The following is a 144,179-nucleotide window of genomic DNA, read 5'->3' as shown; positions in this document are numbered from 1 at the left end:
ATCTTAAGCGTCTCTAGGGGCAGGGGAAGGAGTTTCGACGAACGGGGAGACAAGAACCCCAGCTGCCTCACACTCATCCTTCATAGTTAGGAATTCCAGCCTTTTGGTGAATCGTTCACAGTAATAGGTGAGATTTTCCCTTTCCACCATCATGGAAAAGGCATCCTCAAAACAATTCTTGAGGCGAGTAAGGGCCGACTATTCAATTCGGACAAAGCTAGCTGGAGTAATTGGCCTTGGAGCATTAAGCTAATTCCTCTGCTCCTCTACTTCTTTCCTTAGGCGCTCAGCCTCCTGGTTGCGTTCGTCCCCAGCCTGAAAAGCCGTGTTTAGGGATGGCAATTCTAAATGGATATCCGCAAATCCGATCCACCCGGAATAAATAAATAGACGAAAATCCGCATTAAATGGATGAAGGGCGGGTGACGGATGAAGCGGGTGACGGATCGGGTCGGATTCGGGTGGGGCTCCGTTTCATCCGTCACCCAATCCGTCATCCGTTTATCACCCGATCCGCAGTCCATCCGTATATATATATATAAAAATTCCCAAATTTCTTATATACTAGTTACTACACTATGTATGTACTGTATATTTCTAAAAAAAAAAAAAAAAAAAAAAAAAAAAAAAACCTAAAAATTCTTTAATTTTATGTTAAAAAATATAAAACCTCCCTCAATTCCCAATTATGTAGTACCGAAATAAGTTCATGATTCCGTTCAAAAAAAAAAAGTAAGTTCATGATTATTATTATTGCTATAGTTTAAAATAAAAATTTAATAAATGGTTTACTTTTTAAGTTTAAAATTGGCTAAAAGTTTTTTTTTTTATTCTAACGTATTAGATTTTATAGTTAGAGTGGGATTATAATTATCACCCGTTAAGCATCCGATACAACCGTTTCATCCGCGGATGACGGATGGATCGGATGCGGGTGATGGGTTTTGCGGGTGACGGGTGGATCGGGTGGAGCGGATGATTAATTCGGGTGGATGCGGGTGGAGCTCCATCCTACCCGAATCCGATCCGTTGCCATTCCTAGTCGTGTTCAAGGCTTCCCAGTTGGCCTCCAGCTTGGCCCTTATATGCTTAGATGCCTCGGCCGCCTCCTGCCTGCTGGCTGCCAGAGCGACCGCCTCATCCCTATCCTTAGTGAGAGCTTCATTAGCTAGCCGCTCTTGCTTGAGATCATCGCCAATCTTGACAATGTCTTCAGCTTGCCTGGCTGCCTTCTCGGACATGGCGTTCATGGCAGTTTGGTGGCGGACTCGCTCAATAGCCAACAGGCCAGTGTTCTCATCCTGCAGCCGAGTAAGTTCTTCCTAGGCCGATTCAAGCTTGCGCCTCTGCTTTGGACGTCAGTCTTGGAAGGCAAAGAGCCTAAGGAGAAGTTGCGGACGAACAGACAAAGGTTAGTAAAAAGGAAGCAAACAAAGAAAACTGGCAAAGTGTTCGCTAAGAGGCCGTCAGTTTACCTCAACACAACTATTGATCATCAGACTGAGGTGCCCATCATGGATACCCTGGAATTTATCTTGAGTCTCGGCCAGGACTGTCTTTTGAATAGCATCCCGGGCAGTCTTATGCTCAGCCCTAGTCAAAGAGGACCCAGAGGGACGAACGTCAATATCCTCATAAACTTCTTCAAAATAAACACAAGTTAGAATTCTGAATAAAAGATAAGTTAGAAGAAAAGAAAGAGAAGGTGTACGGGTACCTTCTAAGAGATTTGGGAAGCACGGACGCCTCTCAAGAGTAGGCGTCGGCTGAGGTTGATCGTCCGCATTGGGCGGAGATATCTGCTCTTCTTCAGCATAGAACCTGTAGGTTGATTCCCCATATACTGAACATGCGGAGTTTAGTCTTGGTCGGCCGTGTTGTCCAAGGACGGCTCTCCCTCTCCATCCTTTCGGACGAGCTCGTTTTGGGACACCTCGGACGGGCGTGGCTCCGAAGGCTTGGAGTCTTCACTAGGCACCGGTTGGGGTTTTTCTCTTTTAGGTTGCACCGACGCAACCAGCGACCTTGCCCTGGCCGCCGACGTCCCTAAAGGGGTCTTAGACGCTGAAACTTTGTGAGACTTGGACAACCCCTCGTCCTTTGAAGCCGACACCGATCGCTTCCTCACTGGCTTAGGGGTAGATGATTGAAAAACAAGATAAAACATTCAATAAGTTTATCCTGTTCGAGTAGAAGTAAAGGAAAGACCCTTGAAAGTAAATTCACTCGGCAAAGCTTCACCATTTGCCCCTGTCCGAGTAGGATTGTAGTTAAGAACCTACAATTCAAATTCACTCGGCCAGAAGAGAAAATGTATGAAGCGTTCGACCTAGAAGAAAAAGTACCTTCATTCAAGCATAGCAGGTCGGGCACCAAAAAAAATGAAACTTAAGGCAAAAGAATGAAGAAAGAAAGTGTACATACCCCCTTTGTCGCCGCGTACTGTTCCCTTAAAAGCTAGTATCGCTCCATGTTGAAGTCGTTCATGTCCATCTCTCCCTTCTGTACCGGGTTGAGTTGAGACACGGCTTCTTCTGTTAAGAGAAAAAGAATTGAGAGTTAGAAAATTTTCAAATTAAAATGAAGTCTACAATGCATGTCAAGAAAGCCAACCTAGAGTATAATTCAGGAGCAAGCCAAACGAGGACATAAAAAGGGGATCCCTTAGCCAGATCACTAAGCAAATCTGCCTTGGAAAAACGGGTACTCGACGACCTCCTCTAAATTCCCTCTTGATAGAGAAATAGTCAAGTTGGTCGACGTGGTCCGAATGAATTGGAGGGCGAGTCGGCCGATGATCCCCTCGTCCAAGTTGAACAGGTGTAGACACCCATTTGTGTCTCCCCAAAACCAAACCCAGTGATGAGAACCTTTCGCGTCGAATCATAATCGAATAAAGTAAAAGTGTGGAAAGTCTACTATTGCGGTTAGTTTTTATTTCTTTTCTTTCTCTCTGTTTTTGAAAACCTATTTCTATGAAAAACGTGCAATCCAGTTTGATTTGGTCCATGGCAAGGGTCCAATAATGGTGTAGTTGGGTCGGGTTCAAAAAGAGCTTTCCAAAGATATATTATAAGCCCAAATCCGATGAATAATTAGGAAGTTATGGTCAAATTACTAAATTGGGTCCGGTTTGATATTTATATGCGGCCCAATGATCTAGGAGAGGGCCTAATATTGATTTAGCATTCTTAATGCAATTAGAATTGGTTATAATATTTTAGATTCTTCTAGAAGGTTCTTTTCATTCCTAATTTAATTAGCATTGACAAATTGACTTTGGTTGACTTTTTAGAGTTTTTAAACAGAATAAAAGAAGTGTTTTAAGGAAAATACGATTTTGCTCTTCTGTACGGCTAAATTTTATCAAAATTAAGAAAACGCGTGAAATTGGTTCCTAGCGTCTGACGACATGATTAGCGCCTGGCACTAATGCTTGGTGTCTGGCGCTAATGTCTGGCGTCTGGCGCTAAGTCGTTTTATTCTCTGCGAAACTCTGATTCGTTTTTATATCCATCCGGCTGATTTTCTCTATAAATAGCCTCCTAAAATCTCCGTTTTCAATCATTAACAACTATAATTTTCTTATTCTCTCTATTAATCAAGATTCTCTTGATTACTCTCTTTCTCTCTTTCTTTTCTAAACTAGATTTTGCATACAAAATTCCGCATTCACAAGATCTAGAAACACCTAGCCAAGTTCGAAGTAGCCTTCGCCTTAGACGTGAAAGGTTTGATATTTCTGAGGGTTTGGTCCCAAATCTCTATTTCAATTATTTAATTTAATTTTTGATTTATTATTTTCCTTGAAGTTACTAACGTGTGTATTTTGTTATTAGAAAGAGATACGAGGCATCCAAGTAAGTACTTTAATTGATTTATTGATATTATGATATAGAAATCATGCTAGGTTGTTATTATGATTCCTAGTATCATGTTTAGGGTAACAAGTATAATTTCTAATATCAAATATGCTTATTATGATTCCTGCGAAGTTTCCTATTTTCTTTCCCAACATTCATGATAGTATTATGTTAGGGCTATATTTGATCTTTGATGTTTAGTGACATGCTAGGGTTTGTTATTAATCTTGTTAGTATCATGCCTAGGATCTTGCTATTATTATGCTTTACATGATTATTATTTTTATAATTATTATTTATTATTATTATTTATGTTGCTTGATATTTATTGTTATTGCTTGATCACACCTTTTATGCATGTTTAAAGGGAATTTGTACTTGTAATCACGCTTAGTAAGATAATTAATAATCTTATTTAGGGTTAATATGATTATAATTCAAGTGATCCCCAATAATAATTTTGTTTGTGCATTAATATTCAACCAACATAGATAAACAGGTTTAGGGTAATCCTATTGATTGCATGTTAGTTAGAAAGCGCACATGAATATGATCAGAATAAAGTAGAGGCCTTTTATTAGGGCAGGTTCAATCTCTTTTAGGTTGGATTTGTACCTTCATCCCCGAACTATCAGTCATGGTTCCAGACCTATTGGAGTTGACGATCTCCTGGATCGTTAAGGGGTGTAACCTTTACCTCGTGAACGGTTTACAAGTTCCTAAAACTTGTTGGCGACTCTTTTGCTCTAGCTTCCTTCCCTTTGGACGTCACCGTACTTTAGTGTATGATCATAGTGGGGTTCAAGTTTGGGATAATGCTTGAAATATTCCCTACAATTTTTGGCGACTCCACTGGAGAGGATTTCTATTTTAATTCCTGAAATTTATTTCGGCAATGATTTAAAATGAGTGCATGAGACTCAAAAAGTTCTAAGTATTTCATGTGCGTAATTTTGATTAACATTATTGTCATATGCATAAAAAGGATCTCACTGGAAAGACCATCTGTAATGAGTTAAAAACATAGTATTTTTACACGTAGGAAATTTGAGGAATATCTTTCACAACTAGGATCGAAATAATGCTGCGCGAAACTGGAAAGTTTTATCGAGCACAGAAAGCTGATGAGGCATGTATGAACTAGCTTCAGATTACAGAGTCTAGCGTCGATCATATGACTCTAGCGCCAGGCGACAGCTCTTGTCGCCAGGCGCCAGAGCCAAATCGAGGCGCCAGCCTCTGTTTGCTGGCGCCAAGTTCTTCCAATACTGAGCCAGAAATATGCGTTCTAATTTTGACCAGTTTTTAGCACTTTTTGCTCGAGCCTACTTCCTGATTGAGTTTTTCTCACTATTCTGAAACCCATATGTGTTCTACATATGGACATAACCCTTTGGGAGTTCATGCTCCATCTACCTAATTGAACGCTCTGTGCAACAAAGGGTACATCCGAGCATGTTGAATTCACCAAACCATGGAAGCGAGTTTTTTTAACTCGCGGTGTCCCATCCACTCGTGCCAACCCTTCAAAAGGTAAGGCTTCCGCGCGGTGTATCTGAACAATTAACCATGCACCCTCTTCCACTAACCCATATCCCGAACTTTAGAGAACTAGAGCCATGGTTAGGTTGCAAACTCATTGCATCATGTTGTGACTACTTGACTACTTGTGCATCTCTTACTTGTGCATACTTATTATGTGACTAAACTAACCGTTTGGTTTGACTTGTGTTTATAAATAAGTCTTAATAAAATAATTAATGACTAAAGAAATTTGCTTAATTAATTAATTTGAGCTAATAAATATGTCTAAAATCTAGTCATAGTCCCTTTAAGTCAACCCGGATTTTTATTCCCATATACTGCACAAGTGTCAACTTGTTTTGGTCATAGCCGGAGTTCTAGGAAGAACTACGAGTCTTAAAACCTATGGATCTGTAGCCCCGAGTTTTATCTTTAACTTGGAATTGGTTTTATCCTAATCAGAGTCACAGATCAAAAGTTATAACTAAAATACCAAAGCCTGTCCAGTTTAATGCATATACGTGAGGTCTTAACATAGTCTTTGTTCGAGTCTAGTCACATAGTCTAGCCACATGGTCATGACAAGAGTCTTAGCATGTCGCATACACTCACTAGTCTTAGCACACACTTCATACGTGAGTCCACACCATGACCATGTCTTAGGTTCATGCATGAGTCGGTTTTTTTCTGTCATTTGAGTTGGGGGTACATTCTATTCCTAATTTTTTTTCATCTCTCCATCTACATCATCTTTCAATTCTCTACATGCTTTATCCATATCACAACCTTCATTCTTCCTATCTTCTTCCATCCTTGCATGTTGAATAGAGTTTGAGTCAAATAATTAATAGTCGATATCCCTAATTTCGCTTTCCACAGTACTTGGTTGAGGAGAGAAGGGCGATTAATCAAGGATAACCTCTTTGTTCAAGTCTTACTTTTTGATAAACCGATTCACCAAAAGAGGAAAGCTAAAAAGATAATGGCAACTCAAGTGGAAGTCAACGAACTTAGGAATCAATTGACTAATGTAACTGAGGTGTTGAAGACTTTAACCCTTCAAATCAATGACCCTGTGAAGCAACAACAAATGGAGCTCATGCAAGAAAGCTTGAGCTAGCTATCTAATGACTACAAGTTCCAGGGCATCAGTTCGCAAGGGGTCTTGGTGGACAAGGAGCATCTTCCGCAGAAGTTCAATGCCACTAACATCCCTAAATTCAAGGAAACAGATAATCCTTATCTTCACTTAAGAGCCTTTGAAACTATAATGAACATTAAGGGGATTGATACGAAAGTCTTTCATTCCTTGTTTCTTTATCTCTTGAAACCGTTTTTCAACAATGGTTCTTTTCTCTTGATAAAGAAAAAACCTCTACTTGGGATGATATTGTAAACGCTTTCATTAATAGATATAAGTGTAATATTCAAGTCAAAACCGATTATAGACAACTCGAGATGCTAAGACAGAAAGAGAACAAAGGCTTTACTTCCTTCTTCAATAAGTGGAGGGAAACTTCCGCTAAGATGATTGAGGTGCCCACAGAAAAAGAATCTGTGAAGATGTTTATCAAGAATCTCCAAGAGAAGTATTCGAAGCATTTAAAATATCAACACAATCTGAATACTTTCAAGGCCGTTTATGACATCGGAATTGAAATTGAAGATGACCTCGCAAAAAAAAAGCTACTAACAATAGTAACCACAGTGGATGGAAAGGAAAGAAGAACGACAACCCTTCTTCTTCCGAAAACGCCCACTCTAGTAATAATGTTAGTACCTTTGACCATAATGGTGTCTTAGCCATGGACAATCAAGGATCGAAACCCAGGAGAGAGTTCACACCCATTGGAATGACCTACGATGCTGCTTTCGATCGTCTCTATGATCGAGGATTAATCAAACCTATTGGCCCTACTAAGGATCCAACGCTAGAAAATCGATCTACAAGATGGAATCCCAACTCTTATTGAAAGTACCATCGAGGACGCGGTCATACTACTGATGAATGCTACAGGTTTCAAAATCTCATTCAAGATCTCATAGAAGCAAATAAGATCCCATTGCCTCTAGCTAACGAGAAGACTGGGTGATGATGAAGCAAACAACACAAGACAAGAGGCGAGCTGCAACGACAAGATTTCATGACCTTTTGTTTTCTATTTATTTTTCATTTTTTCCTTTCCCCAATAAGTCTAGCATAGGCACCCTTCATCCTCCTTGAATTTAATTCTTAGAGTTTGATTTTTACCCTTCACTTTTTCAATAAAATGAGCATTTATTCCCTTGCATATGACCATTGCATTAAAAAAAAACATTTCAAACTAAGCACAAGGTATACCAATGATTTGAGGCACCCCTTGTAGCCACATCATATCACTTTTCACCCTTCTAATTTACAATCCTTTTTCCATAAACCACTTTGAGCCTCGTCTAACGATAGATTTTTGAGTTCTCAACCTACATCTACCTAACCTTGGGATGGGATGGTGTGTAACTTATGTAACTTTAAAAAGCTTGAGTGACTTCAAAAGATTAAAATAGCAAAAAATAAATAATAATAATAATAATAATTATAAAAATAATAATAATAATAATAATAATAAAAGTGTACAAAAGGGCAAGTGTTCCAATGTCTTTGACATGAACATGTCTTCGATATGAACACGTCTTAGATTGCGTCTCTTATCGAGTGCTCGGTACCGTGCCTGAGAAACATGAATACCAAGTGAGTGATAAACCGCATGATCGGGATTGCCCACACTTACAAAAATAAAAAAATACAAAAGCAAAAAAAAAGAAAAAAAAATAAGAGAGAAAAAATAAATAAAGCAAAAAAAAGAGAGCTAAACCTCAAGCATGAAAACATAAAGATTCAAAAGCAAGGTTGCACACCTTGGGGGCTTATCTAGGGTCTTGAGCCTTTAATCCCCTTCTTCTTCAACATTTAGCCTAACCACGTTACAACCCTTAAAAAGACCTTTTTAAGGTATACACACACTTGTGCGAGGTTCGGCTAGAGCTACGTTTGGCTTGATTCCTAACGGATTCGTAGGCAACCTCACATCGAGGTGCGGCCATAATAAACATGCATTCATATTCACATTCACACACCATGATCATATCAAGGGTTCCCCTATGCTCATCCCTATCTACTTAGAGCTAGACTTGGGGGCATGATCCTTACATCATTAGCTTACCTAGCCTAAAGAGTCACCATCATTTGACTCTTCTTGAAATAATATTTTCCCACACACTTAACCCTTGCGGCCTAACTTTAGTATCACTTTCACACACCGCACAAATACATGACCAAATATACTTTCCCTTAGGAACCCTTTGTCATGAAATCTTAACATAACGCTGAAGCATGCCTTGTCATGTCAAAATCGCTCATCAATCATCATTGCATCACAAAGTATGAAGTACTTAGCCTCCGTGCCTAAGTTACCTACATAATTTCATTATTGAGTCAACTAGGATAGTCTAAGATGTTACAATCCTTATACTATGAGAGACCACATAAACAAATTAAGCTCATTTGACATGCACCTTAAAAGACTTCGCTTCTTTCTTTTTTCGCGTCTTTCTTTTTCGGGAGAAAGTCGGTACCCTCCACAAAAATGAGGAAATTTTTGTTTTTCTGCATTTCGAATCATGTACATATCGAGTTTCATGAGTCAACACTACGCACACACGAGTCACATCGAGTCGAGTTAACCTCGAGTCATTCAATCATAGTGAGTCAAGTTTATACCTTGAGTCATGTCAAGTCAATGAGTCAAGCAACACTAAGTCTTAGGTCAACCCTAAAGAAAGATAAGCAAAGTCCTATAGTCAAAGATATAAATGCAATTTCATCCCAGCAAGCGAGGACATTCCCGAATTTTTTTTTCGAAAAAAAACCGCGAATATGACACAGGAGATTCCTTCAAGATAAGAGGAATTGCATAGATCAGTATATTAGAGATGAAGAGCTTTAATTTACAAAAGATTTGAGCGGATTTGGTTGAAAGTAAAAGACCAAGCTCAATGTTCAGAGCAAAACCAAGCAACAGCGGTAGCAAGAGAAGAATAGGGAAGACTCGACTCCAGCACCAGACAACAAGGCTGTCGCCTAGCGACAACATCTGTCGCCTGGCGAAAAAGTTCAGCGCCTGGCGCTAGATCCCAGCGTCTGGCGACAGAGCCAATTCTTGGCGCCAGCGATATTTCAGCAGCGACAGAACTCAAAGCCTCTCAGAATGGTTATTTCGACCTCATACAGCAATTTCGGGTTCTTTGGTACGCCAGTTAGCACCTATAAGCAAATTGACATGATTAGTAGTCAGCTCGATTACAATCGTAGTAAGTGATTGACCTGACAAAAAAATCGTCTCACTTAGCTTAAGCGCCTAAAACATTGACTCATTACAAACACCAAGGCATCGGTTCAAAAGCAAGTGCATCACTTATACGACAATAATTCCAAGATTGGATTGTCATCTCCAACTGACAATATTTCCAAAATATGGATTGTCGCACATCTTCTACAAACGACAATTTTTCCAAGATTGGATTGTTATTGTCGTAGGTCTCTACTCATCATAAATTTCGGCAAAAGGTCCTCAACGTGGATTGTCATTCATTTCAGCAAGTGGAAAATTTTCCCGAAGTGGATTGTCGATCGACTCTTTTTGGCAAATGTTCCAAGACACGGATTGTCAATTGTGGAAATATTTTCCTAAAAGGATTGTCGCATAGCATTGGAAAATTTCCAAGGTGGATTGCTTTCAAGAGTTATATTCCAAGATTTGGATTGTCGATCGTAGAAAAGTTCTTATGACAGATTGTTACGAAGAATTGGCAACTTTTCCCAAAATTGGATTTTGGCAAATTTTCTGAAATACGGATTGTCGCTTCATCGTAGCAACATTTCCAAGGATGGATTGTTACGTGGCATTGACAACTTTCCCTAAATCGGATTGTCATACATCATACAAGAGTTGTGTTGGCAACTATTCCCAAAGAAAAGAGGATTGTCATCACCCAAAGCATCAACACCAAAATTCAAGCAGCATTAAGGATCAACAAGTAGTGGTATTTTCGAAGACTATCACGGCAAAATTGGAGGTAGTTACAGGCGTAGCAGTCTTTAGGCGGTATTCTCTAGCTTGCAGAAGATCGTCAAAACAAACAGCTGGATGGCATTCCCTAGCTTGCGGAAGGTTGTCATAACAACAACAATTCAACAGCAACAAATTGGTTACTTTTAGAGACGTGTGCTCGACGGTGCAAGATATGTGTTTCTTAACTCTTTTATCTGTTTAAATAACGCTAGTTTTGCAGGTATCCGCGTTACAAGTGTGATTTAGGATCGCAAAACATTTTGAACCATTCTCCGTCCTTATCGTTACTTTGAATTTTATTTTCAAAACTTGTGTTTCTCCAAACTTAGTCAAAGTGGGGGCTTCTGTAGACACCCATTTGTGTCTCCCTAAAAACAAACCCAGTGATGAGTACCTTTCGCATCGAATTATAATCGAATGAAGTAAAAGTGTGGAAATTCTAGTGTTGCGGTTAGTTTTTATTTCTTTTCTTTCTCTCTGTTTTTGAAAAACTATTTCTATGAAAAAAGTGCAATCCAGTTTGGTTTAGTCCATGGCAAGGATCCAATAATGGTGTAGTTGTTTTGGGTTCGAAAAGAGCTTTCCAAAAATATATTATAAGCCCAAATCCGATGAATAATGAGGAAATTACGGCCAAATTACTAAATTGGGCCCGGTTTGATATTTATATGCTGCCCAATGATCTAGGGGAGGGCCTAATATTGATTTAGAATTCTTAATGCAATTATAATTGGTTATAGCCTTCTAGATTCTTCTAGAAGGTTCTTTTCATTCTTAATTTAATTAGCATTGATAAATTGACTTTGGTTCACTTTATAGAGTTTTAATCAGAATAAAAGAAGTGTTTTTAAGGAAAATACGATTTTGCTCTTCTGTACGGTTAAATTTTATCAAAAATAAGAAAACGCGTGAAACTGGTTCCTAGTGTTTGACGACATGATTAGCGCCTGGCGCTAATGCTTGGCGTCTGGCGCTAATGTTTGGCGTCTGGCACTAAGTCGTTTTATTCTCTTCGAAACTCTTTCGTTTTTTTATCCATCTGTAGGGAATATTTCAAGCATTACCCCAAACTTGAACCCCTGTGATCATACGCTAAAGTACGGTGGCGTCCAAAGGGAAAGAAGATAGAGCAAAAGAGTCGCCAACAAGTTTTAAGAACTTGTAAACCGTTCACGAGGTGAAGGTTACACCCCTTAACGATCCATGAGATCGTCAACTCCAATAGGTCTGGAACCATGACTGGTAGTTCGGGGATGAAGGTACAAATCCAACCAAAAAGAAATTGAACCTGCCCTAATAATAGGCCTCTACTTTATTCTGATCGTATTCATGTGCGCTTTTTGACTAACATGCAATCAATAGGTTTACCCTAAACCTGTTTAATCTATGTTGGTTGAATATTAATGCACATATAAATCTATTATTGGCAATCACTTGAATTATAATCATATTAACCCTAAAGAAGATTATTAATTATCTTGTTAAGCGTGATTACAAGTACCAATTCCCTTTAAAACATGCATAAAAGGCGTGATCAAGCAATAACAATAAATATAAATATAATCAAGCAACATAATAATCATCAAAATAATAATTAAAATAATCATAATAAAAATCATAATCCTGTTAAAACATAATAATAGTAAGATCCTAGTCATGATACTAACAAGATGCATGTCACTAAGCAATAAAGATCAAAGCTTTAGCCCTAACATGATACTAACAATCATAAATATTAGGAAGAACATAAAAGGCATCGCATGAATCATAATAAGCATATCACCCTAAATATCATACTAAAGAAAGCATCCTAACATGATTTTAGGAACATCCTAAACATGATACTAGGAATCGATAAATCCTAACATGATACTAGGAATCAAAATAACAATCTAAGAATCATTTCTATATCATAAAATCAATAAATCAATTAAAGCACTTACTTGGATGCCTCGTACCTCTTTCTAATAACAAAATACACACGTTGGTAACTTCAAGGAAAATAATAATTAAAACAATTAAATCAAATAATTGAAATAAAGATTTGGGACCAAATCCTCAAAAATTAAAACCTTTCACGTCTAGGGAGAAGGCAACTTCGAATAATGCTAGGTGTATCTAGGTCTTTTGAATGCGGAATTTTGTAAGAAAAGGGGGTAGGTTTAGAAAAGAGAGAGAGAAAGAAAGTTTAGCTTAGAGAGAAAGTTGATGATTGTAGATTGGAAGTTCTAGATTGTAGATTGTAGATGAATGAAAACGGAGTTTTTTAGAAGGATTTTTATAGGGAAAATCAGCCAAAAAGATAGAAAAACAAATCAGAGTTCTGACACAAATAGAACTTGATTAGCGCCGACGCTGGCAATTAGCGCCAAACGCTAACATTAGCGCCAGACGCTAACGCTAGCTCCAGGCGCCAGGCTTAGCGCCAAGCGCTACTGTCTGGCGTTAGGCGCCAATCCCGTTTTTGACGCGTTTTCAAAAATCAGATAGAATTTAACCGTACAGGAGGATAAAATCGTATTTTCCTCAAAAACATTCTTTTATTCTGATTAAAACTCTAAAAAGTCAACAAAAGTCAATTTATCAATGCTAATTGAATTAGGAATGAAAAGAACCTTCTAGAAGAATCTAGAAGACTAAAACCATTCCTAATTGCATTAGGAATGATAAATCCATATTAGGCCCTCCCCTAGATCATTGGGCCGCATATAAGGCTCAAACCGGGCCCAGTTTAGTAATTTGGCCATAACTTCCTCAATATTCATCGGAATTGGGCTTATAATATATCATTGGAAAGCTTTTTTCAAGCCCCATCAAACTACACTATTAACAGACCCATATCATGGACCAACTAAACTGGGTTGGCTGTTTTCTTAAAATAGGTTTTCAAAAATAGAGAGAAGAGAAAATAAATTAAAACTATCCGCAACACTAGACTTTCTACACTTTCACTTTATTCGATTATGATTCGACGTGAAAGGTACGTATCACCGGGTTTGGTTTTGGGGAGACACAAATGGGTGTCTACACCATCCAGCTGATTTTCTCTATAAATAGCCTCCTAAAACCTCCATTTTCAATCATCAACAACTATTAGTTTTCTTATTCTCTCTATTAATCAAGATTCTCTTGATTACTCTCTTTCTCTCTTTCTTTTCTAAACTAGCTTTTGCTTACAAAATTCCGCATTCACAAGATCTAGAAACACCTATCCAAGTTCGAAGTAGCCTTCGCCCTAGACGTGAATGGTTTGATATTTCTGAGGGTTTGGTCCCAAATCTCTATTTCAATTATTTAATTTAATTTTTTTATTTTATTATTTTCCTAGAAGTTACTAACGTGTGTATTATGTTATTAGAAAGAAATACGAGGCATCCAAGTAAGTACTTTAATTGATTTATTGATATTATGATATAGAAATCATGCTAGGTTGTTATTATGATTCCTAGTATCATGTTTAGGGTAACAAGTATAATTTCTAATATCAAATATGCTTATTATGATTCCTGCGAAGTTTCCTATTTTCTTTCCCAACATTCATGATAGTATTATGTTAGGGCTATATTTGATCTTTGATGTTTAGTGACATGCTAGGGTTTGTTATTAATCTTGTTAGTATCATGCCTAGGATCTTGCTATTATTATGCTTTACATGATTATTATTTTTATAATTATTATTTATTATTATTATTTATGTTGCTTGATATTTATTGTTATTGCTTGATCACACCTTTTATGCATGTTTAAAGGGAATTTGTACTTGTAATCACGCTTAGTAAGATAATTAATAATCTTATTTAGGGTTAATATGATTATAATTCAAGTGATCCCCAATAATAATTTTGTTTGTGCATTAATATTCAACCAACATAGATAAACAGGTTTAGGGTAATCCTATTGATTGCATGTTAGTTAGAAAGCGCACATGAATAGGATCAGAATAAAGTAGAGGCCTTTTATTAGGGCAGGTTCAATCTCTTTTAGGTTGGATTTGTACCTTCATCCCCGAACTATCAGTCATGGTTCCAGACCTATTGGAGTTGACGATCTCCTGGATCGTTAAGGGGTGTAACCTTTACCTCGTGAACGGTTTACAAGTTCCTAAAACTTGTTGGCGACTCTTGTGCTCTAGCTTCCTTCCCTTTGGACGCCACCGTACTTTAGTGTATGATCATAGTGGGGTTCAAGTTTGGGATAATGCTTAAAATATTCCCTACAACAAGGGAGGAGTTGAAATTTTTCATCTTTTTGTTGAATTCCCTATCACTCGTTTTGACGAGGTAGAACCTCTGCTTCTAGTCACGACATTTAGATGGCTTGCGCAGAGACACCATGTATTCTAGCTGGGTGTTCAAAACAAACCGCACGTCCGCATCAGCCTTCAGCTTCACCATGTTGTGCATGGCACAGAAGACTGGAAAGTTAAGGGTGAAGCCCATCTTTAGACAGGTCACCAAGTATCCAAAAATGTTGTCCCAGTTGTTTGTCCAGCAGCTCTTGGACAAATGGGTGAAGGGGAAAGCGAAGGCCGACCTCCAAGGCCGCCCTATATACGTTAAAGCCCCGACAGATTATTTTTGGGTCTTTAGAGGCGGCAACCAAGCCGGAGGTTCGAGGGGGACTTATCTCAAAGCCCTCCCCTAGCAAGAGGAACTCCTTCCATTCCTCGAACCTATCTTTGAGGTACGTCAAGACGACGTCCCCAATCTCGTAGCCGTAGGGGCTGCCAAAATCATAGTCTTCAGCCTCGGCCTCAGCATCAGGGTTTTCATCTTCCTGATCGGCCGGCTGTGGTGCGGGATTCCTTGCCGCACCAATGTCCGTACAAAACTCTGTCCAACTCATCTGCCTCAGCAAAACTACCTCCGACCGAGCCCTACCCTGGCTCGGCCAATGCAATTCCTTCAGGCACTAAGGGGGCCTTGCCCTTGTCATTCTTGCCACCCACGGAACAGTAATTTTCAAATGGAGCAGTACAGGGGTGGTTTGTCGGCTCGATGATTACAATGCCAGTTATAGGCCTTGCCGACATGATAGGTTGAGAGAAGGGAGGAGGAAGATTTTTCTCGGCAACCAAAGAAGAGTCTGGCTGATTTTGGTATTGTGAACTAGCGGTCGTAGAGGAATGTGGCCGACTTTGGCCAGATTGAATAGCAGCCGCCACAGAAGATTGTGGCAGATTTAGGACAAATTGAGTCACCCTTGCTCGAGATGAAGAGTGGGGCAAATAAATGGGCTACTCGTTCAATCCTAGGATCGTGCTGGCAAATAGGGCACGGGATGCATTTGGACTCCGCCCAGAAGTAGAGGTGCCTTCCTGATTTTGGCGCTCCTCAAAAGAAGTGGTCACCTCGACCACCGAGCATTCACTACCACCTACAGTGGTAGATGTATTTGTCTTAGTGCTCTCCTCGTCCATATTACTCGGATCATAGGAAGCTAATGGTTCTACCAAGCTGCCATCTGGATTTCGGGCAGCAAATCGGTCGTATGTCTTCCTCGTACGCACCATGATAGACTGCAGGGACATAGAAGAATAAGTGAGGGTGAGTTGGTACGCACTAGAAATGGACCCACTCCACACAGACGAGGACTCGTCCCCGTCCACTCTAGATTCCCTAGTCCCAGGCGAAGAGACGACCTCATGAGGAGAAACGGATTAGGTCGAGTGTTGCACCAGTGTGTTTGGAAAAATGAAGCAATTATATAAAAAAATCAAGAAAGGAAAGGAAAGTATTCGGTTACCTTTGTACGAGTAGAAAGCTGGAAGACTTTGAAGTTCTTGGTTGAAGGTTGGCCGGAAAACTCAAGGGCTTGAACGGAAAAATCAAGCATACGGCTGAGCTCTTGAAGATTTGAAGCAAAGTAACTTTCTCTCACTAGAAGATCTAACTTCTCTAGAAAGTTAAAAATGCAAAGTAAAATTTTCAATCCCGCCTAAAGAATGTCAAACGGTTAACTTTCGAAAATGTTTAACCTAGAAGTCAAACGGTTAAAAAAACCGTTCTGCCACTTTTGACAAAATCCGCACAGATGCCAAGTCATTTAAGACAGAATTCGAACAGGCATCATAATTGCCCATCAAATCCAACATCTGCTTCGAAAGTTAAATCATTTTCTTGAAAAATGGAGAACAGCTGGTTGCCAATTTAAATCCATTCGGCCCATTCCGTCCGCCTGACTATCAGATGAAGTTCCTTGAAAGATGTCAGGCGAGTCGAACAAGACATCTAGTCCTATCAAAAGACATTCGGCCCAACGTGTTTGACTGACGATCAAACTGAGTTCCTTGAAGACGTCAAACTAATCAGACCAGGCGTTCAGCCCAATCAAACGGACGGACAATCCTTTCCGACCTCTGCAAACATATAAGAATGCTCAAAGATGCCTAAGTAATCAGATGAGTGAGATCATAGGAGGCGGCCTGTTGGGACGAGCCACCCCTTCTGAGGGGAAAATGTTTAGGGTAAAAATTACTCCAAAACGTGGTCCAACCCCATAAAGACACGTGGCCCATATAAGAGGCGACATGTGTCCCTATAGGAAGATGACACGTGTACTGAACATAAGAGAATATGTAAAATAAAGAGAGCAAAAGGCCTCCTCACATCAGGAGGCCCAACTACCCCTGAAAGCCGCAAAACGGCACCCTAAAGTGACACGTGCCCTACACTGATTGCGCAACCAATCAAATCATTTTCCTAGGTCACTTACCCTAAGGGGAACAAATCCTCACCCTTATAAATACCCCAATTATTGATGATAGGAGGGGTGGATTGTGACATACCCTCAAAAAGAGCACTAAATAGCTTCAACTTCTCTCTACTTTCTCTCTCTAGTTTTATTCCGTTTTCCTATCTCTAACTTGATCATGGGAGGTGGATCTCCGATCACCAGAGTTCCGTGGTTTTGTAGGTGTTCGAGTCTCATTGCCGGCAGAGCGTGACCAATATCCCAAGGGATTCCAAAAAACTCCAAAATAATTTGATATATTAGTGTTTAATTTAAATTATTTATTTTTTTATATATAATTGTTCATTAGTTATTTACTCTATTTTCATTATTATATATAGGAGGTTGATGGTGACAATGTTATCAGTGAAGCTAATCAAGAAAAGAGTAATGCTGATGGAGGTACTACTGTTGAAAAAACTAGGACTAATGTTGATGCTACTGAAAGTGTTACCCTTAATTAACCTACTATGGATGTTTCATCATCGAAAAAGAAGGCTGATGATATTGAATTACCATTTTTTAATCTTTTTTATAGTCAAGAAACTTCTTCTACTCTTAATATTCCTGATATTATTCTACCTTCTCCACCTCCTACTACTATCAATTCTTCTATTCCTCTATCAAAATTGTCTGGAAAAAAAAGAATGAGGTATCGTCAAAATAATTATCTCGAACAAATATTTATCATACTTCTTTTTGTAAAGTTATTTGGATAATATTTTATCAATAAATAATTTTTTAGAACATTTTAAATTCAATTTTGCAACAGTTTTGTACTTGGGGGTTGTGATGGTGGTGATAAAGGGGGTGGTCGTGTACCTGGAGAATTTTTTTAATTTTTTTTAATTTTTTTTGTTTTTATTTTAAATTATTTAAAATTTAGGACCAATTAGAAGGTGACACGTGTCAAGTCACCTTCTAAAACAGGTTACTAATTTCATAAACCGGTAAAAGGATCATTTTGGGAAGATGGGGTTACAAGGTGGGATTATTTCTGGAATTCGAAAAGGTGGGATTATTTTGAGCAGATAGGCGAAAGGTGGGATTATTCTTTTCAATTTTTCCTTTTATTTATTGGCTTATATGTTTCTTTTTGTTAGCTGATAAGTTTATTTTGTTTGCTTACCTGTTGCTTTTATTGGCTGATACACTTTATTTGTTCACTGATAAACTTCATTTATTGGTTCATATGTTTTTTTTTGTTTGCTGATTATTCCCTTTTATTGGTTTAAACAATTTGTTAACTTATATAAATAATTTGTTAGGTTATATCAACAATTAAACAACAATTAAGAATAAATGTTTGATAAATAATACTAGAAACATTTATTAATAAAATAACATCAACCAAAATTGCAAAAGATTATAATTCAAATTCTCTTAATATGAATTCAATTGTAAATAAACATTAAAAACAATAGAATTCCCCTGCCGAAGCTCAATTACAGCTCATTCATCAATTTGAACTTCATAATCATCTATCAATTTATCAACACCATTCTTAATACAACACTGTACAATCTTGTTATCATTAGTCCTTATCTTTAATTGCGCTTTGTATTCAGTATCTTAAAGTCGCAACTTAACATCAGTTGATTTCCCAAGCCTATAAAAATATTCTTTAGCAAAGTCTAAGGGAACATTCTGCATTAATAAAACAAAAGTTACAATATGATTGACAAATAAATAAATGAACTATATTTTCATATACTTAAACAAACAAGCCATATTATAATTCCTTTTGAATGATAGGACTCGGAAAATAGGAAATCAAAACTATCCTCCGCACATGTAGCTGAAACATTATTCGCCCAAGCTTTTGCCTCCTTCGTCATTGATGAAGATCCTTGTATCAAAGGCTTACGCCCACGCCTTTTATTGCCATTATTACGTGTATTCACTATTCTTATGAAAATAATTATCTCCCTTTTTTTTTCTTTTTTGACATAAATTATCTCCTTAAAAAACACTCACAGTATGGTTGAATTCATATAAAATATATTAATACAGAATATAAGAATCTAAACCTATGTTAAGCATGGAATTAATAGTCATAAAATCTTTTACATTATTGTTTGACTTGAAACTTCTTGAAACAAAACATGCAATTAATGTTTGCCTTGAAACTTCTTAAAACTAAGTCAGGAATTGATCAAGGGTTGAGACTAGGTCGTTGGACTAATCTTCCCTCGGCCTAAAAAATTTTGTAATCTCTCAACACACCTTTATAACTAGCATAGGAGTAAGTCGAGGGTCAAACGACTAAGAATGGGAGGTGAATGCTAATGCTAAATTAAAGTTAAGATATCTCGAAGTAGTGAAGTAAGGTGTGTATATTCTAATCAAAAAAGCAATTGAAATGAAATCAAATATATCAAACTCTAGGGTTTAGGGTCCACATATACTTACAATGAATTCATCTAATTGGGGTTGGAGATGACTAAGTCGAGTGTTGCGAGGGAAAATTGATTAAGCAATCAAGAGAGTATGGTAGGCTAATCTCCTAGAGGTCAAACTAGCGCCAACTACGAGAGGCTCTAGCTAGGAGCTTCACAAACCAACTCAATCGACAAATGCAAGCCACAAATCAATTGTCCGTATCAATGTTAACTTACAATGCAATCTATTGCGAGTAACTAGGTTGATCAATCCTAAATTAAACACACACATGCACTGAACCAATCAACCAATTTAATCACAACATCAACTCCATCAATTTCCCCCAATTAGCATAAATCCATTGCTCATATATGCTTCACCATTCCCCTAGCAAGAAAACTACTCACTATTCATGAAAATTAATATCAAAACTAAGCTAAACAACAAATTCATCATCATCGTATTAATCAAGATAAATTCAAGCAAAAATCAATCAACTTGAACAATTAACAAAGTAATTGAAATCAAAAACTAAAGATTCCATTAAAGTAAAATAAATCCTTACAAACTTGCTTCAAATCATGGAGAAAACACTTAGAATCATCAATCTTCAATCATCAATCAAGAACTTCTCTCTACAAACTAGAGTTTCTCTCTCTACAAAATCTAACCTAATTCTATTCTGATTCTAAAAGAACTCTCTTCTTCTAACAAAAGAGGGAAAATCTAAATATAGTAAAACTAACAAAGAGAAATTAGTTAGATCGTCCAAAATAGACTCGTACAGGCGCGACCAACTATAAAGGGGGAGCGTGGCCGCGCAAAATTGGGTACGGAACAGAGACCCAGAGAGGCGCGCCTGCGCCCGACAGATGCGCGGCCGCGCCACCAGGCTACGCGGCCGCGCCATAGTTACGCGCGCCCACGCCTGGGAACAAGACAGCCCACTTCACCATCATTTTGATGCTCCTTGTGCGTTCCTTTCGATGCTCTTGATAAATACGGGACATGGCAGTTTCAAAACTCTATGATTGTGGGTTCAACACGAGAATTCATGCCCCCATGACTTGAATGCACGGCCTAAGGTCTAAAGGAACTTGCACTTCTCCGTGCTTGAGCTTCAAATGGAGAGCATTAGGCATCCTAATCAATACCAAACTTGGGAAGGGGCCTCGGGAATCTTTAGATAACGACCTTAACTTGAAAAATGAAAGAAAACAAACAAATAAAAGAGAAAATAACAAAATAAACCAAGAAATGCATAAAAATATAAATTCAACTAAGAAAATGCAAACTAAAGAAATAAAGAGTAAAATTAAGGAAAAGCTAAAGAAAAGAGCTATAAAATAGCATGAAATCCACCCTAAAGAGAACCAAATGAGTGCCATAAATGACACTCATCAAGCATGATATTACATACTTTTACAATATTGTTTGACTTAAAACTTCTTGAAACTAAACATGCAACAATATTGACTCAACTTCCATTAGTCAATATTGTTGACCACATTTTCCAACAAATTATTGATATAAGCCAACAAATTATATGAATCTATTGTTGTCTTATGTGAATCTAATATTGGCTTCTGTATTATTTATGTTGGCTGTTATGATTTTGTAATTGGCTTATATAAATCTATTGTTGCCTAATGTGAATCTAAATAAGAATTTTATATTATTAGTGTTGGCTGTTATAATTCCTAGTTGGCACATATAATACTTAATTGGCTTATATGAATCTATAGTTGTCTACTTTGATATCTATTTTGGGTTATATGAATCTATTGTTGGCTGTTATGATTTTGTTGTTGACTTATATGTATCTATTGATGGCTTACATGACGTTTAAGTTGGTTAATATCATTTTTTTCCTTTTCTTATATGAATCTATTGTTGACTTATGTGAAGCTAATTTTGACTTATATATAATCTATTGTTGCCTTATGTGAATCTAAATATAAATTCTATATTATTAGTGTTGGTTGTGACAATTCCTAGTTGGCTTATATAATACTTAATTGGCTTATATGAATCAATTGTTGTCTACTTTGTTATATATGTTGGCTTATATAAATGATGAGTGTCATTTATGGCACTCATAGGGTAGTCTTTTAGGATGTTTTCATCTCCTTTTTATGCTTTCTTATCTTATTTTTGGTCCTTTTTCCTTTAATTCCTTTCTTTTTTTCTTTCCTTGTGTTTTTCGTGTTTTCTTCGTGTTTTCCTTTTATCTGGTTCTTTTTCCCTTTTATTCCTTTCCATTGTTTGTTCTTGTAGGTACCTAAGATTTGTCTTTGCAAGGGGATCAAGATGGGCTATAATGACTAAGCAAAGAGGAAGTAATTGGCTTGGAGAGGGCTCAGAGAGGGCATGGAGAGGGCTTGGAGAGGCCTTGGAGAGGGCATCAAGCCCCACGAGTTTGCCGCGGGCGCGGGTACTGAAGGCCACGGGCGCGGGCTCGTATGCACCAAGTTGGCAAATTTCGACAAGGAACTCTCCACGGTTTGGCCGCGGGCTCCACGCGAGCGCGGGTAGTCTGAAGAGACCGCTCCATACCAGAGAGACCGCGACCCTCTGATCACCCTTTGGGAGCAGGGGATTCGCCGCGTCCTTGCCGCGGGCGCGGGATAGAAGACCCGCGAGCGCGGGTGTTGCCCAGAAAGCCCGCGGAGTTTGTTACGGGTTCCGTACCCATTTTCCCGCGGGCGCGGGGTTTACTAGAGAAGGCTCGGGGATCCCGTTTTCCTTCTTTGCCTATAAATACACTTGTAATTCCTTTTTGAAAAAAAAAACTTGGAGATAATTTTCATTCGCTTAGTTTTAGAGAGAAAAGTTAGAGAGAAGTTCTTGGTATTGGATTGGTATTTCAACATTGGATCAATTGTGCTTGGATTTCTTCATTTTCAATCATTAATGTTAGTAAGAATTTTTTCTTCTAGTTCATCTCTTTACTTGATTGATTTAGTTTCATCTTTTATTGTTTGAATTGCTTCGATTAGAATTGGATATTGTAGTTGATATTGTTTTCTCTTGATTTTGATTTAGAATGATGATCAATGCTAATTCTAGTGATTTGTTCTTGAGTTACACCATGATTAGTGAGTAGATTAGTTGCTAGGGAGAAGGGGAAGCATGCTTGATTGATAATTTGTGCTAGTTGATGATCTTTGATTGATTGAATTTTTGCAATTAAATTGGTTGACTTAGTTTTGCATGTGATTAATTAGATTAGGAATGATCAACCTAAAAGATTAATCTATATTGCATTGTAATTCTTAATGACATGACCCATCAATTTGAGAATTGCTTTAATTGATTGAGTTTGATTGTGAATTTCCTTGATTAGCCATTCATAGTGAACCCTAGCTTGGCCTCCAGGAGATAGCTCTTGAACTCTCTTAATTGCTACTATTATTTGTCCTTTGCAATGCTTGAATCAAACGAAGAAATTATCGATTAGCACGATTATTGAACTAGCATGTGGAACCTATATCCCCAGTATTTAGCTTCTTAAATTACTTGATTAGTCTAATTTTGTTACCATAATATCAACCATTTTCTCACTACAATCTTCGAAATAGCTTGACTTAGGCTATAGTTAATACCGACTCACTCCTTTGGGTTCGACCTTATACTTACCTTATACTTGTATTAGGTTGGTTTAGGATTTTATAAATTGTGTTTGATTTTGGGATAGACTATTAACGACTCGTTTATTCCTCTATCAAAATGGCGTCGTTGCCTGTTGGCACCACTCCATATCGCCTTGTCTATGGCAAGTCTTGCCATCTCCTGGTGGAGCTTGAACACCGTGCTTTATGGGCAATCAAAAAGATAAACTTTGATTTAGAAAGTGCGGGGGAGAAAAGGTGGTTGGATCTTCATGAGCTAGAGGAGCTTAGACTTGATGCTTATGACTGTGCTAGCACCTACAAAGCTCGTTCCAAAGAAGTTCATGATAAGCTTATTGAGAAAAAGGAGTTTTGTGTGGGTGATAAAGTCCTCCTCTACAACTCAAGAATGAAGTTATTTCCCGGAAAGCTCATGTCAAAATGGAGTGGCCCTTTCTTGGTGAAAGATGTTTTTGCTAATGGCACCGTGGAGTTTTATCCTTTGGATTCCTCATCTTCTTTCAAGGTTAACGGTCATCGGCTAAAGAGATATTTTGATGGAGTGTTTGTTAGCCTTATTCATAAAATGATTCTTTTCAAACCACCTTAAGTGGGGTGGTAAACGTCGAGCTAACGACGTTAAACAAAAGCGCTTACGAGAGGCAACCCGGATTCTCACCTTTACTCTCTTTTCCTTCCTTTCTTTTATTTTTGTTTTTTTTTTTTGTTGATTTTTGCTCTTACCTTTCCTTGTGTTTTTGGTTTGTTTTGTAGGGTGCCTTCATTCATCATCTATGGACTAAATGTGTTTGATGAGGATGATAAGAGGAGGTTTTAAAGTGCAAGGGAGAGGGCACCCCGCGGGCTAGGAGAGGCCTCGGGTGCCCTTACTTTCAAAAAGAGGATATCGGATCAGTAGCTCCCCACGGTCTCTCCGCGGGCTCCCCGCGGGGGCGGGTGCCTTAGAGAGGGCGCGGACCATTTTCTCCAACTTGGATCAGGAACTCTCCGCGATTGCCCCGCGGGCTCCCCGCGAGCACGGCAATATTGGAGCGGGTGCGGGTTCCTTAGAGAGGGCGCGACCCCTGTTCAGGTATAAAAAATACGATTTTTCCAGGACTCCCCGCGGGCGCGGCTTTGTCGAGAGAGGGCGTGGGCACCTGGGTTTTTCAATACCCGGTTCCCCCCTCTCTCTATCTCCTCTCTTATTTTCCCTTTCACTCTTAATTTTCCCCATTCTCTCTCTTCCTCCTCTCAAACCCTAACCCCCAAATCATCTCTTTCACTCATTTTTACTCAAATTCATCCTTGTTTTCACTTAAATTTCCATCCCAACTTCCTTCATACTCCATTTTCATCAAGTTTACTCTCCTTTTCTCGTGATATTTTTCGGGAATTTCGAGTCTAGACGATTTTGTGCTTGCTTTGAGTCTTCAATCTTGGTATAATTCTAACCTTTGTTTTATTTTTGTCAATTTCAATTGATTTTTATGCATTGGTTGTGAGTGGCCTTGATTAAGCATGAGTATGATGTTTTTGGTCGTTTGTATGGTGGTTTTGGAATTATTTTGGGTGATTTGTGCTTCTTTTTGTGATAGATTGTTAATGTTGTTGGTTGTTGTTGGATTTTTGGTTGTTTGTTGCTTGTAACAGGTACTTTGTAGTTTGTGGTGGTATTGGGTGGTCTTGTGAAGGGTGGTTTGATCAATTTGGAGGTAGTGTTGAATTTGGGTGTTTTTGTGATTCATTGTGTTGGTTGAGCTTGAGACTATGTATTTGTTGAGGAAAGTTAAGAGTAGCAAGAAAAGTTCAAACCAATCCCCCGGCCAATCCTCTCATAGCCAACCTTCAACCACCGAACCCCCTCAAAACCAAACTACTCAAGATAATGCCCCACCTCCTCCTTTACCTGCTCTCAAATTTTATAACCGGGCTAAGCAAACCCCTATCTACAATAGAATGAAATCCCGGAAATTAAGACCGACCCGCAACTATTTTCCCGAGGATATGGTAAAATTAGGTGTTGATGCCGATCTTAACATTTTGCTCCATAATCTTGGGTTGGATGAGTTTGTAAAGTCATCTCCCCGAACTTATTTGAAACTGTGCATTGAAATTTTCTCCACCTTTGAGTTTAATATGACGGGGGATACCGACTATATCATCTTTTTTCAACTTTTCAATTCCAAGCATACCATGAACTTTGCGGAATTCAATAAAGCCCTTGGCTTCAACCCCAATACCGAAATCTATGAGCCCTTGGTTGCCATTCACAAGTCTTATTACAATGAGGTTGCTTGGTGGAGAGCCATATCTAAGAAGAAGGTGTTTGACTCTAAGGAATCGCTTGCTAGCGAGATCATTCACCCAGCTCTTCGTATTCTCCGTCGGATTCTCGATTATACAGTGTTTAGTAAGCAAGATCTTGGGAAGCTTTCAAGGGAGGAGATCTTGGTGCTTTGGATGGCTACACGGCCAGATTTGGGGCCGAGATTGAATTTTGGGTATATTTTCATGAATTTTTGTCAATTGATCATCAATGGGAAGAAGACGGGTGAAATTCATTGTGGTGGTATGATTACTAGATTGGTGCATTATTTCAAGCAAGAGCGTTTCTTGAGGTCTTGCACTCCGATTGGAAGGAGTGAAGACATGTATTTGGATATGAAGCAACTTAACACTTTGCGCTTCATTTCTAAGACTAAGGGAAACAATGTTTATTCTTTGCTAGTGCGTAATGTGCACCATTGTTTGCTCCCAAACCCGGTTGCCACCTCAATTACTCGAGAGGCTAGGATTGTTTGGAGGATTCCCGCGGATAATGGGAGATTTGAGAATGTTATGGAGGAGGATGTTGGTGATGAGAACGATGATGATGATGATGGGCATGATGGTGAAGGTGGAGAAGGAGAAGGTGGTGAAGAAGAAGAAGAAGAAGAAGAAGAAGAAGAAGAAGAAGAAGAAGAAGAAGAAGAAGAAGAAGAAGAAGAAGAAGAAGAAGAAGAAGAAGAAGAAGAAGAAGAAGAGCAAGAGCAACAACAACCGCAGCAAAGAAGAAGAAGCCAACAACATCAACAACAAGACAACCGAGGTGATGCCTATCTCCGTGTGATGGAGGCTATGCGTGAGCATATGGAGCGCATGCAATTGAGCATGCAAGGTATGTATTCAAATCATCAAACTTTGTCTTTTCAAAATAGCGCCCTATATGACGCTAGTGTGCGTAGGGGGGAGGTCACTCCTCCGGTGAACTACCCATATGTGCCACCCCAACAAGGGCCGGTGCCATCTTGGGGTGGTGAAAACCTCCCCACGTACCCATATTAGCCCGGGGTTACAAACCCCGATGAGCCAAGGCGTGACTTCCCAGATGAGTCCGGTCATTATGACTACCGGGTCTCAGGGGGGAGTGATTATCGGGGTGACCCTGACTACTACTATGTTTACCCCACTCACCCCGAGCTCTGTATGCAACCGGAGCCTTTTGACCAATTGTCCACATCTCAACTTGACCTTTTTAAGGGTCGCTATGGGTTCCCTCCCGGTTATACCGGAGGTTAGGATGTGGATGATGGTGGTGCCGGCCCTAGTGGCCAATAGTTTCCCCCTCGGTTGTTTTATTCCCTTTTTGTTTCCTCCCTTTTAGCTTTGCATGTTTTTAAGCATCGCGGTCGATGCCCTTATTTTGTGCGGGGGGGAGTCAATAAGGATGTTTTAGGGTAGATTTTGGGGGAGGCTCCTTGGACTCTTGGAGATGTGTTTGAAAAGGCTTTGATGGATTTCTCTTGCTTCGCTCTTGGTAGTCTCGTTGGTATGTTGTTTGTCTTGTTGTCTTGGTTTTGATGATGATGTTTTGTGGTCTCTTTTATTAATGATGATGATGATGGTTTCTCTGGGACTTTGTACATAGTTTTCGCATAAGTTTTCTTTTATTTGCTTTTGTTTTGAAGTTACTAACAATTTCATTTTGTATATAGTCCTTTTCTTTTCTTTTTCTCACCTTGCTCGTAGCTTACGCTTTGGTCTTCGAAGCTTCTTAGAGGAGGTCGTTCTTGCTCCTTTATTATTGCATCATAGCTTGGACGCTTGGTGAGGCCTTTCTTGTTTTATCTCTTTACTTTTCTTCCTTTACTTTTCTTGGTTGCTTAGATTAGGATTAGTTTTAGGAGAGTTGAACGCTTCGAGGATGTATGATTATAACACCTAGTGTGTTTGGGGTCTTTGGCAATGTGGCCATTTGACTGATTGTTTGTCGATTGGGAAATACGTGTTATGATTGCATCTTTTTCCTTTCCTTTGTCCTCCTACTTTTCCTTTATCTTTGTTTTCCATATTTTATTTTCTTTTCTTTTCTCTTCTTTTTGTTCTTGGTTTTGTACATATCTTTTTGAGGCTTTATTTTTCACTCTTTCTTTTTTGACTTGGACTTGTAATCAATGGACTCGTGTTTTTGAATAATAACCTCACTAGGTGGTCATGGTATGCACGGTTTGAGAGTACGTTTGGTTGATTCTAGGATAAAGCATGCTAAGGTAGTTGTCTAGAACTAGGGGGATCATGAAGCCGGATTCTACTTGTTTGTGGCATGTTGGTAGTTGCTCCCTATCTTCGATTTGATAACCTTAGTGAGTTTTTGCTACAACCATGTGAGATTCATACTTTTTCAAGCCTTCAACATATTCTTGTATGAGCGGCGTGGATCCTTGACTTTCGCAAACCTAATCTTGAATCTTAACGTATGATTCCTAAGATCGAGACCGAACCACCTAGGGAGGACAAAGCATCTTTTCGGGGAGGTATTTTTCCTTTTTCTAGGATAGTGTACTTCTTTTACTTTTGGGTTTAGGGATACATTTGCCAACTTGCTAGCCCTTTGAGTCTTTTTCCCTTCTTTTCAAGCCACGTCTTTAGATCTTGAGCCTTTTGTTTCATTTTCGTTTTCATCTTTGGGTTTTTGTGAAGCATATGGTCATATTTTGGAGATTGTGGTATATAAGTTTGGTTATTGGTTTCAAATGTAAGCAAGATCGTGTTTTGTGTATATATTGTGAATAATGGCAAGTGAATAAATGAAAAAGTCGTCCAAAGTAAAAAAAGACAAGGACAAAGCAAGTGCAAAGTTGAAAAAGCAGTCCAAAGTTAAAAGAGGCGAGGACAAAGACTAATAAAGAAAAATGAAAAAAAATGAATGAAAAATGCAAAAATATTTTGATGTGAGTATTCTTCCTTTTTGAGCATTGAGGACAATGCTCCATTTAAGCTTGGGGGAAGCGTTCTCACACTTTTTGTGTATATGTTTGTGATCTTAGCTTTGAATAAGCTTGGGGGTGTTGGTATTTTTGTTTGGTGATTGCTTAGTTATGGTGTAAAGAAATGTGCAATCTTTGCTTCACAATTTAGGTTAACCACCAAATTTTAAATTTAGCCTACCTTAACCTTTTTTTGCCTTACGTTACAACCTTTGGAAGACCTTTTGGCCTAGGGGTTGAGTCATTCATCGGTGGAGGGAATAATGGGTTATAGCCTAAGGAAAGGGGATGCGTAGTCAAGATGTCAAGTAGCCAAAAATTTGATCTTTTTCCGGTTCCTTCGTGGAATCTATGAGACGCTCACTAAGGGGAGATATGAGATTAGTAGGGGGAACGCGGTAAGATCGTTTGGGATGAAAGTGGAGTGTGACAACTAGTTCCTATGCTTAGCATATTTATGTTTCAATCAACCTTAGGTATCTTATAATGTGCATACCATTATTTACTTTAGAAAGGTTGTTATTCATTTGAACTATAATCACTTTGTAAAGTCCATTTCACAAAGATTTTTATAGAAATCATTGTTGTTTTTCATTATTTGCTCTTTATTCTTGTATTTTGCCTCATTTTTCCTTCTTTTGTTTGTTTAATAAGAGTTATAGGTTATCTCTAGGAAACCTTTACGAGAGCATCACTCGTCCTCTAGAGCGATCTAGGGAGTTAAATGTCTTGTCTTTTGTTGCTAAAATTGACCGTTATTCCTATGAAAGTGAGTTAGTGTATATTCTCACCTCTTTCTTTTTCTTTTCTTATTTTGAATAAGCCCTTCTTTTTCCTTTTTAGCCTTTGTTTTGCTCGGGATGAGTAAAAGTCTAGCTTGGGGGAATTTAATGAGTGTAATTTATGGCACTCATAGGGTAGTCTTTTAGGATGTTTTCATCTCCTTTTTATACTTTCTTATCTTATTTTTGGTCCTTTTTCCTTTAATTCCTTTCTTTCTTTCTTTCCTTGTGTTTTTCGTGTTTTCCTTTTATTTGGTTCTTTTTCCCTTTTATTCCTTTCCGTTGTTTGTTCTTGTAGGTACCTAGGATTTGTCTTTGCAAGGGGATAAAGATGAGTTATATTAACTAAGCAAGGAGGAAGTAATCGACTTGGAGAGGGCTTGGAGAGGCCTTAGAGAGGGCATCAAGCCCTACTAGTTTGCCGCGGGCGCGGGCTCGTATGCACCAAGTTGGCAAATTTCGACCAGGAACTCTCCACGGTTTGGCCGCAGGCTCCCCACGGGCGCGGGTAGTCTGGAGAGACCGCTCCATACCAGAGAGACCGCGGCCCTCTGATCACCCTTTGGGAGCAGGGGATTCGCCGCGCCCTTGCCACGGGCGCGGGTGTTACCCAGAAAGCCCGTGGAGTTTGTTATGGGTTCCGTACCCATTTTCCCGCGGACACGGGGTTTACTAGAGAGGGCGCAGGGATCCCGTTTTCCTTCTTTGCCTATAAATACACTTGTAATTCCTTTTTGAAAAAAAAACTTGGAGATAATTTTCATTAGCTTAGTTTTAGAGAGAAAAGTTAGAGAGAAGTTCTTGGTATTGGATTGGTATTTCAACATTGGATCAATTGTGCTTGGATTTCTTCATTTTCAATCATTAATGTTAGTAAGAATTTCTTCTTCTAGTTCATCTCTTTACTTGATTGATTTAGTTTCATCTTTGATTGTTTGAATTGCTTGGATTTGAATTGGATATTGTAGTTGATATTGTTTTCCCTTGATTTTGATTTAGAATGATGATCAATGCTAATTCTAGTGATTTGTTCTTGAGTTACACCATGATTAGTGAGTAGATTAGTTGCTAGGGAGAAGGGGAAGCATGCTTGATTGATAATTTGTGCTAGTTGATGATCTTTGATTGATTGAATTGTTGCAATTAAATTGGTTGACATAGTTTTGCAAGTGATTAATTAGATTAGGAATAATCAACCTATAAGATTAATCTAGATTGCATTGTAATTCTTAATGACATGACCCATCAATTTGAGAATTGCTTTAATTGATTGAGTTTGATTGTGAATTTCCTTGATTAGCCATTCATAGTGACCCTTAGCTTGGCCTCTAGGAGATAGCTCTTGAACTCTCTTGATTGCTACTATTGTTTGTCCTTTGTAATGCTTGAATCAAACGAAGAAATTATCGATTAGCACGATTATTGAACTAGCATGTGGAACCTATATCCCTAGTATTTAGCTTCTTGAATTACTTAATTAGTCTAATTTTGTTACCATAATACCAACCATTTTCTCACCACAATCTTCGAAATAGCTTGACTTAGGCTATATTTAATACCGACTCACTCCTTTGGGTTCGACCTTATACTTATCTTATACTTGTATTAGGCTAGTTTAGGATTTTATAAATTGTGTTTGATTTTGGGATAGAATATTTACGACTCATTTATTCCTCTATCAATAAATCTATTCTTTGTTGTTATGATTTTGTTGTTGGTTGGCTTATATAATACTTAATTGGTTCACTTTTATTTAAAAACGTATCAGTCATCCTAATAAATCATATAATCTAAGTTATATTACAAATCAGACAATCTAAAAAAGATGTAACCTAACATATATAGTATATCAGCTAATAAAACAGATCAAAACAAGCATTTTATTTAAGTAGAAAACAAGCATTAAAATGTAAATTTTTTTTTTGAAACCAAAATGTAACATAATTTTATTAGCAAGTAAATATATATTACATTTTTATTACATCTTTTCAAAATATGAAAATACATTTTAAAAAACATTATTTTTTAATCATATTATTATTTTAAAAAAAACATTAAATTTATAACCTATGAAAGATAACTACTTTGAATATGACCAGTTTCCTTCTTTTTCTTCTGCATTTCCTCCCAAATTCTTTCACTTTCCGCTACAGCAGCGGCAATATCATCTTCCCACGCCTTTTTCTTCTTCTGTTTCACGATATTTTATAATTTGTTCACTTCCATTGTTAGATCAATACAAAGCTTTTCTTCAACATTATCAACGGCTCTCTCTGTAATTGACCCTTGAGATAGCCCAATTGAATCTCCAATTGTTTATTATCATGCATTTTTTTTTCAAGTGAATCATTTGTTGATTTTCCATCTTCCATTTTTGAAGAAAAAAATATGAATTTTAGGGTTTTTGATACAGGAACAAAAAGGAAAGATGTGAAATGATGATTGATAAAGAAAAGTTTTCTTTATATAGGGAGGAGTCAAGTTATAGTATGTCGTTTAGAGTTTTTATTTATTTATTTTTTTCTCAAAAAATATGTCGTTTGGTTTTTGATAAGATATTTTAAACAAAATTAATATTTTTTTATTTTTTTCCAAATGATATATCGTTTGGTTTTTGATAAGATAACATATCAAAAAATATCAGAAAAAATAGTAAGATTTAAATATTAATAATTGATATAAATGATAATTATAATTCTTTATAATTGAGATACAAATAAAAACTAAAGTAATTCATTAAACAAAAAGAATATTTTAGCCAACACAAAAAATACATAAGTTTTCAATTAAAGCATATGAGCTAAAAAAAACCATAGGCAACACAAAATAAACAACAACCAACCCAAAATATATATCAGCCTACAATTTAAACATATCAGCTAACACATAAAATGTACTAGCATAAATCAATATGTTAGGTTACATGTTTAGATGAGCTGAGTTGTTATGTAACTTAGATTATAGGTGCCTAGATTATACGGAGTATGATTTATTAAGATGATACGTTTTTATATAAAAGTGAACTACATTGATATATGATATGGTTAGGTTACATGTTTTTAAGGTTAATATAAGCCAATTAAATAATCTCGAACATGGGCGGTAGTCTCCCGGCTGTAGCGGCCTCCCTAGCAGGCGCCAATGGGAAACTCGCGTGGTGATGGCCTCGCCGGCGCGAGTGAAGGAAAGTACTCGTAGAACTAGATCTACAAAAGACAAAAGATATCAGCAAATGCTAACAAGAGCTTAGAGCTAACTTTGTAAGAGACGAAGTATAACTCTACGACTCTCCAAAATCCGGAAAGAGCGGTGTCTCCCGTGTAAGACCGGTGTCGACAAGAGTCTCGCAGTGCGCGCAAAAAGTCAGCATAGGCCAAGATGGCCTAGTCATAAGTCCCGATCAGATGAAGATCGCGGACAACATGATATTACAACCCTACTTAAGACCCTTGGATTCTAGAGGGGTGTGGTCAAAGAATGGTGGAGGGAGATAGATTTCAACCCTATGGAGAGAGTATGCATAGTTGAGATGTCGGGATGACCCTATGATTCCACATAAAATTTTCTTTTTCCGATTCCCTTGAGGAACCATGAGGAGCTAGCTAGGGGATGAATTGAAGCTAGTGGAGAGAACGCGGACCGTCTTGGTTAGGGCTAGGGGGGAGAATGAAATCATTAGTTCTCTACGCTTAGCTTAGGTTTGTCTTTTTCAACCTTGAGCATCTTGGAACGTGTTTTCCCTCTTTGAATTGATAAAGATAAGTATTCTTTGGTGCATTTATTTGCAAATGAGTCCAAATTGAGCATTCCATTACCTTGAGGCTTGATTGGTTTTGCTAAAACCTTGTCATGTTATGTTTGTTGTGTTTGTCTTTTTGTTCCGGTTTTCCTTGCTTGAGGACAAGCAAGAGAAAAGTGTAGGGGATTTTGATGAGTGGCATTTGCTGATAATCCAACACTAATAATATAGAATTCATATTTGGATTCACATAAGCCAAAAATAGATTTATATAAGCCAATTGTAGAATCTTAACAACCGTTATAGATAACTAGAAAGCCAAATTTAGATTCACATAAGCTAACAATAGATTCATATAAGCTAAGGAAAAAATGATATTAGCCAACTTAAAAGTCATGTAAGCCATCAATAGATGCATATAATCCAACAATAAAATCATAACAGCCAATAATAAATTCATATAAGCCAACATATAGATAACAAAGTAGACAACAATAGATTCATACATCGCATGAAACATATTAGCCAACACAAAATACACAATAGCCATTACATACTTTTTTAGCTTCTTCATTTGATTGACAAATGGACACTAAATTATAGAAATTTCTTGATATTTATGTCTCCATGGTGTGTCAAGTACTGAATTTTGATCCAATACTTCTTGAACATTTCCTGAAAAATTATAAGCCAACAAAGATTATTATAAGACAACACATCATATAAGGTATCACATAAGTTAAGTATATTATATAAGTTAAGATATATCATATAAGTTAACTAATGAATTATAAAAGCCAACAAAGATTCTTATAAGACAACATATAATTCAATTGGAAATATCATATAAAAGAATTAATATGTCAGCCATAAACAAAATTGGTACCTTCTACGTCTTCCCAAATTGAAGATTTTGCTTATTTTGTCCATCTCTTTTTGATGTATACTGATGGAATAGTAAACACATTATGCATATGCATTACTCTCAATATATGATAACATATCATTCTTGTTTCATTAAAACATAAATAGGTGCATGTAAATTCTTTCAAATTCTCATAGTAAATGAATCGATGGCTACCCTTAAAATCTTCATTTATTGACACTTCAAACATCTTCAGACCTTCATGAGTTATTATTTCATGAGTTAAATCTCGAATATAAGATCATAATTGTTCCATATTCTTCTAAAAAGTCTTTGTAAAGGTTCAAAGTGTAAAAGTGTAAACTTCAGTCGCTTGTTTCAACAATTTGCAATTTATTTTTGCTTCTCTGTTTTATTTTTGAAATTATCTTCTTTTTCAGTGCTTCTCCATCTTTTGACTATTGTTTCAAAGATATGAAAGAATTCAAACAATGAATTCTTCTTGTTTGCTTTGAAAGTTATAACTTTATTTGTCACCTCTGATCTTTGTGATGATAAAATACCAGCAAAATATGTCCTTACTAAACACAGGACACCATTTCTCCCTAAGATCATATAATCTGTCAAACCAAGATTTTTCTTCCAAACCATATTTCTAAATCATTTCAGTCCATAATGCATCAAATTATTTATCATCATCACAACCATATAAACATTTGTCAAACATATTTTTGAATTTTTCATTACTTTTCAGTTGACCAAACCTTGAAACAAAGTTTTTTTGAAGATGCCACAAACATAATTTGTGTTTTGAATTTGGTAAAACTTGAAATAAATGATATTGGACAAAGGATGATTTATATAACCCAACAAATTATTTATATAAGCTAACAAATAATACTTATAAGTTACCAAATTATTGATAAAAGCTAACAAAAACTATTGATATAAGCTAACAAATTATTTTTATAAAAAAAAAAATTCTTATAATATAACATATCATTCAATTGTACATCTATATAAGCCAATAAATCATTGATATAAGCCAAAAGAAAATACGTTTAAGCTGACAAAGATAACATATCAACCAACTGTACATTTATATAATCCAAAAGAAAATACTTATAAGCTATCAAATTATTGATATAAGCTAACAAAAATTACTTATAAGCTAACAAATTAATTGATATAAACAAAAATTCTTATAATATAACATATCATCCAACTGCACATATATATATGCCACTAAATTATTGATATAAGTCAACAAGAAATACTTATAAGCTAACAAATTATTGATAAGCCAACAAATATTCTTATAAAGACAACATATTAGCCAACTATAGATTTATATAAGGCAACAAATTATTGATATAAGTAGTATAAATATAATTCAAATAAAGAAAAAAAGAAATACATAAGACAACTAATTATATTAATAGTTACCTTTTCAATTGCATTACTCATTGCTTGATCTTGATCTGTAAATATTGTATTTGGCTCTGATCCTTCCATTGACTTTTTGAATGTTTCAAGAACCCATTCAAAGGTAACAGTTGTTTCATTAGTGATAAATGCACAACCAAACATAATTGTTCTCTAATGGTTGTTTGCCCCAACTATTGGTGCATAGATTAAACCATAGTTATTTGTCCTATAAGTTGTATCAAATACAACTACATCACCAAAGGCTTTGTAATCTTCTAGCATCATTGAATCACGCCAAAAATAACTTACAATTTGATCACATTCACCAAATTTCAATAGATATAAGAATGAGGAATCAGAATATGCTCTTTCCTGTAGTGTATCCAAAACACTTTGCATATCTCCACCTTCAATCATTTCTGCTTTATATCTAGTCACATAATTTAATAGATCTCTCTTTGTGTTTACCAAAGCCTCTTCTAATCCAGCCTCATTTGATAGAAATTGATATATATCCATTGGCTTAATACCACTTTCAATAATTTTTTCAATCACTTTTCCTATTTCTTCCTTTATTTTTCTTACAGATTTCATATGATGTCTTTCTGTCGATGGAACAAAATCATGATTGTGTTCAGTGTTATGTTGAACGGCACAATATGCATGCTCCATTTTCTTTTACCTTGAATCTGATATTGGCTTTACAACCAGTTCTGGTATCATTGACACTTCTTTTTTTTTTCTCTTCTTTTCTGATTGTCCTTCTATTTTTGAAGGAATTTCACCAACAAATATAATTTTTTTAATCCTTTTTATGTCTTTTTTCATCTGTAAATCCCTCATTTGAGCAGAAAAAGTAAAAATCAGATGGTATACCATTGTTTCTTTTTCGAGTACTTTTTCTTACACTAAATCCAACTGCTCTAAAATGAGCTTAGTATAAACGACATGCATTTTTATGACTTTCAATCATTCTTCCCATCAAAGATAAATTTATGTCTTTATCACCATCATACTTGAAATAATAAAAATCTGTAATAAAGTAAATTTGTAACGCATGACAGTTAATGTATAAAGAATATAATAAACAAGAAAAACATATAAGATAATAAAGGATATACATAAGCCAATTGTAGGAAATATTTCAATCATTACCCCAAACTTCAACCCCACTGTGATCATACACTTAAGTATGGTGGCGTCCAAAGGGAAGGAAGCTAGAACAAAAGAGTCGACAACAAGTTTTAGGAACTTGTAAACCGTTCACAGGGTGAAAGTTACACCCCTTAACGATCCAGGAGATCGTTAACTCCAATAGGTCTAGAACCAAGACTGAAAGTTCGGGGATGAAGGTACACATCCAATCTAAAAGAGATTGAACCTGCCCTAATAATAGGCCTCTACTTTATTCTTCCCGTATTCATGTGCGCTTTCTGACTAACATGCAATCCATTGGTTTACCCTAAATCTGTTTATCTATGTTGGTTGAATATTAATGCACAAACTAACTATCATTGGCGATCACTTGAATTATAATCAAATTAACCCTAAATAAGATTATTAATTATCTTATTAATCGTGATTACAAGTAAAAATTTCCTTTAAACATGCAAAAAAGGCGTGATCAAGCATTAACAATAAATATAATATCAACCAACATAATATTCATCATGATGATAAATCACATCATAAAATTATAATAACAATAACAATCATAATCATCATAATAATAATAATAATATTCATAATTAAAATAATCATGTTAAAGCATAAATAATAGCAAGATCCTAGGCATGATACTAACAAGATTAATAACAAACCCTATAATGTCACTAAGCATCCAAGATAAAATGTTTAGCCCTAACATGATACTAACATGCCATTAGGAAAGAAAATAAGAAGCATCATAATAATCATACTTGATATTAGAACTTTTTAGTTGTCATCCTAAACATGATACTAGGAAATAATAAAACATCCTAACGTGATACTAGGAATCAAAATAACAATCTAAACATGATTTCTATATCATAATATCAATTAATCAATTAAAGTACTTACTTGGATGCCTCGTATCTCTTTCTAATAACAAAATACACACGTTAGTAACTTCAAGGAAAATAAAAAAACTAAAGAATTAAATTAAATAATTGAAAAGAGAATTAAGAAATTTTAGACTAGATTTGGGACCAAACCCTCATAAATCAAACCTTAGACGTCTAGGGTGAAGGCAACTTCGAATTATGCTAGGTGTATCTAAATCTTGAGAATGCGGAATTTGTTTGAGAGAAGGATAGTTTAGAAAAGAGAGAGAGAGAGCATATCAAGAATTTCTTAATGAGAGTTGGTGATTGAAAACGGAGGTTTTAGGAGGCTATTTATAATGAAAATCAGCCGGATTATGATAAAAAAGAATCAGAGTTTTGAAAAGAATAAAACACGACGTTGTCACCAAACACGCCCTTGTCGCCGCAACGCCAGGCTTGTCGCCATGCAACAGCCTGTAGTGCGGTGCTCCAGTCAGTTTTCCCACGCGTTTTCATATTTTGATAAAATTTAAGCGTACGAAGGGTAAAATTGTAATTTCCCTAATAAAACTCTTAAAACTCGATTATCAATGCTAATCACATTATGATTTAAAAGAACCTTCTAGAAGATTCTAGAAGACCATAATCAATCCTAATTGCATTAGGAATGATAAATCATAATAGGCTTCCTCAAGCTAGGGGATACCGCGTGAAGACTGCTACGCTTGTAACTGCCTCCATTTTCCGTTGTGATAGTCTTCTGCAAGCCAGAGATTACTATCGAAGATTGCTTCGCTTGAAACGACCTTCTATAACCTTGTGACCATCTTCCGCAAGCCAGGGAATTGAGTGAAGATTGCTTCGCCTGAAGCCATCCTCATTTGTTGCGATAATACTCTGAAGAAAATTACCGAAAGACCACTGCTTGTTGATCCTTAATGTTTCTTAGATTTTGCTGTTGATGTTTTGGGTGATGACAATCCTCTTTTCTTTGGGAATAGTTGCTAACACAACTCTTATATGATGTATGACAATCCTATTTGGGGAAATTTGTCAATGCCACGTAACAATCCATCCTTGGAAATGTTTCCACGATGAAGCGATAATCCGTATCTCAAAAAATTTGCCAAAATCCAATTTTGGGAATAGTTATCAATGCTTAGTAACAAACTGTCATAAGAACTTTGCTATGATCGACAATCCACATCTTGGAATATAACTCTTGAAAGAAATTCAACTAGAAAATTTTCCAATGCTATGCGACAATCCTTTTAGGAAATTATTTCCCCAATTGACAATCCGCGTCTTGGAACATTTGCAAAAAAGAGTTGACCGACAATGCACTTCTGGAAAATTTGCCACTTATTGAAATGAATGACAATCCACGTTGAGGAACCTTTGCCGAAATTTATGATGAGTAGAGACCCGCGACAATCCTTTGGGAAATTTTGCCATAGGGAATTGGGTGTATGACAATCCAATCTCGGAAAACTTGCCAAAGATGACAATTCAAGCTTGGAAAAATTTGCCAAACAGAGAAGGAGCACGACAATCCACGCTTGGAAACTTTGTCAGAGATGAAAATCCAATCTTGGAAAAATTGTCGTTAAAGAAGATGTGTGACAATCCATATTTGGAAATATTGTCAGTTGGGGATGACAATCCAATCTTGGAAAAATTGTCGTATAAGTGCTTGCTTTTGAACCGATGCTTTGGTGCTTGTAATGAGCCAATGCTTAGGCGCTTAAGCTAAGTGAGAGGATCCTCGTTAGATCAATCACTTACTGCGATTGTAATCAAGCCGACTACTAATCATGTCAATTTGCTTATAGGGGCTAACTGGCGTTCCAAGGAACCCAAAATTGTTGTATGAGGTCCGCATAATCCAATATGGGACCACGCATCTCGTCGCTTCACCGGCAATCACCAGAACATATTGTCGCCGTGTTATCGCTCTATCGCCAGGCGACAGCCTTGTCGTCTGACGTTGGAGTCAGGTTTCATTCGCGGCTTTTCAAAAAAATCCGGGAATGTTCTTGCTCACTAAAATGTACCTGCATTTATATTTCGGACTATCAGACTTTGCTTATTTTTCTTTAGGGTTGACATAAGACTTAATGTTGCTTGACTCATTGACTTGACATGACTCAAGGTATAAACTTGACTCACTGTGATTGATTGTCTCGCTTTGTGTGACTCGTGTGTGCATAGTGTTGACTCATGAAGCTCGATATGTACATGACTCGAAATGCAGAAAAACAAAAATTTCCATCATTTTTGTGGAGGGTGCCGACTTTCTCCCGAAAAAGAAAGACGTGAAAAAAAGAAAGAAATGAAGTTTTTGAAGGTGCATGTTGAATAAGCTTAGCCAAGTATATGTGTTTAATGCTGTCTCTCACAATACAAGGATTGTAACATCTTAGACTATCCTAGTTGATAATGAAAGTATTTAGGTAACTTAGGCGCGGAGGCTAAGTACTTCACACTTCGTGATGCAATGATGATTTATGTTGATATGACAAAGCATGCTTCAGCGTTGTGTTAAAGTATATTTGGTCATGTATCTGTGCAGCGTGTGAAAGTGACACTATGGTTAGGCCGCAAAGGCTAAGTGTGTGGAAAGATATTATTTTTAGAAGAGTCAAACAATGGTAACTCTTAGGCTAGGTAAGCTAATGATGTAAGGATCAAGCCCCCAAGTCTAGCTCTAAATAGATAGGGATGAGCATAGGAGATCCCATGATATGATCATGATGTGTGAATGTGAATGCATTTTTATAACGGCCACACCCCAATGTGAGGTTGCCTACGTATCCGTCAAGAATCAGGTTGAACGTAGCTCTAGCCGAACCTCGCACAAGTGTGTGTATACCTCAAAGAGGTCTTTTGAGGGTTGTAACGTAGTTAGGCTAAAGGTTATAGAAGAAAGGGATAAAGGCTCAAGACCCCCAAGGTGTACAACCTTACTTTTGAAATCTTTATATTTTTATGCTTGAGTTTTTCTCACTTATCTGAAACCCATATGGAAGGAAGCTAGAGCAAAAGAGTCGCCAACAAGTTTTAGGAACTTGTAAGCCATTCATAGGGTGAAGGTTACACCCCTTAACGATCCAGGAGATCGTTAACTCCAATAGGTCTGGAACCAAGACTGAAAGTTCGAGGATGAAGGTAAAAATCCAATCTTAAAGAGATTAAACCTGCCTTAATAATAGGCCTCTGCTTTATACTTCCCGTATTCATGTGCGCTTTCTGACTAACATGAAATCAGTAGGTTTACCCTAAACCTGTTTATCTATGTTGGTTGAATATTAATGCACAAATAACTATCATTGGCGATCACTTGAATTATAATCAAATTAACCCTAAACAAGATTATTAATTATCTTATTAAGCGTGATTACAAGTAAAAATTTCCTTTAAACATGCAAAAAAGGCGTGATCAAGCATTAACAATAAATATAATATCAAGAAACATAATAATCATCATGATAATAAATCATCACCATAAAATTGTAATAACAATAACAATCATCATAATAATAATAATAATAATAATAATAATAATAATAATAATAATAATAATAATAATTAAAATAACCATGTTAAAGCATAATAATAGCAAGATCCTAGGAATGATTCTAACAAGATTAATAACAAACCCTAGCATGTCACTAAGCATCCAAGATCAAATATTTAGCCCTAACATGATACTAACATGCCATTAGGAAAGAAAATAGGAAGCATCATCATAAGCATACTTGATAGTAGAACTTTTTATTTGTTATCCTAAACATGATACTAGGAAGTAATAAACATCCTAACATGATACTAGGAATCAAAATAACAATCTAAACATGATTTCTATATCATAATATCAATCAAACAATTAAAGTATTTACTTGGATGTCTCGTATCTCTTTCTAATAACAAAATACACACGTTAGTAATTTCAAGGAAAATAAAAAAATTAAATAATTAAATTAAATAATTGAAATAGAGAATTAAGAAATTTTAGACTAGATTTTGGACCAAACCCTCATAAATCAAACCTTTCATGTCTAGGGTGAAGGCAACTTCGAATTATGCTAGGTGTGTCTAGATCTTGTGAATGCGGAATTTTGTTTGAGAGAAGGCTAGTTTAGAAAATATATAGAGAGAGAGTATATCAAGAATTTCTTAATGAGAGTTGGTGGTTGAAAACGGAGGTTTTAGGAGGCTATTTATAATGAAAATCAGGCGGATTATGATAAAAAAGAATTAGAGTTTTAAAAAGAATAAAACACAACGCTGTAGCCAAACACGCCCCTGTCGCCAAACGACAGGGCCTATCGCCAGGTGTAGACACCTAAAAATGTCTCCCCAAAATTAAACCCGATGATGAAAAACCTTTCACCGCCATTATTGGTCGGGTTGAGTATTTAATCTTGGAGTGCTTGAATCCATATTTTCATTTCATAAACCAACCCAAATTCTAGCCCATTTCCCCAAACCATAACTTATTTTCCTCTTTTCGTGCCTTTAAACCGAAAATAATTCATTTCGTGTCCTTTAAAATCATTCATTTCGTGTCCTTTTTACAAAACGTTTAATCCAGTTTATTTTGGTCCATAGCCTAGGTCCAATGATTGAATAGTTAGATGGGGATTTAAAAGAGATTTCCAACGATATATTATAAGCCCAAATCCGAGTCATAACGAATAAGTTATGGCCAAAATATTAAACTAAGCCCAAACCGAACCTAAGCCCACCTTACCTACGACCCAATGATCATGTGGAGGGTCCATGTAATACCCCGTATTTTTAAGTCGTTTAATAATTATTAAATATAGTTTTCCCGATATATTTTATCATACAAAATATTTATATGATAATTTTATACCTATATTTTATTATGATTTTAATTATACGAGTCAAGTTAAAACTTATCGTACCCAAATCAAATTTTCAACCGTTAATAAATTATACCTGATTCAGACAAAAACGTACAAAATTCGCTATACGAGTTCAATTCATATGTGTAGTACACTAGTACTACACAAAAATATCTATTTCGATATATATATATATATATATATATATATATATATATATATATATATATATATATATATATATATATATATATATATATATAAGATTATGTCGGCAAGGGGGGAGTTACCCACCCACTTGCCTCCTACATTACATAATATGGATGAAATAGTACCAAGTCATTGCTATAAATAGCCATGAGACTAAAGCACTACTTCACCCCACTTCTCTAAGTTCCTCTTCTTACTTTCTCCCTCCTACTAGCTTATCTCTCCTCCGCACCACCACTGGTCGCGCGCCACTACAACCAGGCAGTGCACCACCAACCACCCATCACCTAGCCGACGACCCTTTGCCTCCTTGCCGCCATCCGGACATCCACCACGACAAGCCCTCCTTCTTTCCCCCTGTTCTTTCTTGCGCACCATTGCTCCAACTAAGACCAATTTGGTCTTTGTTCTTCTGATAAATAATAAGAGTACGTTGAACTCTTTTATGGCCTAAATGCATTTCATACTCCCAAGAACCTATATTTGGATCTATTAACTACCTTATTGTTATTTTATTATTTTTAGTAATTGTCATTATTACTTACATACTAGCTACAACAACTTACATATATAGTTATATACTACTACTTACGTATGTATGATACTACTATTTCTACCTTTTATTATTATTATTATTATTATTATTATTATTATTATTATTATTATTACTGTTGTTATAATTATTGTTATTATCATAATTGTTGTTGTTGATGTATACTATTATTATTACTACTAGCTACAACAAATACTTGCAGAAATTACTACTACTATTCACATATATAAGTACTACTTATTTGCTTACGTATGGTGTTACTACTTCCTATTATTATTATTATTATGGATTACTAACGATAATTACATAAATACAAGTGTTAACTTTATAAAAGAGCTATAATAGTAAGTTGTTCATGCACAACTAGTCAAAGTTGGTATTTTAAGCCATCGTGTCTATGAGTTGAAAAGTATTTGGTTAGGATTATTGGTTTGTTATAGGAGAAATTCGGGTTCGAAATTAGGAGCTCCGTAATTGTGTGCAAAGATCGAGGTACGTACACGTGGCTAGATCTTTTATAAGTGGCTTTTATATGCAACGTGATTTACATGTTAAGTGATTTCGAACCATGTTTAAATAATTGTGAAATATATTCGGTGAAGCATCTTTTAATCGTTTAATCTCAAATGTTTAAATATTTTATATGGTTGATTATAAACTTGTATTGATATTCAAGAAGAAGGTTTTTTTGTTTAAATTATCCCGAGTATGGGATATTGGAAAGTTTATTTATCAGGATTTATTCCTTGGATCTTTGGATTTTTAACTCCCATTACGCGGAGTAAGTTGAAGACTATGGACTTTGTATGACCTAGTTTTCCCCTTGATAGCACTATGTAAAGGAGTTACTAGCTTGGGGGGTGTGCACACTTAGGTGGTAAAATGATTTACGAAAATAAGGATTGGTCCATCCTATTCGGAATTATCTTTGGAAAGTTAGTTGTTTCGAAAATTGGTTCTTTTGACAAGTTTTTATACATGAATTTCTATTCATGAATGGTTTGGATAAATTATGATTTATTTAAGTTAAATCTCTTTGAAAACATGTTTAATTAATTAAATTGATTTTACATGACTAGCATTTGTATGTACTTAGTGATTAGGGGATTTTTATCCACCTATCACCGTCTGACAAGTGGACCAACCAGGTTCCGCCACGTGTCCTTCACGAAGGCCAACAGGAGCTTGCCACGTGTCAGTCACAGATACGTCCTCCACGGACCACTTAAGACACGCCACGTGTCCACCCATGCCAAATGGGACAACCGGCCATCAAGGCCCATTTCAGTCTAGAGGCCCGATCAGCCCTAGGTTTACCTTAAACCTAGAGAGTTGCACGCTTCCCAAGGCTATAAATACTCGATTAATCCTCATTAACAACAAAAAAAGAACCGAATAATTAAGAGATCAAGCAGAGAAGAACAGACTTATTAACAACCGGCTAATCTCGCTAACAACGCAGATTACCAACACTAAGCACTCTCACCTAGAGAGATCTGATTACTTTAATTTCTGTATTGATTACTCCTTAATCAGGTACTAACTTGACCGTTGGAGGCGGAGCTCTCAGGAGTCTCCGTTATTTTGCAGGTACAGGCGTCCGGTTCCAGTCTCGGAATTGTAACTCTCCCGCAGGACATCAGAAAACCCCGAAACATTTGGCGCCGTCTGTGGGGAGAGTACTTCAGAGATGGCATCCAAGTCTGTACCGACTCCAGAAGAGAGGCGTCCCCTAGACGACCCTCAAGTTCAGTCGGACCATGATACCGAAAGTGAATTTGAAGTTGAAACTCATACAGCTCCAGACGGGACCCTAAGGACCCGACGTACCCGTCATACCGAAATGAGGGAACGGGAGTATCTTCAAACAGGAAGCGAGCCAGCAGGCGCACCGCTTGCTCGGCAACAGCCGACTGATGGGTCTGCTCCCATCACAAGGAACGAACTCATGACCTTTATGAGGGATTTCAAGGGAGAGATCCAAGAGTTGATCAACAAAAAACCGCCTGCTTCAGTCAAAGAGCAGTCGGCCAAGAAACCTTCCACTTCACTAAAGAGGAAGTCAGTTCAAGGGCGAGAGGCGACTCCCCATCCTAAATTCAAGAAGCGGGAGCCGTCTGCTCTTGATTTCACAAAACTCCGTTATCCTACGGGAAATAGGAAACCGGTTCGTCATATTCAGGCGGACGGGTCAAAGCAAACGTTCACAGATGCTCGGCACTTGCTAGAGCAGAAGAAGAATGACCGATTATCAGAGTCGGCTTCTACTTCAAATTTTCAGGACAGTTTGCGAAATGCCTCGATGAGGCCAACTCAGTCGTACCATGAGAGTCAGTCAGGCGGCACCTCCCGTCAGTCCGGCTTTCATAGTGCCCAGGCGGTACCAAACTTACCATTTGTGCCGCAACAACAGTATTTTATGCAGCCACCTCCATTTGGTGGACCTGCAGCAAAAAACGTCCAACCTATGGACTGGCAGCTACGGCTGCTTAGACTTGGTGAACAGCCGACGGCCTTCTCCAAGGAAATTACTGAAGCCGCTCAGCCGGCCAAAGTAAAAAATATTCTAGTAGGCGCCTATGACGGCACTACTAACCCAGAAGACCATCTGATGGCATTCACCAACCTGATGTACCTTCAAGGGTTGGATGATCCCACTTGGTGCAAGTGTTTCCCAGCGACTCTCAAGGGAATTGCACAGCAATGGTTCGGCAACCTGCCGACTGGTTGTGTAAACAGCTTCAGGACGCTTGCTTACTTATTTGCCTCCAACTTCGCAATGAACATCCCTGCGAAGAAAACGACCCTTGATTTGGGAACAATTCAGCAGGGTGAAAAGGAGGGGCTTCGTTCCTACATCAGGCGGTTCAACCTGATGAGAATACAGATTCAAGGGTTACCGGATGAGGTAGCTTATACTGACTTTTTTAGAGGTCTCAAAGACGGGTCTACCTTCAAATTTGATTTAGTTCGAAAAAGGGTGGCGACTCTTCAAGAGGCCTTGATTGAAGCAGAAGCCTATATACAGGCAACTGATCTGTGTACGATGAAACAGTCGGACGGGAAGAGGTTCAACAATAGAGAGGGACGACAGAAACAGTCGTCCAAAGATGAAAAAAGAAAAGGGGTCTGGGCGGCTGATTCCTCTAAACAGCCGGCCCAGAAAAAGAAAAAAGAATTCAAACCATACTCCCCAAAGTATGTGTTTAACAAGGATAACCAATTTATCCTAAAAGAAATAAAGGGACGGCTCTCAATTGAGAAGCCGCTCCCCATGAAGGGTTCTGTGAGCAACCGGAACCAAGACAAAATCTGTGCTTATCACGATGACATTGGTCATCACACCAATGACTGCATCAGTCTCATGCGGTACCTAGACCGCCTGGCTGAGCAAGGTGATCTTGACACTTATGTCAAGAAATCTACGGGGAATACTTCCTCAAAAAAGCAGTCGGCCAAAAAGAATCAACAGGCCGACAGTTCCGATACAGATGATGCAGTCGTCTACACCATTGCAGGCGGCTTCTCAGGAGGCGGCCCCACTATTAGGGGCAACAAAGATAATATAAGACGTTTAGATGTAAATTCCGTTCACCAAGAACGGCCGTCTAAATATACATTTCCTGAGATTGTCATCACTGAAGAGGATCTAGGAGGAATAAGGGGGCCGCATGACGACCCTCTCGTAATTGAATGTAAAGTGGCCAACCAGAGAGTTGGTCGAATCCTCATAGATACCGGGAGCTCTTCAGATCTCATCAGCAGCAAATGTCTGTCAAAACTGAAATATCAGACGGACTGCATACATCCAGCCTCCCACCCTTTAATAGGTTTTGGAGGAGGAGTCGTCCACCCACTGGGACGAGTAGATCTACCCGTCCGCCTGGGCGAAAAAGGGGAAGGACGACACATGGTAGTCCGGTTCCTAGTGGTAGAGGAACTCTCGGCCTACAACATGATTTTGGGTCGACCAACCCTGAATAATTCCAAGGCTGTTATAATCCCGTCACTTATGCTGCTTAAGTTTGAAAGGGACAACGGAACAGTCGGCTCCCTAAGGGGAGATCAGAGGATGGCCCGAGAGTGCTATCTCTCGGATGTCAAGCCCACTGCTATGGCCACTGGGTCAAGTGGAGAAAAAACAGACCTTCACAATGTCAAGGAAAGTGCGCCTGTTCAAGAAACAGGCGACAGAAAAAGAAAGGCGCCCCAGACTGAGTCCGCAAGAAAAGCAAGAAAATAGCAATCATTGGCAGGGGATCGGCCGGATGAGTTCCGCCCTCAGCCGGCTGGTGAGCATGCGGACCTGATATTAGACGACTCCCATCCTGACCGAACAGTCAAAGTAGGGACGACTGCTCTGAGAAACCTTGGGGACGACTTTCACAACTTGTTGAAAGAATACAAGGACATCTTTGCATTTGAAGTCCATGAAATGCCAGGCATTAGTCCTGATCTGGCAGTACATAAACTCGCTGTGGATCCGAAAAAGAAGCCGGTACGACAAAAGAAACGGAACCATGGTGAAGAAAGAGGTCAGGCGGCAGCCGCCGAAGTCAAAAAATTACTTGATGCAGGGTTCATTCGGCAATGTTACTTCCCAGATTGGGTTGCAAATGTGGTACTTGTTAAAAAGCCGAATGGCACCTGGCGAATGTGTGTAGACTACACAGACTTGAACAAGGCGTGCCCCAAAGACAGTTACCCTCTGCCTAAAATTGATAACCTGGTCGACTCAACAGCCGGCCATGCCTTGATGAGTTTTATGGACACCTATTCTGGTTTTCATCAAATTCCTTTATGGAAGAAAGATCAGGAGAAGACGGCCTTCGTCACTGATCAGGGATTATACTGTTACACGGTCATGCCGTTTGGTCTTAAGAATGCCCCGGCTACCTTCCAACGAATGATAAACACAGTGTTCTTTGATCAAATTGGGAGAAACGTCGAGGCATACATTGATGATATGATTATCAAGACTAAACTTCAGAAAGATCATCTGACGGACCTCCGAGAAACTTTCGCCACACTCAGGCGGCACCATGTCATGCTCAATCCCAAGAAATGTGTATTTGGAGTTGAGTCTGGGAAATTTCTCGGATTCCTTATCAATCAGAGAGGAATAGAGGCGAACCCTGAGAAGGTACAGGCGGTCATTGACATGCAGTCGCCTCGTACTGTCCGAGAGGTTCAGAAGTTAACAGGTTGTCTGGCGGCCTTGGGAAGATTCTTAAGCCGATCAGGCGACAAATGCCTATACTTTTTCCAGGCAATTAAGAAGAAGGCAAGGTTTGAATGGGGGCCGGATGCTGAGGCCGCCTTCCAGAAATTAAAGGTTCACTTGCATTCCTTGCCGAGGCTGGTCAGCCCTTTGCCCAAAGAAAATCTCTACATGTACCTGGCCGTCTCTGATCATGCGTTAAGTGCGGTGCTCCTTGCTGAAAGGGACGGCTGTCAACTTCCGGTCTACTTTGTCAGTCACGTACTGAAAAATGCTGAGTTGAGGTATCCCCTAGTGGAGAAATTTGGTCTTGCACTCTTCATGGCTGTTAAAAAATTGAAGCCCTACTTTCTGGCACATGCAGTCGTCGTGTATACCGACCAACCGATCAAGCGGCCCCTTACCACCATGGAGTCCTCCGGACGAATGATCAAATGGGCCATAGAAATGCAGAGTCTCGAAGTTACTTTCGAGCCTAGAAAAGCAGTGAAGGGGCAAGCCTTTGCTGACTTTATTGTAGAGATGACTCGTCCTCCAGACTCTCAAGTTCCAGACCAAGTCTGGAAGGTATATGTGGACGGAAGCTCTACTTCAAACGGTTGTGGAGCAGGCGTCGTATGTCAATCTCCAGAGGGCGACAGGTTCGAGTATGCTCTACGCTTCAGTTTCCAGGCTTCAAACAATGAGGCAGAATATGAAGCTTTACTAGCCGGGATCCGCATGTGTAAGGCGGCAGGGGCAAGGAAAATAGACGCCTGTTCTGATTCACAACTGATAGTGAGTCAGTACAATGGCGAATACGAAGCAACACATCCGGCCATGATCAAGTATTTACAGGCGGTCCGACAAGCAGTCGGCTCCCTTGAGGATTTCCATCTGATCCAAGTGCCGAGATCCGAAAACAACCAGGCAGATGCACTTTCGAAATTAGCATCGTCCGCCTCCTCCGATACTCCTCGAACTGTGTTTTGGGAAGTAATGGAGAAGAGAAGCATCGAGGAAAATCCTATTGGAATTCTAGACAGAAGCTCAACCTGGATGGATTCAATCAGGGCATATCTAACAAACGGTACACTGCCGGATGATCCTCAACAGGCGGCAGCATTGAAAAAACGAGCCTCCTGTTTTGAAATGATACAAGGAGAACTTCACAAGAGGGGGCACCTTCAACCCTTCTTAAAGTGTGTTACTCCTGAAAAGGGACGAGAGATACTAGATGATCTTCACTCTGGTTTCTGTGCTTCCCATATAGGTGGTAGGATGCTTGCCCAAAGGGCAAGGCGGCAGGGCTACTTTTGGCCTACTTTGGAAGCAGATGCAATGGAGATGGTGAAAAAATGTGACAAGTGCCAAAGGTTTGGCAAATTAATTCACCGTCCGGCTACTGACCTCACTACCATTCACAGCCCACTACCGTTTGCTAAGTGGGGCATGGACATTCTGGGGCCATATACGCCTGCTACAGGCGGCAGAAGGTATATACTTGTTGCCGTTGACTACTTCACTAAATGGGTAGAGGCGGATGCTGTAAAGGGAATCAAGACGAAAGATGTAATTTCATTCATTTGGAAAAACGTCATCACTCGGTTCGGGGTTCCCATGTCTATGGTTTTTGATAATGGTCCCCAATTCGAGACGCCTGTTCTCAAAAGCTGGTTGGGAGACCAAGGAATTGCACATTACTTTGCATCTGTCGGCCGTCCACAAGCAAACGGCCAGGTAGAAGCCTTTAATAAAATCATCTCAGACGGCCTCAAGAAAAAGATTGAACGAGCAGGCGGCCTATGGGCAGATGAACTACCACATGTTCTTTGGGCCATTAGGACGACTGAAAAAGGGGCGACTGGAGAAACTCCCTTCCTCCTAACTTATGGTGCAGAAGCTGTTCTTCCAATAGAACACTACGAGCCGACTCTTCGAGTAATGCTATATGACGAAGAGGCAAACTGGGAAGCTATGCGCCTGGCATTAGACTCACTTCCTGAAAAGAGGGGCAATGCTGTTTTGCGCCATGAGATCTATCGCCTGAGAATGACTAGATCATACAACAAAAAAGTACACAGGCGTCCACTCAAAGTAGGGGACTTTGTACTTAGAAAAATGGAAGCAGTTGGTAGGGCTAATGAGTCTGGCAAACTAACTCCCAACTGGGAAGGACCCTACCGAATCTATGAGGAAGTCAGGGACGGTACCTACCGTCTGGAAACACCAGGCGGACAACCGTTGCCTCGAACCTGGAATGTAGATAACCTTAAAAAATATTTTTTCTGAATGATGTAAAGTAAAGAGCTACTTAATAAAGTTTGCACTTACTATTCAATTTTGTATTACGAGGGGCATGCCGTCTGTACCTTTACAGTCGGCTACTCTCCATTGAGTTTTTCACTCTATCTTTAGAGGGGCATGCCGTCTGTTCCTTTACAGTCGGCTACTCTCCATCGAGTGTTTTACTCACCATACTTAGCTAAAAAGATTAGGGCCTGGCCGATCCTGTACCTAACAGGCGGCTACCCTTCTTTTACTTAGCACCTACGTTCACCAAGAACTTACCAAGGCCACTGGCCGAATGATCAGACCAGGCGCCTAGTCAACTGATCCAAACTTTTAAAAACTAATCCGACCTGTCCCAACATTATAGCAGGCGTCCGGCGGCATCCATTAGGATGAAATTCGTCGCAGAGAGCAGCTCCCTTTTGGGTGGAACATTGTTCTATAAACTAATTACACGGCACCTATACGACTGTCCCAAAGGGCAACCACGTAGCCGTTTTTGAGACAAAGATAACTCTATCACTAACCAAACCAATGGTAGCAGTTGACATCTGAGTCAGATAACCGCCTGTATTACTTGGGATAAATGCAGGGGGTACCTATTGAGTTAATAGCCAACAAACATTGGCGAATCAAGGGGTCTAGCCGGCCTACGCCGCCTGGTACCTCTACTTCTCAAACAAAAGGGACGGCGACTGAGTAACTCCAAAGTTAACTCATAGTCACTCCTTCAAATTTGGTATGGAACCTAAAAGTTTTGAGTCGTCCGCCTGTTTTAAACAAACAAGGGCACTCGAACCCCTATTCCTACTGGATAACCTATTGAGTTAATAGCCAACAAACATTGGTGAATCAAGGGGTCTAGCCGGCCTACGCCGCCTGATACCTCTACTACTCAATCAAGATTGTGACAAAGACTAAGTAACTCCTATGTTAACTTAATAGTCACTCAAACTTAGTATGGAGCCTAAAAGGTATGAGTCGTCCACTTGTTTTTAATAAAAAAAGGCTCTAAACCAATACTCTTGCTAGGTTAACAAATAACAAATTAAAGGCCAACATTGGCAATAAAGGGAAACAACCGGTACCCGCCGCTTGTTTTCCTACTTAATTCCTTGGCTACTAGGTAATTCTATTTACTTGGTCAAATTGAATAAAGAGTTCGAATACCGATTGATTAAATGGCCGACTGATCATCTATCCTGGAAACAGACAACCAGTCGTCCAGGGGCATAGGCGGGCGGCATACTTACTATTTGTACCTGTCTTAACAGTCGGCCATACACAACAGTCGGTCTAGTGAGCAAATTTCAAATACTTAGACAAATTTGAACAAAAACAAAAAATTTGATTAAAATGAGCCGGCCATAAAAGACCAGCAGAATATTCAAAACCCCGGCCCCCTGGCCGGGTAATTACAAAGCAAACGGCACGCAGGCCGTGAAAAGAAAAAAAATATACTTAAAGCTTAAGAAGGGGGCAGTTCAGTATCAGCAGCAGCCGCCTGGTCAGCACTCCTCTTGCTGGACTCGGCCTTAGCTGCATCATCTTTTGATGCCTTACCCCCAAGTGGCACAAGCGCCACAACCGGCTCTTCCTCCTCCAACGCAACGTCCAACGCCTCTTCTTCAGCAGCCGCCAGGATCTGTTGATTATATATTTCCGAACACTGGCGGTACGTTCTTTCCCATGAGGCAAAGTCGGCACTGGGGAACAGTCGTTCCCAGGTCATGCGTTGGATTTGGGCGGAGTCTTCCACCATCTCCCGGACGAGCTCTTGCTTCTCTTGCTCGGCCTTGTCCGAGAGCTCTTGGGTAAGACTCTTCTCCTGGTTCACCAGGCGTTCTTTTACGTTAGCCAAAGATTTCTCCATGGCTTCGTAAGAGTGCATTTTTTGGCGAAGGGGTTTCAGCTCGGTTTTAAGTTTGGTGATGGTCCCCTCCAGCTCGTCAACCTTCTTTTGGGCCGTCTCTAGCTGAGCCCGAACAGCGGCGGTCGCCTGCGCCTGATAATAAAGAAGATCAAGGGTCAGTACTTCATTTTGGGCAATTTGAAACATTGCCTTATCACAGCTGGAGGCGGCCATAGCCTTTGCGGCCTTTACCTCTTTGTTTTTCCGATCAATCGGCTTGCGAAGGCTGTTGACTCGGAGCAGGGCCTAAGTACAAAGAAAAACAGGCGTCAGTTTCCAATCAAAAGAGTTAACAGGCGTCCTGGAACTCAAAAGCTCAAAAAGGTGCTAAGTATACCTCAGCTAGGATCCCCGAAATTCCATCGAGGTCAAGGGTGCCGGCACCCTTGACCGCCTCCCTGTCAGATGGAGGAACTACTTTAACCATTGACTTGGCTACCTCAACCAAGTCGAGTCCCTGGGGGCCGGCTGCATTAAGCGAAAGGAAAAAACAAGTTAGATCTAATCAAGAAGGAAGCAAGGGTGAGTTTTTACAAGCGAAGTGTCCATACATCTAGGCGGCCCCGCCTGGGTTTTTGAAGAAGTGGCCGGCTGCTTCTCAGCCGCAACTGTTTTCCTGGAAGACCCAGGAGAGCTTGCAACAGTCGTCCTCCGGGCCTTGGGGTCCGGCTGTTGCGAGGAAGAAGCCCTTGGAGTGCCAGACTGAAAACAAAAAGAGTTAGTATATGCATAATACAACTAAAAGGAGAAGAGTTTTCAAAGCTTACCAAGGGTGCCTCCTTGCTGGGGGAGTCGGCATACGACTGCTTCATAAGCGAGACCCGCAGCATGGCCGCCGCAGTCTTAGATGCTGTTATTTTACTCATGGCGTCGGCTGAAAGAAATAAACAGCAAAGTTAGTAAAAATTCCAAGTAAACAAGGCGTGAAAAAAACAGAGTATTCGTCAGGCCGGCTACCTCTAGAGCACCGACTGCCGAGGCCACAGGCGGCCAAGAAGTACTCGTCATAGAGCCACTTGAAGTTCGGGACGCAGTTTAGGGGTACTTGCTCTCGTACCCCTGAAGTAGAGTTCACCCTAGTCTCTACTTTGAAGAGTCCTTTGTCTAGGATCTCTTTTTTAGCCTTTGGGGGAACAGGCGGCATGCTGCGGCCGCCTGCGAGAAGAGGTGGATCCCTGTTCCACTTATTAAAACGTTTGTTCAGCTCCGTGTCTGAACTCTCGATAATAAGGAAGGTGTTCCGCCAATCCTTCCATTTGTTTGCCTTACCTCTCGTCATGAGGTAACCCCTATGGCTTGTCAATTGATACCAGCCGGTACCTCCCGACTTGGGGGTCCGGCTGAGATAGTTCATGTGGGCGAAAGCCTCAAAACTTGGCTCCACCCCGTTCAGTTCGCACCCGGCCACATAGCCGAGTACGTTAACCCAAGAGTTGGGGGCTAACTGCCATAACCCCAGATCATACCCATCTAAAATCCGCTGAACAGCCGGATGTAATGGGAAGCGCAGTCCAGCTTTGATGGCCGCCACATAGCAGCCAAAGCAGCCGTCACCATAGCTGGTACCAGCCGGCCAGACGACAGTATCTTCTGGATCCGGCACAAACAGTAAATACTCCGGGCCCATTTTGTGGTTAGCAATAAAGCTCGCCACGTTGTCTCGCATGGTTGCGATCCGGCCCCGGGGCACCCTGCAGTAGTAGGGGGCGTTTTCCTCTCTGTAAGAGGCGGACGGCTCTGCCCAATTATCCCCCTTCTCCACTGCATGAGAACTTCTCGCCTCTTGTAGGCGGCTATGTTTTTCTTCTGAGCCAGAAGAACTATGGTCAGAAGAGCTGGAATCGGACTCGTCCCCTGACGAGTCCGAAGAGGACGACTCCTCCCCTTTCCTAGAGGGGCCCGCCTCCTCTCCCTTAGAAGGAGCAGAAGGAAAATTAGACATATCCACGGTTAGATGGGAAGGGAACACCTTGGTCCCTCTCTCAGAACTGTCAGCTTGACAGTCGCCTCGTTCTACATCTGGCGCTTGGTCAGATGTTTCACTAAGGAGCACCCTTTGGGAGGAGCCGTCTGAGTTTGATATCATAGCAGTCTTTTTTGTTCTGGCCATCACGTTCTGCATAGACACAGATTCAGTCGAACTTTGTATAAAGGGCAAAGATGGGTCCAGAAAAGGGCAGGCGGCACTCCTAGTCCTAGATTCAGCCGTCCCCGGTGACCGGCTGATCACTAACTTAGGGCGTGTCGTGTGCTTCCATGGTGCCATTTCAAAAAATAAAAAGAAAATTAAGAGTAAGAGAACTGAGTTACCTGAACGGGTGACGGTTGATGAAGTCCTGGAAGTTCGGGTCAGTCGGCTTGTCAGAACAGGCGGTAGGCAGAAAAAGTCCGAAAATGTCAGAGCAAGTTCAGGGGTCCGAATGTTCTCGCAAAAGTTCTCAAATGTGAAAATGATCGAAGTCAGCACTTCCTTTTATAGGCAAAATGAGAAGGCGAAGGGTCGCTTCCAAATTCAAATTTGGGCGGGAGAATCTCTCGGCCGTCTGCAAGGTGACACCTGTAACGGGCCGTCGCCTGTCACCGTGCGACACCTGTCACAGGCGACACGTGACCAGTCGCGTGCCACCTGTGAGGGGCAAATGATTAGGGGATTTTTATCCACCAATCACCGTTTGACAAGTGGACCAACCAGGTTCCGCCACGTGTCCTTCACGAAGGCCAACAGGAGCTTGCCACGTGTCAGTCACAGATACGTCCTCCACGGACCACTTAAGACACGCCACGTGTCCACCCATGCCAAATGGGACAACCGGCCATCAAGGCCCATTTCAGTCTAGAGGCCCGATCAGCCCTAGGTTTACCTTAAACCTAGAGAGTTGCACGCTTCCCAAGGCTATAAATACTCGATTAATCCTCATTAACAACAAAAAAAGAACCGAATAATTAAGAGATCAAGCAGAGAAGAACAGACTTATTAACAACCGGCTAATCTCGCTAACAACGCAGATTACCAACACTAAGCACTCTCACCTAGAGAGATCTGATTACTTTAATTTCTGTATTGATTACTCCTTAATCAGGTACTAACTTGACCGTTGGAGGCGGAGCTCTCAGGAGTCTCCGTTATTTTGCAGGTACAGGCGTCCGGTTCCAGTCTCGGAATTGTAACTCTCCCGCAGGACATCAGAAAACCCCGAAACACTTAGCATTTTGGCTAATACGTATTTGTTTTGTTTTGTCTTGGCCCTACTTATCATTTTGATGAGTAGATAGGTGATGGCGATCGAAAAACTTGACCAATGTGCTGCATTGGGAACGATGGGCGGTGATCACCTAGTTTAACTTAATAAACATAGTATTAGTAGTGTAGTTACTTTGAAAATGTATCAAACTATTATTACTACTATTATTATCATTAATGAAAGTTAAGTACTATTTTCCGCTGCAAAACTCTGTTAAGCCTTACGTAATCACGTGGCGGTAATACTCCCATATTACTCCCTAAAGTTGGATACTATTGTTAATATTCGAGAGTAATTTGGGGGTGTTACAGTCCAAATGATTTAATCCAATTCCTAAACCAATTAGGATTAATTAGAAACTTCTATAAGTTTCTAAAAGATCCTAATTATCCTTTTTGAAAAGATAAGATTAAAGAGTTTGAAATTGAATAAAACTCCTTTTTTAAAAAGTCCTAATTTTATTCGAATTGAAAGACATTCAAAGATAGATAGATATTATTTTCGTGCCTCATAGTTTTTATCCAAATTTTATATGGTTGGATATCCCTTGAAATTATCTTTCCAATGATATATTATAATATCAATTCCAAGCTATAACAGAAAAGATATGAATAAAATGTCAAACTCTATCCAAAACTGACACCGTCTCAGTATTTTGGCCATATATTTTATTCTACAAAATATTTTAATCTTATTCTAATTTGGTTAGAAAGTATACTTCAAGAGCTTTCCAACGATATCTTATTCATCTTATTCCAATTTCTGGATCAAAAGATATGATAAAAACAAAAACCGCAAAAACTGCAGTCTATCGAGTTTTATTCCGATTTAATTCGGATCTTATCTTAATTCTTCGACCCCTTTTTTTTTCTATAAATAGAGTTCATATCACCCCTTTTCCAATCATCAACAATCTTGATCATCAAATAATTCTCTTCTCCCTCTTTAGCCTAAACACTAGCCTCCCCATTCTTTCACTATTCCTTCCTTTAAGCACTCCAAGGAGTCCATATAATACCCAAAGTTCTATAATTAAACCAAGGCGTGAAAGGTATAATTGACTGAGGGTTTGGACTAAATCAACTCTACTTTTTATTTAATTTAATTGTTTCAATTTGATTTATATTTTAATTGAAGTTACTAACAGTTTATTCATGATGTAGCAATTTAAAGGAACGTGCAGAATGTGAGTAATTAATTTATTTAATTACTCTTATTTTATTTTAATATTGCTAGTATCATGATTAGGGTTATTTTATATTTGATTTTACTAACGCTATTATTATTAAATTGCTTCCAATATTAATGTTTATTCTATTGTTATTATGATCACTATATTGCATGTTTAAAGGGAATATGTAATTGAAAATCACGCCTAATAAGATAATTTGGACAACTGGTTTAGGTTCCTTTTTATGTTGTTTAATCAAGTGATCACTAATATTATAGAAGTATATGTTGCATTAATATTAAACCAATTTAGCATAATAATAGCTTGGAGCAAATTGAATATTTTGTTTGCATGCCTTTGAGATCGCAGGAATCACTTTTCACTATAAGAATCCAGTAGAGGCCAATACGGGTGAATATGACTCCGTGACTCACTTCGTACCATCATCCCCGATCATCCTTTCGTGGTTCCGAACCATATGGGGTGTAACCTTCACGGGTCGCTGTTGCCTATCGTTGTCCCTTTATCGTGGTTGCCTTTTATGATCCGTGAACGGTTTACAAGTTCCTTAAAAACTTGTTGGCGGCTCCCTACTTTCCTTGTCCGTAATCGTATTATGTCAATTCCTATTTCCTATGAGTGCCAAGCATATTCACACATGCTTTAATGTAGGCGCACTTCGAACGACGCCTACACCAGGCGACAGACGTGTCCCTGCGACGCCAGGCCTGTCGCCAGGCGACAACCTGTAGTGCGACGCTGCAGTAAGTTTTCCCACGCGTTTTCATATTTTGATAAAATTTAAGCGTACGAAGGGTAAAACTGTAATTTTCCTAATAAAACTCTTAAAACTTAATTATCAATGCTAATCACATTAGGATTTAAAAGAACCTTTTAGAAGATTCTAGAAGACCATAATCAATCCTAATTGCAATAAGAATGATAAATCATAATAGACCCTCCGCTAGATCATTGGGCCGCATATAAAAATCAAACCGGACCCAGTTTAGTAATTTGGCCATGACTTCCTCATTATTCATCGGAATTGGGCTTATAATATATCGTTGGAAAGCTCTTTTCGAACCCGATCCAACTACACCATCATTGGACCCTTGCCCGACCAAACTAAATTGGATTGACTATTTTCATAAAACAGGTTTTCAAAAACAGAGAGAAAGAAAAGAATTAAAAACTAACCGCAACACTAGACTTTCCACACTTTCACTTCATTCGATTATGATTCGACGTGAAAGGTACTCATCATTGGGTTTGGTTTTGGGGAGACACATTTGGGAGTCTACACCAATAACAAAAACATATCGGATATTAATAGTCAACAGAAACAACAAATTATTGTTATAAGTATTATATATGCCAACACTAATAATATAGAATTCATATTTAGATTCACGTAAGCCAACAATAGACTTATATAAGACAATTATAGAATCATAATAGCCAACATAGATAACACAGAAGCTAAAATTAGATTCACATAAGCCAACAATAGATTCATATAAACCAAGGAAAAAATGATATTAGCCAATTTAAAAGTCATGTGAGCCATCAGTAGATACATATGAGCCAACAACAAAATCATAACAAACAATAATAATTTCATATAAGCAAACATAGATAACAAAAGTAGACAACAATAGATTCATATAACACATGAAACACATTAGCCAACACAAAATACACAACAGCCAACACAAAATATATATCAGCCTACAATTTAAGCATATCACCTAATATTGTTATAAGCCAACTAGTCATTTATATAACTTAACAACTTATTGATATAAGCTAAAAACGAAAACATATACTTGTATTATATAAAACCCAAATATTATGTTATATAAACCAACTATTCAATATCAGTCATCAATATTATTATACTAGCTAGGAATGCACGGATGTTGACTAACTATTACAAAAATATAATTATATATTAAAAAACTAAATCGATTGATCAGTATTAAACCATATGAAATATACTTCGTATTAAAACAATAAAACATTAGAGAGAAAATATTCAGAAGTTTACTTTAGATTTATATAAAAAAAATCTAAATGCAATCTTATTTTAATATAATAAATTTTAATTTAGAATGTAATTTTGGTGGTAATCTTTTTAATAATACATTGACAAGTGTTATCTTAGATTTGCTTTTAGTAGTATGTAATTGATAAGCTATTATTATCTACGCATACAATTTCAAATCAGCCATCAATACTTAAATTTAATTATGAAATATAAATTTACTCACCAGTATCAGCTTCTTTGTCATAATTTTTTGTGTTTGTTTCTGATTTTTTTTTTCTTCTGTATTACAAACATACATATAACCAGATCATTTTTAACTACTTAAAAATCATAGAAAGAGTAATAAAGTAATAAAAATAAAATTACCTGGTTTTTCTGACATGATTGTAGATGAATTAGGTGAATTTGAATTCTCTTTTTCTTATTAAAATCAAATTGTTGAAAATTCGTTTCGTTTTGCTGATCAAGTTCTTCATTTTGATGATTTATTGATTTATCTTTTCGATTTTCTGCTTCCATTGTTTTAAATTTCGAAATCACATGATCGTGTTTTTTTTTCTTCGATTTTGCGTAACAAAATTTCGAAATTTCTCGATCGATCTTGTGTAACACGAAGTATTTTGCGTGACCTAATTTTGAGCTTAGCTTCTATTTTGAAATTGGGTTTTAAACCCGTGAAGACCATTAATGTCGGGTTTAAAACCCGCGTTCATTTTGGGCTTTTGTTTAGTAGCCTGTCCGCACAAACGTCCGCACGTAATAGGTTCTCAAATTATTTTTCAAATAATTTTTTAAAGTAAATGAAAATAGATTAGGTAAAAGAGGAGTGAAAAAACATAACCCAAAAACAGAAGAGCGAGTGAGCAATGCTATAAAGTACTTCTTATCGAATTTGTAGTACTCTTCATCCACAAGGAGCGGTGTTTGATCTACCGGAGATTTGAATTTGTGGCAAGAATTTATTCAGAGTTTAAATGATGAAAGATAGTAAAGTCGAAGGGCGGTGAAAGATTTCGTGGTCTTCCAACATAGATAAGTTCTTTGCCGGAGACACAAACTTACGACTCCAACTATTAAAAAGGTTAAAAACGGTGGTTTTTATGCTGGAAATTGTAAGAGTTCGATCGAAATTGACGTCGTTAATTATTTGTCGGTGCTTAGCTATTATGAACTTGTATAATGTTATTATTGGTTTGTATAATGTTATTCTTGTATTGTATACTGTTATTCTTGTTTTGTATATAGTTTTTGTTGAACTACCTACCATTTAAATTATTTCTAGTGAATTTTAAGCATTTGTCGGTGCTCGATTATTATTGACTTGTATACTGTTATTATTGATTTGTGTACTGTTATGGTTGATTTTATATTGTTATTATAGAGTTAAATACTGTCATTCAGAGAAGAGAGAGTAGTTTTTTCTATAGCATTGTAAGGATCACGCGAAATCACATTTTTACCCCCGATACGAGCCCATACCTGGTAGCGGTCTATCACTACTCGCCTAGAAGTCCACAATTACAAAAGTAATGCAACTTAAAAAAATGGAGGAAGTGTTTTATTTTGTTTTTTTTTATTTGGCCTAGCCCAAAAAGTCCAAAAATCCTTCTTAGTTCTATCCAATTTTGCGGGTTTTGGGCAAGCATTTTCAACCCGAACCTTAACCCACACCAACTTAGGGCTTGTTTTGTTAATTTTATTTTTACTTATTTAAGGTGTAATAAGGTAAAAAAAAAGTTCAAATAAATTCAGTACTGACTGATAAGAGTTACACAAATACAAATTACAATTTTAATAAGGACTAAGGCCATGTTCTTTTGAGCTTCTGGGCAGAGCAGAGCAGATCAGATTTCAGCAGAGCAGAGCCGAGCCGAGCAGAGAATAGCAGATTTCATTATTATTATTATTATTATTATTATTATTATTATTGTTATTATTATTATTATTATTATTATTATTATTATTATTATTATTATTATTATTATATCTCAAAAACAAAAAGTCATACAACCTACAATAAATTAGTGGGAAGCCGAGATACAATTTGGGCCCCCACTCCTCTAGCTATAGCAAAGCCTACCCTAGTAAAAATATGAGCTGCAGCACGTGCTCCAATGTCTTGCGTCATCGAGAACCTCTGAATTCACTTAAGCAACGCAATAGCCTCCTTCTCTAATTCACCAAACGAAGAAAAGGAGAAGGGAATGAACCCATATCCAATCGTCTAACAATGAGCCTCATACTTAACCCGCTTCCGATGAGCTGCATCAGCCACAACCCGTCCAGGAATAAAGTCAGATAGCCCTGATTGTGTCAAAGGAGAAGATCCTGTCAAATTTACACAGACATCGCGACCACGATCCCAAGAATAAAGTAACACATCAGCAGGTCTGAGGGCCTCGTCGTTCCCTCCAGTCAACCTAATGTCAACCTCTTTCCTTGCTGAAATCCCAGAACGATAGCAAACATCAACTAAGGTATCCCGAACAACATTATGTCTATGTTTAATACCCACGATACCAGCACATGACACCGCGTGATCGCCAAAAATATCCCCTAGAAAAACCCTCGAACAAGCAGAGCACGGTGTCGAGGCAGAGAACAACGGAACACCCAATCGGTAGAATAACACACATCGGTAAGTCTTTGCGTTCATAGTCTGACCCAATCCTGAGATAGGAACGACTCGAAGCCAAGCAGACGTGTGATCTCCCTGCTGAGATTTCCACAATGCTGATAGACGAAGGGATAATGAAAAGGTGGATTCTGCAGAATCGATAACCTTCGTGAAATATATATCTGCCAATTTCTTCATGAGTTTCGAGGCAGCGACCTCACTAGGATTACTTAAAAAATCAAACTCCACCACGCCATTAAACAGACCCAAAGCGTCTTCAAAAGCTCGACCATGACCAACAATGTCACCATGTCGTAGAAGCTTTGTCTGCAACCTAGTAGACTGTAACCGTGAAGCAAGAAAAGCATAATGTCGAACATCACCTGCTGAATAAACACCAAGCCCTCCAAATGCAAATGGTAAAGTGGCAAGCCGCCACTGCCAATCGCCAAACCCAGTAACAATACGCTCCAAAGAAGATCGAAGAGTCCCGTCAAAAGTGCGCTGAGCCGCCTCAAAAGTATTAGGGGACAAGTACGCAAAGCAAAATAGAGTTTGGAAACTCCGGTACAAGCCCTAAGTAACAATAGCTCACACTCCAGCGTAGCAACCTTATCCATAAGCGCAATGGTCTTGGTCACCTTATGCATCGCACGACCACCAAGCAACTTAACACCACGCGAAGGTCGAGCAATGTTAGGTGGAAAGACTATTATTATTATTATTATTATTAAATATTAACTACTACTACCACCACTACTACCACTACCACCACTACTACTACTACCACCACCACCACCACCACCACCACCACTACTACTGCTACTACTATTATCGCATTATTATTATAATCATTAAATTTTTAAAGTTAAATATTAATTATTATTATTATATTAATTATTATTATTATTATTAAATATTATTTAATTATTATTATTATTAAAAATTAATAATTAGTATTATCTTTAAATATTAGTTATTATCTTAATATTAATTGTTATTATAAAAATCATTTATTGTTATTATAAATAATATTATTAGTTATAAGTATTATTATTACTATTAGTATAATTACTATTATTATTACTATTATTATTATTATTATTAAATATTAATTATTATTAATAATAATATTATTATTAATTATTAATAATTTATTATTATTATTATTATTAAATATTAATAATTAATAATAATAATTATTTTTTATTAAATATCAATAATTAATTATTGTTATTATAATTATTAAGTATTATAATTAAATATTAATCATTTGTTATTATTCTTATTAAATATTAATTTTTATTATTAAATATTATTTATTTATTATTATTATTAAATATTAATTATTATTAAAATAATTCAATATTAAGTATTAATTTTAAGTAGAGCAGAACATAGGGCAGGGCAGGGAAGAGCAGAGTAGATTGAAGCAGAGCAGAGCAGAGCAGATTTTAGCAAAACAGAGCAGAGTAGAGCAAAACAGATTTCAGCAGAGTAGAGCAGAGTAAAGCAGCTCTTAAAGAACGGGGCCTAATAAGCTTAGATGGATTCAAATAAGTAAAAGGTCATGTAAATTAAACACACTGGCTCGGCTCGATCCGATCCGACCCATACATGTCCTGCCCGTCATTTGCTTGCCTCTACCTCTGTTGGTGTACTTTGAATTGAAATGAACGAACAGATAAGGCAAACAAAAGGTCACTCTGCCTCAGCAGTTTCATCTCCACTCTCTTTTGTAGTTTCAAACAATCTCACAATTCAAAAATGTTAGCAAATTCTTTATCTTCCTTAACTCATTCTTGCCCACATTCTTATACACTTCCATCTTCACATTCAAAGAACTGCAAGCTTCTACTATCTACTTCTGCTTTGTCTCGTTTTAAAACTTTCAAGGCTTTTCCTTCTTTACACCATCTTCTTCCAAGAAATTTCCATGGCAAAAACTTCAATTTTAGAGCTATGTCTGAAACCCATGTTTCTGACCAGTATACCCATGATTCCCTTCAACCTTACTCTGTTAAAATCCCATTTGGTGATAGACATGTAAGTCTCTAACATTCAATTGTATTTGGGTTTTTTTAATTTTAGTTTTTTCGATTTTAATTTTATTAATTTTAAATTTATTTGGTTTTTAGTGTGTTTATGTGTAGTTGGTTTGTGCTGTTTAATTGGGTTTGTGTTATAAATTATTGGAATTGTTTGTGTGATTAATAAGGTGTGGGAGAGAAGCTTCTTTGCAATTGCTGTGAAAATTTTGATTATTATTTTGAATTCCAATTATTGCCCACATTTGCTTGTTTTATTTTGGTATTTTGAATTCCAATTATTGCCCACATTTGCTTGTTTTATTTTGGGTGCCTCTTCCTAATGGAAGTTATCGACAATTGATTGTTTTAATGATGTTAATATACTCAAATGAGTAGAAAAATCATTTTTATAAACAAATTAATTATAAGTTTTGGATCAATTATTGTTGAGGAGATTAGTTGCAGTTGACCAACCCAATCCTTTTGGGATTAAGTTCAGTCGTGGCATTTCCCTGCTGGATGTTGCTGTTGTTGACCAACGAAATGACCCATGGATCAATTCTTTGGAAAACCATTGCACCTGGCTTGATTGTGCTGTGCATGTCGGCGTACTTATGAGCGAGTACGCACAGTAAGGGTGCAGGTTTCCGAAATAGAACCATCTAAATTACCTACAAGTGGGAATACCTAAAATAGAAGTCACCAAGGAATTCTACTAGCGTAGTCATTATTGAGGGATTGGCCAAATACGCATGTATTTTCCTTAGCAAATAGCTGGCGCTCTTTCATTATATCCAGCATATCCTCAGCATGTAAAAACTTCTTTAGAAGAATTGGGCTAATTTTGATGTTGATTAATGTGCTTTGCTATCCTTCTGTGAACTAACAAGTTTCTTTGAGTGCAATGGTAGATTTCTACTATTCTTAAGTGCAAAACCAGCCTCTTTTGCTTCTATGGGACTATGAGTTATAAATTCGCCCACTATCAAGCAAAATCTTATGAAATTCATTCTTACTTGCTCATGTTAACTATAAAAGCCACTACAGGCATACAGATAAACTTTTTCAGATTTATACCTACAGTTAAATGCATCTTGTTGTTCCTGCTTCTGTCTCATATCCTATTGACACCTCAACTCTGCCTCCATAGTAGTCATACTAGTCAAAGATTGACAGTGCATTAAGTGGTAGGGAAATATTTCTCATTGCAATTGTAGCGTTCAATGTGGGGGGTTCCCTTGAATTCTGAAAGTGTCGGGATAAAGTTTTTGTGGTTGCTTGTGCTGTTCTGGTTGGGGGTTCTTGTTTGGTTGGAAGGCTTCAAATGAGTTCTGTAAGACTGTTGGGGCTGGAACACCAGAACTGCATTAGCTGTGAGGGACATTGTTATTTCTTATCTGAGCATAGCAAGTTTGCTCTTGTATGTGTGTTTGTTTAAATGTTGGGAATAAATCTGGGTATGATTTAATGTTTATAAAAGCTCAATGTGCACTAGGCAATAGGAATCCTTGAGCCTAGGATCAAAGCGCAGACCTATAGCACACGCCTCAATGAAGTGAGGTGCAGCTAGTTAAATTTAATATTTATTTTGGTGTAAGTTAGGCTGTTGTGCATCTTTCAGCTCTTCAGTATGCCACCTCTTTTTCCTAATTGAAATCACCTTGATTAGCCCAATTAAAGCTCTTGACCATTTGGTTCCATGCAATCATTGAAATGGAACATTTTTAAGTTTGAGTGCAGTATATGTGATGCGAATTAAATTCGTTAAGCTCTTCTAGTTTTTAGAATTGTATCTCACTTTTTATACAACTTTTTCCATTGCTTGCCCTTTATCTATCCCCTGCTATGAGCATATCTGTCTCCTCAGTCCTCAATACTATCAGGTTCAATAATCACATAACTTTGAGTCATATTTCTTCCTGATCACTTCAAAGACTTGGAAAATACTATATTCTAATCAAGTTAATTGCCAGTTTCATTGAAGATACACCCCCCCCCCACTCCACACACTAAGCTGAAGCATATAAAAAATTATATCTAAGCTTCAATGTTCCTGTCTTCAATCCAGTGTTCTTTCTTATTTACCGTATTTTAACATCTTGACAGAAGAAGGGGTCTAAGGACAAAGAAAGATGGGAATAGGAAGTTGGCTTTGTTTCCTACTTTTTCCACTGCCTTCTTTTTAAGTGCCCTATTGTGATGTGCGGGGAGTTTTAGGCAAAAAGTAATATATAAGTGGGGTGTGGTTAGTAATAAGAAATTTGGAAAAGTAAGAAAGAGAAATATGTATGGGGGACCACTAGGTATAATGTGAGAGGGAAAATATTATAAAATGATAGTGGGGACAAAAGGAAGTGAGAGAAATAATATATAATGTGAGTGGGGTTTCTAAATTTAGAAATGGGGCACTTAAAAAAACAGCTGCTTTTGGAAAATGGGGTACTTAAAAAAACGGAGGGAGTATTGAATTAACCGTCATTTAAGTATCTGGATTCTGGATTGACTTGATTTGTTGATCTTGAAATACCTTTTATGAACCCTCTAAGGTCTCTAATGTTTTTCCAGATTGATCTTGTGCTGTAGGCTTACAGGCTTACAGCCATGTAGTTCGACATCTGACTGTTGATTTTCTCTGAATAAATTTTTGTTCTGTTGGGAAATTATAAGTTCAGGGGCTAGTGAACTGATTAAGACTGGCTGCAGGATCTTTTCTTTGACACCAACAGTAATGCCCCCTGCTAAACTGTGGCAATAAACTGGAATCATGTTGGCATTAAGATAGGATCAGGATGGGGAAAGGAGAAAGAATATGGGAAGAGGGTGAGCGAAACAAAGGGTATTTGGCAAAATTAAGAGAAATTGCAACACAGTGTTTAGAGCAAATGTATCAATGCCATGATAATCAACTGTGACAAACACAATCATATAAATTTCTCATTGCTGACTGTCCATTGTGGTGGAGGATTAAGCAATATATAAGATATTTGGGCTGCTGATTTCTTATTATTGAGAATTCCCAGCTTTTCTTAACAACAGTATAGTCAAAATTTTATCATCCACACAGATTTATTCATCTATTTTGATGTAAAGCTTTCAGTAAGTATCAGATGGATACAACTGCTTCAGATGATGGTAAAAGATTGTGCATTGATGTATAAGCAAGATTTTGAAACACCTAGAAAACGGAAAAATCCCTCAGCTACCAAACAATATGATTCTTTTACAAGATTTAGTTATACTGTAGAGGTTGTCTGTCCCATAGAAATCAATCTGAAAGTTTTGTTGGATGTTTAACAGATCTTGGTCGAAACAGGTCATATTGGGAGACAAGCTAGTGGTGCTGTTACCGTGACAGATGGCGAAACGGTAAGTTCAAAACTTTACCATTGCTTGTTGTAGCCCGTTGATTATTAATGCTCATGCTTCCTGGATACTGAACTTTTACTGATGTGTAGTCTTGTTTACTGTATATATTTGATTTCTTATCGGTTTAGGCTGATTTACTATTACTTTCTTTCTGTTTCTTCCTGCAGATTGTCTACACTACTGTTTGTATGGCTGATATACCTAGTGAGCCATCTGATTTTTTCCCCCTTTCTGTAAATTATCAAGAGCGGTTTTCAGCAGCTGGTCGTACAAGGTAATATCTATCCCAGTATAATAATCAAAGGTGACATGTATGAAAGTACTTTGGTTTGTACTAGGAATATAATTTTCCCCTGTCTCACATCATTGCCGGCTTGTCCCTTGGAAAAATTGCAAAGAAACTCTATTTACAGCCTTTTAATTCTATGAAATTTCCTTCAAAAAAAAAGAAAAAATTCTCTGAAATTAATCTGTCCAGGATTGTATCCTGGTCCAGGTCCTGATTCTTTTGACAATTTCCTTCAAAAGGTCCTGATATTATTCATGTCAACTTAGTCGATTACTGCTTTATGTGTGCGCTAAAGTGGTATAATCCTTCTTGGAATGACATTTTAACTCTGTTCCGGGCCAAAATATTTAAAAGAAAATCTGACACACCTGTCTCCTCTGGCATTAAAATTTCAAATGCAGTGGCGGTTTTTTCAAACGTGAAGGGAGACCGAAGGATCATGAGGTATTTAGCTCTGCTATTTGATTGATAAGAAACTTTTTGTGTTATATAAGTTCATTTTAGTCCACATCCATGGCCATCTTCATGCCATATAATGCTGATGAAGGTTCATCAGTGACTATTGAATGAATGTCTTAGTTGATGAGTTAGCAGATGATTAGTTTTTGAATCAAAACCTATTGGAATTTATTCAATTTTTTATTTTATTTTAACCTCTGGACACTTTTGATTGGTGATACGAAGATAGATTTCGATTTACGATTGGTATCGAAAATTTGAGGTGTTTTTTCTCACATTACATGCTAAAACAAGGATACATATCTATATGTTACTTTCTGAAGACACCTAGTCCTCCTCCCGTATTGTCCCTTTTTGAGATGTCATAGAAATCTTGTAAGGAAAAGTTCTACTTGTATTAATCATTGCACCATTAATCTTCTCTATTTATTAATTTTTTTTCCCAATTTTTATGTTACTGTAATCTTTGTGCTAAGATTGGTGTTGCATACATTGTGTACTTTCAGTTTGTATGTTCAAAATTCTCCATAACATGACTCAAAAGTAGTAAGTAGTGTTACGTTGATAGGATATTTCTAAATTAATCATGGTTCACACTTTCATTCCAGACTCTAGCATTAGTTGATGATGATAGGTAATTTGTTTTTGTTTTCTTCTATTATCTTTTCTTGTAATTGCATTGCTTGATTTTGATTCTGTGATTGATTCTTGATTCTTGAATCTTTTTTTTATTTTTATTATTTATTTATTTAACTCGACATGTTTTAGAGCTTCGCCTTTGTTATTATTACATTACTCCCTCCATATTTTATTACTTGTTCCATTTTCCTTTTGCAGCCATATTTTGTTACTTGCTCCATTTTCTGTTTTGTAAACTTGTAATAATATTTTACTATTTTTCTCCCCATTAGTGGTCCCATAATATTATCTTTTAATATTTTTCATATTCTCTCTCCTCCCCAATTATACTCAATTTTTTTCAACCAACCCCATTTCCATTGTAAAATACGGAAATGGAGCAAGTAATAATATATGGAGGGAGTATTTATTTATTTGGTGGGCTCTGTTAAATTCTTTCATTTAAAATGATTATATTTTTATTTTATTTTTGTCAAAACACTGTTCTGCAGTCGGTAAGTTATTCAGTTTCTTTGCTATGAGTTGCATTGTTTTTTAGAATAAAGAGAAATTGTTTTGTAGAGTGATATACAAAAAATGAGAAAGGCATACAAGGACTTTTGATGGAAAAAATTGTATGTTGAGAAAATAATTTTCAAACCATGCTGTGCATCTGACCGAGAAAACTTAAAATACGCATCACGGGTCCATTCATAGACATACAAGGTGCATAGATCTAAGATGCAAGTTTTAAAGGAAAAACGAACTCTGATCTGTATCTTGGATGATGCTGTGATAGCGGTATCCAGGATATGTCTTACAAGTAGATGTGTTACAATATTCTTCACTGGTAATGCAGGTGGTTTGCAGCAGTTGTGGCCTAAAATTTTGGTCACGGTAAACACAAAATCCATTAAAGTGCAGCCGTGATGTAGTGATCCAGCCAAGATTTATTACCTAATACCGTACATGATAGCATAATACATTAATTCTAATGGCACCCTTAGGTTTTATGAATTTTCATGATGAGGATAACTCAATACTAAGGGCATCTATATGTTAATGTCGGGTACTTTTGCATCTTGAATATCTTAGAATTGAATGACTTTGCTTGCAGGTTCTAGTTTGTAGACTGATTGATAGGCCTTTGCGTCCTACTATGGTTAAGGGCTTCTACCATGAAACTCAGGTCTTATCTTGGGTAAGAATTCTTTGATAGTTCTGTTTGTGCTTCTATCTATAGTTTTTTTTTTGGTACACTGCAATCATCATCTTTATCCCAGAAGTGTCTCTCGAACTTTTCCTCTCAATAATATCTTTCCTTCATTGAGAATTTTAAGAATTTAACACATGCACGTCTATTGAGACTCTTTGTATCAATATTACAAAACTTTGAGATAGAATATCACTGATATTAATATTGAAGTCCCTCCTTCCTTAAATAATCTATGAAAAATGATGCATCAAGGACAAAGACGAATTTATATATATTCCATATCAATACATCTCTTTTAGATTAAAGGCTTATGTTTCCGTGTATAGTAAGTAAGTAGACTTGTGCTCTTCTTTTTGTGCTTATTTGCTCAATTTCTAATGAATCAAGAGAACCATTTTGTATTGTTGAATTCTTGTTGAATTTCTTCCATTACATATCGATAGAATGTTTTCTTATTGAGATGATATATCTTGTGCCAAGGTTTTGAGTTATGATGGGTTGCATCCTCCTGATGCTTTGGCGATCACAGCAGCTGGAATAGCAGTGTATGTTTATAAGAACTCTGATACGTTAAGTGTTCATGGATTGTCTGATGGATGTAATGTACAGTATGTAAACTGTTTCTGATCTTAAATATGCAGAGCTCTGTCAGAATTACCACATACAAAGACAATTGCTGGAGTACGTGTTGGTCTTGTTGGTGGGAAGTATATTGTAAACCCTACAACTAATGAGATAGAAGATTCAGAGTTGGATTTGGTAGTAGCAGGCACAGATAGTGCTATCCTAATGATAGAGGTTTGTATTCATCGCATCAGTCACTGACTCACTGTACAATTCAAATTACTGCTGTCTTTTATAGACCTTTAAGGCTTTAAGCGGAATGAATCTTTTGCAGGGTTATTGCAATTTTCTCCCAGAAGAAAAGGTGCTGGAAGCTGTAGAAGTTGGACAGGTGATATATGCTATAATTTAGCTTGCTTAAGGTGTCTTGGTTAATTTTCCTGTGAAGTCTGGTTTTTTTTCATTACTGGATATTGTTTTTCTTTTCACTCCTTATAGGTCCTGCTATGATTTCAACAACTGTGTTCAATATCTTTAGATGGTCTTGCCATTCTCTTGCAACTGCATCGTGACATAATAAAATACTTATTGTTTTTTTCCTTTAGTTACGGATACTTCTATTCCTGATCAATGCAATAGTTTGTGCGAAGATTCTATGTCTTTTGGATACTATAGTATTTGGCCAAAAACTTGGATACTATACCACCGAAGGAATGGAATTCAATACCCTTTATATGAATTTCAATATGAATCATTACACTGGTCAAGCCGAAATTCATACATACATACATGTATTGAATACTATCAGGCCTAGGTGTTCATAATACTCATATTGAAACACATATTGTCATTGTTCGTATTGAATACCAACCGTTATGCATATTGAAATCCAAATAATGGGTATTGAATTCCATTCCTTTTGTGGTATATTCATAATGGTTTAGGTCTTTGCTGCCAGACTTTGGGTGGGGGTAGTCTTAGCGCCACACTATGTTAGGTTTCTATGTTTCACATAGTACCAACAATTCACTTGTACCAAAATAAATTTTTTTGCACCAAATTTTTGTACCAATATGTGGTATTTGTAACAAATATTTTGGTACCAAAATGTGATTTTTGTACCAAAATATGTGATTTTGTACCAAAATGGTGTTGTGTGAGAATTCAATTCTCACACAGTGTGACTTACTTGACTATGGGTACAGTCATTATGAAAAGATTTAGTTCTTCCCCAAATTTTATTTTATATTTATTGATCTTTACATTCTGTATTTTACATGCATGTTTTTTTAGTCATCAGCTTTATAAGTGAGAAAAATGTCATTTCAGGAAGCAGTGCGGGCTATATGCAAGGAAATAAATGCTCTGGTTGAAAGGTGTGGGAAACCTAAAATGCTTGATGCTATAAAATTGCCACCTCCAGAACTGTACAAGCATGTTGAGGTATATGAGTTGAAGTATTCATCCATGTTTTTTTTATTTGATTTTTTTAAAATTTAAATTATTTATTTATTTATTTTTTATAAAAAAGTTTATTATGCATTTGATTTGAAAATGTATAGTGTTGCACTAAAGACAGTCACTAATGTGGCTAATGCACTTCACGGAGGAAGGTATTAGACAAGTTTATGGAGGAGCAACCCAAGAATTCTTTTGATATATGAAGGCTTTAATTGTTATTGTCATCCCGTAGTTATATTATTTACCCCAGAATACCATTTGCAATTTCCTTTCTTATCCATCCAAAATGTTGTTAACAGTTACTTCCTCTCTTCTTTTTTAGTTGACTAGGGTAGCTAACGCATGTTATTCACGCGCCATAGCTAGCTATGTTGGGGGAGCTCTTTCGATTTGGCCTTATATCACAAATTTAGTTGTTGGCAACATTTGTGAGGGAAATTTTGTAAACAAATATTTCCAAGGGTATAAATATCCGCACGCAATTCTTAACAGTTCAAAAAAGAGGCATCTAACATTAACCAGGGAAAATAAGTAAATAAACATTTTTAGGGTTGACTAACTTTAGTGATATATAAACTCTTATGAATAGTGTTAGAATCATTCGTGAGATGATTCTAACACTATTCAGAAGAGTTTGCTTAAACTTTTTAAAAGTTATCACGTTTGCCAACAATCAAGTTCAACAATTACTATGCGTAAACTCTTTATGAATAGTGTTAGAATCATTCGTGAGATGATTCTAACACTATTCATAAGAGTTTGCTTAAACTTTTTAAAAGTTATACGTTTGCCAACAATCAAGTTCAACAATTACTATGCGTAATTATCAATAAGTAAATATAGTCAAAAGTTGTTATTTTGAAAATACACATTGAGATGATTCTAACAATATCTCACATGAACTATATATCACTAAAGTTAGTCATGTATTTAGCTGTATATTACTCTTTTTCTCTTTTACTGCTTTTGGTAGTTTGACATTGTGGGGATTGGGAGGGATGCATATACATATATGTATACTCTCTTGAATAACTAAGTAGAAATTGATGTTGATAAAAAATAAAAAAGGAGATTATCTTTGTTATAAGTTGAAGACAATATTACGAGTAGTTTAACTATGGTATCCACGTTCCCGGGTCCACATTTAGGATGATGTCCCCTTGTTAGTAAATTTTAATTACCATGCCTGATATCCGCAACCATAGAAAATACTTGCACCTGTGTCCATATATCGTAGTTATAAACTTATAACCAAACATCTTATATCGTAAAACTATGAGCCCTGATAGGTGTCAATATTATTTTGGGACAAATGGATTATTATAACTAGGATTAATTTTCTTCTGTTGCTCTAGCAAATTGGGTAGTGGGGTAGTCTGATGTGAATACTTTGTCCATTTAATTATTAAATATTTATGTGTCAATCATTCCTTTGTCTTCGTCTTTATGCTGATTCATTATTAAGTTGATGTTAAAGGACATCTGTTTTGCTAGTATTAATTTTTGATTAATTTTGTTTATGCGCAAGAAATGAATCAGCACAATGCATAACTGGGCTTTCCTCTATTTTGTCTTTTATTTCCCCTTGGAAGGAAATTGCTGGAGATGAATTGGTACATGCACTGCAAATAAAGAAAAAATTACCCAGAAGGAAGGCCCTTGTGTCGTTGGAAGAGAAAGTTGTAGATATTCTTACTCAGAGGGGCTATGTTGGAAAGATTGGGGCTTCTGTAACTGCTGAAACTCTGCCAGATTTGTATGTGGATGAGGAGGAAGATGAGGAAGTGGTTGTTGATGGTGAAGTTGATGAAGGTGATGTTCATATAAAGCCATCTCCGAGAGTTTCCACTCCCTTGGTAAAGACTTCACTCTTTTCATCGTTTGAGTCATTGACGTTCTCTTTGGTTTATGAATCTCAACGCATCAAGGTGTCTAGTTGTTTGCTCGTTCTCTGCTGACATTGATGCATCTGTGGGTCCTGAATTCGAGGGTTTTCTTGGTAATGGTTATAGTAATATGAATAACCATTAAAGCTTAGGTTGAAATTTTCAACGATCATTTTCTGCTTTTAGTTCTGAAATTGTAGATATAATAAACATGACAGACTGCATTATGGCAGCACAAATTGGCATGTTTCTGTCGTCGTCAAGTTATGCTTTTGTTCTTATCTGTTTGATCTCTCTTTTCAATTTTCAGCAATACTATTCAATTATAGCTGGAAATTTGCTCATGGTTATCTGAGTTACCTGGTGTCATTTTTGGACCTCTATAGATGGAAAAGTATATGCAAGTCAAATCTGTGACTTCTTGCTATTAATTACAAGTTATGTTATAAGCCACGTTGTATTGCTATATGCCCGGTAGATCTAGCTTTCTCACTTAAAACTGTCTTAGGTTTGAAAGCCTGTTTACTATGTTTGATGTAAGCCTTTTTTCAAGTGCGAGGTTGCTCTTGATGTCTACAGGGTGGAATACTGCATGCATATAGTTTCTATTCCTGGGGGTTGGGCCAGCAGGGTGGAGAAGGGTTTAGGGGACCATTATCTATGTCTGTAATTACTAGTTGTAACTTTGGATCTGTCTTTATAAATCCTGTAAAGATGCAAGTTCTTAGGATTACAGTTGCTGTTGCAAAAATTTTATGATTGTTGTAATGGTTTTTGGATTTTATAAATATGTTGTTAGTGTTACTGAATGATGTCAGATGTCACAATGTGGATTGTCAATATTTAATAAATTGATTTTGATGCCTTTGTTTCACATATTATCTGGAATTGTTACACTTTGAACGTTCCTACTTCCCTTGTAACAATTTTTGTGTTATCTATTCTGTATGAGGAGATTTGAGGTCCTAAAAATCATAAGTGTCTATAATGAGTCAGTAATTTTCTCTGAAGTAATTTTAATACCATTACATGAAATGCTTTGATAACGGATTGTGATGGCTCATGCAGTAACCTTACTGCCTATAGCTTGTTGTGACGTGATTTAAATACAAATATTAGATGAAATATTTACTAAACAGCAATCTAATCATCATAATACAATTGTGTTACATAATAGAGCAGCTTTCACTGAATTCTATAACTTCAGTTCTCAAAAGGTCGTTGTAAATGAAACAATGCATGGTGCATGGTTCTGATTGAAGCTGTTTTAAAACTCTCTTGCAATCTTTCCCTTGTGATACCAAAGTTTGTTGGTAACTTCCTGTGTAGAAGCTGCTTTGATTGGAATCAGTTATCTAGCCTTTTAGATTGTAAAACCAGCGCGTGGATATTGTTTTCCATTTTCAGTTAGGTAGCCAAAAATATCATGTAAAAGGAGATCAAGGGAGAATTCATCAACAGGATTATATAAAGATACGTGTCCAGTGTGGGCATTATTGCCAAAATTAATTCACTATTGGCTGTGCCAAATTTCATAGATTTGCTTATGATTTTCTAGATTGTATTTTTGGAGATATATAAATCATTTTCAAATTGTTAGAACTTCAGCATCAGCATCAATTTGCTATAAAATATGTAAAAATATTCCAAACTGCTAAAAAAAAGGCTAAACACTTAACTTCAAGGTTTGAGGAGAGAGGACAGGATAGGGAGCATCGCTTTATGATTGATGAAATACCCGAGTCTGGGTTTTTTCAATTCGCAATGAACTGTGACAATTTTCATAATTCCATATAGGTATACTGAGTCTGTTAGTGCTTTTTATTTGATGCAATTCACTCTATATATGTGTCACATAAAGTATGTATCATAATAGAAAATGTTACTTTTTGTACGTATGCTGAGTCTCTTCAAGCTTTTTGCTTGGTGCAACTCACTCTATTTTTTTGTCTCATAAAGTATGGAACATAATTAATAATAGTATTTTTTTGGCAGTTGTTCTCTGAGGTAGATGTGAAGCTGGTTTTTAAAGAAACTACATCAAAATACCTGCGAAAACGTATTGTTGAGGTAAACCTCTAGGGATTTAGCATTCTTTGTTTTGTCACTGTTAACGATAGGTTGTTCATGTTTGTCCTAATTCTGCTTGATTTGATGATAAGTTTGGTGAGAGTGCTGAGTTTTTGAGCAATTTGTTACTGCAGAAATAATTGAAGCTCTCTTAAAAGAAGTTATAGTTCTTGTACACATGTTCTTGTTTTCGCATTGGTTAGATAACTTTAAGCTATCATAATTTCATAGAATGAAAAAGGTTAATGCGGGGATCCCATCGTCACATTTCTTAATAGTGAGCAACCCATTAGGAAAATTTATTGCCTTACTTATGCATTGGCAAATAGAAGTAGTATTGTATTTAGAAATTTAGGAAATTAAGGAGGTGCTGGGAGGGAGGGGGTTTTATTCCCTTTCCTGTTTTTCTTTCTTGATAACTTTCCTTAGTCTTGAGCAAAACAACCCCATAATTTTGTGTACAGGGTTCTTCTATCTCTATATACTCCAATCTAGCTATTGATGCATACATATTCTACTCAAAATGAGATACACCAATTTAGCTTTCATGTTTTTTTTTTTTTTCCTCTTCAAGTAGAGCAATGAACTGTGTTAATTTGTTTAGCCTGTCTGAATGAGATGGATGTCAGTTGTTTAATACCCTTTATTATACAGGGAGGACGAAGAAGTGATGGGAGAACTTCTGAAGAGATACGTCCTATCAATTCTAGATGTGGGTTGCTTCCTAGAGCTCATGGAAGTGCTCTTTTCACGCGAGGAGAGACACAGGTTTGCTTGATTGTTCAAATGCATCATTCGTTTTAATTGGGTTTTACATTTCACTAGTTTCCCTGTAATGTATGTACACTCTGAACACATTAATGTGGCAAATACAAATATGAGGTTTGTTAATTTGTATGAAAAACTTCATTTCCGTAATATTGGATAAGACATCAACTTGCTTCTAAGCATGTTCATTTATTTGTTCTTTAGACGAAGTTAGCTACTCCTATATTTTGGCCATAATTTTCAAGTAGAAACCTCCATACTTAGAGATATGTCCGCAACAATTACATCTCAATATGGATTTTGGCCCTTAGCATTGATTGAGCATGTTAATATGCTGACAGATATTACAACCCTAACTAGAGTAGTTCAAAGGGGGCTATAGTGCTATACAGATGCTTTTTTATGAGGCTTGTTAAAAAAGCATTTTTCAAGCAGAAACTAATGCTATGTATTGTAATCTCAGATTGCTATAGTTAACAGCAACATAAATAGTTTTCTGTTAAAATGCATGTGAAGAAATTCTATTTTCAATGAAAAAGCTACTCCCTCTGTCCCTAAATGTTCGTCACTTTTGCCATTTTGGGTGCCCCTACACGTTTGTCACATTTCATATTTTCAAAATTATTAAGATACATAAAAAAGACTTTAATACCCTCATTTTTTTGGTCTTATTGTTCTCTTCCTATTTTACCCAAACATTTACCATAAAATTGGGAAAAATTGCATGGAATAATCCCACCTTTGGGGCGTCTGCTAAAAATGATCCCACCTTTGGGTTATTTTTAAATAATCCGACCTCTGTACCCAATCCGCTCAAAATGGTCCCATCCGGTCATATAACTTGTTATAACATGTTACCAGCACGTGATGGCTTGTAATTGGTCAAAAAAATTATTTTTTTTCTTTGAAAAGGCTAATTTAATTTAAAGAAAAAATAAAAATAAAAAAATAAAAATTTATAAACAACCCATCAGGTGCTGTCCCTGTTGCCTAAGTTCGATCTCATGCCCCGTGGCTCCGGCTACCCAACCCCCAACAATGGCACCTGCAACAACGCCGGACCGCCCTCCCCTAAACCACTAACCCTCTCCCTCACAAGAACCCAGGTAGTGTTTCGCAAAGCTCTGGCGAGCTATAAAACCATCCCCACCCTCGAAAACCCCTTTCCGTCCCGATCCGGTCCCCCTTCCCCGTCTGGTTTGGTGGGTTTTTGATTTTTCGAAGGGGTTTTTGGGATTGGCTTGGCTGTGGTGGGATCCCGATCGGCGTGGTCATTTTCTGGGTGGTGGTTGTTTCGGGTCTGGATTTGGGTGGTGGTGGCTGAAGTGGTGTGGCTTAGGTGCTGGTTTTTTTTTTTTTTTTATTTTTTTTTTACTTTTTTTTTGAAATTTTTTTTTTTAAAATTTTGGATAAATCAACTTGTGACACGTGTAAATTGAACTTAATAAAAAAAATTACCTCTTCAACCGATTACTGTTCACTCGGGACCATCATGAGCGGATTGAGTATAAAGGTCGAATTATTTAAAAATAAACCAAAAGTGGGATTATTTTGGGCGGACGCCCCAAAGGTGGGATTATTCCGGGAATTTTTTCCAAATATGCCAAATTTTGACTAATTCAATATTTTACACTCTTGAATCTCTCTATTTCTCTTTCCCATGTACGTTAATTTGAAATTTCTCTTTCTCATGCACTTTTATTACTTTATTGGTTGAGAATTTCTCTTTCCCATATACTTTCATTACTTCACATTCTCCACCTTAATTCCCGTGAATTTTCATCAAAAGTGACAAACATTTGGGGACGGAGGGAGTATTGGCTATTCATTTCAGATTCTTAGTTATTTTTGAAAGTGAATGTGCTTTCAAATTCTATCGCTGCATGTTGATAAATTTTGACATCCCATTAAATACTTGAATGTGCGTTCTTTTACTACAGCTAGCAAAGACAAGTGTAATGGAAAGGTTTTGTGCATGCTGTGATTTTTACTCACTTGATAGATTTTGATGGTTTCATGTGGACCATATACATTGATGCAATCCTAACCCCTACTTTAGTGAAATATTTAGAAATTCACATATCTTTGGAAAACAGTTATCTATAATATTTCCTTGAAGTATAGCTTTAATTACCGATAGTTTAATGCACAAAGTCACTCTTGATTTTCACTTTGAATCTTGAATAAGTCTTGAACTTAATACACACTGATCATGTTTAGAGAGGCAATAGGTGTAATTGCAGGGATTGTAAGGTACTCTTGAATGAGTGTTTTACTTTAACCCTTTGTTATAGATGTGATATTTTAGGGTTAATGAAAAAGAGAGTTGTCATAAGTTTATAGTAATAAAATGGTGAACCTTAAAAGATGACAAGGTGATGCCATTCCAATTCCACAACAAGGTGATGAGTATGCTGACAATTAGATTATTGGGAGGAGGCTGTGTAAACCAGATGTGGGAAACAGTTGTACATCATATGAGTGGCACTACATGAGAAATTTTTGCAGTACCAAAAGGTAGCACAAAGTTACAGTAGAGCTTTACTATGTAAGTAATATGCTGAAATTCAAGATCAAAAGAAAGCCAAGGTCATCGCTTACAAAGACTTAGGGGCCGTTTGATGGAAATGAGTAAGGGAAAGGAGTTAAGAAAGGATAGGTAACGAAAGAGATTTAAAACCCCTTAATATACATGTGTGTTTGGGTAGACAAAAGATGGAATCAAACCCTACTCCTACCACCAACTCTCACTTCTGCATCTTCTTCCATCATCTCCAGGATATGCACCACTGCCATAACAAAAAAAACCGCCATAACTACACCACCATTGCTCGCATGCTGGAAATGTCGCTATCCTTCACCACCATCAGGCAAAATCACTGATTTTATGGTTATATTCGACCATGAAAATTACAAAATTAATGTTTTTGTTATTAAATTCAGTTGTAAAAAATCCTAATAGATGTGAAAGATTTCTCTCTCTCTCTTGGTGGTTGTGCTTGATGTTTGATGGGTTTAGGTTTTGCTTGCCTGATGGTATTTGGGGGTTTTATCGAGAAAGAAGAGGAAAAATTGGAGTTGGTTGGTGGGTAGTGGTGGAGAGGGCAGGTGGTGAATCGACGGGGTTTTTGGTGGTTGGTGGAGATGAGAGGGATGTGATAGGATATATGGCGGTGCTGGTGATAGAGGTCAAGCAATGGGGTAGACCGGGTAGTGTGGGTGGTGTAGAGGAGTTTGGGGGTTTATGTTGAAACTGTTAGGGGGAGGGGATAGTATATGCTTTTGATTTGGGCAAAGGAATAAAAATTATGGCAAAGAAGCCATGTGGGGCCTTTTTCAAACAGTTGGATACAAAAGGAGTAAGCAATGTATTTAAGTTAGCCAGAATTAGGGGGTGTAAGGCACGAGAATTAGATCAGGTTTTGTGTATTGATGCATAGGAAAGAGTGCTTGTTAAGGAAGTAAAGTTCTTGGGAATATGGCAAATGTTCTAGAATTTCCTTTCAGTGAGATCAGTATGATGAACATTAGTCTTCGGAAACTCAGTATAACAAAGCATAGCGCTCTGCTGTCACAGTATGAAGGAAAAATTGAAAAGGATTTTTAGTAAGTTGACTAGCAGAAGGGCAATAAGACATTATAAGTTTCAGATAGAGTTATATATCTGTGGATGTGTCTTAAAAAAGGAAGGCTTTCTTTGGTCAACTAGGTTCCTTACTGATCTTCAACAGACTGTTAAGATGCCAATTGTTGGAGGCTTTGCATCCTTTTTTATTATAACAAAGGAGATATCCAAAGCTGTAACAAAAAAGTACCTAATTGCTTAGCCATATTTTATAAAATGGGAGACAGTGTCATTTGAGTATGAACACTATGAAAATGAGTATCTTTGTTTAAAGTACTAATGCCAACTTCAAGTTACTACTATAATTTCTATATTGTTTTGCATACAACTTTTACTATGACAAAGGAAATTGACCACCCTAATATTATATCTAGTATTTTAATGCCTTAGTAAATATTTGTGAGTTTCTTGGGAAAAGTCTTCCTTTAAATTCAACTAATAGGCTTTAGTGTTGTGCACTTCTAATTTGCAGGATTTTTTAGGATTGTTACTGTTGTCTTTCCTAGCAACTAAGCGTTTTTGTTTCAGTGTGAAAGTTTAATTTCCTTGACATAAGACATTAGATCTTTGTAATCTGCTGCTGCAGCTGCATGATCTTTCTTACTTTGTACTTTGTTTAGTAGGTTTTGTGTCTTCTTTAGATGTACTTCGTATAATTTTATAAAGCTCTCACTTATCATAATACTTCTGTCACATTCATCGCTTCTGTAGTCTAGAACATATACCAATCATTTCATTGTCTGAAACGATAATCTGAATTTTAACGGATTTTTCACCATATACCACTGAGTTTTCACTTAATTCACCATATACCACCAAAAACTTTCTAATTCACTATGTACCACTCAATTTCTTTACATTACCACAAAATACCTTTTTTGGCAACTGCCCTTAGTTTGCCGTTAATCTGCCGTTTGGGGTAATTTACTAATTCACCATATACCATTAAGTAAAAATTTATTTCGTCATATACTATTAAGTTAAAAGTAATTTCACCATATACCCAAAATTTCCGTCTGCTACTTTTTTTTATATAAAAAAAAGTATATAAACGTAGTACTTAGGGATTAAAGTAGCAATTCACACTTCTAAAAGCATTTGCAAAGATGTCCACACACTTGAAATAATCATCAACATCTTACAATTCTCCGTATGTAAGATTGCCAAACAAAGCTTGCTGTTGTGGTACGAATTTTGTAATAAGGAGCTTTGATTTGGCAAAAAATCCACAAAGGAATCCACAAAGGTTGTACTATAAGTTTGATGTATGTGAGACATTCAAATGTTGCAAGGGTAATGCCAAGAAATATGTCCTTTCGGATTATCCACAAAGGTTGTACTATGAGAAGTATGCTGACACAAAATCCATAGGTTCAAGTCTTTGAGTGTAAATGACTTTTGGACCATGCTTGCAAGGTATCCTTGATCCTTGCCATTTCCTACACCAACAACTCATGTTCAATTCCCTAGTGTGACAAGGAACTTGACATGGCCACCCCTGACTTCAAACTCTCGACTTCCACCTGACATAACTTAGCCTCATCACTCCTTGTCTCCAAAACTCCTTTAACAAACTCTGTCAGTTCAGTAGGTTCCTTGTAAAATAAACACACACACACACACACACAACAAACATGGTCTTAGGGTATATGGTGAAATAACTTTTAAATTAATAGTATATGGTGAAATAACTTTTAACTTAATAGTATATGGTGAATTAGTAAATTACCCCAAACGACAGACTAATGACAAACTAACGGCAGTTACCAAAAAAGACATTTTGTGATAATGTACAGGAATTGAGTGGCACATGGTGAATTAGAAAGTTTTTTGTGGTATATGGTGAAGTTAAAACTCAGTGGTACATGGTGAAAAATACGGAATTTTAAAGGTGGCATATTCGTTCTGCTGCTTATCCGGAGTTTTTAGTAGAATTTGTTACTTTAATCCCTGTCCATATTATCAGAATTTTGTGATTATACCTCAACAAAATGATCTGTTGTGCAGGCTGTGGCAGTTGTGACCCTCGGTGACAAACAAATGGCACAAAGAATAGACAGTCTAGAAGGTGATGATGAATCAAAGAGATTTTACCTTCAGGTAAATATTATATATTCCTTATTACTTCTAGTAGTTTAATTAGAACTTTTTAGATGCATGAGTTAGTATTTCAAGGGAAGTTGTGGGGAACAACGCAGTTTTTAATGCTGCTGTCTGTAGTGCATAGGTGTCTAAATAACAGTATTAAGCTCGAACAAATTTAGTGTTATTGAACAATGTATTAGGAGAGAGATTTTTCGTCATTGGAAGGCATGTTGAAAATGAAGCAATAAAATGAACGTAAACTTCTCCCCCGTGGGGTTGGGGGTTCACGTTCCTTCTTAATGTAGCTAATGTGGTCATTGAAGCTGAAGTCTATTATAGTCTAGATGCAAACTCTTCTTGGCAATAACTCAGTAAATCTCCATTCTAATTCATCTACTAGGTTTCTCCATTCTATTATGGGAATGCTTAGTTGTTTGTTCTTATGGTTCGGATTGGTGAAGAATTTATGGATTTTGGTCCTATGCTCTTCACCTTAAATAAATAAGTTTCAATAAGTTGAAGGTAAATTACGATAACTTCAAATAGTTCTGGATAATTTTCAATAAGTTATAACAAGTTTATTCAGGTTTAATAAGTTCCAATAAGTTTAATAAGTTCAAATAAGTTCAATAAGGTCTAATAAGTTTGAATAAGTTTCATTAGGTCTTATAAGTTTCAATAAATCAATCTCAATATATTAAATTAATATTTTTTAATAAATAAATGTTATATATCATATTAATGTACCATTATAGTATTTTAGTGTGACATTTTAAAAATAATTCTTTTATGGAAAATATATATATTACCCTATTCATCATTGATAAAAATTAAACAGATTCAATTAATTTTAATTTATTAAATTAACAGATTAAAACAGATTAGTTGGCTATATTTCAGTAGATAAAGAAATGTGTCAAGCAGAGAGACTTGTTCTTCTCATACACACTACTCTTCTTACCGCCAACTTAGTATTAGGAAAGCAATCCTAATTTTAGCTTATATATTTAAATTCTTGTATAATACCAATAGATATATACATTTACTATACAGACAAAATACATATAATTTTTTAATAAGAGATTAGCAGTTATTAGTAGCAATATTCAAAATATTTTGTAACTCTTCCTTAATAAATGTAGAAAACTTCTTTAACAAATTTTCTTTCCATATAACAATGACAGATTACATGCATCTTATCATTTGATTTTCTAATTCGTCATCGGAGTATCTTTCTTCATCATCCTTATCATTGTCTTCAAACATCACGTTTCTTGTACATACATCATGCCATAGTTCATTGGCAATTTTCACATGTACAATTGTCATTGCATCTGTTCGCCTTTTGTCAATCAAATTAAAACAGCGCTAGTTTCCATGTTATCAACAACTTGCAATATTAGAATCCCTAAATCATGTAAACGAATAAAATTATGTGATGTGCATGTTGCCACTATGATAGCAAACTGGTATACATCATCCATCTTTTGCATAATGTTTCCATCTATTTTTCAACACACCAAAAATTCTTATAACAATACCACATAATGAGGAGTGTCAATAATAAAAATGTTCTTACTTCGTGTTTGTTGGTTGATTGGAGTATGAACTCTCAAACCTTTACTCAACTACTCTATAGTATTTGTTTGGATATCCGGAGTCAACCAAATAATATTTTCTTATTCATGCAAAGGAGAAACTCAAGTTATGTTCTAATTATGAACTTTGAATACAAAATGAACATAACTAACATTCAATACCTGGAGGTGGGTGGTGGAATCCCAATTTAGATTTATTAAACAATGCATTAAAGCTATCGTGTCATGTGCACTTCCTCCGAATCCAACACAAACATATGTGAAAATCATATCAGAAGAGCAAGAAGTTAACACACTCTATGTTTTGAATCCACTACTCCCTCTATATGCTTGTCCAGCTTTGTTTCCCACAACTGCCTTTATATGGGTGCCATCTAAAGAACCAACACAGTCCTATGTGCACAATAAAATTTTCAACTCACAACATTATTCAACATACTATGGAAGAGATTATAACCTTGAAAAAAGGCCAATACTTAGCATTGTCGGAAGTTTTTGGTGGAATTTCATTTAGACTTAGATATGGTCGAATGATATCTTTTGACAATGTCACCAATGCTTGCTATACCCTTCTATTATACTTACAAATAGTTGATATTTAGTGTTGATGTTGATCAACTGCATCATGATATAATAGGATGTATAAACATATGTCAGCCTCTCTGCACCAAGCACAAACCTCCCATATGAGAATAGTTGTTTTCCATGAGTGTTCACAAGATTGATGATTATGTGCTTATCAACCCTTAATTGCTCTTTGCACAATTGTGGGTGACAATTCAATAACCTATGTACCAATGAGAATCAGGTTCACCTCCAACCTGCAATGGTATTCAATCCATGCTTGTAAACAACCTTTTTAGCTCATGCATGGCTATTTACTTCACGCAATTTTCGACCAACAATTCGTACATTCTACAAGCCAAATATTGAAAAATAGGGACAAGGAACCTAATGTCAACATTTGTCAAGAAGTTAAGTTTTCAAAGTAGTTTCTAACGTCCATAGTCATGAGTCTCATGACAATCTTGAAAAAAAAAATAAATTTATTGAACATAAGCAGTCTCTAACATCCATTAAAAGAAGCCTTAAACATAAGTAGTCTTTAACAATCAAACATCGTTGCCATCATCAAATTGAACACTAATCAGTAATAGTGATAGTAATAGTAATAGTAATAGTTATCAGGTATAATAACTTCATAGTAATAGTGATAGTAATAGTAACAGTAATAGTTATCAGGTTTAATAACTCCATAGTAATAGCAATAGTAATACTATATTAATAAGTCCCAATAAGTTGAATAAAGTCTAATAAGTTCCAATAATTTGAGTAAGGTTTAATGAGTTCTAAAAAGTTCAATCGGGTTTAATAGGTTTCAATAAGTTCAGATAAGTTCGGGTCGAATAAGGAAAATAGAATAGACCTAAATCTAGTTGTACACTGGTAAAAGCAACCATTAGAAATTTCCAAGCAATATTATGGTGTGGAAATGTTATATGCATTGTTAATTATTAGCACTTATTTGTAACATGTATTGCACCTAGTCAAACTTCAACTGTCATTTGTCTTCACTTCCTTTGGAGTTTGATATAGGGATGCAGTACTGGAATGTCACTGATCTTCTGCTGTATGGTATTCTTTGTAGTACTCTTTTCCCCCATCATGTGTTGGAGAAGCTGGACGAGTAGGAGCTCCTAGTAGGAGAGAAATTGGTCATGGAACACTTGCAGAGAGAGCTCTCGAACCTATCCTACCCTCAGATGGTGAATTTCCATATACAATACGTGTTGAGAGTAATATCACTGAGAGCAATGGTTCTTCAAGGTAAATATTCTTTTCAAGGTTATGGTTGTATGTTAGTAAAGAGTGCATTCATGAGCATATAAATAATAATTTAATCAGTATTCCTTTATATGTCCCAGCGGTTTGGTTTCTGTTCAACTAGATACCTGTATTGAGTTTATATTTAAATTTTATGTTGCTTTTTGAAGCATGGCGTCTGTTTGTGGCGGATCTTTGGCACTACAAGACGCTGGGGTTCCAGTAAAGTGTCCAATCGCAGGGATTGCTATGGGCATGGTTTTAGATACAAAAGAATTTGGAGGTGATGGAACTCCCCTCATTTTATCAGACATAACAGGATCTGAAGATGCCTCTGGAGATATGGACTTCAAGGTGAAGTCAGAAAGTAATCTTTTTTTACAAGAATTTGTAACACTATGATGCATGCATCATATGTGCTATTTTGGAACTAATTTCGTTGCTGTAGGTTGCAGGAAATGATGATTGCATTACAGCATTCCAAATGGACATAAAGGTTAACATTTATTCATTCCGTCTATACAGCGAAAAAATATTCATTCTATATGCAGAGCAAATAATTGTCATGTTTGTTTCCTCGATTGAAAGTTTGTCAGATACTGTGCCAAACATTTCCTAAGGATGAGCTTTTGTTCTGCTAATTTCAGGTTGGAGGCATATCATTACCTGTTATGAAACAGGCACTTCTGCAGGCTAGAGATGGGCGGAAGGTTATTCTAGGTATACATTTGTTTAGAATGCTGAGATGTAATGTTGTATATGAGACTGCTGTTGCTGTGCTTTGTATTTTTCATTTTTTGGGAAATCAAATCTAAGCCGCATTGCAAAGCATCAAATGCAGTTATTATTTTTTCATGTCAAATTAGATATCTGTAAAATGTTCTTAATGTTTCAACGGGATGCAGAGCAATTTGACCATTTTCAGATGCTATCATTGTTTATTAGAACTCCAGTATATTTTGTGTTACCTTTTTTTTGTTATATAATGCTTCTTTGCTATGATTGTGATCTAGTTTGTCTTTTTCTTCAGCTGAGATGTCAAAATGCTTGCCACCTCCATCAAAACAGCTTTCTAGATATGCTCCACTAATCCATGTCATGAGAGTAAGCAGTCCCTTACATTCTACTCCCTCCGTCCCCGAAAGAACGACCCTTTTGGGTTGATTTCGCGGGTTTTAATAAAGTTAAATAAAAATATTGGAAAGATAAATTTATATGGGGTTTGCAAAAAAGTAGAGAGAGATAGTAATAAAAGTATATGGAGAAATAAAATTTTATACGGGGAAGCTAATTTTGCACAAATATTGTTGCAAATTAGTGGGTATTTTAATGCTAATTGATCATTCTTTTTGGGACTAAAATTAGGCCAAATGGGTCACTCTTTCGGGGACGGAGGGAGTACATTGGTTTTGTCAGTTATGTTACATAATTGTCATAATCTTGTTTTCGATATAATATAGGTGAGGCCAGAGAAGGTTAATCTTATCATTGGTAGTGGAGGAAAAACAGTGAGGAACATTATTGAAGAAACTGGAGTTGAAACAATTGACACACAAGATGATGGAACAGTAAGCGCATGTTTATATTTCCATTTATGTCTGTCTGTCTGCCCAAAAAGGCTGAATCCAATTAATACTGCCTTGACTGATGGTTGCAGGTAAAAATTACTGCAAAGGACTTGGAGAGCCTTGAGAAATCTAAGGTCATGATCGGTAATTTGACAATGGTTCCCACCATTGGGGATATTTACAGGTTTGTTGTATTCAGAGGAAACCTTGTTAATATTGATTGATTATCATGTCAATTTTGAACCCATGGAAATCAATGTATTGGTCTTTTGTTACATCCTTAAACACAGCAAAGAATTCTTATTCAATGTACTGCATGATCCAATCATAGTCATAAAAGAGTTAGGTGATATTACATTTGGAATTTTCAGTAGAAAAAGGAATTTATTATATATGGCTGACAAGTTTTGTCCTTTTTGAAGTAATTTAATAGCAAATTCTACCATGTGACTGAAATTTTTACTCCTTTTTATTACTTCAGACATCCCATTTGGTTTTATACTTTCCCTTCTTATATGTTCAGTTTAGTTTATAAAATTCTAAGCTGAGAAAGGTGCCATTATAAATTTAATACATCTCTTTTTCAAACTATAAATTTAATTATATAATGTGAGAAATGGTGCCATTATAAATTTGATTAGGTTTTACACTCTCTCACATTCAATTAAATTATTGCCTAAAGACTGCATCATGATAAATTATCAAAAGTGCTATGAGACTTAGCACAAGTTAAGGTCACTTTAATACTTTGTAGAAAGTCATTTCTGTCTTAATATTTTGTAGTTTTTTTTTTTTTTTCTGTTTTTTCTTCACCTGAATTTCACTTATTTTATTTTTATTTTATTTAACCTTATTAGTCTTGGACTTAACCTTGAACTTAACCATGAATGTATATGGATTTATTAGATCTGAGATAAGTGAAAAAAAAAGGTGAGGAGAATAGTGTTTATCTAAGTTATTAGGAAAGTAGCCAATTGTTTTGTGACAGCATAAGGTAATAGTGAAACAGTTATTGATGGAGGGGGAACTCCTGCTGTTTGTAATTGGTGGAAAAAAAAAAAAATTAAGCTTTAGCTCTCAAAATATAGAATCAATGAAAATGGGGTAGGGTGGCTTTTGGTTTATCCGCTCAAATGTAATTGTTTATAAGGAAGTTGTTATATGTAATCATATATCATAAAATTCTCCCCATCATTATCTCTTAAAATATTAAAAGATTTATATTAAACATGGCTAGAGTTTTTTATTAAAATTATTGTTATTATTAAGTATAATTTATTTTGACAGTATCTAGACTCTAGAAGACAACTGACTACTGGCTGTTATCCTCCTTGCCAGGAATCGGGAAATCAAATCAATTGCTCCTTATGGTGTTTTTGTTGAGATCGCTCCTGGACGTGAGGTGATTTGCTTTGGTGCATTATGTTTCGATCATTTGATTTGGTTACTTTTGTCTGGTTAATGTTCCTGCTAGTGCAAAATTCATCATATTTACAAGGAAAATTCAGGCAGACCTTTTCAATATCATCTTTTGCGAGAAACAACCTTTTAAAAGTTTTCTAGCAACTTCAAACCTTGAACCAATTTATTTGTTTATTTATTTTTTTGCGAAAGCTACCTTACCTTCTTTCCGATGTTGACAAATGAATTACATGCACTGAGTTGCATGTGCCGGTCACTATTTACACCCCTTTCTCTCCCATGCTTCCATTTCTCTCTCTTTTAATGTAACATTGAAGGTTCAAAATCCAAATTCACTTAATTTCTCCATTAACCTTGCATTTTATATGTTCCCATCTTAAATCAACCCAATTCAGTAAAGGCAATGCACTTTTTCATCTCTAACTTCTCTAATTTTTGCAATTGATACTTGTATTCAAATTTTGGTTTTTGTCCCCAATTTTTGAATGAAGTAAAAGAAAGGAAAGCAATGCGTTGATGGGAAGCAACTTCCATTTCCCGTGATTACCTTGGCTTTAATCCCAGCATCTTCGAATATCTTGACTTGAAACATGATTGTCCTTTTTTCCACAAAATGGGATACCAAGTCCTTCCCCTCTTTTTTTTTATCCTCCTGCATATTAATGCTTGCAATTTGCTATATGTGTTTGCTGATTAAAAAAATTTACCCCACTAAAAATTAGTTGGGAATCAAAGAGTATAAGATGAAGAGCTTGATAATTTGGGAAGGGGGTTTAAAAAATTATTTTTGATAACTTTGAGAGGAGATTAAGAATTAGATAGAAGTTTATACTTGAATTGAAGAATTTCCAATATGTAGTGAGCAATTAAAATATAAGTACTTAAATTATTAAAGATTTGGTGTGTTGGAAAAATGGAGAAATGGGTGAAGAAAATGAAATAGTGGAAGATAGGGTGGAAAATAGTGGTTAAGTCATGTGTTAAGCACGTGTGGGCCAACGCAGAAAAGTAGCCGGTCAATTCTTGGAAAGCAAGGTAAGGTTTGGTTTAAGGTCTGAAGTTGAAGGTTGTTTCTCCCAAAAAGTGGTATCGAAAAGGTCTGCTTTGACAAATTTTCCTATTTTTAAAGTCATTTTGACCTTTTTATTTGCGTCAAATGAACCTTTCTTTTTCCCCTACTCGTATTAATTATCTATGTTGACATTTCTCGAATATTAAAAATAAAAAATAAAAAATTCTATGTTGACATATAATTGGCTGATTATCAATACTATTTTTTATCATGGTAATACTCTGACAAGTTGATTAATCTTATTGCATAACCTGCGTGAACAATTCCCCAATATAGAACAGGAAGAGTATTTTCTGAGTCAGCAACATAGTCTAAAATTTTGACATTGATGCTGATGAGCTTACTTTCTTTTCAGGGGCTTTGCCACATAAGTGAATTGAGTCCCAGTTATCTCGCTAAAGCTGAAGATGTAAGTGCTGAGTGAATTTCATAATGAAGTTGTGTTTTCAAGGTCTTACATGATAGTGGTCATTTGCAGGCATTTAAAGTTGGAGATCGGGTTGATGTCAAACTTATTGAGGTTTGCCCTCCCTTACAACCTTCCAAATCTCAGATCTCTCATCAATGTTGTTAGATACTCTTACTGATAGTTTTGCGTACTGATTGTTCTGTTTTGCTAATATTTGATTAGCGGAAAAAGATTAAATAAGCAGTTGACACTGAAGTATGAGCATGAATAAAATGGGTTTCATACGTTGGTTTTAATTGTTATTATTTTTTTGGCTGGTGGCCTGGTGCTGAAGTAACCTGCTTTGTGTCTGGCACTTTGACTAGCTGAACGCAGCAACATTGAAAGTTAAAGTTTAATAGTTTAGGGTAATACCACATGCATAGATATTGTCCTTTAATACTGAGTATATGTAATGTGTGGTACATGTTTTGCAAGGGGAAAAAAATGAATTGGGATTTCTCAACGGTAACCCTAAATTTTGAAGTTCTTTTTTATTTCTATCTAAACTAAATTTTAATTCTTTTTTTTTTTTTTTTTTTTTTTTGTTATTCTTGAGAATGTGGCAATATGACCATTTTGGTTATAAACGATTGTAAAAATGACTTTTCAAACTGGTGAAGGTTCTTTTAATCTCAAATGACATAAGATCCCTTTGAAAAACTGTTTTGCTCGTCTTACATCAATATCCTATTTCATTTTTATTTTTATTTTTTTTTAATTTTTAAATGAGAGGCGATGTAATTTTTTTATTTTTTAGTAACTATGTCGTTGTAGGAACTGAAAACCTTGATTAGTTGAAAATACCCCATTTAATAATTATTTATATAGGAAAATGGTTATTAATGCCTCATTTTCAAGTAGAACCAAAACTGTAGGGCTATCGTTGACATTCAGATTTAAGTTTGGCTACCAAGGGAAAAGCTTAAAATATAGGGATACCATCCATTGTTAATTTCCCAAATATATATTTAGCTATTTGGGAATTTAACCATTTAGAAATTGCAACTTCTACTAGGAATATTTATAAGGAAAACAAAACAGATGTAATGGTGTCGTCAATTATTAAACCTGTTGGAAACATGAACCAGAGACAAGTGAGTAACTTGTCTGTTAAATGACTAACCTTAGAACACCAGTTAATGGAATGATATCCCTAATTTTTACTTTATGTATTAAATATTAAATGCTCGGCTATCTTCAATGTATACTCTGCGTTAATCTTTTGTTCTCACTTGTATTTGGTGTACTTTTACTTATCCATTGAAATGTCAACGTACCTGTTTCTTATGAGAGAGCTTAAAAATTAATGACTACCCAAGAGAAATTTCCATCAAAATAATTATCGGATGTGGAAAGAATGATTTTATTATCCTAGTGCTTTTAATGATATTAATCAGTCTCAAATTTGTGTAAATAGCTAGCTGATGGTTCCATAACAAATGGCAGAACTATGAATCGGTCTGCCATACTGAGGCAATCCCCAACATACGATAGATAGGATACACGGCTAGATTGCTTAAAAAAAATGTCTTCAGGTGACAAATTCAGGTAAAGCTACAGTGGACTGAATGGAAATTTCTCTACATTGTGTAGGTGAATGAGAAAGGGCAGCTTCGCCTTAGTCGCCGTGCTTTAATTCCTGATACGGATCCATTGGTACCAAGCACAAAGGTGCGACCTACTACTGTACCCAAAGAAAGTTCTGGCTCTCAAGATTCTGCTGCCAAGAGTGCTCCTAAGAATGTTGAACTGACAAAAGTCAAAGTAAATGCTTCAAAGCCCACGTCAAAGGAAAAAACACAGGATGTTTACCCTCCTGGGAAGGTTGTCAAAGATGCTCCATACATCAACAAAGATAGGCTTAAGAAGGCCAACAAAGCTATGAGCAATGATAGTGATAGCACTGTGGTAAATAATGAGGCTAAAATTGGATAGTTGAATAATACGACAGTCTACATTCATCTTCAAACAATCCCTTGCTCATAACACAAATCAAAACTCAAGCATTGTGCTAACTAGAGGTAAGGTATGGGATTGTTTTCTTCATTAACTTATTGATATTTATTTATAGTATGCTGGGCCAAGAGGGTTGTTAACTAAGGTTTACATAAATACGTGAGGGGTTACTTTGCTACTTTACACAAATTTAATCAATGAACTTATATCAGTCTTTCATATCAAAATGAGAAAACTCATGCTGTATATGATCATGGAAGCATATCTATTTTATCCGAAGTATATTTATATAACATTGTCAAGTGCTGCAAAATGCTTGCAAAGCTACTCGTTCAAGAAAACATTACTCAGAGAGTTCTATCTCCATAATCTGTGAAATACTGTTTGTTATTTTCTTTGCAGCAGGAATCATTTACCAAGTACATTATTTTCTTCCCATAAATTTTTGGCAGTACGTACCTCTTTGCAATGGAGTCTGCAGCTTAAACGAGCTGGATTTCTTACCTCTAAAGCCACAACTTATGGATGGGACGAGGATCTCAATTGTGGCAAAAAGAACAGTGGATGCAGCTTACTGCATCAGCAAGACTGAGATCTGAGGTTGAACACAAATTCTTGCACCTGCATGCCAGCTTTGAAGTTGGTAATTGACTACAAAGATTGTCTAATAGATTTTCTTTTTCTCTGTAGCCCTTACCGTATCAATTTTCCGCTATTTTAATTTCACTTCAGCCTTTTGCAATTTTTTTTTTTTTACTTTATTTTATATTTTTATTATTATATTTTTTTAAAAAAAATTTCAGCCATTTGCAAAAGTGGCTTGAACTTTTATTGATCTATTTGTGGAATATTGTATATAAATTCAAATTTAATCACCATCAGTTAATTAATTATATGAATAAGTCTTGTGTGCAACGGGTATACATTAATTTTATTGTAAAACGGTCAGTTTGAGCATAATTTTAACTATTTTTATGGTAACTTTAACCACTTAAAAAATAATTTTTAATTTGTCATTGGTTTGATTTTTTTTTTTTAATATGTAATTTCTTATAGATATGTGATTTCATACTATAAAAACTAATATGAGTAATCTAATACATCATAAGTTTTTTGTAAGATAGAATTTATTAATTGAAAAATAATAACTTTTGCAGTATGAAGGAAAACTTTAAGTACTTTTAACGTAACTTTAACTCATTTTTTAATAAATTAATGTACACCCGACTTTTTGGAGAATTTGTGTTATATTTTGAAAGTTGGTGATGCTTCTTTCTCTTTCTATTTGCATCCACACAAATAAATTCGAAGTAGTAGACAATAAAAGGCTGAAAAAGGTTTTATTGAACAAAAAAATGCCAAAACATGTGATTTAAATTTAGGGCAAACTACACATTACCGTATTCAATTGGTCAAATGTGTAGCACATCTTTAAAAAAAGAAGCAATGGTAAGGTAGATATTGGGATTCATGATAAGAAGTCAAAATGAAATACTTCCTCCGTTAAGTATTATGTTTAAGGAAAATTTGTTAATTACTACCTCAGAAAAGGAGTATTTGTGAATTACTACCCCTAAAAAAAAAGTTGTCAATTACTATAAAACTGATGAATTCTATAGATTGCTACCCTTTTCCCTAATCAGTCCTAATTAGGTGATTTAATCTATTGATGATATCATTATCCGGCTAATTTGTAATTAGTTGCTTTTAAACATTAAATAATTAATTAAACCCTAGAACCACCTCCACACCACCATTGCACCACCTCCAGCCACCCTCCACCCACTACCGAACCTACCTCTTGCAACTCCCCACCCTAAAACCACCATTCGCCCACCCTAAAACCACCTTCCTTTCATGATACCCCCATCCCTTACCCGCGGCAGCCCTGACCCCTACCCCTCGCCGGAAAACCTTGCTCGACCATCCCCAATCTTCCATTATCCCCTTCCCCCCTAATCACCAATTCACCACCTTAGGGTTTCAATTTTAGGGCTTTAGGATTTTAATTTTGGAACATTAGGGTGGTGATTAAAGGGGGAAGGGGGTGGAGGAGGCTTAGGGATAATAGGGTTCTCTGGAAGGGGGATGGGGCTAGGGTCGCCGGTGGGGGGGGCGGGGAGGATTTTTTCGAGGGTTGGAGGGATTGTTGGGGGGTTTAAAGGTGGTGCAATGGGTGGTTTAGAGGAGGGGTGGATGCCGGGGCAGGGGTAGACTGACGGAGATGGTGGGGATGGGGTAAGGGGGCTGCCGAACGTGGTGTAGTGGTGGTTTAGAGGTGGTGTTAGGGTTTATTTAATTAATCACCCTTAAAAGTAACTAATTACAAATTAGCCGGATAATGATATCATTAATAGATTAAATCACCTAATTAGGGTCTGATTAGGGAAAAGGATATCAATCTGTAGAATTCATCAGTTTTAGGTTAGTAAATAACAACATTTTTTTAGGGGTAGTAATTCACAAAGACCCCTTTTTTGAGGTAGTAATTAACAAATTTTCCTATGTTTAACTTTGAGGTATTATTTATGAGATATAAAATATTCCAAAGTCATACATTATAATTAATGGAGGTACTAATTTGTTTTTTTGTAACCCAGATGTACAATAAACTTAAATTTTTTTTATCAAATAGTAAAACTATAGTATGGGTCTCATTTTTGTTGATATAAATATGAAATCGCCATGCTGATTAGACAATTTTGTTGATTTATTTACAATTTTATCACTTGATAAATAAATTTTGTTTAAAAAAATGATAATTGGGGATCCCTCGGTGGTAAAATATAGAATTAAAATTTTAAGTAGGTGGTAAATTATTATTTTTTCCGGTGGTAAAAAACAATCGGGCAATTTTTTAGAGATAATAATAAAAATAAAATTATTTAACACAATGGGGCATTTTTTTTATTAATTATTTTCATTTTTTCATGAGTATACATACAGCTCCAAAACCGAATAAGCATATTTAATTTAAAATTTAATGCACAACTAAAAAAGTTGTATGTCTACCCTTCTTACACACACTAAGGGTCTGTTCTCTTCAGTTTAATTTTAGTTCAGTTCAGTTCAGCTCCAGTCAGTTCTGTTCATATCAGTTTAGTTCAGTTCAATTAAGTTAAGCTCTTAATTTCCTTCTATCATAAACAGTTAATTTCAGCGCGGTTCAGTTCAGTTCAACTCCAATCAGTTCAGCTTAGTTTAGTAAACCAAAACAGGCCATAACACAAATAAAATAACAAATACAAGTACAAATTACTTTATAACTTTTGAATTTTATTCCAAAGTAAGAAAATGTGGTTGATGTTAATACACTAATAGTATGAAATTAAAGTATTTCAAGTGTATAGAAATAGGGTAGCGCTTAATTAGCCCATCAACGTGCTGGACCAGCATAGGGGTAATTCAATCAATTCGTATGGTTATTGTATTTTTTTTTTGACAAAAGATACTATTAAAGAAAACATAATTACAACCTACACACACTAAGAACTATTATAGGAAGATCGAAGATAACAAACAACCGAAAAGATTGTGCAACAAACCAAGAGCTGCGGAGCCTGAACAACCCAGAAAGCCAAACCACATCCAAACTGTGGACCAAGAGAAGACAAATGAACTGAAACAGTCGAGATGGACCAAGAGCGCAGAGCATGAACCTTGAAGAGAACCAGAACTGGCATTAAAAGCAAAGGGAACTCGTAATGGAAATTGTTGGGAGACGGAAGAACCCGAAATGTGCACCTTGTTGCTGAAGAACGGACCTATGACACCATTCCACTCCTAGGGATCGAAAAACATAACTGCATCCTAGGAGTCTGGGAATAAAACCTATAGAGTCGTATACTCTAACGACTCTATTGGAAATCGTGCATCCAAATGCAGGTTCTCCTCTTGTAACTCTACCAAGAGAGAATGCAAGTAAATGGAGGACTATGCTCAACCCAAACATTAAAGATGGTAGCCTCCTTCAAGATATTGATTAACAGTGATGACTGACCTTGTCATCACCCAATCTAACCTCGGGATGATAGCAATTTCCTGAATACCCTTATCATCCCACAACCTAGTAACAAGACCGGCAAACGAAACTCTTCTCCCAAAACCACACTTCTCCTGCAAACTCCATATGAAGGGAAAACCATCCAACTACACAACTAACCTTCCCCCCTGGAGAACCGTATTAACTACCAGGGAACACCTTTACACCTCGACAAGGCTACTAGTAACAAAACCCACAAACAAAGCTCCAAAAATCATGACAACACTTCGATAACTTCTGAATCTATAACTCCTCTATAAACTTCTAACTCATGACCAAGAAGAGGAAGAAAATTATTTAAAACAACAAGCCAAGCAAACCAACACACATCTTAAACAAACACAACATAATTGCACTAAAGCAAAATAAAAAATTAAAAAAAACAACAACTAAAATTAAGAAAGGAAACAAGTTGGCAAGAAAAATAGGGGAACGCTAAAGAAACCTCTACGGCAGTCGGCAACACCTCACGGAAGAAACCCAACCCACCACCCAAAGCAATCATCAACGACAATGCAAAGAACCCCTCACTGAACTTAACCTTGGAAACGCAAGGAAACCCTAACCTTAACTTCACCTTTACCGTCGAGAATTAATTAACGAAATTCCTTTCGACGGCGGTGTTAAGATTAAACTTTGGTTCTTGATTCATTGAAACAACCCAAACGAAACCACAACCAAGAAGGACCCTTGAATTCAACACCACCTAGCCAAAAAAGCGAAAACTAAAAGCTAGAAAGGATAAATAACAGCAGAGATGAGCTCGCCGGTGACGGCTAGGCGGAGCGCACCAATCGTCGACGAGCAGGGGATGAAAACAAGAGTGACTGTGGAGGCGGTGGAGGATAAGGATGGGTTAGAGAGAGAAGGGGTTTAGGGATTTTTATTGAGTATAAAGTTCAAAGATTTTTGTAAAGGTTTAATTTCTGGTTATTATTGTATTAGAATACACCATACGTATACAAATACACATATAAATTGTTTTTAAATTTTCAAATATAGCATGGCAAACATTTGATCGAGTGGAGAATGAAAAGGGTAATAACCAATTCTTGTGTTTGGGTAAAGTAATCCTTTTCTTGATGGTTAGACTTGAGTAACAAAATACATATCAAAAACTTTAATTTTCTTGATTAAACATTACACAATTTCTATCTTATATTCGAATTTTTTTTTATAAAAACCCGAGTGACACAATGCACTAAGCACATCAACATAGAGAACCACGAGTCTTCTAGTGGTTCCCCCTGCCAGGGTTATGAACAAGGTTAGCCTCGGTTTCATAGTCTTGAGTCGTAAAAGCCATCATTCTGCGTAGAGTAGTTCCATCATATTGATCTTCTAATTTAATAATTTCTTCCACTACCAAGTCCATGTTTGACTCCTGCATAATTGTCTATTTATTATTTTTGTAAAGATTAAATAAAATGGAGAGTTCTCAGCCTATAATGTATTGATTAATAAATATTAATATAATACTTATGAAAAAATTCAAAAAAAATTATACAAGTTCGTTCCTTCATCCGACGCCTACAATAATACTTCAGAAATTTATTGCAATATCATATTATACTTACAAGATTGTTATATGATAAGAGATATAGTAGATGAAACATACGATATTGGCAATCTTGACATCGAAATGATTGGTACATAAGTGAATTTTCTGTAACTAGAATAAAAAATAAACAACGATAGTACAAAAGGAAGTAAGGTTATTTACAATAGAAAACAACTCTAGCTTGTCATCACTAAATGATTTCTCTATGTTAAATAAATGGGCCCTTTCCATAAATAATGCTACCAAAAGATCTAATTCCACAAATATTGTCACTTTTTTTATTTTATTTATAAATTCCCTGTTTACCGTCCACGTTACTGGTTCAACTTATTTTTATTTTTTTTACGGTTTTATGAGAACCGCTACTTGAAGTGGCGGTAAACTGATAAACCACTACTTGAAGTAGCGATTTTTATCTTAGTACCAAGTGGCGGTTTTAGGTATTTACAAAATCCATACCTTATAAAAAGTAGAAGATTGCGCTTATGAATATTGCACGAACCTATATGCCCTTCAAAATGTTTTTTTACGTTGTTACCCCCATATGTAATTTCTTACATTTATGTCCTTTCACATGTACAAATGTAATTATGAGTGTTGAGCTTTCTATCTCCTTATATTTATGCACTTTTATATTATTTACTAGTCGTTGATCCGCGCGCGGTCCCCCAACATTATTTTGTTTGCGTGATTAGTCGTAGTTTATGTGTTAATATAGGTTAATTTGACAAATAATTAGCTTAGTTGTAGGAAAAATTTTAAAAGGTTAGCCTATACAATATTTGTGTATTCTTTATTTTTTGCATATTATTTAAATTTTGTAATAATGCGTAAAATATCTTTGTTTTTTAATACAATTGTTCTTTGTTTAGGAGCTGTTTTTTCAGGTTTACTAATGGAAATTTTCGTAGCTTAATGTTATGATTTGCACCTCTGTTAGGCGGTTTAGGAATGCTTGAAGCCGAAAATATTAGGTGCAATGGGAACTAATAATCTTAGAACATGGAAATTTTGGGAATCATGTAGTATGATACTCTTTATTAATTAAGATGATTTGTGGTTATCTTAATATTAGCGTAGATATGAGTAAATTTAAAATAGGAATGAATGAAAATAAACATTAATTGTAGGAAAATTGTATAGTAATTTAATGTAACAAAGGATTATTAAATATTTTTGACATGGACAATAATTGCAATAAAGTTGTTTTTTTTTTTATTCTGAAAAATGCACTAATAAGTATATATATATATATATATATATATATATATATATATATATATATATATATATATATATATTGACATCATACTAATAAATTTATAATTATTGCATTATTATTATATCAAGAAATAAATATAAAATACTTAATATAACATGAACTAAATATATTACTATACAGTGTATTGTTAGATTATGCTATAATTTATATGATTAAAAATCTATTATAATTGTTAGATAATGTGACACTAAATAAGCTCCGGATATATGTATGTTTATAGTACATAGTGGCCCCTTAATGCTAATATTATATTTGTTTTACACTGATTAGTGATTATTTAGGAACACTAATAAAGATTATCATTATTGGACCCAATTAAATCCTATAATTAGAAGTGTGCTTGACATGCAATATAAGTTACGAGAAATAAACACAAAGAATATATGGAGATATGAAAACATGGAACAATGACTAAAAGTAAAATTAATTACATTATTGATTGTCTTGGTAAAAAGAATTACAATGTATTACTCTAACTTTACATCACTTAATCCTTTAAAATACAAATTCTTCTAATGATATGTATAACCTTTTTTACTTGCATCCAACGTGCAAAATCCTCCAAATTATTTTTCCCAAGTTGATTGGTAGGAGTTGGTCTATTATTATGGAATGTTATTCCGTTTCTTTCATGTAGACACCATCTCCATTCAACTTGGGTTTTATTTAGGTGTTTAGTTGTCAAAATTTATATAATATTATTTATTGACAACTGACCTAAATAAATATATATACTTGTACTTAACATGGAAAATCCTTAAAATTATAGATTTTCTCATGAGCACACTTGTCCCAAGCTTTTTTTGTTGGAGTTGGATTTATTTGATGGAAATTAATTCCATTTGCTTAACATAAACGCCAACTCCGTTGGCTTCAATGCACAACTTGGGTTTATTTATACACTTTAATATTAATATGTTGCTTACGCAGTGAATTTAACCAACGACAACATAATTATATTAAAGTGTATTTTAAGAGAATACATTACCACCAACTTTGGTGTTGATTCCCTATTTTACAACGAATTTTGCTGCTGATTGTGCTTTTATTTGTTGATGGAATGATATTTTTATGTAAGCTAAAATTGTTCTTTGGTTTAGAAGAGGAAGGTGAGATTGATAATTTTTTGTTGTTAATGTTTGAGAAATTTTGTAAGCTTGGTTGGATAAGAAATATGTGTTTTTCTTTTTGTTGAGATGATTGATTTCTATTTCTTTTGTAAAGTGTCGATATGAATTGTTTGCATTTTGTTCATTCACATTTTGTGCTGTATTTATAGTAAGAAAATGCCTTTTTTTTTTAAATACTTTTGAGTTAAGTACTTTGTCTTGTAGTAGTTTTATTAATGCTTTTCAGTATTTATTTATCAATGGCTTTATTGTTTTGCATCAATGGTGGTTTAGTAACTTTCACTATTTTGATGGACATAAGCTTACTGTGCAAGATAGTCCGTGTGATTTTGTTTGTCCTTTGTTTTTTTTTTAAAAGTGTATTCTCTTAATGTTAATTGTACAATTTATGAGCTATTTTGTACAGATTTAATTTGATTTCTTTTAGCTAATTTTATATGTAACTTCCATTCTAATTTAATTAATACATGCGTTACTACTATAATGACACCATATTTTTGGCCGAAATTTTTACAAGGGTTGATTTTTAATTTCTTATGATCTTTCATTCCATTATAACTTATAGCTACAATATTAATGATATGAGCTATTTGTGGAATAAGGTGGTGAAAAATAAGCAATTTATTCTTGTTTTTAGCTATCTAAACCTTATTGTCAATAAAAGAATGACGTATTGAAAAAAAAACAAATCTTCCATGTTAAGACTAAAAAATTAGTTAGTTATTGTGCTTTAATATAGCAATGAATATTGTGGATTGAGTACTATATAAAAGAAGCCTTGTGAGATAATATACTTGTTTGTGGGATAATTGAAAGAATTAATAGTAAGTTGATGAATGGTTAAGTCATTTTCAACTTATTAGAAGAAGAATACGTTATTTATGTTTGATTAGGAGTTTTAGAATCAAACTAAAATATAAACTTAACAAAGCAAGGAAATTCAACAAGCTAAAGATGCTATAACTGGTCCCTGAATAATTGTAGACTTGAGCATCTCCTTTACTGTAATAATGTGCAGAGTTACTTGTATTATTAGTTGTGTTATTTCCATGTAGCTGCTTTTATCAAAACTGTTGTGTGCATGCTTTTTTCATGTGCTGAGTCCAGAGAGTTTGCTCTTCTTTATCTTATCTTCTGAAAAGAGCTGTAAAGATTCTTGTATGATCACTCCTTTTTCCTTGTTTTATTTTTAAATTCGAATTTTATCTCTATAACTCTAAGTAATTAACGACTTAGATATGAATTAGGGTGTCTTTGTTTTTCTATGCAAAAGTGTTTTTCATTTTATGCTGTATAGATTCTTTATTATTACAGTAGCATGCAGAGTGTTTTGTATTTTTTGTTGTTGATTAGATTGCAGAGGTCTTGACAACTCATTACTCCCTTTTTTCATTTGTTTAACGATGTATACGATTAAAGGTTGGAAATGAATGATGTATCATAGAGTTTGACAGTTTCTGCAGAAACTTATCTCTTTGGATTGTAAATGTAACTGATTTTTTTTTTTTTATATATAGTTCAATATTGTTGTAAGTGGAAAACTATCTACAGAGTTCTTAATTGCATTTGAAAGCTCGTCTTGCATTGATTTATATTTGAAGATTTTCGATGCTAACAAATTTTAAAGGAGAAAAACTATCTACATAGTTGTTAATTGCATTTGAAAAAATAAGTTGAGATTTTCGATGCTAACAAATTTCAAAGGAGAGTTCATATGTTACACGTTGATTTATAATTAATAATCATGTTGTTTAGATAGTTCATTGTCCTTAATTTGACTAAGTATTTGCATATACATTAGAAACTCATACATGCTATATATATGTGCACGCAAAGTATTGGTCAGGTGGTTTGAATGCTTGTAAGTTACAGTCAATGTGAACATTCAATTATTCACATATGTGATTAATACATCTCTAATAGGATGTTTTAAATGTGGTCAATATTTATTAATTGAAACTCAAATTGGAGTTATTGTCACTGAAGTTCTCTGTGTAGACAATTAATTCATGGATCTACTATATAAGCAGAACTGTGTATAGCTCTTGAACAGTTCATTATAGAGTTTGTATTGCATATGTAACTAAACGAAACTGTTTTGAATAGCTAATGTTTGTAATTGAATTTGGTTGTAAGTGGTTTCATTTTGTGTGCTTAATCTTTTGAAATTCAGATATATTTTATTTGACATATATGTATGCTTCATGTTCATAATTTAATGTATTGACTGTAGAATTATGAGCCTATACAAAAATTTGCCAAGCCATTCGGTGTTTTTCTAAGATGAATGTCAAAAAGAGTTGGTATGGAAGAGATTTCTATAGACTCTAGATGATTCTTGTCTTTGTTTATTTGTTTACAATGAGCTATTTCTGTTAGGTGTGCTTTGTTCTTTTTTCTAGAATTGACTCCGATGTTTTTAATGTATCTTATAGGAGTTACCGGACAGCTGGACTCCTATGTTAGCGAGGGTATCTAGCTTAGTGGAAGTCCTCCGTGGGAGCAATAGTCGGATATGGAATGTCTAATTGGTGAAAGTCATAGAGCAAACCAGGGAGTACATGTCTTTGGATTTTGGGTGGGAAGCGTTTGTAAATGACAATCAAATTTGTGAAGGTGAAGTCCTTGTGATTTATTATGGTGGGAACAGGTTCTTTTATGTAAGGATTTTTTCAGCCTTAATGGTAGAATGGTTCATTTTAATTGAACCACTGCATAGGTCTGGGTGAAGTGGTGGAATCAGTTTGTCTGGATATTAAAGTTCCTATTAATGTAATAATTTCAACAATAGTTTTGTACTTAAGTTCTTTTGTCATGTAATAGCTTCAATAAGGAAAATTTGTTAATTACTACCTCAAAAATGGGGTTTTTGTGAATTACTACACCTAAAAAAAAGTTGTTATATACTACCCTAAAACTGATGAATTCTATAGATTGCTACCCTTTTCCCTAATCAACCCCTAATTAGGTGGTTTAATCTATTAATGATATCATTATTAGGTTAATTTGTAATTAGTTACTTTTAAGGCATGATTAATTAAATAAACCCTAACACTACCTCTAAACCACCACTACACTACATCCGGCAGCCCCCTTACCCCATCCCCACCATCTCCGTCAGCCTACCCCCGCCCTGGCATCCACCTCACCTCTAAAACACCCATTGCACCACCTTTAAACCCCCAACAATCCCTCCAACCCTCGAAAAAATCCCTTCCCCCCCCCCCCACCGGCGACCCTATCCCCATCCCCCTTGCCAGAGAACCCTATTAGGCCCTCCCTAAGCCTCCTCCACCCCCTTTCCCCCTTTAATCACCACCCTAATGTTCCAAAATTAAAATCCTAAAGCCCTAAAATTGAAACCCTAGGGTGGTGATTAGGGGGGAAGGGGATAATGGAAGATTGGGGATGGTCGAGCAAGGTTTTCCGGCGAGGGGTAAGGGGTCAGGGCCGCCGCGGGTAAGGTATGGGGGTATCATGAAAGGAAGGTGGTTTTACGGTGGGCAGATGGTGGTTTTAGGGTGGGGAGTTGCAGGAGGTAGGTTCGGTAGTGGGTGGAGGGTGGCCGGAGGTGGTGCAATGGTGGTGTGGAGGTGGTTCTAGGGTTTAATTAATTATTTAAGGTTTAAAAGCAACTAATTACAAATTAGCCGGATAATGATATCATCAATAGATTAAATCACCTAATTAGGGGCTGATTAGGGAAAAGGGTAGCAATCTATAGAATTCATCAGTTTTAGGGTAGTAATTGACAACTTTTTTTTTTAGGGGTAGTAATTCACAAAGACCCCTTTTTTGAGATAGTAATTAACAAATTTTCCCCTCAATAATATCAAACAAATCTGTATTTGGAAGCTTTGAATGATATGTTTCATCTTTTCATTTTATAAGCTATTATTAATAACCAATTATAATAAATTACCTACTGAAATTTTATAATGCTTGTTGCTTTTGTGTCATTTTATAGTGTTTAGACATACTTCATTTTGGCTACTTATGTATGAGCTAATTTAATTTTTTTGTTGTTTTTCGTTTTTTTTTTTCATTTATACATTAATCTTTCTGGATAGCTTCTTTTATGGTGTAGTTCACATGCCTACAATCCATTTTGTTTATATCTTTAAAATATATTTTGTTATTTTTTTTTTGTTTTGAGGTAATTTCAACCATTATACAGAAGGTTACAATATCTTGAAGATTTTAAGTGTGTTATATCCATTGAATTGTTAGTTTGGTAATAATGGTATGGATAATGAAACATGAAAGTGAATTATATTTTGATACTTTAGTCTATTTAAAAATGTGCTCATGATTGTTTTTTTTTTAATCTTCTGTAATTTTAGGCTGATAGGGATCCTTTAATGAAGTGGATTCTTATATTGATGAAGGGAATCAAGAAGTTGTGGTATAGCTCTCTATTTTTTAGGTAAATCATACTTTGTAGCTTTATGAGTTTCTGTTATTTTGATTAGATTGGTTATTGTTGTTGTTTAAGAGATTCCTTCTTGTTTCTATCATATTTTAGCACATCAATGTGGAAGGTTTAAAATTTACCGCGGCAAAGATGGGTTTGCATGGGATATGGTCATTCACAAGACCTGCATTGGAAAGACTATTACTGGTAGGTATATTGATGCAGGTTGGAAGGAATTTTTCTCAGATAACGATATTGAAGTAGGAGATACTTTGATAATGTATTTCATGAGCAATGGTGTCTTCCACACAAAAATTTATACTTCATTTGGGGAGGAAAAAAACATATGTAAATTCTCCGGCCACTGCAACTATTCCTATTCGAAGGAGGCTTCCACCGAGTATTGGAGAAATGGACATACATTTAACTCAAGTGCAAGAACAATGTCCTGATCCATCGTTTAAGTATGTGTTTGGCCGTCAATGTATTCACCAGGGAGTAATTGTGAGTTCTTCATTTAATGTGGATTATGTTCACGGCTTATAGTTGCAGTAAGTTTTATTAATTTGTACTTTATGCATGTAGTTCTTGTACTATTTGTCAGGAATCATTTTTATGAAATGGAACCCTGTACATTAGTTTTTCTTTAGCATAGAAATAAACAGTGGCTCGTTGAACTTCATCTATTAAAGGAGGATAACCTTATCACTGATAGTGAATTGGAGAATGGTGTTAATTTGTTCTATGAAGATCAAGCAATTGTTGATGGAGTTGGAGATTTGGTTGTTTATTGCCGTGGTTATCCTGTTTTGTTTGAGTTGATGCTTGGACCAGTTTAGGTGCTGCAGTTTAATTGCCTTTATGCTGTAGAACTTATGTTCTTAGATAATTTTTGCTTTAGGTTGTAAAATATTTAGTAATCATGTGATGCTAATCATCTATGTAAGAGGGTGTTGTTAGTTGTGCCTTTGTTTCATTCTCGGTAAATTTAGGTTAGCATAATAAATGCAATGGCTTAATTTATATATTTTATTTTGCATTCTTCCTAAGCTTTGATATTATTATTTGCTATTTAAAAAATTAAATCAAAATACAAATCATAGTAATAGTAACCCATTCAGATAATTTTTAATAGATATATGTATTTATATGTATAGCAGTACATCACAACAAAGTCTTAGTTTGGTGTTTGCTAGAAACAATAACTGCTGTCATTGTTTCTAGGAAACCTCTCAAAAGTTTTTTCTCTACAACATCTAACTTATATATACATAAGAATATAAGGATAAACCTATCCTTAGATGATGCTAGGACATTACATAAAGTACTTGATATGGCATTTGCGATAAAAGCATGATTGGCTATGTCCTAGATACATCAAAAGTAAATGGCAATAGCTACCTAGATACTGAAATTTAGCAAAAAATTTAATACAAGGTGTGCAGGTAGTGCACCTTAAGTAGCTGATGCTTGATACTTCATCACCATGTTATATATATAATGCATGGGCTTGTTTTAAGTAGCTTCAACTTCAAGTACTAATTCTCATCAATGGCAGATTGAGTGGAGGGCTTTTTGATTTTTTCAGTCTTCACAGTGATAGGTGTGGTTTGCTTTTGATCAGTTTAAGTGGGTTTAGATACATCTTGAACATTATCTTTTTCGAGAGATTCCCTAAGGCTTTGACCTTTAGTGTGCTTCTGTGGAGTCATTCTGCCAAAGTGAAGCTTTTTTTTTACAGTAGGTTGTGATAGCACCAATTGTGATGTGTCCTGTGGAACTTCAGATTCTATAAGCCTTTTCCCTAAGGATTTTGCCAGCTTGATTGATTCTAAATTTTGCTGAGGTGATTGAGGTTCCTTAGTAAAAGTTTCTTGCTGTGAAGGTTTCATTGAATTGGTCTTCAGGTTTGGTGTAGGAATGAATGGCTCAGAATTCTGCACTTCAGTCGTGGTCTTGTGTGTTAGGATCATCTTTCAGCTCTATAATTTTGAGAGCCCACTCTAGCACATTGTTCTGAGACATGTGCAAAGTTGGACCTACTTTAATATAGAACGAGGTGCTGCTAAGCATGTTCTGAATAGCCCTGAATGCATCGTAATCATCTTGCATTGAATGCATTGTAATGGCAGGAATCAAAATATATTTTAAACATGTTATAGCTGAAATTTACATGTCTGATTTTGTAGTATAATTAAATTATTTAAATGAAAAAAAAAACAAATCTTCTCTTCTTCATTTTCTGTTTTATTTTTATTGTATACTGTTTGTTGCCTTTTCTTTTTTATTTTTGTGTATTGTAATGTTTGCTGTAAAAGCTACTTCTTAATGAGAATTAACTGATAGAGAGCATATCATATCTAAACTACTATGTAAAAAATGCATATAGATTCTTAATTTTCACTTTTAGTAACAATTTTAGGGAATTTTGCTTTCTGTATTGTATTTTATTGTAAGAGTCATTAAATCTATATCAGTGTGTGTTTCTGTTGATTAATCGCTTTTTCAAAACATATTCTTCGCTGTAAATCGAATTAATACGTAATATACCTCTTCTTTTATAGCATAGATTTCAGCTGCACTTTTTCTCAACAACCTCTGTGTCATCGTTGAATGTGGTGAATGCCATTCTTCCCATGCCATCGGTGGCTTCAAACTTAAATGTTGCTCTGATACAAATAGTAGGTAAATGTTATTAAGTATAATGCTACTGAATAGAGATATTTACATATGTTAATTTGTATAATACCTCTCTAGATACCCTCTTTGCCTAAACAAGAAGAACATGAGTAGCGTTTTTGCAATGGGAGGTTGGTGCGCTTTGAGCAGTTTGAACATCCTGTATATGCATTCACATTCTCTAATTTAGCATCCTGAATAGCCACTTCCATCCACATAATTTCTTCATGCAAGGTGTTGCTTGGCTATGTACACATTGTAGTTAATGAATAATAGTTGAATTTGTATGTTTAATTTTTAGTGACGTATGAATCTCTTGAATTAGTTTAGTGATTGCTATGTTTTACCCTTTTTTGGCTTTAGCTCAGCAATCGAGACTATGTTTTTGTTCTCACTTGAGTATTTTACATCTAATACCATAGCTTGCCTGTCAAGTACTTTCTGGTTGAAGAGGTTTACCCTGATACAAGTTTTAGTGCAAAGATAATTAGCACACAGTAAAAATTTTCTGTGTTGTTTTTCTTGCTTATATTTTTGTATAGGAATTTACTAGTCACATAGAACATGAGCACGGTCTCCTTTAGGTTCATATATTATTCGAGTGGACATACTCTTAGTTCATTGAAAATCCTAATCAAAACAATAAGTGATTATGCATCTATAATAATGAACTGTTGAAGTAATTTAATCATAGCAGTTGATGCCTTACCACGGCGAGTATATGGTTTATGTGCCTTGAATCCTATGACTTGGAATGAATCTTCCCAATTTCTAAATATGCCGAAGTACTTTGGTTATGTCAAGTCATTCCACAGAGAGATGGAGAGCGGTTGATCGCATCTATTACATGAAATAGATATTGTTAGTTACTGTAATTTGGAAATTGGGTTAAATCAATTTTCTTGTTTATTTTGACAGAGAGTTTTATGAAATGCAACCTTTGATCAGTGATGATTGTTTCTCGCACTAATCTTTCTCGCCCTTTATCTCTTCCTTCAACCTTTCTTGGTTCTTCTTCTACATAAAGCACCACTCCTACAATATCTATTAGTTAAGAAAGGCTAATTATTATCCTTATTAGCTAAAATGTTTGTGAATCCGTTCAATAATATTATTTTACCGTATCTCTCATCAGGGTCTACTGCACGAGGTATAGTTGCGATTTGCTGGTAGTTAGGCAGAACTGGTCCAAAATCTGGGTGAACTGGCTGAAATACAGTTCTACTAACAAAAGTCATTTGGTAAGGGAACTGATCAAGGTCAGTCCTCAATTTTTCATCTATAAATTTGATTGTTGCAGCATAAATGTCATACTCTACCAGATACTGCAATGTTTCTTCAAAAGCTTCAATTTGATCTCCGAATAAAGTACCCCAGCCACATCTTATTACCCTACAAGGCATATAAGTAAGCTAAGTGTAATGAGTATAATTTTAGTTTTAAGGGTATGCACTTATACCACTAAGTATATGTTTTGATGTTGAAGTAGGGTGTGTTGATTTACATCTCATATAACATGCTCCTTGATTACTGTAACTGAAGGAAATGTGGTATGTTCTACTGATGGGTGAATCTATGAATGTAACAATGTGAAACTTTTTAATGTAGCATGATAATGTGAGTTTTCTAAGTTTATTGTAGAATAACCCTACTTTATACTCTATTATTGTCGTAGATATCATTGAAGTTCCATTTTAGTTTGAATTATAGCTAACTTATATAATCAGAATTGAAGGCATGTTAAATTGTACCATAAGTAACACCATACCTTAAGTATAAATACAGTAACATAAGTGAAATTAACCTAATTTTAATTATAAAGTAGTTAAAATCATAGCATAAATTTTCCATTTGATTGACTTGACTGAATTCGCACTCACACACACACACACACACACACACACACACACACACACACACACACACACACATATATATATATATATATATATATATATATATATATATATATATATATTAAAATAAAGATTTGTTGGTTGTGTCATTTTTGCCATTTATACACTGCAGTCTCTGAACACCATCATAAATATACTAGATCTAATATAATAGCTATATACTTCCTCCGTTATGTTAATATTGCAACAAGGAGGAAATTACGCATCCCAAAACACTTTTTATATGCTAAATATCTATAATTGTGTAAGAGTAAAAATTATAAAAAGTTGATATTGTGAAAGTATTTTATGAGATGAATCCAACAAGATCCCACTTGACTATATTTTGCTTAACGTATAACTCATATTATATGGTCAAACAAGAGTGATGAATAGTGCAAAAAGTCCATTGTTGCAATATTAATAGAACAGAAGAAGTATATACTTATAAAGCATTAAATAGATACCTTTTCATCCTTCCGTAGCAAAGTTTGGAATCTGACAGTCTTTTTTGAAGATAGGCTGTCTCTTCCCTTTTCAGCAAGTACTACTCTAACTATATAAGACTTGCTTGATGCAATTAACTAATTCAAATATAGATACTATGGTTTCTGTCTAGGTGTTCTGTATTTTTGCTTTGTGTATAAATTTCATAGAATATTTTAGTTAGCAGTAGCTTTACAACAGAATATACAATTTAATGCACTACCTTATACTTAAGTAAAGTAAACAAGCAAATCACAAGAAATTTCTAAGATAAGAAAATTAAGAACAAGAATTTAAAAACTGTACAAGGGATAAACCATACCTTCCATAGCTGAGAATTTAATGCTGAGATTACTTCTTTCTATAAAATAAAAAAACGGATGGCTTGGTAGCAATAGCTTTTATACTACTTAGAAAAACTTAAAAAACCTAAAAAAAACATTCGTAAATTGACCACAGTAGCCTTGGATACCTCTACAGACAGCTTACAAAATAATCAATAGCAATTTATTATCTTGCTATCACTGTTTATGCTGTTCATCCCATACCTCTGATAAGGAAATCTGTACTCTGAAGTTTAAAATGTACATTCCATGCTTCTGGTTAGGTATTCATAGTGTGCATTTCTCACCTCTAAGATGGGTGGATTTTTATATATAAATACTAAAATAATAAGAAATCTTTTTTATATAGTAAGTCTTAATATTAAAAACTACAACTCTGAAATTTATGTGGTCCAAGTTTTGTATTTTAAGGGAAAAGTCTATAATATGTCATCAGAATTAAAGCCACCCTAAATTTTCTAGCATAGGTTATGGTATTACTGTAATATGATAATATCTGTGTAATTATGTGAATAACAACTTTTTTTTTATTTTTTTTTGTTTTTTGTTTTTTTTGAATGACGTAAATCAAATATGATGTGTAATAATTTGCATTTCATATTTCAAAATAAAAAGTATATAATGCATCTTAGTAGCTCATTCTATACAGTTATAACTTGTTTAAAATTGTTACAACCATAAGTCTATGGTTCAAAGATGCACATTTTCTTATGACTCTAACATGTAATGATCTAAGGCATGGCTGTTGATTCCTTAAAATCTGCGTCCCTGCAATTTAAATATAGAAAAGAAGTTAAGTTAAGAATCTTCTGTGTATATGCAAATATATCATATTAACTAAGATAATCTGTAATGGGAAGCTATTTTTTCTAACTTTAGCTTGTGTATACTTGCCTAGATTACTCCTGCGAACCTTAAGACAGTATATGAAACCACATTTTTAACAGATGTCTGTGCGTGTTGTATAGTAGGAGCAACTGATAGGACTTTGATTTTATCTGCTGTTCGTGCACGTGAAAGAGCAACATATAATTGACCATGTGAAAAGCACGAATGAGGAAGATATACTAGCACTTGATCTAACGTCTGTCCTTGAGACTTGTTAATAGTCATTGCAAAACTTAATTTGATGGGGAATTGGTTCCTCTGAAATTGAAAAGGATACTTTTGAGAAGTTGATAGCCTGAGTCTAATTCAAGGTATAAATACATGTTCGCCTTGATAGTGACCAACAACAATCACACACTCGATTAAATTTGAAAAAAACCTTACATATAAGACGTGTTGTAGGCGTCGTTCGAAGTGCGCCTACGTAAAAAGCATGTTGTGAATATGCTTGGCACTCATAGGAAATGGGAATTGACATATGATTAGGGACACGATTAGGGACAAGGAAAGTAGGGAGCCGCCAACAAGTTTTTAAGGAACTTGTAAACCGTTCACGGATCATAAAAGGCAACCACGAATAAGGGACAACGATAGGCAACAACGATTGACCCGTGAAGGTTACACCCCATTCATAATCCATGAGATTACTAACTCCATATGGTTCGGAACCACGAAAGGAGGATCGGGGATGATGATACAAAGTGAGTCATGGAGTCACATTCGCCCGTATTGGCCTCTACTCGATTCTTATATTAAAAAGCATTCCTGTGATCTCAAAGGCATACAAACAAAATATTCAATTCGCTCCAAACTATTATTTAACTAAATTGGTTGAATATTAATGCACACATAATTCTAAAATATTGGTGATCACTTGATTAAACAACAAGATTAAAAAGGATCCTAAACCGGTTGTCCAAATTATCTTATTAGGCGTGATTTCAATTAAATATTCCCTTTAACATGCAATATGGTGATCAATAAATATACAAGAACAACATTAATATTAAAACCAATTTAATCACAATTCCAACAACATAAAATCGTTAGAAAAATAATAAAAATAAAAGGAGCATGACTCTTACTTTGATTCTGTTTGTTTGCAACTACAAAATAATAAACGAGTTAGTAACTTCAAGGAAATAATAAAACAATAATTAAATTAAATTAAATAAAGTAGAGTTGATTTGGGGCCAAACCCTCAAACAGTTCTACCTTTCACGCCTTGGCTTAAGGAAAGAACCATGAGTAAAGTATGGACTCCTTTGAGCACTTGTAGAAGGAATTTTGAAGTGAAAAGGGGAGGCTAGTGTTTAGGCTAAAGCATAGAAGAGAGAAAAGTAAATCAGAGAATTACTCGGTGCCCCGTACATCAGAAATGAGGGGGTATTTATAGGGAAAATGTGCTGAGGGAGCACACGGAACCCAAAAATGATAAAAACCCTAAAAAAGTATCCCGTGACACGGCAAACTGTACCGTGACACGGGAAGTCCCACCGTCAGACGTCACACTTTCCCGTGTCACTGTACATTTTTAGTGTGACGCGGGAAATTTTCAGAAAATGGGATAGAAAACGCGTTAAGGGTTTACGCGGAAAAGACACGGAATGTCCCGTGTCACGGGAAATCGCACCGTCAGACGGGAAGGATTCTTGTGACACGGTGGGTACCTGCCGTGGGGCGGGAAATTCCAGCTTGTTTTTCCGTCTAAATACATTTTTAACCCTAATTTCATTCGGCATTTTAAGTGCCGATTGATAATTTCAGGCCTTTTCTAATTTATTATTATTTGGGCTGAAATAAGAAAATAATTAAATAAAAATAAATAAGAAGTTTGGGCCAAAAATAAATAATAAAACAATAAAATAAAAAGGTTTGGGCTAAAATTAAATAATAAGTTTGGACTGAAATAAAAACTACGCTTTTACCAAACATCAAGACCAATCTATGGACCGATCAAAAATATGAATTTAATTAAATACGATTTTTTAAGCACTCTCGGGATTAAATACCGAACCCGACCAATAGTGGCGGTGAAAGGTTGTTCATCATCGGATTTGGTTTTGGGGAGACATTTTTAGGTGCCTACAGAAGCCCCCACTTTGACTGAGTTTGTAGAAACGTCAGTTTCGAAAACGATAGTCAAAGTAGCCGATAGGGACGGAGAATGATTTAAGACGTTCTGCGACCCTAAATCACTCTGTATACGCCGATACCTACAGAAAAATGTTAGTTCTACAGATAAAAGAGTAAAGGGATAGCATATCTGGCACCAGTGTATTGGTGACAAACGAATTTGGCAGCTTCCTAAGCTTGAAGGAATCCACCGAGTGACATTTGTTGAAACGCTTTCCATGCTTGAGGAAAGCCGACTGAAGAGTTTGGTAGCCTGAAGAAACCTACCGGATGACACTTTCCATGCTTGAGGAAAGTCGACGAATGAATTTGGTGTCATTCTATGCTTGAAGAATTCCACCGATAATGCCTTCCATGCTTGAGGAAAGCCGACAAAGGAATTCGGCGGTTTTCTATACTTGAAGAAAAAATCCACCGATAACGCTTTCCATGCCTGAGGAAAGCCGACTTGGCGGTTTTCTATACTTGAAGAAAAATCCACCGATAATGCTTTCCATGCTTGAGGAAAGCCGACGATTGCTGAAATTTGTAAGTGTATGATGGTTCGTGGGCCGCAGATGATTCATACCTTTAAGTCGATTATCCGACCATATTAGGTGCTTAAAATGCCGAAAAATAGACTTTGATGCTTGCTAGGGGTAAAATGGTAATTTTAGTCCCCTTTAAGTATCAATTACAATTTTCCGCGTAATTCCAGCGAAAAATAACTGTTCAATTTATGCAAAAAATCGTGAAACCTTAGTCAAAATGTCAGGAATATTCGTAAATAATTGTGCAAAGCCACCGTGTCACGAAAATATATTCCCGTGACACGGTACAGATCCCCGTCACGCGGAGCTGCTTCCCGTGACACGGTGAAGGGATCCCGTGGCGCGAGAATCAAGTGGCTGAAAAAAAACGGTCAAAAAGCATCTTTGACCGGTCAAAGCTTGTGCACCACACAAAATTCTGACCGTTACGTGGGAACAGGGTCTGTTGCACGAGATTTTTATGTTTTAAATATCAAACATTTTTCTCATTTTGGCTCATCCTCTTTCTCGTCCGATTTTCACCCAAAAGCTCGAATTTTTTTTTTTGGTTTGCCGCGTCTCGGTTGCTTCTCATCGGCGCTCGATTTTCTTTCCCGCCGGCCGGCGTTCATCACCATGTCACGGCGGTTTGCTTCCTCTCTCTCTTTTTTTTTTTTTTGGTGCGACTTGCTGCTGCTTTTATTCGCTGCTGCCTACTGCTGTTGCTGTTGCTGTTTACTGCCTGAAGTTGCCGTCCGAATCACCGGAGCTCCGTCTCCTCTCAAGCTCACCGTGACATGGGACAGACTCACCGTGTCACGGCGTTATTTGACCGTGTCGCGGCGGTCTGTTGGGTTGCCGGAGTTTCTCTCGAGCCTTTGTTGCTCGATTTTCCATCAAATTTACTCCAAATTTTTGCTATACTCCTCATATTCGAACCTCTACAAGGATCTATGTAAGTTCTTCTTAATTTGTGTCTCAAATTTGCTTCAAATAAGTAATTTCATGAAAAAACCCTTAAAAATCAATTTGGGGATTTTTTATTTTGAGGTTTTATGTTGAAATTCTTGCCATAATTTTACTTGTATATGTATGTATGTGTGTTTGTGAGAAATTTGAGACAAAAATTGCATGATTTGATGGAGAATTGAGAAAATCACCATTTTTGGGTACTACTTTTGTGAAATGATGTTCATGTTACTTCTTTGCACTTGAAATGGGGAAGATATGGTGGTAGACTTTGTAAAATATTTCATGATGTGTTGATTCATTGTTTTTGTGCAACTTCGAAACATATTTTGCGTATGTACTATATTGTCATGGAGAACATAGTATCATCCGGCTAGGAGAATTGTAGTATTAGTTTGTCATGAAGAAACTAAATACCATAATTTTGCCAATTTTTAGCCTAGAGGTAAAAATTTAGCGTATAATTCGATAAATAACTAAATAACTTAGGAAATGATGCTAAGTATTTAGATCTTTATTTTTGTAAAAATGTAACTTGAATTAAATGTCTTAGGAAATGATGCTACGCATTTAGATCTTTATAATAGCATGCCTAGGCGACGGGATTGCGATCTTTCTACCCATGGTCGGCGTCGAGCTTTTCGGGAGGACACTCTCACTATTCCTGAGGGGATGGACGACGATGCTTTAGAGTCTGAGCCTCGGGCTTCTACGTGTAGGGGCAGGTGGGTTCCACCTCCGTGGACTCCAGACCAGTTGGTTTTCTGTCGCAAAAACCATGTTTCTCATCGCCCACTCTTCGGCATAGTCGACGGCACGCTTCGCCACCACGGTTCTGAAGTCGGCAATTTGATTCCTCGACTTCACCAGATCATTACGAGGGATCCTGCTACGAACGCCCTATGGGAATCGGCTGGTTTAGTAGATTATATACGGCGGTTGTAGGGTTTCGCAGCCCCCGGGGTTGCGATGCGACGGTCGTTCGCGCATTGTTAGAGTATTTCTGGGTACTACCAACACTTTTCATTTTACTTGGGGGGAGATGACAGTGACCCCTCTGGACTTTAGTATGATTAGCGGGCTGCGCTTCACCGACCGAGCTGTAGCTCAGATGTCTGATCTGTCTTGGGGATCGGCTGAGGCAACTGATTTGTTAGGTCCGATCGTTCAGCATATCAAGACCCGACCAGTATCTCGAGGTGGTCCTAGGAGCGGGCAATCGGAGCTGGCTTAAGTTTTAGCTCGTGGCTTCGACATGGAGGATACATCGGCTGAGCAGCGAGTGCGGATCTTCATCCTGATTCTGATCTCCATGACCCTTTCTCCTGATAGGAGTTCACGCGTACTCCTTTTCTACCTCCCCTCTTTGGTCAAGATCCATGAGATAGGATCCTATAGCTGGGCCAGCCTCGGATACGCCGACCTTCTCCTATCGCTACGTCATGGCTGTCGGCAGCTGAACGACGAGTCTCCGATCACCTTCTATGGTCTGTGGAGAGTCGTAGAGGTGATGATCTTTTCCCCTTTTGTTTCACTTTAACTTGCGACTCATGTGCTTAAAGATTACTTTTCATTGCAGCTATGGTTCTACGAGTAGTTCCCAGGCTTGGCTCCTCGCCGGCGTCGTGGAGCGGTCCATGATTTCCCCGTCGGGGCCAGCTGGCGTGATCGAGGAGAGTCGCGGGTGGAGTCTGTCCCTGCGCTGCGTGGGCTGCTACGCCGAGGCACCTCTTCTGTTGGCGTAAGAATTAGTTTTTGTTGCCTGTTATTTTCCTTCTGACGTTGTTTCTGTTGTTTCACGCCAAATTTTTATGGTTTTCAGGTTGCCATTGAAGTCCAATATCGTCCTTGGGCCGGGATGAATGATCTACCTGAGGCCTTGCATCTTTTAGCGCACCGCACCATTTTGGTTGGTACCAGACGCTTTGTCTGGTATATGGGGGAGCGAGTCGTTCGTCAGCATAGCGGCAATCGCTTTGTGGTGCCCTCATCTCCACCAGAGTCGATGCTGGACTCACACTTGATCAGAGAGTTGATAAATAAGGGAGAGCGCTATACTTTTCCATGGCAGGAGCTTGTACACATGGAGAGTGACTATGCGCGGGACTTGCTTCCCTCTCTGGCTCCTCCACCCCGTCTTCCTGAGGTATGATTTGTTTTGAGGATCTTCGTTACTAGTCTCTGTTTTAAATAGTCGAATAACTTGATTATTTGATCGTATTTTCAGACGACTATTCTCCCTGTGGGGAGGATCGAGATTCCGCCTCAGTCTGTCCGCTATCCAGGGCCGATTGGTATCACCGAGGACCATATTGCTGACGCGCCAGAGGGTTACAGACAGGCGCAGGAGTCTCTGCCCGAGGTCTTCGAGCCGGTAAGTTTTTTTTGATGCATTATTCATCCTTTTAACACCGCTTGTTACTGACTTTTCTTTGTTTTATCCTCAGCCTAACCGCCTGGAGATGATGGGACTCATGAAGCTTGTTGACGCCCTGAAGTATTGCATCATCAAGCTTCGGCGCAGTGCGAGTTGTCGGAGCTCTAGCGACGTTCTTGAGGTATCATTCATTTTTTTTACTTCTACCATTAATTTTATTTTGCATTGTTGAAACCATTTGATTTTGTATCTTTCAAGAGCAACGGAGGTCCCGCTCGCGCTCGAGGCATAGAGGCTCGGACGAGGAGGAGCTTGGTCATGGTAGACGATCTCCTGAGATTCACCGGCGTTCTCATTCTCAGCGAGAGCCTCAGGTTACTTAGCCGTTTCAGGAGGCTCAGTGGCAGCAACCTCAGTCTTCCCAGCGCTTTCCGGGCTAGAGTCAGGGGCAGCGTCAGTCGTTTTCACAGCCTCCACAGCCTGAGCTTGGGTCTGTTTTGACTTCCTTGGATCCTGGTTCATTTTCAGCTCCATTGTCCGGGATTCCTCCACCGGTGTCGGGCTTGTTCTCAGTTCCGATGTATGGGACGATGCCTTCACCGACTATTCCTGTGTCTTTGAGCCAGTCTACATCGTTTTCTGGCTGGACGGGTCCTGCCATGAGCTTGATTACTGCTGGGGTCACAGGTTCTAGTAGGGACACTACTCCCCGTACCCGGATGATGGAGGGACTCTTTGGCTCACCGTTCCCATATTTGCAGGGTGGAGATGATACTGATTCTGGCTCTAGAGACTTTTGACCGAGGGTTTTTATTTGTACATACTATGATGACACTTGACATGTTTATTTATTATGACTAGTTTGTACATTATTCATAGTTTATGTATTTATTATTGTGTGTTAGTGTGCGCTTGAGACTCATTGTGTGTGATCGTGTGATTATTAATGGCGCGACAAAAAACATAAGTGGAGTAATGGAGGATACCGACCTTGCCCAAAAGAAAAAGAAATAAAAAGACAAGCAAAAATAAATAAAATGATAAAGAAATAAAATATTAAAGTGATGAATAAATAAAAATACCTTTCCCAAAAGAAAAAGAAATAAAAAGACAAGCAAAAATAAATAAAGAAATAAAATATTAAAGTGATGAATAAATAAATAAATAAAGATAATTAAAAAAATAATAATAATAGAGATAAAAAAGTTGAGAATTTTATTAGAAATAAAACTCTCAGAAAAACTGAAAAATAAACGGTGAAGATAAAATACTATAAAAAATCCGGATAGATACGGGAAAAGATGAAAAAAGAAAACGCGTGAGGTGCTGTGACATGGCACTATGCACCGTGTCACGGCAGAACTTTGTGGACCGTTTCTGCAAGTGACCAAGCTCCTCCTCCTTTATCTAGTGCATACAAGGCATGGTTGAACCCTAGAAGTAGGAGGGAACGATTCGGATCACGCAAGTCTGATGTGAAGAGTCGTCTTGGAAATAAGAAAGCCCCTCCTAAAGATCGTCTAGGTCCGAGAACACAAGGGATTGAGTTTAAGACTCCTATAATGCCAAGAAAGAAGAATTATGTGAAAGGGAAGGGTAAAGAAAAGATGGTCTATAGGGAGAAACAACCGAAAAAATTCAAGAAAGGTGAAAGGGGTGTGACGGTTCGGGCTACGAAAGACACATTAATGGTGAAGGCTGACCTAATTGACCAAGAGAAGAATGTTCCTAAAGTGAAGAGAGATTATATCAATAGTGCTTTGCTCTTTATGATTTATAATTTTTATTTAAAATAAGGCATATGATGCCAATAATTGTAGCCGCATTTATTTTAATAATAATAGCACATTTATTTCAGCCTTAAAAACAAAATAAAAATTATAATGACTTTTATTTTTTATTTATTCGAGTCAAGGAGTCGGACGCAATGGAAGAACGAAAATTAAAAAAACCTCGAACAAACAATGAATTCGCAACGAATGCGTCACTAAAAAAACGGAAAACCTGAAATTCCACCGTGTCACGGTGATAAATCCCGTGACACGTTACAAATTCCCGCGTCACGGCAATTTCCTTTTTTTTTTTGCGCTAAGGGCCACCGTGCCACGGTGAACAGTACCGTGACATGGTGGAATGTCCCGCGTCACGACAATTTCCCCCCCTTTTTTTTGCGCTCAGGGCCACCATGCCACGGTGAATAGTACCGTGACACGGTGGAATGTCCTGTGTCGCGACAATTTCCCTTTTTTTTTTGGGACGCAATGCTGAACTGACGCGCATATTTGATCAACAGAGGGAGGACTTTTATTTTTTAAAGTGGTCGGGCCCCCTTAAGGGGTTGCCTACGTATCCTAAAAAGGAATCAGGCCAAACGTAGCTCTATTGGGTCATGAACCCATACGACTAGGCATAGAATTTCTTGAGTTGATCCAAGTTGGTTAAATTGTGGAAACCATTACCGTCCATGTCTACCAATCGTGCCGCTCCTCCAGACAAGATGGCTTTAACAATGTACGGGCCTGACCAATTCGGTCTGAATTTTCCTCTTGGATCTAACACATTTTTACGAAGTGCCTTAAGCACTAGGTCACCCTCTTTGATATTCCTGGTCTTGACTTTTTTTTATTAAAATTTCGCGCCATACGCTGTTGGTAGGTTTGGACATGATGCAAAGCTGCCAAGCGTTTTTCATCAAGTAAGACTAGTTCATCGTATCTTGCTCTAATCCAGTCGACTTCATCTAGTTGGCTTTCCAATGCGATTCGAAGATAAGGGATTTCGAGTTCGATTGGTTTTACAGCTTCAACTCCATAGACCAAAGAGAAAGGTGTTTCCCCCGTTGATGTACGAACAGAGGTTCGATAACCCCAAAGGGCGAAATGTAGCTTACTTGGCCAATCCTTGTAATTTTCTGTCATCTTTTCGATGATAGTTTTCACATTTTTGTTGGCCGATTCGACTGCACCATTTGTTTTTGGTCTGTAAGGTGATGATCTGTGATGTTTGATATGATATTTCTGTAATAATTCCGCACATTCGGCTTGAAAATGTGTTCCATTATCACTGATCATCTCATGTGGTACCCCATAGCGGCATATGATATTTTTCTCAACGAATTGAGCTACATGTTTCGCCGTCAGCTTAGCATATGAGGCAGCTTCGACCCATTTGGTGAAATAGTCGATTGCTACGAGAATGAATTCATGCCCCCCTTGTCCTGGTGGTGTTATTTTTCCAATGATGTCAATGCCCCAAGTGGAGAAAGGCCATGGAGAAGTATATGTGTAGAGAAGCGAAGGTGGAACATGCTGTAAATTTGCGTAGACTTGACACTTCATACATTTCTTGACGTATTCGTGACAATCTCTCTCTATGGTAGTCCAATAGTAACCTTGTCGTTGAATCTTTTGGACTAACATCTTTGCATTCATGTGTGTTCCACATATATCGGCATGCAGGTTTTCCATGGTTTTATGTGCTTCTTTCTTGGCTATGCATAAGAGATTTCTTCCCATTACAGTTCTCTTGTGGAGTTCTCCCCTGATGAGTACGTACTGTGAGGCCAGGAGCCTCAAAGCACGCCATGCCCTTTTATCAGTATTAGGAGGGTATTCTCCTTTTGTAACATAAATTAAGGATATCTGTATACCATGGCTCTTCATCTTCTTCTTGTGGTTCTTGTTCATCGTCAAGTGCGTGAACATAAGCCGGCTCATATCTTCTTTCTATGGTAAGTGGCATTCTGATTGTATTAGTTGGAATTCGCACCATTGATGCTAATTTAGCTAGTGCGTTGGCAAATTGGTTTTCTTCTCTTGGCAAATACGTATATTCCACTTCATCTAGTTGCTCCGTGAGAGTTTCTAAATGAGCTTGATACGTAGCGAGACTTTCACTTCTCACTTTCCATCTCTTGGAGATTTGGTTAATGATTAGTGAAGAATCACCGTAGATTCTGAGTTTCTTAATTCCGAAGGCGACAACTGTTTCTAATCCCAAAATGCATGCTTCATATTCTGCGGCATTGTTGGTGACATCAAAGTCGAGCTTCATGGAAATTGGGATGTGCTCTTCATTGGGTGATACAAGTAAGACTCCTACACCACATCCTTTTTGGTTTGAAGCTCCATCAAAATAGAGTGTCCAGCTATCATCATCGGTCATGAGTAAATCTTCGTTAGGGAAATCGTACTCATCTTCTTCTTTTTCAACTTCAACTAGCGGAAAGTCTGCTAAGAAGTCAGAAACCGCAGAACCTTTAATGGCTTTTTGTGGCACAAATCTCAAGTCAAACTGAGCAAGATTGACTATCCACCTTGATAATCTTCCATTGAGTGTTGCTTTTCGAACAAGTATTTGAGGGGATCCATCTTGGACACGACATGCACTGTATGAGTGAGTATGTAATATCTTAGTTTCTGTACGGCCCATACAAGTGCGAGACACAACTTCTCAAGTGGTGTGTATCGCGTCTCATATCCTTGAAGTTTCTTGCTCAAGTAATAGATTGCATTCTCCTTGCTTTCGATCTCTTGTGCTAGCATTGCCCCCATCGTTTCTCTTGTGACCGTAAGGTAGAGTCGAAGAGGAAAGTCAGGTATTGCTAGTGCTAGCATGGGTGGGTTTGCCAAATACTCTTTGATTTTTTCGAAAGCCTTTTGGCAATCGTCATCCCATGTGACTGGGACATTTTTCTTGAGCTTCTTGAATGTAGGTTCACATATCGCTGTGAGCTTTGATATGAACCTACTTATATACTGCAACCTTCCAATGAAACCTCGAATATCCTTCTCATTTTTGGGTGGTGGCATGGCCATGATCGCCTTTACTTTTGTAGGATCTATTTCAATCCCTCGAGAACTTATCACGTATCCAAGTAATTTGCCTGACGTGACTCCGAATGCACATTTTGATGGATTTAATCTCATGTTGTACTTGCGGAGTCTTTCGAAGAACTTGCGAAGTGCAATAATATGGCCTGGGCGATCTTTAGACTTAACGATCATATCATCGACATAGACCTCCACCTCTTTGTGCATCATGTCATGTAACAATGCTGTAGCTACTCTTTGGTAGGTGGCACCCGCGTTTTTCAACCCGAATGACATTACCGTATAGCAATATGTACCCAATTGCGTGATGAATGTGGTTTTCTCCATGTCTTCTTCGGCCATCAATACCTGATTATATCCGGCGTAACCATCCCTGAATGACAGGAGTGCATGGTTTGCTGTATTATCGACCTGAATGTCAATGTGAGGTAGAGGGAACCCATCTTTTGGGCTTGCTTTATTGAGATCCCTGTAATCAACACACATTCTGACCCTTCCATTCTTCTGGAACCACATTTGCTATCCATTCTAGATATTTGGATACTCTGATGAAACCTGCGGCCAATTGCTTCCGAATTTCTTCCTTGATTTTGAGAGCCACATCGGGTTTCATACGGCGCAGCTTTTCTTTGACAGGCTTCATACCTGGAATGAGTGGTATCGTATGCTGAGCTATATCCCTGTCAATTCCTGGAATATCTTGGTATGACCAAGCAAATACATCAACAAATTCACTAAGCAAGTTAATTAGCTCTTTACGTTCATCTTGACTTAGTGTTAATCCAATTTTTACTTCTTTAACAGTCGTATCATTGGAAATGTTTACTTTTTCTGTATCTTCGATAACTGCTATTTTATTTACGTGTTCTTCCATTGCTTTTATTATTTCTTTGTCATTTTTATCATTAGAAAAGAAATATTGATCAGGGCTAGGGGAATGACACGCATCGTAAGCAAAGGTACTCATTTTATTGAATTCATTGGCAAATACATCAAGAGGGATAAGGTCGGATGCGACCTCACCGGAACTATTAGGACTAGAAAGAGAGGACTCAACAAGAGACTCAGGGTTGAACTCTATAGCAGAAAGAGGGTTGGCCTCAGACTCTAAGGACTCATCTACAGACTTAGACTCGGACTCGAACTCGGACCCGGACGACTCAGACTCATCAAACATAAGACCCTCGCCAGCGGTTATTTCCAACTTCTCTCCACTCGGCGTAGTGATCCTCAATGTCTTGCGCCATCCCCTTGAAATGTTGTCAGCTTGGACGATTAACTCGGAGGGGTCAAAATCCTTGTTTGCTATGACAGCTTGAACGAGTTCGGAGTTATCATTGCGGACCGTCTTAAACTCACTCTTCTCCATTCCGAAAAGCAGGTTGATTCCTAGATCATCAGAGTTCGGGCTAGCTGGCTTCTCGGTTGTGAAGAGCTCTTCGTCTTCATTAACAAAGTCACAATTAAGGAACATCTTGAATCCTGGTTCACGAATCCCATCGTGGACGAATGGCTCAGGGAATTCATAGCATGGGAAGTTTTCCCCTTCTTAGATGTACTAGCCATTGAGGGTGAACGGATATGGATCCATGGCCATTTCCGTCTTCGTGATTCGAGCATTATTGCAAAGCTTCATCTTCAATAAAGCTTGTTTCACATCTTCTTTTGTTGGCTTGAATCCCAAGCCAAAAGTATCCTTCTTGAGTGCACCAGGATGGCCCCAAGATTCAGCCATTTTCTTCTTGAGTCCAAGGGTTATCCAGGGAAATGACCTTGCTTCTTCAGAATGGCATTGATACTGGTGTTTGAATAGGGATCGAAGTCGAGATGACACTTTTCCTCATCCTCAATCACGAGAACATCATCAAGTGAAAACCCCCAAAGATCTTCATCTTCTTCATCATGTTCAACATGGACGATAGGAGTATCAATAACTTGAATGCGCATAGGAGAAGCATCAATAGTAATCGGAACCCCTCCAACTATGGCTTTCACTTTCTGGTGCAGCGATGATGGAATCGCCTTTAGCTCATGAAGCCAAGGGCGTCTTAACAACAGATTGAAAGAGGCCTTAATGTCCACCACCTGAAATTTGGTGCGACGTTCAATGGCCCAGTAGTTATATTCAGTATGATAGTACCCACGGCTTGACGGCGAGTATTATCATAAGCGCGAATCCCTTGAGTGGAGGGAGTCAGTTCTTCATTCTTTATGCTCAACTTCTTTGCAGTACGGAGTGGGCACACATTGATTGCAGAGCCATTATCAACCAGGCTCATAGGAACATTCATCTGCCTACACACCATAGTGAGGTGTAAGACCTTATTATGTTGGTCCCCTTCCGGGGGCAGATCCTTATCAGAAAACGAAATCAGATTGCTAGTACTTGGCAATTCAGTAGTGAGAAAGTTGACCAGTCCTTGAGGAGTCATGTCATCATCAACTCCTATCTTCACCAGAGCATTCATCACAACCTTTCGATGCTCGTGGGAAGTGGACAAAAGCTTCCATACATTCATCTCCACCCTGGTCTTTTGCAGTTGTTTGACCACATCGCTGTTCACAGGGTCGATGGGATCAACTATCGGATGTGATTGTGGTGGAGGTGGAGGTGGATTAGGTTGTTGCAACCGTCCACTTCTGGTGAGAACCTTGACCTCAAAGTCTCCCCAAACATCTTCACTTGTGCCAAGAGATGAACAGGCTATATCCTTGAGATAGACGTCTTCATCATCACTATCCCAAATCCCATTCACTTCTTCAGTACTTGAGATAAATACCACTTTCGGCAGAGGTTCATTCACAGGTTGAATGAGTATCGATGGATCAAAGGAGACTTCCTTTCCCATGATAGCCAAAGCATCAGAAAGAGGACCTGTTTGAATGTTAGGCTACTTGCCCCCTGGAGGGACAGGAAGTTGATTAGCATCGATCAGGTCTTGGATTGCATCCTTCAGCCTCCAACACTTCTCAGTGTTATGACCCTTGCCTTGATGAAACTTGCAATAAGCATTGGGGTCATATCTAGCGGTCCTATTCTCAGGTCGAGGTTCTAGAAATGGTCTGATTGGCATAATCAGTCCTTGACCATGCAAACGGTCGTAAGCAGCATCATAAGTCATTCCCAAAGGCGTGTAAACCCTCCTTTGCCTTTGGAATCTTTGAGGGGAGCATTACGGGCCAACACATCATTGATATTGATATTGTTGGTAGCATTATTGGGCTTAGAAGACGAAGAAGAAGGAGTGTCGTTCTTCTTGTTTTTCCAAGTGTTGTTATTATTGTTGCTACCAACAGACTTCATTAGTTCATCCTCGATATTGATTCCAATATCGTATACAGCTTCAAAGGTACTCAGAGGCAGAAACTTCAAGTGTTGCTTGTACTTATGAGTTAGATTGGCAATGAACAAGCGAACCATTTCTTTCTCCTTGGGGGGATCCACCAAGAGCGCAACTGTTTCCCTCCACCTGCTTAAGTAAGTGGTGAAGCCTTCATTCTCTTTCTGTTTGAGAATGGAGAGTTCACGTTCAGAAGTCTTGGCTTGGATGTTACACTAGTAACGATTCATAAAGCTTTCAGCAACATCCTCCCAGGTCGCGACATATTTGGATTCCAACGAATAGAACCACTGTTGACAGGCATGCTCTAAGGAAAGAGGGAACACCGTAGGGAAGAGTGTCACATCTACTCCCTTAAGAGCCATAGTTGCAGAAAAAGCCTTCAAATGGAAAAGCGGATTATCAGTAGGCTTGAATTTGGGAATGTCAGCAGTGGAAAACTTCTCAGGAAGCTTGTCTCTTATGGACGAAGAGGTGACAGGCTGTTCCACATAAGTGAACTCTTCAGAAATCTTCCTCATCTGTTCCTTAATCTTGTCCATTGCAGCAGTAGTGACATTGTTTTGATTGTCTTGTTCTACAGTGCTGACTCTAGTGGTGAGTGTCTACATCATGTCAGACAATCTTTCAATTGTCCTGTTGAGGTTCTCGATGTCTTCCTTAGTGGCCATTGGTTGAAAGTAGACTGGAGATGGATCTTGTGGAGATGATTGAGGTGGTTTCCTTGTACGCCTCTTTGGTATAAGAGGTTGTTGAGGTATGGACTCGAACCGTAACAATCTACCCCTGCTTCTTGACCAAGTGCTGTGACACCGAAACAAACACACCTTTAATGACCAAACTTAACCTTAACCCATCCGGATTAAAAAAAAAAGGAATTTTTTTTTTTATTAAAAATCTATAATTTTGAAATTCTACTTGTTTATTTTTTTTAAAAAAAACATATGGGAGGATACCATCCGACTTACTCCGAAAAAAAACGACACAAAAACAAGACTTCCCTAAAATACGGTCAAAAAGTGGTGAACGACTTAAAGAAAAAAAGTGTGTGAACACGATATGTGAGTGATTAAGTGAGGTTATAGACGCGTGTTTTGACCGTATAGCTAGACATGACACCAAACTGGACACAACATTTGCACAAAAATCGAAAAAAAGACTGACAGGACACTTTCCTAGGCATCGTGTCACGGTGCAGACTGTCGTGACATGGTGCAGTCTACCGTCAGACGGTAGACAGCCCCGTGTCACGGCACTGTTCACCGTGGCGCGACAGAACCTGCCGTGACACGGTGCGCAGTTCCAGGTCAGTTTTTGTGATTTTTCCAGATTTTAACCGATTTTAGGTCCGTACTAATTACTATGTGAGAATAAAAACCCTCGGTCATGGGTTAAACAAAAGAGCAAACACATGAAGGTTAGCACCAAACAACCACATAGCATTTAGGCACGATGATGTAAAAAAGTTCACAACCTAAAGTCAAGATCTATGTTCAACTATTGGTCAAGCTTTGGGTGTCAAAATGGTACCATGGTTAAGAGTTTGGACGCGTTAGCAAGGCAGCCTCCCTTGAGGGTGTATGCCAACGGGCGGCTCCGCGAGTTCGTGATGAAATCGAACTCGACTCCATGGTTTGGGTGGATTTAATAACTCGGATGAACCCTTATTGCCATGAGCGTTTTTGGGTCGATAGAGCTTAAATCCCCCGGGGCTAAGACGCATGTAGAACACATACGTTTTTTCAGAAAAATCGAAGGAAGTTGACTGTGCGAAGAGTAAATAAGCCACCGGACTGATTTTAGGACTGCCGTGACACGGCAAAAATTCCCTCGCCACGGTACTGTGCACCGTCAGACGGTGCACTGTACCGTGACACGACAGATTTTTCCGTGGCACGACAGTCAGAAGATCTTACTGGTGCCCTGTTTTCCTTTGCGCGCAACCAAGTTATCCAATTTTTCCTACGGGACAGACCTGAATGCGACGTTAAAACATCTATGCAGATGCAAAAATGCCAAATTAATCACAGGAATTTTTTTTCAAGAATCTTTCAAGTCTCATCCATTCATCTTAAATAAATACCGATCACTTAAATCGATAAATAATCAAGAATCCTCCCCAGTGGAGTCGCCAAATTGTAGGCGTCGTTCGAAGTGCGCCTACGTAAAAAACATGTTGTGAATATGCTTGGCACTCATAGGAAATGGGAATTGACATATGATTAGGGACACGATTAGGGACAAGGAAAGTAGGGAGCCGCCAACAAGTTTTTAAGGAACTTGTAAACCGTTCACGGATCATAAAAGGCAACCACGAATAAGGGACAACGATAAGCAACAACGATTGACCCGTGAAGGTTACACCCCATTCATAATCCATGAGATTACTAACTCCATATGGTTCGGAACCACGAAAGGAGGATCGGGGATGATGATACGAAGTGAGTCATGGAGTCACATTCGCCCGTATTGGCCTCTACTCGATTCTTATATTGAAAAGCATTCATGTGATCTCAAAGGCATACAAACAAAATATTCAATTCGCTCCAAACTATTATTTAACTAAATTGGTTGAATATTAATGCACACATAATTCTAAAATATTGGTGATCACTTGATTAAACAACAAGATTAAACAGGATCCTAAACCAGTTGTCCAAATTATCTTATTAGGCGTGATTTCAATTAAATATTCCCTTTAACATGCAATATGGTGATCAATAAATATAATAGAACAACATTAATATTAAAACCAATTTTATCACAATTCCAACAACATAAAATCGTTAGAAAAATAATAAAAATAAAAGGAGCATGACTCTTACTTTGATTTTGTTTGTTTGCAACTACAAAATAATAAACGAGTTAGTAACTTCAAGGAAATAATAAAACAATAATTAAATTAAATTAAATTAAATTAAGTAGAGTTGATTTGGGGCCAAACCCTCAAACAGTTCTACCTTTCACGCCTTGGCTTAAGGACAGAACCACGAGTAAAGTATGGACTCCTTTGAGCACTTGTAGAAGGAATTTTAAAGTGAAAAGGGGAGGCTAGTGTTTAGGCTAAAGCATAGAAGAGAGAAAAATAAATCAGAGAATTACTCGGTGCCCCGTACATCAGAAATGAGGGGGTATTTATAGGGAAAATGTGCTGAGGGAGCACATGGAACCCTAAAATGATATAAACCCTAAAAAAGTATCCCGTGACACGGAAAACTGTACCGTGACACGGGAAGTCCCACCGTCAGTCGTCACACTTTCCCGTGTCACTGTACATTTTTAGTGTGACGCGGGAAATTTTCAGAAAACGGGATAGAAAACGCGTTAAGGGTTTACGCGGAAAAGACAAGGAATGTCCCGTGTCACGGCAGACATCCCGTGTCACGGGAAATCGCACCGTCAGACGGGAAGGATTCCCGTGACACGGTGGGTACCTGCCGTGGCGCAGGAAATTCCAGCCTGTTTTTCCGTCTAAATACATTTTTAACCCTAATTTCATTCGGCATTTTAAGTGCCGATTGATAATTTCGGGCCTTTTATGACTTATTATTATTTGGGCTAAAATAAGAAAATAATTAAATAAAAATAAATAAGAAGTTTGGGCCAAAAATAAATAATAAAACAATAAAATAAAAAGGTTTGGGCTAAAATTAAATAATAAGTTTGGACTGAAATAAAAACTATGCTTTTACCAAACATCAAGACCAATCCATGGACCGTTCAAAAATATGAATTTAATTAAATACGATTTTTTAAGCACTCTCGGGATTAAATACCGAACCCGACAAATAGTGGCGGTGAAAGGTTGTTCATCATCGGGTTTGGTTTTGGGGAGACATTTTTAGGTGTCTACACGTGATCCATTACATAGACCAGAAGATTGCAACAGGTTTCTGAGTAATATTACTAGATAATTCTCTTTCAAAACAAGGTTGTGAGGGCTCATTCAACTTAGGCACAGTTTGTTCAGAAATTCTATAGGGTATATGTTGCCAGTGTCATAACTTGTATATAATCTGGCTTCCTCCGAGAACTTATCAATCATGAACGAATTTATAGAATCGACATCTTCATTTATAGGTGTCAGAACATCTCTCCTTGAAAATATTTTGGGATCCAAATTGCCTGAACTTAATTATGGAAAAGATGACTCAAGAAACTCTAATATTCGATCTTCATCAGGCTGAAAAGTTTGCACTATTTGCGCAGGCAATTGAATAAAATCACTTTCCATAGTTTGCAATTCCCCGTTTCCTAGTGCAAGTAAAAATTCGCTGAATGCAGGGTTTTCTCTAGCTCTTAAGGTTTCAGTCAATCTGAATTTCTTTAATGATTCCATATATAAGAACTTACTACACTTGCCTCAACTGCTTCTTTCTAGGACTTATTAGGAAGTACTTGCCGAAAATCCCCACCAAATATAATCACTTTTCCACCGAATAATATGTTTGTTTGACATAAGTCCTGTAACAATAAGTCCAGAGATTCTAAATTTTGCTTGTTTGCCATTGATGCTTCGTCCCATATTATAAGGGTTGTTTCTTTTATCAATGCTGCTAGGCTACTTTGCTTAGAAACGCTGCATGCTAGTGAGCAATCACTGTCTATTGGTATTTTGAATCTTGAGTGTGCTGTTTTACCGGAAGGAATGTTTGCTGCAGCTATTCCAGAGGTAGTTGTTGGTAAAACTATCTTATTCCTAAGGAAAATCTCTGCATATAGTGCATTGTATAAGAATGTTTTTCCAGTTCCACCTAGACCATCTACAAAAAATGCTCCTGGTTTTCCTTCCACCACATGCTCCATTATACATGTAAATGCTTCCTTTTGAGCTGTATTTAAGAGGCTACGACTGTCTATACAGCTCCAAGGAATTGGAACATCTAATGCATCATGTATATCTTTTGTTCTGTCAATTAAGCTGTCAGTGCTATCAATTAAAAAAGCCAAGCCACAATCACCTAATGATTTTCCCATAACTGTTAGATGCTGCTCAATTAATCTGACTGTGAGTTTTTGTATTCTGTTTTCTACACCAGGATTTTTTTTTGCAAAATCTTCTAACAATGCAGCGTAATATTTGCACCACAATTCTTCTGGGTTTTCTGGTTGGAAAAATATAATTACAGTAGCAAATAAATGGCGTAGAGCTACTAGCAGCTGAATTTCAGTTGCCTCAGCTAAACAAATGTTCGCAGCGTCTTCCATTTCTAGAATACCTGCTTTAAGGCATGCCTCCTTGAAGCTTGCACAAACATGACCTTGAACTGTGCGTAGGTCTGTAAACGACTTAGGACTCTTGACATGCAGTAGCAGCAACCTCACATAAAAGCGCTCACCTTCAGAAGGAGATACAAAAGTTATCCGGCCAACCATTTTGGTTTTACCTATCCGTTTGAACCATGTTTTTGCAATACCATCCCACCTATAGTGTTCTGAAAATTCTCCATACAAATACCCCAAACCATTCACAGAAGCTGCACTCAAATGAAAAAACTTTGTTAAAGGAGTTTTAGCATAAGCACCTCTAGCAATTCCCACATCTAGTCTTTCATATGGCCGCATACACACAGTGTTCATTTCTGGCATATGAACAGAGAGAGGCAATACTGGTGGATATATTTCAAACAAATCAAATCCAAAAATCCTCCATGTTGCTTCACATGGTGACACCCACCTTCATGACTGATATTGAGCAATCTCATCATTAGAATTTTTATCCTCAGCTGAAACATTAAAGGCTACTCGATCATGCCCCTTATAAACATATTTATACAAGTACTTTACTAATTTTATAGTTGAACAGACCTCAACATTTAAATGGCAGTCAAAAGAGAAGAAAGATAAGGGTTATAAGGTACAACCCATCGATTATCTAAGTAAGCACCCCTGACCTTCACTTCTTCTCCAGTATCCGTTCTACGATAGCATGGATAACCATCCTTATTTGTTGTGGTTTGTGCTGTGAATTATTTTGAATACCCATTTTTACAAGCAATCACATTATCTTTCTATCTCATACAAGGGCATTCTGGATTTAATTCCCCACATGGCCCATGCATCATATACTGTAACACAATTTTGCGTAGTTTAGGCTGATTCACAAGAGGTATCTTTGCGCAAACAGATTTATCATAATCAGCAGGATATTTCATCTTATACTCCGGCTATAGAATTAACAGGAAATGAGCATGGGGCAACCCTCTTTTCTGGAACTCTACAACATATATCATAGCTGCTACTTTCCCGACTATCTTTTCTATCTTGATTTTTTTTTCTAAGAGCAATCGACTTTGCTCGAAATATTCGAGCAACTAAATCTGGTCGATCCTAAGCAGCTTCACCAGGTGCTAGTTCAGCTTTTATCTCTGGCCAATTTGCATTGCATGTCACAGTGACAAAGAGATCAGGTTTCCCGTACTTCTGCACAAGAGCCATTGCATTCAAATATCTCCTTTCATATCACGAGGTCCTCCCAAAAAAGATGGTGGCAAAATGAACTTATGACCAACATTTGCTGCACTTGTCTCTCCGCTTTCGACTGTATCAAGAATGCCTTTATAAATATCAACTCTTATTGTATCCTAATTTCTCCAGAAAAACTCTAACCTTATATTTTCCACTTTGATATACATATCCACAATGTCTTGCAAGAAAGCACTGAAGAAGTTATGTCTTCGATAAGTGCAATTACTAGATATATCAAGGATCACTATTATGGAGATAATAAGTTCGTTCTCTTGAGGCATCATCATCTATTGCTAGACTATGAGAGATGATCTTTGGGCTAGTAAAATAGCCCAAAGTCCGCTAGAATGGATCCTATGAGGTCACACACAAAGGTATTGGATTAAGAAAGTAAGAGGCCCATTATTGGGCCTTATGAGTATTTAACTGATCATGAATAGGATTGGGCTAGTGTAGTTTGATTGGGATTAGGAATTGGGCTTGGTCATGGACTCTTATTTATGGATATGATCTATAAATAAGATCTATGCCTAGGGTTGCAAATAATAGAAGAGTCACAATCAACTTACAGTGAATTGTGAATCAAGGCAACCAAATCCCAATACCCTCATCTCCCTCTCTCTCTCTCTCTCACGGCACCCCTCTCCCCCCTTTGGACTTGCGGCCGTCCACCCCTGTGGTGCTCGCGGTGGTTCGTGACTAGTTTGTTGCTCATACCTCTCCATAGAAGGTCGATTGAATAGTTCGATCGCGACTAACTAGCATTAGTGGAGGTCTTAATCTGTGCCTGTGGACCAAGTAGAGGAATCACGTTTGAGATTATTTGTCTCTCTTGTTCTTGCTCGATTGCTAGTGGAATCACGTTTCAAAGGTATAATTCTTACTCTTTATGTGTTATGCATGAGATCCTTGGTTAGGTGCTATATGAATATGATTCATGATTATTTCCGCTGCGTAGTACCTATAAATTCCTATAGTGGTATCAGTTATCCTCTTGCAATTACATATATTGAGTATTAAACCTTTGTTAATCCACAATTTTAATTCAATTAGGAGGGAGAATAATTTAATTATGGGTCAATTATTATATTAAATGTGATTTAACAATATAGAATCATTAAAAGTTGTTTATTTTGCTCCACATTAGCTGTAATTTGATCCGAAAATTGCCCTATGAAGTTCAAAAAATTCGAACCCCCCCCCCTAATATTTCGAAAATTTCGAAATCAAGAACCCTAATTTATGAAATTTGTATTTTTGATTTTGATTTCTTTCGAAAGTTTTATGTTTAAAGAATTTAATCTAATTGATTTCATGATAAATTGTGAATTTTTCATGATCAACCTATTTAATTTAAAAGTACAATTGAATTGGGATTAAATTCATGAAGAACCCTAATTTTAAAATTGAATATGATTTAATTTTAAAATTAGATGGACCACATTAATTTTAATTTTAAATAAAAATGTTTTGTTTTAAATTAAAAATCAATCAAAAAAAGAGGGAATTGAGATGCGGCAACCGCGGCTGGGTGGAGCAGCCACGACGACTGCCGCACCGGTGGTGGTCCAGGAGGGAGGGTGGGTTGGGCACGGGTCAGTCAAGGGGGCAGCGCATCAGTGCACCACCCCGATGCGTGTGCTGCTGCTGCTGTCTGCGCGTCGCTGCAGGGGCAATGCACACCGCAAAGTGTGCGGCCACCGTGGCCGGCTTCGGCTGGCCACACCACAGTGGCTGACGCGGCTTTTTCAAAAAAAAAATATTTTATTTTGAATAAAATCAGTTTTCAAAATTAAAAATTAAAAGATAAGTTTTGAGTTTGAAAGGATAATTAACAAAGTTAAAGTTGTTAATTTTGTTAAGATAGGATAATTATGGAGCAAAAGATTCTATTTGGATAATAATTGATTAAATAATATGATTATCCCATAATTATTTTAGGATATTAATTGATTTAAAATATGTGATTGGCAAGTAATTAGGATAGAATCTCCTAAAAGTTAGGATAATCATAGAAAATAAATATGATTTATCTTCCATAATTAAAATAAGATTTGATTCTATCTCATTCCTAAATTAAAATATATGATATTTTATAATTGGTTATGAATAATATATGATATTATCTAATTACAGTAATTAATTAAAATATGAGATATTTTAGGAGCCATGTTTCCTTTACTGTGAACATTCGATGTTGTAGTTTAGGAAAGCATGATGAGTGATTTATTATATGGCATTTTATAATATATGGTGTTATATATATTGCTATATAGACTAGAATGGCCCATAGATTCTATATACGATTTGCGCATCGTTTCGTATTTTTGTAATCTAAATAGGTCTGCGTACCGTTAAGTATTTTTGTAATTTATTTTATTTTATTTAAGTAGTAGATAGAATAGAATAGTATTACATGTTGCAGTTAATCCAAGAATCCATGGAGTGGAGGCCCAAAGGAGCAAGATGGATGAGATCCATGAAGGTTTAAGTGGGAGTTTTTGCTTTATTAGTTTTCTTAGGATTAAGGGGCCATACTATGTCATGTTTTATTTATGCATTAGTAGATTATGCATGTTAGATTTTATTTATGTTGTTTGATGATGCACTAGAGTTCACTAAATAATCACAACATAATGAATCTAGGTCCCAGTAATATTGAGGTTGCTTTTCCAATCAAAAACCCGATGAAACCTTTGATATTTATGATGGGTCATGCCAAAGCAGGGTGTCATATTATATCTTAGGGGAGTGGGGGTAAAACAAATTTTACACTTTTGATTGGTTATACTCAACAAGGTTACCTAAAGAGTTTAGAACCTTGAAGCTAAGGGTAATAATTAAACATGTGATGGTTAATTATTCAACCAAGAATTACAAAGAGTTGTAATCAGTAAAGAGTTTACTCACCTTGAAAATGTAATAGTTGATGGTAGGGCCAAAGTCCGGTCAATTATTGCACAAATAAAGGATCTTGGAACCATTCTATTCAATAGGGATCAATTAAATTGAATAAATGTTTTAAAGTTACCAATTTTATAATCGCTTATGGTACTTTAAAAGTTTATTAAATATAATTATTGAATTTTGCCTCGTTTTGTTTTGTTTGTAGATGAATAACTTATACGACAACAAAATTTTACCAATGAAACTTAACTTAAGGCTGAATCTCAGAAACTTCAGGGAATGGGAAAAGGAGTTGAGAAATGTTCTCACAAGCCATGGGCTTGAATCTTGTTTATACATTCTTGTTGAGAGCAAATACACAGAAAAGTATGGAGCTAAAAGGCATGATGAAATTGTTTCAGCTGCGGAGAAAATCAGAGAGCTCATTTTAGAATCTATTCCAACTTGTTGGAAAAGAAGATTCAGGCATTATGAGCTAACCATATTGTACAAATGTCTTCGTGCCATCTGTCGAGGTGGCATAGGAGCACTAGGAAGTGGAGGCATAAATGATTAAAATGTAAGAGAGGTCGTTAACTCGATCCCTCAGATTTACTATTCCTGGACTGACACTGTAAGGTATGAGGCTTACAATGTCCATTGTAAAATAATGGCTAAAAGACTCATGCCTGGTCAGTCAGTAAGGGCCCATGTAAGGGAATTGATTGAAATGTTCAATCAAATGGATGTCCTTGGGAAACCGATCGATGATGACTCTGCTCATGATATTATTTTGTTCTCACTCCATGATAGTTTTGACATTGTCAAGCTCACTCATAATGATGAGGGATCTTCGGTGACATTGATCAATATGTTGCTTAACCATGCTGAAGAGTTCCTGAAGAGAAGAGAAAGCGAATGCTTCTTTTGCGGTAGTTGGCCATGCCATACACCAGGGTGTCCCCACTATACACCAGTGAAAACAGAAGGTAAAGAGTTACTTGATGTTTTCGTTGTAGAAATTAATCTTACTTCATCTTCCACTTGGGTATTTGATACCGGATGTGGTGCTCATATCGTTAATAACGTGCAGGGCTTGAAAGAAAGTAAGAAGTTAGCAAAAGGGGAAGTAACGCTTCGAGTAGGGAAATGGAGAAAAAGTTGCTGCACTTGCTATTGGAAGCTATCATTTAAGACTTCCTTCTAGACTTACTTGGTGCTTAATAACTGTTATTATGTACCAACAATAACTAAAAACATTATTTCAGTTCCTGTTTTAGATTCTGAAGGATTTTCATTTGAAATAAGAGACAAGTGTTGTATTATTTCAAAAGGAAGTATGTTATATGCTAACGCCAAATTAATTAATGGTTTGTATGTATTAGAATATACAACCCATGTTTACAATATTGATCATAAAAGGCAGAAAACAGATGGTTCAAACCCAACTTACCTATGGCATTGTAGGCTTGGTCACATCAACCAAAAGCGCATCCAAAAATTACACAAGGATGGACTTCTTTCTTCATTTGATTATGAATCATTTGAAAATTGTGAGTCGTGCTTGCTTGGGAAAATGACTAAGTCACCCTTCACGGGTATAGGTGAAAGAGCTAGTGACCTTTTGGGACTCATACATACGGATGTGTGTGGACCAATGAGTTCAAAAGCAAGGGGTGGGTTTAACTACTTCATTACTTTTACTGATGTATTAAGTAGATATGGTTATGTCTACTTAATGAAGAACAAATCGGAATCCTTTGAAAAGTTCAAAGAATTCCAGAATGAGGTACAAAACCAACTTGGGAAAACGATTAAAGCATTACGATCAGATCGTGGTGGTGAATATTTAACCCAAGAATTTGATGAACATCTGATTAATTGTGGAATACTTTCACAGTTAACTCCTCCAGGAACGCCACAGTTGAATGGTGTGTCAGAAAGGAGGAACGGGACTTTACTTGATATGGTGAGGTCCATGATGAGCTTTACTGATATTCACATATCATTTTGGGGATATGCATTAGAAGCAGCTGCCAGAGTACTAAACAGAAGCCCGTCCAAAGCAGTTGAGAAGACACCATATGAGATATGGACTGGAAAAGTTCCAAAGTTGTCTTATCTCAAGATTTGGGGTTGTGAAGCCTATGTAAAACGTTTACAAGGTGATAAACTACAACCTAAATCAGACAAGTGTTTCTTTGTGGGCTATCCAAAAGAAACAAAAGGGTATTACTTCTACAATCGCGAAGATAACAAAGTGTTTGTTGCTCGCGATGGTGTCTTTCTAGAAAAGGAATTCCTATTTAGAAAGCCAAGTGGGAGTAAAGTAGTTCTCGAAGAAATTCGAGACGAGCAACAAATGGATGTGGATAACACCACATCAGAGGCGAGGGCGCATGAGTCGATTAATCATGCGTCGGAGCAAGCTAATTCGACTAGGGAGACTCCTATCGTCCCACTTGAACCTAGTTCATGCGAAAATCTTCAAGGAGTTGGAGAGAATATTTCTTTTGTTGCTCCTACCCCACGTAGGTCTGCCAGAATCAGAAACAAACAGTTTGTTGAAGTTCTGATAACAGAGGATTCTGAAATCTTCTTATTGGAGAATGAGGAACTCACAACCTACAAGCAAGCTTTGGCGAGCCCCAACTCAGATAAATGGCTTGAGGCCATAAAGTCCGAAATGGAATCAATGTCTGAAAATGAAGTGTGGACCCTAGTTGACTTGCCTGATGGGGTAAAACCTATTGGGTGCAAATGGGTTTACAAAATTAAAACAGACAAGAATTGAAATTCCTACATCCATAAAGCAAGACTGGTTGCGAAAGGGTACAGACAGATTCATGGTATTCACTATGATGAAACTTTTTCCCCAGTAGCCATGCTTAAGTCCATTCGGATACTTCTAGCGATTGCTGCATTTTTCGATTACGAAATTTGGTAGATGGATGTCAAAACCGCCTTCTTAAATGGGTTCTTGACGGAGGAAGTGTATATGACACAACCTGAGGATTTTGAAGATCTAGAAAATCCTAGTAAGGTATGCAAACTTCAGAAATCCATTTATGGATTGAAGCAAGCATCCAGGAGTTGGAATCTTTGTTTTGATGAAGCAATTAAACAGTTTGATTTTCTCAAAAGTGAAGAGGAACCTTGTGTGTACAAGAAGTCTAGTGGGAGCATCATAGTTTTCCTAGTCTTGTATGTAGATGACATATTACTCATGGGAAATGACATACCAATGCTTGAGTCATTCAAGGAATGGTTTAAGAGTTGTTTTTCCATGAAGGACTTGGGTAACGCCGAGTACATTTTGGGAATCAAGATCCATCGAGACAGGTCTTGAAAGATGATTGGACTAAGTCAAGAAACTTATATTGATAAGGTTCTTGACAGGTTTGAGATGACGAACTCCAAGAGAGGATTTCTCCCCATGTCTCATGGCATTACGCTCAGTAAATCTCAATGTCCGGTTATGCCGGATGAGATGAGACGTATGGCTATCATTCCTTATGCTTCTGCAATAGGATCGCTAATGTATGCAATGATTTGTACGAGGCCGGATGTTGCATTTTCTCTAAGCATGTGTAGAAGGTTTTAGGCAAATCCAGGTGATGCACACTGGACAGCTGCCAAGAACATCCTTAAGTACTTGAGAAGAACGAAAGGAATGTTTCTAGTTTATGGTGGCGAAGATGAGTTGGTTGTCAAAGGTTATACGGATGCGAGTTTCCAAACAGACAGGGATGACTTTAGATCACAGTCTGGGTACATTTTCTGTCTGAATGGAGGAGCAGTGAGCTGGAAGAGTTTGAAGCAAAGCACTATCGCAGACTCTACAACAGAATCAGAATATTTGGCTGCAGTTGAAGCAGCCAAAGAAGCAGTTTGGATAACGAAATTCCTAACTGAGTTGGATATCGTACCAAGTGCTCAAAAGGGAATTGAATTGTATTGTGACAACAATGGCACCATTGCTCAATCAAAGGAGCCTAGGTCACACTTCAAATCCAAACATGTTGAGAGGAAGTATCACCTCATTCGAGAAATCGTTAACAGAGGAGATGTGAAGATGTGCAAAGTTCATACGGATGAGAATATTGCTGATCCACTTACTAAACCCCTTCCACTACCTAAGCATGAGAAACATGCTAGTGAAGCTGGATTGAAGCAAATGATGTAATTAGAAGTTGTATTTATTTTTGGAGAAAAATAAGTTACATATGTAATACACTCATTTGCAGAATTATATTTAATTAGAAATTTTATTATTTCTCTTATTTAATGATGGTTTTCAATATTAAATAAAATGTTCAAAATAATTATGGATTGATGGGCTTATCAGGTTGATGACCTGGTGAATGAAACCCCACAGGTGAACAAAATCCATATATTATTTAAGTTCCTAGTTCGGAATCATTAAACTGGACATAAATGATTTCTAATAATGGACTAGCATGTAAGATTGATTGGATAGCGCAGTTTCATGGGCTATAGGAGCATAGTGAGGCTCGGTCAATCACATGGATATGCATGAATGATGCATGATCGAACTACTGACCTACTTTGAAGTTCAAGTATAGAGCTTCCGGATATATTAGTGGATTCCTTTGACATGAGTGGAACATTGATTTCATTCAATGGATGTTATGGCTGTGGTACACTCAAACGTTTGCCCGTAACTGGAGATTATAAAGGGTGTTTCCCGGTTATTTCAAAAATTGAGTGGGAGCTTTGGTTGCCACAAGATTGGATTGAGTCTACCTATTTAATTAGGAATGTGTCTTGGCCCCTTGAAGAGGGAGAATTCAGACAATGCATGGTCGTGCTCAAATGGATTACACAGTAACCATTTGTTTTGTAATTCTCACTATGTTATCAAGAAAAGATTTGTGGACTAATATGATCACGACATGAGATGCAATCATATTATCAAATCGACACACATTGACTTAAGGAATTTGAATATTGCGCACTTGTCTCAGACAAGTGGGAGATTGAAGGAGTTATGTCTTCGATAAGTGCAATTACTAGATATATCAAGGATCACTATTATGGAGATAATAAGTTCGTTCTCTTGGGCATCATCATCTATTGCTAGACTATGAGAGATGATCTTTGGGCTAGTAAAATAGCCCAAAGTCCGCTAGAATGGATCCTATGAGGTCACACACAAAGGTATTGGATTAAGAAAGTAAGAGGCCCATTATTGGGCCTTATGAGTATTTAACTGATCATGAATAGGATTGGGCTAGTGTAGTTTGATTGGGATTAGGAATTGGGCTTGGTCATGGACTCTTATTTATGGATATGATCTATAAATAAGATCTATGCCTAGGGTTGCAAATAATAGAAGAGTCACAATCAACTTACAGTGAATTGTGAATCAAGGCAACCAAATCCCAATACCCTCATCTGCCCCTCTCTCTCTCACGGCACCCCTCTCCCCCCTTTGGACTTGCGGCCGTCCACCCCTGTGGTGCTCGCGGTGGTTCGTGACTAGTTTGTTGCTCATACCTCTCCATAGAAGGTCGATTGAATAGTTCGATCGCGACTAACTAGCATTAGTGGAGGTCTTAATCTGTGCCTGTGGACCAAGTAGAGGAATAACGTTTGAGATTATTTGTCTCTCTTGTTCTTGCTCGATTGCTAGTGGAATCACGTTTCAAAGGTATAATTCTTACTCTTTATGTGTTATGCATGAGATCCTTGGTTAGGTGCTATATGAATATGATTCATGATTATTTCCGCTGCGTAGTACCTATAAACTCCTAACAGCACGACTTGCCCTTAGAAGCATATTTCCTATCGTTATTTAAATCAACTAAGCATAGTATTCTCTTGTAGAGATGTACTTATCTGCTCTTGTATGTCTTCCAGTAGCACCTATAATATAAACATTAAAAGGAATGTATGAACTGAACATATCTTATTTAAGGAAAACAATGTAAGAAAAGCAATATAAAACATCAAAGTCTATGTAAGAACTTACGGGCTGCTTCTGCATCAAGAAAGTCTGATGTAGTGTGTAATGCACAAGACTGAATAGGATCAGGTTCAATAGCCGATTGTCTATCTCCACTGTGTGAAACTTTTTTCAGACCCTGATGCCAACCGCATTCACCTCTTGGAAAGAGCAGAGGATACTGTAAAGGGTCGTCGCACCCATAAAAATGTGCAATCCGGTGAGTTTCTGTAGATTTATTTCCTATTACAAGAATATGCGACCATGAGCTCTAACTCGATAAAACGCTATCAGGCCAAATAACTGCAACTTCATCTGAAGTGGGAGCATTGTACACTCTTTGTACTGGTACATTGTTAGAATGTATTATAATGTTAGTACTTTCATTGGCAGGTACTTCTTTCAAAGAACGAAAGAATTTTGTATATGGATTATCTCTAGTTACTTGCATTAGTATGTCGATAACATCTTGTCTTAACTCGGAAAAGCAATCTGTTCGATGTTTAAGTTCATTTTGGCCATCATAGAAGTAAAGTTGCAAGTATTTTGGGACATTTTCATCTGGTATTAAATCTTGTACTGAATGATATGTTTGACCATGTAGTTTAAACACATATATTCCTTTGTGTGTTTCTCTGTCTACTTTTCCACCAATTGAACTAAAAGCAAATAAATTATTATACAATCTAGAAAACTTTCTAAAATGCATAATGTTTCGGGGTTTTCTGATGTCCTGCGGGAGAGTTACAATTCTGAGACTGGAACCGGACGCCTGTACCTGCAAAATAACGGAGACTCCTGTGAGCTCCGCCTCCAACGGTCAAGTTAGTACCTGATTAAGGAGTAATTAATGCGGAAATTAAAGTAATAAGGTCTCTCTAGGTGAGAGTGTTTAATGTAGGTAATCTGCTTTGTTAGCGAGATCAGCCGGTTATTAGTGTGTTCCGTAATGTTTCTGTCCCTCTCTTAATGAGGATTAAGGGAGGTATTTATAACCTTGGGAAACGTGCCCATCCTAGGTTTAGGTAAACCTAGGGCCGATTGGGCTTCCCTCGGAAGTTGGGCCTGGGTGGCCGGTTTCTCCATTAGGCATGGAGTATGCCACATGTCGTGACATAACAGGTCCAAGGTGGACGAATAAGCGCGTGCCACGTGGCAAGCCCTGACAGTTCCAACTAGGGGACACTTGGCAGGTCCTGATTGGCCCACGTGGCGCATTCCGATTGGTAGGAGCAAAATCCCCTAATCATTTGCCCCTCACAGGTGGCACGTGATTGGTCACGTGTTACCTGTGACAGGTGTCGCACTGTAACGGGCGACAGCCTGCTACAGGTGTCAGTCGGCGGATGGACGAGAGATTTTCCCGCCCAAATTTTGAATTCTGGAAGTGACCCTTCGCCTTCTCACTTCGCCTATATAAGGGAGAGTTGCCTTGAGTCATTTTCACACTTTGAGAACTATTTGAGAACATTCAGACCCCTGAACTTGCTCTGACATTTTGGACTTTTTCTGCCTACCGCCTGTTCTGACAAGCCGACTGCACCGGATTTCCAAAACTTCATCAACCGTCACTCGTTCAGGTAACTCAGTTCTCTTACTCTTAATTTTCTTTTTATTTTCTGAAATGGCACCACAGAAGCACACGACACGACCTAGGTTAGTGATCAGCCGGTCACCGGGGACGGCTGAATCTAGGACTAGGAGTGCCGCCTGCCCTTTTCCGGACCCATCTTTGCCCTTTATACAAAGTCCGACTGTATCTGTGTCTATGCAGAGCAGGATGGCCAGAACAAAAAAGACAGCCAGGATCTCAAATTCAGACGGCTCCTCCCACAGGGTGCCGATTAGTGAAACATCTGACCAGGCGCCAGATGTTGAAGTGAGACAAGGCGGCCTGGATGCCGGCAATTCTGTGGGGGGAGTCATAGTGACCCCTTCCAATTTAACAGTTAACAAATCTGCTCCTTTTCAAAGAGAGGAGGCGGGCCCCTCCGGGAGAGGGGAGGAGTCGTCCTCTTCAGACTCGTCCGAGGACGATTCCTCGTCAAGCTCTTCTGGCCATGCTTCTTTGGGTACAGAAGAGAAAAAACAGCCGCCTGCAAGAGGCGAGACTTTCTCACACAGTTGAGAAGGGGGACAATTGGGCGGAACCATCCGCCTCTTACCGAGAGCTAAATACCCCTACTACTGCACGGTACCTCGGGGCCGAATCACAGCCATGCAAGAGAAAGTGGAGAGCTTTATTGCAAACCACACCATGGGCCCCGACTTTCTAGTGTTTGTGCCGGATCCAGAAGACACAGTCGTCTGGCCGGCTGGTTCCAGTTATGATAGCGCCTGCTTTGGCTGCTACGAGGCGGCCATCAAGGCAGGGTTGCGCTTCCCATTACATCCGGCTGTTCAGCGGATTTTGGATGGGTATGAGTTGGGGTTATGGCAGTTAGCCCCAAACTCCTGGGTCAACGTACTCGGCTATGTGGCCGGGTGCGAACTGCACGGGGTGGAGCCGAGCTTCGAGGCTTTCGCCCATATGAACTATCTCAGCCGGACCCCTAAGACAGGCGGTACCGGCTGGTATCAATTAACGAGCCACAGGGGCTACCTCATGACGAGAGGTAAAGCAAACAAGTGGAAGGACTGGCGGAGCACCTTCCTCATCATTGAGAGTTCAGACATTGAGCTGAACAAGCGCTTCAATAGGTGGAACAGGAATCCGCCCCTTCTTGCAGGCGGCCGTAGCATGCCGCTTGTTCCCCCCAAGGCTAAGAAAAAGATCCTTGACAAAGGACTCTTTAAAGTAGAGTCGAGGGTCGACTCTACTTCAGGGGTACGAGAGCAAGTACCCCTGCACTGCGTCCCGAGCTTCAAGTGGCTCTATGACGAGTACTTTTTGGCCGCCTGTGGCCTCAGCAGTCGGTGCTCAAGAGGTAGTCGGCCTGTCGAATACTCTGTTGTTTCATACATTTGCTGTTAATCTTTTATTAACTTTGCCGTTTGTTTTTGCAGCTGACGCCATGAGCAAAATCACCGCCTCCAAGACTGCGGCGGCCATGTTGCGGGCCTCTATTATGCAACAAACTTCAACCGACTCCCCCAAAAAGGGGGCACCCTTGGTGAGCTCCGAACCTTTCACCCTCTTTTTGGAGTGTTTATGCATATACTGACTTTTTTTCTTCTGTTTTAGACGGGTGCTCCAAGAGCTTCATCTTCCCAACAGCCGGACCCCAAGGCCCGGAAGACGACTGTTGGGAGCTCTCCTGGTTCTGCCAGGAAACAGGTGGCGGCTGAGAAACAGCCGGCCACTTCTTCTAAAACTCCAACTAGGCCGCCTAAAGGTATGAAGTTGTCCTTGTAAATTTTAGACTTGCTCCCTTTTTTACTAAGTCTAATCCGTTTGTTTATGCTTGATGCAGCCGGCCCCCAGGAGCATGACTTGGTAGAGATGGCCAAGTCTATGATCAGGGCAGTTCCTCCAGCTGAAAGGGAGGCGGTCAGGGGTGTCGGCACCCTTGACCTTGACGGGATTGCAGGGGTCCTTGCTGAGGTATACTTAGCATATTTTTGAGTATTTAAATTTCTGGATGCCTGTTTTCTTTTTTGTTTGGAAACTGACGCCTGTTTTTTTTTTGTACTTAGGCCCTGCTCCGAGTTAACGGCCTTCGCAAGCCGCTTGATCGGAAGAACAAAGAGGTAAAGGCTGCAAAAGCTATGACCGCCTCTGACTGTGATAAGGCAATGTTTCAAATTGCCCAAAATGAAGTACTGACCATTGATATTCTTTATTATCAGGCGCAGGCTACCGCCGCTGTTCGGGCTCAGTTAGAGGCGGCCCAGAAGAAGAATGACGAGCTGGAGGCGACCATCACAAATCTTAAGGCCGAGCTGAAACCTCTTCGCCTAAAAATGTACTCTTACGAAGCCATGGAGAAATCCTTGGCCAGCGCATGACCTGGGGCCGCCTCTTCCCCAGTGCCGACTTTGCCTCTTGGGAAAGAACGTACCGCCAGTGTTCGGAAACATATAATCAAGAGATCCTGGCGGCTGCTGAAGAAGAGGCGTTGGGAGAAGCGTTGGAGGAGGAGGAGGAGCCGGTTGTGGCGCTTGTGCCACTTGGGGGTAAGGCATCAAAAAAGGATGCAGCTGAAGCCGAGTCCAGCAAGAAGAGTGCTGACCAGGCGGCAGCTGCTAATACTGAACTGCCCCCTTCTTAAGCTTAATG

At 37.3% G+C, this 144,179-nt stretch overlaps 3 protein-coding genes across 8 annotated transcripts; 2 read left to right on the top strand and 1 right to left on the bottom strand.

The window, feature by feature from the left end:
- Positions 1-23,338: 23,338 nt before the first annotated feature.
- Positions 23,339-24,058, top strand: LOC110707479. The gene is made up of 2 exons (XM_021885490.1): positions 23,339-23,784; positions 23,995-24,058. Exons 1-2 carry the CDS (start codon positions 23,339-23,341, stop codon positions 24,056-24,058), a joined length of 510 nt encoding a protein of 169 aa, XP_021741182.1.
- Positions 24,059-35,454: 11,396 nt separating this feature from the next.
- On the bottom strand, positions 35,455-35,955 carry LOC110707478 (protein FAR1-RELATED SEQUENCE 5-like). The gene has a single exon (XM_021885489.1). The coding sequence runs from the start codon at positions 35,953-35,955 to the stop codon at positions 35,455-35,457; it is 501 nt and encodes a 166-aa protein (XP_021741181.1).
- A 27,111-nt stretch (positions 35,956-63,066) lies between these two features.
- On the top strand, positions 63,067-92,665 carry LOC110707495 (probable polyribonucleotide nucleotidyltransferase 1, chloroplastic). Of its 6 annotated transcripts, none has more exons than XM_021885506.1 (25): positions 63,067-63,471; positions 66,753-66,821; positions 66,989-67,095; positions 67,512-67,554; positions 69,305-69,388; positions 69,884-69,948; positions 70,045-70,201; positions 70,302-70,358; positions 71,297-71,410; positions 73,021-73,284; positions 75,310-75,384; positions 76,039-76,152; positions 81,785-81,877; positions 85,109-85,287; positions 85,455-85,638; positions 85,733-85,780; positions 85,932-86,004; positions 86,315-86,388; positions 86,745-86,852; positions 86,942-87,036; positions 88,191-88,254; positions 89,702-89,755; positions 89,825-89,866; positions 91,391-91,818; positions 92,159-92,665. In XM_021885506.1, exons 1-24 carry the CDS (start codon positions 63,193-63,195, stop codon positions 91,730-91,732), a joined length of 2,784 nt encoding a protein of 927 aa, XP_021741198.1. In that variant the 5' UTR covers positions 63,067-63,192; the 3' UTR covers positions 91,733-91,818; positions 92,159-92,665. The 6 variants fall into 6 exon arrangements, with proteins under 6 accessions (XP_021741198.1, XP_021741199.1, XP_021741196.1 ...); XM_021885507.1 differs by having other exon boundaries at positions 91,391-91,823; XM_021885504.1 differs by having other exon boundaries at positions 91,391-91,823; positions 92,156-92,665.
- The last annotated feature ends 51,514 nt before the right edge of the window (positions 92,666-144,179 follow it).

This window comes from Chenopodium quinoa, unplaced genomic scaffold, assembly GCF_001683475.1.
Source record: "Chenopodium quinoa cultivar QQ74 unplaced genomic scaffold, ASM168347v1, whole genome shotgun sequence".
Classification (NCBI taxonomy): Eukaryota; Viridiplantae; Streptophyta; class Magnoliopsida; order Caryophyllales; family Amaranthaceae; genus Chenopodium; species Chenopodium quinoa.
Note: the sequence above shows the minus strand (reverse complement) of the source record. Positions and strands in the feature narration are given on the sequence as shown.

Excerpts from the sequence above, each read along its gene's own strand:
- LOC110707479 (XM_021885490.1), top strand. The coding sequence starts at position 23,339 with ATGGCGTCGTTGCCTGTTGGCACCACTCCATATCGCCTTGTCTATGGC. Across the intron at positions 23,785-23,994 it reads AAGAGATATTTTGATGGAGT|GGTGCCTTCATTCATCATCT; the intron begins GTTTGTTAGCCT and ends TTTGTTTTGTAG.
- LOC110707478 (XM_021885489.1), bottom strand. The coding sequence starts at position 35,955 with ATGGAGCATGCATATTGTGCCGTTCAACATAACACTGAACACAATCAT.
- LOC110707495 (XM_021885506.1), top strand. The coding sequence starts at position 63,193 with ATGTTAGCAAATTCTTTATCTTCCTTAACTCATTCTTGCCCACATTCT. Across the intron at positions 71,411-73,020 it reads AACTGTACAAGCATGTTGAG|GAAATTGCTGGAGATGAATT; the intron begins GTATATGAGTTG and ends TCCCCTTGGAAG. Across the intron at positions 75,385-76,038 it reads TGCGAAAACGTATTGTTGAG|GGAGGACGAAGAAGTGATGG; the intron begins GTAAACCTCTAG and ends TTTATTATACAG.